Source organism: Talpa occidentalis, unplaced genomic scaffold (genome assembly GCF_014898055.3).
Source record: "Talpa occidentalis isolate TD23 unplaced genomic scaffold, MPIMG_talOcc4v2.1 talOcc4.9, whole genome shotgun sequence".
Lineage (NCBI taxonomy): Eukaryota > Metazoa > Chordata > Mammalia > Eulipotyphla > Talpidae > Talpa > Talpa occidentalis.
In genome coordinates this window covers 29,101,466-29,241,684 of record NW_023605305.1, presented here as the reverse complement: position 1 = coordinate 29,241,684, position 140,219 = coordinate 29,101,466, and the positions used below count along the sequence as shown (strand labels likewise).

The 140,219-nt window shown below is 46.5% G+C and overlaps 5 protein-coding genes and 1 non-coding gene across 9 annotated transcripts; 4 read left to right on the top strand and 2 right to left on the bottom strand.

The window, feature by feature from the left end:
• Window positions 1-294: 294 nt before the first annotated feature.
• LOC119237235 (cytochrome P450 4A11-like) lies at window positions 295-10,489 on the top strand. Its single transcript, XM_037501363.2, has 12 exons — window positions 295-514; window positions 2,555-2,693; window positions 3,290-3,334; window positions 3,808-3,935; window positions 4,833-4,954; window positions 5,310-5,464; window positions 5,885-5,991; window positions 6,077-6,267; window positions 6,363-6,496; window positions 7,271-7,335; window positions 7,462-7,538; window positions 8,495-10,489. Exons 1-12 carry the CDS (start codon window positions 320-322, stop codon window positions 8,661-8,663), a joined length of 1,527 nt encoding a protein of 508 aa, XP_037357260.1. The 5' UTR covers window positions 295-319; the 3' UTR covers window positions 8,664-10,489.
• A 10,251-nt stretch (window positions 10,490-20,740) lies between these two features.
• On the top strand, window positions 20,741-30,227 carry LOC119237234 (cytochrome P450 4A6-like). Its single transcript, XM_037501361.2, has 12 exons — window positions 20,741-20,965; window positions 23,397-23,535; window positions 24,129-24,173; window positions 24,689-24,816; window positions 25,746-25,867; window positions 26,222-26,376; window positions 26,590-26,696; window positions 26,782-26,972; window positions 27,068-27,201; window positions 28,035-28,099; window positions 28,229-28,305; window positions 30,019-30,227. The coding sequence occupies exons 1-12, from the start codon at window positions 20,771-20,773 to the stop codon at window positions 30,185-30,187; spliced, it is 1,527 nt and encodes a 508-aa protein (XP_037357258.1). The 5' UTR covers window positions 20,741-20,770; the 3' UTR covers window positions 30,188-30,227.
• Window positions 30,228-45,219: 14,992 nt separating this feature from the next.
• Window positions 45,220-58,216, top strand: LOC119237232 (cytochrome P450 4A11-like). Of its 2 annotated transcripts, XM_037501358.2 has the most exons (12): window positions 45,220-45,423; window positions 48,887-49,025; window positions 52,235-52,279; window positions 52,754-52,881; window positions 53,950-54,074; window positions 54,429-54,583; window positions 54,998-55,104; window positions 55,190-55,380; window positions 55,476-55,609; window positions 56,379-56,443; window positions 56,573-56,649; window positions 57,409-58,216. In XM_037501358.2, the coding sequence occupies exons 1-12, from the start codon at window positions 45,229-45,231 to the stop codon at window positions 57,575-57,577; spliced, it is 1,530 nt and encodes a 509-aa protein (XP_037357255.1). In that variant the 5' UTR covers window positions 45,220-45,228; the 3' UTR covers window positions 57,578-58,216. The 2 variants fall into 2 exon arrangements, with proteins under 2 accessions (XP_037357255.1, XP_054546835.1); XM_054690860.1 differs by lacking the exons at window positions 54,429-54,583; window positions 55,190-55,380 and having other exon boundaries at window positions 55,403-55,609.
• Window positions 58,217-68,998: 10,782 nt separating this feature from the next.
• LOC119237236 (cytochrome P450 4A11-like) lies at window positions 68,999-78,631 on the top strand. 2 transcript variants are annotated; one of them, XM_037501365.1, is made up of 12 exons: window positions 68,999-69,193; window positions 70,792-70,933; window positions 71,516-71,560; window positions 72,021-72,148; window positions 73,399-73,523; window positions 73,973-74,031; window positions 74,438-74,544; window positions 74,630-74,820; window positions 74,916-75,049; window positions 75,860-75,924; window positions 76,063-76,139; window positions 78,443-78,631. In XM_037501365.1, exons 1-12 carry the CDS (start codon window positions 68,999-69,001, stop codon window positions 78,609-78,611), a joined length of 1,437 nt encoding a protein of 478 aa, XP_037357262.1. In that variant the 3' UTR covers window positions 78,612-78,631. The 2 variants fall into 2 exon arrangements, with proteins under 2 accessions (XP_037357262.1, XP_037357261.1); XM_037501364.1 differs by having other exon boundaries at window positions 73,877-74,031.
• LOC119237399 (U6 spliceosomal RNA) lies at window positions 72,706-72,812 on the bottom strand. The gene has a single exon (XR_005123324.1). It is a non-coding gene; the product is annotated as a U6 spliceosomal RNA (small nuclear RNA).
• A 7,934-nt stretch (window positions 78,632-86,565) lies between the features above and the next one.
• On the bottom strand, window positions 86,566-103,938 carry LOC119237230 (cytochrome P450 4B1). Of its 2 annotated transcripts, none has more exons than XM_037501356.2 (12): window positions 103,746-103,938; window positions 93,692-93,833; window positions 93,459-93,503; window positions 92,792-92,919; window positions 91,905-92,029; window positions 91,462-91,613; window positions 91,232-91,338; window positions 90,289-90,479; window positions 88,396-88,529; window positions 87,596-87,660; window positions 87,411-87,493; window positions 86,566-87,015 (listed from the first exon to the last, which is right to left on the bottom strand). In XM_037501356.2, exons 1-12 carry the CDS (start codon window positions 103,923-103,925, stop codon window positions 86,832-86,834), a joined length of 1,536 nt encoding a protein of 511 aa, XP_037357253.1. In that variant the 5' UTR covers window positions 103,926-103,938; the 3' UTR covers window positions 86,566-86,831. The 2 variants fall into 2 exon arrangements, with proteins under 2 accessions (XP_037357253.1, XP_037357254.1); XM_037501357.2 differs by lacking the exon at window positions 103,746-103,938 and adding an exon at window positions 97,087-97,123.
• Window positions 103,939-140,219: the final 36,281 nt, after the last annotated feature.

Here is a 140,219-nt window from a genome sequence, read left to right as displayed (position 1 = left end):
TCAGTATTGTTTACCAGTGTGTCAAGATACCTACATATTGCCTAGTACATAGTATGTGTTCCCTGAATGATCGGTGAGAAAAATGGTGAGTGTAAAGTTAATGTGTACACAGTCAATGTCAGCTGAGAAACTTTCCCCTACTGTTCCAAGGTGGATGACCCACCTCTGCTGACTGTCCTGAGTTCTGCCCTCACCAATCACCAGCACCCTCCAGTGTGGGCGGAGCAATGCTTCACTGAGGGAGTACTTATGTGACTGTGATGGACAGGGGTGGTGAGGGACACACCAGTACAGTCAGCCACCCAGAAGCTGCTGCACCATGACTGCCTCTGTGCTGAGTCTCATCAGACCCCTGGCCAATGTGTCTGGGCTCCTGCAAGTGGCTTCCCTGCTCAGCCTTGTTCTGCTGCTGATCAAGGCCGCCCAGCTCTACCTACACAGGCAATGGCTGCTCAAAGCCCTCCAGCAATTCCCGTGCCCACCCTCCCACTGGCTCTTTGGACACTATAAGGAGGTAGGAAGAGAGGGTTGGGGAGAGGTAGGGCAGGGAGGGCTGGGTTCTCAGAGCAAGTCACTGGACCAAACCTTGCTATGGCACCTTCACTTGGCCTCCAGGGAAAACCCAGCTCACCTCTCAGTCCTGGCTCTTCATCGTAGTCAACAGAACGCGCTCCCTCAGGGCAGCCTGGGCTGGAGGCTCAGATATGGAGGACACTCCTCCCTCAGGCTGGTCTGCAGAGTGTCCTGGCAGCCCTGCTCTGTGAGGACAACACCTATTCCTCCTGAGTCTCCCCGCTGCTGTAGAGAACCTCAGCTTGTCTCCCTCACTAGGCTTCTAGATACTTCCCTGTACTTGTCATTCCATCCCATCCTCTCCTTAAAGACCCCTGTTCTATGGGGTTCAAAGTCCTTGAAGGTGACAGACAGGAAACTAACAAGGTAACAGTCTATAGAGAAGGAGATTACACTAATGGGGTAAGGAGAGAAGATGCCAGGTGTAGGAAAGCAAGCAGCTAAGTGCCCAGAACTGAGTAATTTTCCAGAGTAGTGATTTCAGTTTTAAACCCTAACAAGAAGGTGTCATACAGTTGTGTGAGGGTTTCCTGGCTGGCCTAGGGATGAAGTACTGACATTTGAGCTGCACCATCAAGCGGAATCTCTTTACCTCCCAGCTTTCAAGGCCAAAATACCTGTGCTGTGAGCAGTGGGACTTAGGGGCTCATTCCCCTTACCCAGCAAAGAGCCTGCACTGAGGGGGAGCTGTCTCATGTCCACTCTGAGTCAGGTTCCTTCTCCAGAGCCTTGGACTTCCTCCTACACATATTAATTATCGCCTGTTGTCCTGGTGCTTAATCTTTCTTTCATCCCAAACTGACCAGAAGCTCCACACAGGTGAGGGTCTGTACCATATCCTGCCTCAGTGTTGGACCCAGTGCCTGGCACATGGTGGGTGCTCGGGAACTGGGTGCTGACCAAGGGAGCCTGTCCACAGTGGGGGAAGTTGTCTCGGGCTGGTCAATCCTGGTGTCAAAAGGACAAAGTACAAAGGTGGTTTTAAGTTACATGTAACGGAGCAAAGAAGAGTTGACTAAATGGAACGTGTTTAGAGCCGACTGTTTCTGAGAATTCCAAAGAGTGTAAATTAAATTTGAGTCTTGAAAGTTGAAGGGAGGCATCTGCTTGTGCTGTGAAGGGGCACCTCAGCTGGATGAGGAGCTGTGCTCAGGAGAGGGGAGAGCAGGCCTAGCTGGGGCGGAGCAGCAGCGTCTGTGGAGTGGGGCAGGGGTCCTGGGGCTGCCAGCTTAGCAGGAGCAAGGGGAGAGAAGGGAGGCACAGCTTTTGTGCTCCACCGTCAGGAGTTTAAATGTCTTCTGCAGGCAGCGGGGAGCTCACAAAGGTTCCCTGGGATCGGTAAGGGAAAATGAGACAGAAAACCCAAATTCCAAAATCAGACCCCAACAACATTCTCATAGATGTTCGTCCAGGCTTTGTCTTAAAACATGTACATATAAAGGATGTACAGTATATCACACAGACAACTTAGTCTTTATTTTCTTTTCACTTAATCATAAATGTCTTGAATCTATTTTATATTAACTAATATTTATATGTATGCTGGTTAATATTGAACATATACAACAACCAATTTGGCAAATTAAAGTTAGTTTACAAACATACATTTTGACAGAAAATTCATTTAAAATCTAAATTGTCAAACCTATGTGACAAAACTGCTTCCCAATTGATAAAAGTTCCCATACAATTGTTTATGTTGTTCTAATGATTCCCAAAGTCTCTACACTATGAAGTCAGTCCCCAATGAAGTTTCTGTACCCATGGCATTGTGAGGCCACAGCTCCACCCAGAACTGGCCTCAAGTAAAAGCCGTGGGCAACCAGCAAGTCTAGATGAGAGTCCAAGTCAGAAAAAAACAGTACTGAACTCTCCCTTCCTCTGAATGATCTAGAACTATTTTCCTGTGACCATCCTGCCTTCACCCCTGCCCACGCATGTATAAAAGACTTTAAATGATTTTTTTTTCTCTTGGTGACAGTTCCAAAAAAATGAGCTACAACAAATACTGAAAAGAGTGGAGAAATTCCCGAGTGCCTGTCCTCGCTGGCTCTGGGGGTCAGAGGTCCAATTCCTGGTTTACGACCCTGACTACATGAAGGTGATTCTCGGGAGGTCAGGTGAGCGCAAACCCCCTTCCCAGAGGCAGTCCCTCCGCCCACGGTAGCACATGTTCTGGGTTTTTGAAATTGCAGTTTCAGCTTCAATAACTGACCTTCTGCCAGCAACCTCCTGTCCACAAGCCGGCCCAAGCCCGTGATAACAAAGTGAATGCTCAAACAGCTGTGATGGGACAACTTAAAATAATTATTTCTTTCATTTTAAACCAAGTTGTTGTGATATTTTTATGGATATTTTCCTGGATTAAACTTTGGGTTTGGACCTCTAAGTATGCTGTCCTGGGTCAGGGGATGGGTAATCCACCACAAATTGTATGAATTCAAGATTTCACCTTATTCTTTGTCACTGAGACTTTTTCTTGCCAATTCTCCATCCCAACGCCATGGGGAGCTGACGCTGGGAGTTGAGTCTGGCTTCCTGAGCTCAGTGATTCTCAGGAGAGAGTCAGGAAGGGAGACAGGTGAAAGTGTCTTGGGCCAAGGCCAACTGACAATCCTCAGGAAGGGGTGGAGCCCAAGGTCTGACCATGGTTCCTCCTGGATCACCAGTTCATCTGATCCTCTAGAATTTACTTTCTTACCATCCTTTCTTTCAGATCCCAAAGCTCAAAGTACCTACAGATTTCTGGCTCCCTGGATTGGTGAGTACAACAACTGGGACTGAGATCCATTTGCCAGGTAGGTCTGCCAAGAGTTATCTGTTTGGCATGGAGAACAGCAGGTGACCAGTTCCATGTCAGCCTTTGCGACTGAATCAAACCTCACTTTTCTAATAAGCCCTCACTCCTACCCGCTGGGGCTGAGCGCCTCCTGCACAGCTCCCTCCCTCACTTCTCAGTCCTCTCCAGCCTCTCAGCCCCACTTTCATTCACCTGCTTCTGTGACCTGCCCCCTGACCCTTCCACCTTTATCTCATAGCTTCTTAACCACATTCCAAGTGCCAGTCACTTTGTTAAAATCACTTTCTGGAAATGCACGGGGCTGTCCTGTCTTTCTGCATGAAGTACTTCTTGTGATATCCTAGTTTCCCCCCAAATTATGGCCAGTGTCCTCTCTGATGCTGTCTAACTCCCCAGCCCCAGCAGCCCAATACCCCCATCCTTCTCTGGTGCAGGGTATGGTCTGCTCCTGCTGAACGGGCAGCCGTGGTTCCAGCACCGGCGGATGCTGACCCCAGCCTTCCACTATGACATCCTGAAGCCCTACGTGGGGCTCATGGCCGACTCTGTGCGAGTGATGCTGGTAAGTCTGTCCTATCTCTGGGCCATCCACACAGCACAACCCAGACTCCACCCTCACACGTGTGCATCCTCGGATGCCCAGACACAGCCGCCCAGAGGACGCTCTCAGGACCCGCTCCCAAAGTAGAAAGAGCAGCAGGTGCCAGGTGCCTGCATCCCACTGGCTCAACCCCACTGGAGAGAGAGCCACAGTGGAGAACGGGTGCTTTTCCCACATCTCCGTCCCCAACTGCACGACAGGAGTGTCCATCCCCTGAGCCGCAGGACGTGCTCCCCTAGGCTGGCCCATGTGGGCAGCGTCTGTGCAAGGTGCACATCCCAGAATGCAGGCCTGGCACGGAGCTCCTCCACTGACTGGAAGCCCCACTCCCTGAGGAGATGGAGACCCGTCTGCATCTAGTGCTGCTCCTGCCCCCGCATCACCTCCCTCAGGACTCGACTCCTCACCCAACTCCGCTCAACTAACATTGCATGACAAAAGGAACTGATGTCCCTCATGCCCCTGCCTTAGGAGACCGGGACTGGCCTTATGCTTCCTCTGGCTTTGACTAATTTCTTGTGACCTCTGCTGTCCTTCTGGTCAAGTTCACATCTCAGGCCTGAGAAGATTCATCTATGAACCTGAGGAGCGATGTTTCTTTCTGTATAATATGATCATTATCATAGCTTGGTCATAAAATTCAAAACAAAGTCAGAAAATTGGGGTGGACAATTCAATATAAAATGAAAATTTCTCAGAAAATACCATTACAAGAAAACACTTTATATTCATAATTTGTTAAAAAAAATCTAGATAAAGTGAGGAAATTGCATGTGAATAATTAGAGACGGGGAGATCCCAGCCCCACAGCAGAGACCTCTGTGCAGTGGAGGAGGGTCCATGTCCCCTGCCCCACAGGACAAATGGGAGCAGCTCAGCGGCCAGAACCCACTTGAGATCTTCGAGCCCATCTCCTATATGACCCTGGACAGCATCATGAAGTGCGCCTTCAGCCACCAGGGCAGCGTGCAGACAGACAGGTCAGTGGGAATCCTGTAATGTGGGTCCTTGGTCTTACCAACTGGTGTGGCCTCCGCCGACAGGCAGGTAGTTCAGGCAATGTGGGTCCACATGGGCACAAAAAGTGAGATTCTAATGCTTGGGACAGACCAGGGGCAAATTCCAGCCCAGACCAACCTTCATTGTTCCCAGACCCTTACCCCTGGACAGGGGGCAGCTCATTCTCCTTGTAAGGTCCAAGGTGACAAAGCTGTACACAGAAATGACATGTGTCTTTGTCGCTGCCCCATTCTCTGAGGACACCCCTTTGGAGCCCATCCCCCTCCAGGTGAGAGGCGCGCTCCTCTACAGTTTCTTCTGCCTCCTCCCCTTCAGGAGCTCCCAATCCTACATCCAGGCCATTGATGACCTAAAGAACCTGTTTTTTTCCCGAGTGAGGAATGCTTTCCACCAGAACGACACCGTCTACAGCATGACCCCTACAGGCCGCAGGTACCTCCGGGCCTGCCAGGTGGCCCATGAGCACACAGGTTGGTTCCAGCTGCTGGGCTTCCCCCTCCTTCATCAGGCTCATCCAAGGGACTGGCCCTGACCCATTAGCCAAGGCCAGTATGGATGCCCCTAAAATGCTGGGACGCATCCATGATGCAGGATAGGAAACTGAGATTGTAGATTGCCAGGCTCCATTCGGGGGTTACACCACACTGGAGTTGGTTGAATGAAACCCTCTCCCAGCACATTCAACAGCCTCTACTGGTGGTGCTTTTGAGGGAAGGCCAGACCTCAAGTCAGATGGACTAGGGTTCTTATCCTGACATGCACACCCCTTCCACATTCATCTGACCCACCTGCACCCAAACGGCAGCCAGGGGCAGAGGGAACTACTCTGGGCTGCTGTAACTGGGCTCCAAGCCCCCTCATCTCTGCCTGGAAACCACTGTTCTGCACAGACCAAGTGATCCAGCAGAGGAAGGCTCACCTGCAGAAGGAGGGCGAGCTGGAAAAGATCAGCAAGAAGAGGCACTTGGATTTCCTGGACATCCTGCTCCGTGCCAGAGTGAGTGTGTGTAGGAGAGGTCTAGGCTTTGCCCAGACGCCCCCAGGAAGGAGCAAGCCCCCCAGTGTCACCTGGCCTTCCCCAGATGGAGAATGGGGACAGTTTGTCCGACGCGGACCTCCGGGCAGAAGTGGACACGTTCATGTTCGAGGGGCACGACACCACGGCCAGCGGCATCTCCTGGATCCTCTATGCACTGGCCACACACCCTGAGCACCAGCAGAGGTGCAGGGAGGAGCTGCAGGGCCTCCTGGGGGATGGCGCCTCCCTCAGCTGGTGAGTGCTCCAGAGGCAGCAGGGCCCTGCCCACTGAGGAGAGAGTCCCTGTGTGCCCAGGCTGTGCCCCACCCTCAGGGTGCACTTCCTTTCAGGGACCACCTGGACCAGATGCCCTACACCACCATGTGCATCAAGGAGGCGCTGAGAATCTACCCAACAGTGCCGGGTATTAGCAGGGAGCTCAGCAAGCCGGTCACCTTTCCTGATGGACGCTCCTTACCTAAGGGTGAGATGGGCCACACCACTCCCTCAGCAAACCCCTGAGACACATGGATGAATAAAAATCCATGTGTCCTAGGGAACTCCTGCTTTCCCTGCATCTTCTTTATTCCTAAGGAATATCTATACTTAATGAGCATGAGATGTGTGAATTGCATGGCTCAGGACTTGCTCCAGCAAAAGCTCCATCGTTAAATGTTAGCCCTGAATTTAGATATAAAATTATAATTTCCTCTAAGATTGGCTGGACTGAAAATCAGAGAGCAGCTAGAAGATATGTTCCCCTCCTTGGGCCCCAGGCAGAGTGGGAGGTCAGGGGTTCCTCACACATGAGCCCATGGTCCAGGCTCTGAGCAGACATCAGGTGAGGCTGAGAACCAGACCTGTAGCACGCGCTGCCCGCAGGTCCCTCATCCTCTGAGGCTCTGGTGCATCATGTGAGCCATGGATGAGAGGACTTCTGGAGGGTGATTGTGGGAACTGAATCATTTACTGCAATGTCCCCAAATGCTCACGGAGGGGAGTGATAATTGAGAGTTGTCGCTTAAGTTGCTGCTTCAGGGGAGCGTCCAGCTCTCTGCAGCTTCCCCTCCTGTCTACTCGCTTTCCTCCTGACTGCACACGTGTTGTGCCGTGTCCACCCACTGCTCTGCCATGGGATTGTTTCACTCACATCATGGCCGTCCAGGCTCTGGGCTTTTGCTCATGCACGTGTCCCCTCCTGGCGGGGGACTGGGGCACCCCAAGGTGTCCTCACACTTCTCTCCTCCCTGCCCCACAGGAATCACTGTGTCACTCTCCATTTATGGGCTGCACCACAACCCTAATGTGTGGCCAAACCCTGAGGTACGTGGGCAGGCAGGGATTGGGGACCTCTCTTGACCAAAGATCTTCTGGCTCCCACTGGAGGCCGCACCCTGGTCAGGGAAGGAGGGTCTGCCCCTATGCCTGAGCCTGTTACTCTCTCTGCAGGTGTTTGACCCTTCCCGGTTTGCTCCTGGCACTGCTCGGCACAGCCATGCTTTCCTGCCCTTCTCAGGAGGGTCCAGGTGAGGCAGCCTGTCCCTGGGGGGATGGAGCATCTCAGGTGATATCCTGATGGGGTTTCCCCTCTGTGTGCGCTGTATACAGTAATGCCCTTGGTATTTGTTCATTTCAATGATTTCAAAGATGCCCTGAGCCTGGACAGGTAAGAAGTCAGTGAGAAAACAATCAGGGAGGGATTGATGCCCGCTAAGTCACTCAGACGTGACCTACCTGTCAGGAGGGCATAGGAGTGTCTGACTGGGCTCTGGGTCCAGTTTAGGGAGAAGGGATGGCAAAGAGACAGAAAGAAGTGTCCAGGTGGGGAGAAAATGGAATGGGTAAAAGGATATTGCTACAGCAGAATTGGAAGCTACAGAAAATGGTTTACTGAGCAGTGTTGGGTTTGGGGATGGGGAGCCAGGAGACTGTACCATTAACTGGTGGCAGATAGTAGAAAGTTCATAGGATGCTAAGCCATTGGGACTCATTTCCCGTTCATCATCTGACTTCTTTACACAACCCCATCTTGTCTGCACTCTAAGGACCAGGGCTCCCTTGAGTTTTCTCTCTTAGTTATTGGGGGATTGAGAGTCAGCCCTTCCCATCCCCATTCATGCCTCCTATTGTGAAGCCAGGCCCTGCTGTGGAGGGTGAGCAATCTGGTCATGAACTGCTTTTGTGGTTCAGTTGACTTGACTGTGGCTTAGAGCACTGACTGCCCCGACAGCATCTCAGGTGCCGAGAGCACAGGTGGGATGTAGGGTCACGCCTAGAGGAGGGGCAGCCTTTGTCACAGTCAGGAGAGAGCGTGACCCCCCACATGCGTAGAGTGTATGTGACCCTAAGGATGAGGTTGGGGCTAGGTCTTATGAGGGGGGACTGTGAACGCCCATTCCCAGGCCAGCACTCAGTGGCCAATTCTCCTCAACTCAGAGTTGGTTAGAATTCACGTCTCATTTTATTTTCCATCCTCACCCAGGAACTGCATCGGGAAGCAGTTTGCTATGAATGAGATGAAGGTGGCCGTGGCCCTGACTCTGCTGCGCTTTGAGGTGGCACCAGATCCCTCCAAGGTCCCTGTTCCAAACCCAAAAGTTATATTGAGGTCCGAGAATGGAATCCACCTGCACCTCATGAAGCTTCAGTAACCCAATGGACATGGACCATCTCTCAGGGCCTCCTGCCTGCCATCCCATCTTGCCTCATCTGCTGCTGCCTCCTGTCCATGTCCTGCTTTCTATGTGCCCACCTGGGCCAACCAACTTGCTGGCTCTGCAGTCAGATTCTGACTTCTTTCCTGCTTGTTGCAGATATCCTGTTTTCTGTCCACCTGTTTCCACTCACCTGCATTTCAACTCTCTACCCTGACATGCTCTTTGTCCTACGTCTGTCTCCTTGGCCTGACAGTTCAATGAATCATCCTTGTGTCTCCTGGTGGAATCATTCCTGCCTTTGGAACTACTGAAAACATAAGGTGTTGACCAGCAGTGAAAATCTTCCCAACCAGATCAGCAGTGATAATATGAGTGGTAGCACTCCCTTTTCCATTTGTGATTTTTGGACTTGTGAATCCTGGCTGTGGAAGAAATAGCACCAAATACAGTCATGCATCACTTAAAGACAAGGATATTCACGACTGTGCAAGTATCACCCAGTGCACTTCCATTATCCTCGTTGGCCTGGCGTGCTGCCATGGATGCTCAAGACAGCCTAGGGGACAAGGTCATTTATTGACATATGACTGCCATTGACCAAAACGAAGTGACCAACACATGACTGCATTGTACACTGATACAGAAGCATAAAATCCCCCTGCATAACCTTGTCTCAGCCCTGCAAGCTATCACCATCAAGCTGGTGTTGGATACCCAACCAATCCTGAGGATATTCTCTGGTTCTGGAATGCATATTGGGACACACACACACACACACACACACAAACACACAGGTGTAATCCCCATAAAATCACCACCACCGAGACACTTATGAACCATCATCATCATCTCTTGTGCTCTTCCCTTCCCTGTTTTGCTCCCTCTCCCTCCCCCTGCCCTGCTGAACACCTCTGATTTATAGTTTCCCTGCATCCTAATCATGCTAGTTTCGTCTTTTTTTTTTTCCTGATCCCTTGTATGGTTTCTCTATGTTCCTCCTATAAGTGAAACCATCTGATATTTTCCTTTTTCCTTCTGATTTAGTTCACCAAGCATAATCTCTTCCATTGTCATCTATGTCGCTGTGAATGGCAAGAGTTTATCTTTTTTGATTGCCGAATAGTATTCTATTGTGTATCCATACCACATCTTTTTGATTCAGTCATCTGTTTTAGGAAATTTGGGTTGCTCCCGGATCTTATCTATTGTTATAGTGCTGCAATAAACATAGGAATGTAGGTTTCCTTTCAAATTAATGTTTTTGTGTCCTTTGGGTGGATTCCTAGGAGTGGAATTGCTGGGTCATGTGGTAGCTCCATTTTAGTAGTTAGAGTGTTCTCCACAGCTTTCCATAGTGGTTGAACCATTTTGCATTCCTACCAGCAGTGTAAGAGCGTTCCTTTTTCTCCACATCCTTGCCAGCATTTGTTGTTGCCACTTTTTTTTTTTTAATGTGAGCCATTCTCCCTGGTGTAAGGTGGTATCCAACTGTAGTTTTGATTTGCATTTCCCTGATTATAAGTAATACGGAACATTTTTTCATGTTCCTGTTGGCCATCTGCATTTCCTCTTTGGAGAAGTGTCTTGTTAGCTCTTTTGTCCACTTTTTGACTGAATTGTTTGCTTTATTTTTGTTGAGTTGTATGAGCTCTTTGTAGAGCTTTGAAATCAGTCCCTTAGCAGTTGCATGGAGTACAAATATTTTCTCCCAATCAGTAGGGAGTCTCTTTGTTTTGGTTATTGTCTCTTTTGCTTACAGAAGCTTTTAGCTATTGTCTCCTTTGCTGTACTCTTTTCTCCTTCGTACTTCTCTTTCCTTTTCTTTTTTGGTTCTTTTTATATCTGTATCTTTGAGAGTACTGATTGGTTCTTCCATTTCTTCTATTTTTGTGGCTTTTCCCAGAATTCTTCAGCTCCTCCAGTAAACTTTGAACATACTTCAGTTCCTTTAATTTCTTCTTTAAGGATTTGTTCTCATTCCTCAGTTCATTGATTATATTCTTTTCCCTTTCTGCATTTTCTCTTAACTCTTTAAGTATTTTCATTTTGGCAATTCTGAATTCTTTATCTGTCAGGCAGAGATATTCTTCTGTGTCCATATTGTTGGGTTCTGGAGCTTGACTTTCTTTCTGTGGTGTATTGTTCCCAGGAGGGCCTGCTTGATTACTTGTATTTTCCTTTCTTCCCATTGTTTGCCTTTGGCTTTGTTCTATTCATAGCGTCCCTGTACCACTGGTGCTGGTAGGCGTGACTTCTGAGTTCTCTTGCCAGGGCATGGATATATCAGCCTAGTGCCTGGGCCACTGTGGCTGGTGGGTAGAGATAGGGGTGGGGCAGAGGGCTCCCCCCTCTTCTCTCTTCAATTGAACCACTGCTCTAGGAAGGTGGGACTTCCAGTCACTCTTTCCAGAGCGTGGGGGCTATCTGAATTGGGAGTTGGGGGGTTCCTGCAGTTCCCACCTGGGTACTTGTCTGCCAGGTGTTTGATGTCAGTGGTGGCTCTTTCAGGCTCTCCTACTGGGTGTCAGGGAATACTGGGATGGGTGGGGCTTAGGGATGTGGGCTTCCTATAGCTCTCACCTGGGCACACATCTATTGTGGCAGGTGTTGTGAGCTGTGATTTTCCCTAGGAGCTCCTTTCCAGCCTCCACTACATAGAATGGGATGCAGTGTCTCAGCCTGGCGTAGTCAAGTGTCTCATGTAGAGCGCTGCACCACCAGGCATAAGCTGAGGCCCAATCCACTGTGAGGTGCCTGCAGGCTGAGTGGGATGTATTCTGTGTTGAACTGCCAGCTTCCTCTAGGTTGTGGCTCAAGAATGCAGAAGGGAAGAAAGAAAATAAAGAGAGAAAGAAGAAATAAGAATAAAAGAAGAATAAGGGGGGAAAAAGAAAAAATGATAGAAGACAAGAAGAGGCAAAAAGAAAAGAAAAGAGGAAGGAGGAAGAAGTTGAGGAAGGAAAGGAAAGGGGGGAATAATAATGATAATGGGGAGAAAATGAAAAATATTAAAAAATAGGGGAAAAAGAATAAAGGGGGGGATCGAAGAATTGCAACTCTGGACTCTGTTGGCTCCCAAGGAGCTAGTGGTTGCTATTGTAATCTGGTCTGCTTGGGGGACACCGCTGGGTTGAGGAGGGTGGTCTCCCCAGGGTCTGCTGTCTCTTTTCTGAAATTCCTCAAGAAACCACAGAAAGGAAAAATGCAAAGAAAATGGAAGAGAGAGAGAGAGAGAGAGAGAGAGAGAGAGAGAGAGAGAGAGAGAGTAAAAAACCACAGATAAAAGAAAAAAAAAGAAAAAAAAATTTGCACCTTGGGGCTCTGTCCCCTCCCAGGCGTCGCGGCCAATGCATGGCACTGGAAGAGTATTATGCACCTCTGCGTTAAGCTGCTCAAGTCCCTCCTGGATGTGTCTCAGAGGAGAGAGAGAAATAAACAAAATGTAGAACTCTAGAACACTTTATAGTTCAGGTCCTCTCCTCTCCCGGGGGGCAAATGACAGGCATTGAGGTCACAGTGTCTCACCTATGGAGTGTCCAGAAGTCTCTGATGATCTCCAGTGCAGCGGGGAGTGCCTCGGGCCCGGGGCTTGGGCCCAGCTGGGGTTCGAAGGCTGCCGCAGCTTGGTGTGGATGGAACTGCACACTGCCTGGGCCTTGTTGCAACTGGAGAGGTTCAGGGGCTAGGTTTTCTGTCTTGCCCATTGACCAGGCTTTTGCTGCTAGAGGGAAGGACTTCCCTGTGCTCCTACCTTGGCATGGGTGCATCTGCCTCTGTCTGGACCCCTTTGGTAGCTGGGCAGGTGTGAGGGCTCCTGTGGTTTCCTTCAACCAGAGGGCTTGGGGTATTGAGAGGCCCCTGATGTAGAGCTCAGCACTGTGAAGCTCTGGCTGTGGCCCGTCCGATGGCCTGGCAGCTACAGCAGGCTGAGTGGAATGCGCTTCCTGGTGTAGCTGTGGGCAGCGACGGGTCTCCAAAGCAAGGCATGACAATGTCAGGGTTCCGGTTGGAAGTGTAGGGTTTTTTTTTTTCCATCATTGCTCATTTTTAAACAGTATTTGCTCAGGTGTAGTGTTGTGGCTGGGCTCAGTGCTCAACAGGTGCTGGTGGCTAGTGCTTTTTGGCCTGAACGCTAGATGGCACCAGAGGACTGAGTGAGATGCGCCTGGCCGCGAGGGTTACTCCTGAGTTGTCCCAAACCCAGAAGGTGGGGCGGAGGGAAGAGGAAAGGGCCTGTGGAGTTGGCAGCCAGAACTGTGGCCTTGGTTGCCCACCTGCGTGTACCCAGGTGTAGGGTAAATGGTTTTCAGGCTTTTCTGCCCTCCTGCCATTAGGATTGCCCTGCCTCATGGGGCACCTGCATTTGTTACATCGTTATAAGTTGTGTTGTTTACTTCTGTGAGCCATGGCAGCAGTATTGAGATATTTACAAAGAGAAGCAGAGACAGGAGAGAGAAGGGGAGAAAGAAGGCCGGAGAAGCCCAGAATGAAGACTTGCCTGGGGCTTGGAGGCCTCCCAGCCCCCTGGTACCCCTGCTTACTGTGTACCTGGTTGCTGCACTACATGTAAAAGCTCAATAAAAGCCTGAGAAAGCCACTGAGGGCTCCAGGGCTCTCCTTTACCCAGTCTGTATTACAAACAGAATACGTGCTCTGTGCCCATCCTGGCACTAAACCAGGGGTTCCAGATATAGTTGGGTGGGGTACTGTGGGTTCCAAGCTGGGTTCCAGCCCCGACTGTATGATGCTGGCGCTTTGGTGGGCTGTGTGTCCAGGATCCGCCTGGATCCCGTGGATTGCAGGTTTCTCCTTTTTCGTGTCCCCTTTCTGTTCTTCTATTCCCGGTGACTTTCTGGTGTCCTATAGCTGACTCGAAGCATCTGGGTTTTGTTGTTAGTCCTTTTTTTAAAGTGGTTTTTATGAAAGTGATCCTAGGCTCTCTATACTGCCATGTTGATGACTGATTACAGGTTTTGGCTGCAGCTCTATTACATGAGGTATCAGAATAGTGGTCCCTGCTTTCTTCTCTATGGTATTAGTTTAAAATACCTTGTTCCCACCCCGTCTTGGCTTTAGTGTGTATTTATTTGTCTTTAGCTCTGAAATGAGACTCTTGTATGCATGATGTAGAGAAGTCATGCTTTTTTTTTTTTTTTTTTTTTTTTTTTTTTTTTACAATCTGTGAATCTATGGCATTAAATTGATGAGTTCAGACCATTAAGGTTTAGGGTGATTGTTGATATTTATGAGGCTTATTCATTGCCATCCTATCTTTTCGTTGATGGTTGTTTTCTCTATTATTTCTTCTGCATATGATCCTACCTGCTTTTTCATCTGGGCAACTTTACCTGTAGTTTTCACATTTCTTTATCTCTTCTTCTAAAGTGTCTCTAATCTAAATTTCAGTTTTCTGGGTTCTGTCAGAGTTGCCTCAAATTTTATATCTAAAACAGTCCTTTTTTGCTGATACCAAATCGTTGTTGCTTCACTATACAGATTCAGTCTTTTCATCCTCCCCTTTAAAGTTTTATTGTTGTCTCATATTATTCTTGTTTATACTCTGATTCTGTACTATTCTTCCTCATCTTGCCCAAGGTTCTGCCTACTTTGGTGGTGTTTTTGTTTTTGTTTTTTTTTTGCATGTAGAATAACTCCTTTCAACATTTTTTTGTAGTATACATCTAGTGATGGTAAGCTCCATTAGCTTTGTTTGTCTGGAAAGCCTCAGTGTTGGGCTTTCTGGCTGTTACAGATTAGAAGCATGTAGTTCAGTTGGGGTCTAAAACTCACCAGCTGTTCATGTTTGTGGACATCCCGGGTAGCCAGAGGCTAGCCCTCTGGTGGACCTTGGCAGCCTCCACAGAGGGAAATGGTAAGGAGGTGGAACATTGGTTTTGCAGCCTGTGAAGGAGTGAACAGTGCTTGCTCTGAAATAAAGGGAGAAGAAGTAATGTAAATCTTTGTCTGAAATACTTGCGTTGCTACCAAGTCCTAGACTGAATTTATAGACTCCAACTTTCCATTCCAACCTTGCAGCTGATAATTTAAACAAATAAGAAAACAAAATTGAAGATACAGTGCAACCACTGGAAAAAAGCAACTAAGACAATACATGCCTAAGAAGAAAGGAATATTTGAACACAAGATGGAAGAACTGAAAGAGAAGTTCAGAGACGATTCTAAGGGACACAAAATGAGGATCTAATAGACAAAGATTGTAGATTATCATCATAAAAAGTTTCATGGAGATCTGTAAAGGAAGGAAACAATAGGGCAGTTTTGGGATCTCAGAAAAGATTCAGGAACAAAAAGGGCTCTTCACTGAAGAAGTGAAAGATATTTTTAAAAAAACATGTTTAAAAAGAAAGATATTGAATGAAATAAGAACAAATATGGAAAGTGTATTAAGTAGCCTAAAACTGGCAGAAGGGAGATTTTCTTCTGCCAAATGTACTATGACTACAAATGATACAAATGTACTATGACTCACATGGAAGAAGAGAGAAATAAGATTTAGAGATAATGAAGAAACCCTATGAGAAACATCGGACTCCATTAGAAGAGAAAACAAGGATTATGGATATTATTATAGAAGATGGAGAGACAGAGAAGGGAGAAGAGACCCAATTCAAATAAATAATAGCTGAAATGTTCTTAAACATATCATCAGAATTAAGCATAGATGTCTAGGAAGCTGAAAGAAAACCCAAATTTCTAAATGCAAAATGATCTTCAATAAGAGACATCATTGTTACATTATCAAAAGGCAAAGTTAAAAAAAATATTAAACGCTGCTAAAGAAAAGAAAATGTAACAAACAGAGAGGCAACCTGATTAGTCTTCAGCAGATTTCTCAGCAGATACTCTCAAGGATAGCAGAGAGTAGAATTGCATCCAGCATCTTGAGCCCCCGGCCTCCTTTGTGTGCTTGGGCTGCCTGGCCATTACAGTTTAGGAGCATGTAGTTAAGGACAGGGACCTGCCGGCTGTTCATGTATGGGGACCTCCAGGGTCTCCCGGGGCAGGATCATTGGTTGACATTGGCAGCCTCCAGCCTAGACAGGAGCTAGCCTTTGGGTCCACGTGGCAGCCTCCAGGCTGCATCCAGGCCCAGCCTACTGGTAAACCTCAGCAGCCTCTAGGATGAACCAGGGCTGGCTGCACCTCGACCAAGGCCTACTTCTGGTTGGCCTCTGCAGCCTGCAGGCTAAGGCCAGTGCTGGCTTGCTGGTCAACCTCCACTGCCTTCAGGCTGCGCCCAGGGGCTTCTAGCTCCTTGAGCTCCAGGCCTCTGTTGTATGCTGGAGCTTCCCAGCCCTTATAGTTTAGGAGCATGTAGTTCAGTTACAGTCTAAGACTCACAGCTGTTGATGTGACCTCCAGGATTGCCAGGGACAACTCTCTAATTGACCTCAGCAGTCTTCTATGTAGCCCAGGTTTGGCCTTCTGGTTGACCTTGGCAGCCTCTAGGCTGCACCAAGTACCAGCCTACTGATAAGCCTTAGTAGTATCCAGGCTGAGCCAGGGCCGCTACCTTGGTACCCTCCAGCCTGAGTTCAGGTTCGGCCAGTTTTTAATCCTGGCAACCTCCAAGCTGAGACTGTGCCATCTTTCTGGTCGACCTTGGCCTCCAGGCTAAGGCCGGTCATGGCTTGCTGATCAACCTCAGCAGCCTCCAGGATGAACCCAATCCAGGCTACTGGTAAACCTCAGCAGCCTTCAAGTTGAACTTTAGCCAGGTGCTCTCTGTGGTACGTAACACATCTCTATCTATGATCTCCCTCCAGGGAGTTGGAGGATGCCCCATTTTCAGAACTGCCAACATCCATATTTTCTGAATCAGAACCAATGGTCCCAACCCCTCTGTGCCCATAGGGCTGCATCCCCCATCTCTGGAGACTATCCTGCATTATCCACTGGACCCTGAAAATTAAATTTTTTGTATCCTCATAACAGGGAGGCAGAGTTTAACTTGACACACACATAGAATAAGGCCACAAGAAGACAGGTTAGAGACAGATTTGAAGATGCTGACTTTGAAGAAAGGCGCAGTAAGTAAAAAAAAAAAAAAAAAAAAAACCAAGGATTTCTAGCAGCCAGTACCTTGATCTTGGCCCAGTGATACTGACTTCAGACTCTGGCCATCAAAACTTCAAGACTAAATTTATAGTGTTTTAATTGACCAAGTGTCTGGTTAATTTTTATACTTGTCCCACAAACTAATGTAGAAAGGATCGTAATCCATTTTCTGAATAGCTCACAGAAATAATCTTTCATTCACTCAAAAACATGTACCTTTTAAATTCATATTTTAGGTTGAAATAAACGAGTATAATAAATATGACAAAGGGCATAATGAGGGAAGGAATAGTAGATTTAGGCCATCCAAGGAAAAGAAAACGAACAAATAAAGAGGTTTTGGAACTGATTAGGAGTTCACTACATGCAATTTTAGAAAAAAGGAATCAGATTGATAAATACAAAGATATAACAAATGAAAGAGCAAGGGATGAAGACACGTTACCTTCCAATCACCACTGCTCTCTTTTTATTTCATGATTATCTCCTTCAAAATTATATCCAAGAGCCATAATTCAAAAGTAAAAACAAATATATTTCAGGAAAAACTGGAAAAGCAGCCTGCCATATGGCCCCATAACTTGCTAACCTGTTGCCTCACCCACCAAACCTCTTACTCCAGCACCTACAGCTTTGTCCTAACTTGTGACGTGTGATTTATTACACAACCCATGGGACCAGTGTTCTTTGCTCCTTCTCCTAAATACCAGGTTCCTGTCCAAACTCAAGGGCAGGGTCATGTAACTGATAATGCAGTTCTTCTATTCTTTCCCTAGTTTGGTAGTTAATTTTCACCTCTCTCAAATGCCTGCCCCAGGGACTCTTGGACCCTGACTCTTAACATACTTGGATCAGCATCAGCTTTTCACCCATAGTGCAAAGGCAGTAAAAGAAAGAGCTTTGAAGTTACAGAGTTTGGGTTTGAATTTTGCTTGTAAATCTATCTTCCTCTCTAAATCCTCATTTTTCTCTACATACATGGGTTCACAATGTTTGCTAATAGCTAATGCTTGTTGAGTACTACATGTTCTAGGTACTGAACAAAAATTTCATCCTTTTTTTTTTCTCCCAACAGTTCTACTAACAGATTTTTTTTTTTTTTTTTTTTTTTTACAAATCCTCATATTCTGTGTAAAAAACTGAGTACAAAGATGTTCACTCTTGCCCAGGTGAGCTTGTTGGTAAGAGGTTGCACCAGGATTCAAGTCAAAAAAAGCAGGATCCAGAGACCTTGCTATTGACCATTAAGGCAAAGAGGTGATTATTAGGTTGAGCCTCCAGTCCATATATGGTGACCCCCAAATATTTAAGGGGAGCATTTCACATTCAATCTAATTGATCTACTGTTATCAAGCAGCAGAAGTGTCTTTCAGATTATCAGCTCCCCATGTGGAGGGAAACATGAGCCTCACTCTCCAGGGCAGCTTCTGTAAGAAGGTGTCAGGTAAACCAAGTGACTATCACCCATTGCAAATGACGTCTATGGAAAATTTCTAATGATATGAGAAATTATACAATAAAGTGACCAAAGCAGAACACAGAATTGAATAATAGTGGTTCAATGCTTACAACAATTGTGCTTGCAATGGTCAGCATTTGTTAATCGGCAACAGCTTTCCTTGTATTAGGTGTACATAAACCCCAAGCAATGAGGATTCCCTGTCCAGACCCCTCCCATGGGACACACAGTGCTTACTGTGCCCTGTAAATCCTTGCTGATTTCATGAATAAATGGATCAATGAATGAATGGATCTATGAGAAGAAAACTTTAGACCTTAGATCACCATCTATAATGGACCAGATTTGATTCTGAGTGCCATTTTAAAAGGAAATGAATAATTTTATTTTAAATGCCTCCTGGTTCCTGTTTTTGGCAACAGAAAAGTAGAGGAGAGTGGCAGTGAACCCAAGGTGGCACCTGGAAGAGATCAGTTCTGTGACTCAATCACCGCTGGAAATTCTTGTATTTTGGGGTTTGATAAAGTTGGGTTTCATTCATCATAACTTGTTTATTTTCTACAAACTACAAAGATTGTACCACCTAAGCAATGTGTTTAAGACTAAATATTAGACCGTATTTCCCATCTAAGAGAAGTCACGGAACTATCACGATTACTTGTGAGTAAGGACATTCTGTACCTCATTTTCCACTTGGAGTGAGAAGAGGTGGGGCAGGGAGGTTTCCTACTCAGTACCCTGCATGGAGCTGGCAAAAGTAAAGGTTCCCCAAATGTCTCTCATAATTTATGTAGCAATTGAGCTTTCCAAAGCACAAGTGCAATTCAATGCACTAGGTATATTAACCTTATTTTACAAGCAAGAAAACTAAGACCCAGAGATGATAATGGACTTTCTCATGGTCACACAGCAGGAAAGTCTCAGTGTTTGGACAACCACCTCAAATTTCTAACTCCAGTTTCTAGTACCTGCCGGCAACTCAAGGTGGCAAAACAAATGTGTCATCACTCAAGAGAAAGGAAGAATGTTCCTCTCCCATCCAAGAACACAGAGTATCTTCCCATTTATCTGTGCTTTCTTATATTTTTTTAACAATGTCTTATAGTGTCTAGTGTTCAGGTATTTTATGTCCTTTGTTAAATTTACCCTAAGTATTTTTCCTTTTTTTTTTTTAAGATTTATTTATTTATGTATATAAGAACTGGGGTATGGAGGGGTGAGAGGATTCACCAGAGACAGAGTAGGGAACAGAACAGGCAGATTGACTGAAATACACTGCTGAGGGAAGCAGCCGGCAAGTCAGGAGGGGTCTGCTGTGCCATTGGGTCACCTCCCTGGTGGAGGATTGAACTCGTGCTGCAGTGGCTGCGGATAGCTTCATAGTGCTGCGTCTTAACCCCTTGCGCCACCAGGGAGGCCCCAGTAATTTTTCTTTTTGATGTGATTGTAATTAGGATTGTGTTCTTCATTTCTCTTTCTTACAGATTATTGTTTGTGAAGAGCAACGCAACAGATTTTGCTTATTGACTTTGTAAAGTGACTCCTATCACTTTACTTTACTCAACTCGCTTATCCTGTTTAACAGGTTTTGAGTGGAGTCTTTAGGGCTTTTGGGTATATTATCATGTCATCTGCAAAAATGGCAGTTGTACTTCTTCCTTCCTTATTTGGGTCCCTGCTATTTTATTTTCTTGTCTACTATATGTCCACACTGTGAAAGCTTTAATAATATAATCATCTGTTACAGAATGAAAGAGAACTAGCAAAATTCTGCTGCTAAATCTTTAGGAGTTCCATGAAATTGTTGTATCTTTCAAAGTTGATAAAAGAAAGGGCTAGTGGAAAATATCACAACTAAGATTATGTAAAATTATTGAAATTCTCATGTATTTGAATGGAGAAGGAATCCTGCTTATAGATACTGCAAAACCAGTCTCTCAAATGTCACATAGAATGGTGCTTGAAAGGCTGGTGCATTCACATCTCTTCATTCATACCACAGTCAGTCAGTTAACAGAAAGAAAATAATTTTCATTATCACTTAATATATAGTTCAAAGAGGTTGCTAATGGTAAACACAATAGTATTATAATAAGACATATTTAAAGACTTGGTTGATATGAGGCTGTGAATAAACATATAAAAATGAGAATTCTATTATATCATATAATCAAAGAAATGCTACTGAATAAAAATGACGATAAAATGGCTACATTAAGTGGAATGTGGATTACTTAAAATCTGCGTTCATATCTGCTTTGTTTACCACTGTGCTCACACTGCCTGGTACATTGCAGGTGCTCACTGAATGATTGCTGAAGAAACTGGTAAGAATAAAGTTAATGTGTACACAGTCAATGTCAGCTGAGAAAGCTATTACCCTAGTGTTCCAAGGTGGATGACCCACCTCTGCTGACTGTCCTGAGTTCTGCCCTCACCAATCACCAACACCCTCCAGTGTGGGCGGAGCAATCCTTCACTGAGGGAGTACTTATGTGACTGTGATGGACAGGGGTGGTGAGGGACACACCAGTACAGTCAGCCACCCAGAAGCTGCTGCACCATGAGTGCTTCTGTGCTGAGCCCCATCAGACCCCTGGCCAGTGTGTCTGGGCTCCTGCAAGTGGCTTCCCTGCTCAGCCTGGTCCTGCTGCTGATCAAGGCCGCCCAGCTCTACCTGCACAGGCAGTGGCTGCTCAAAGCCCTCCAGCAGTTCCCGTGCCCGCCCTCTCACTGGCTCTTTGGACACTCCAAGGAGGTAGGAAGGGGGTGGGGGTAGTGGGAGGGCAGAGAGGGCTAGGTTCTTAGGGCATGGTCAAGGTCAGCAAGTTACTGGACCAAGCCTTGCTGTGGGACCTTCATGTGGCCTCGAGGGAAAGCCCAGCTCACCTCTCAGGTCTTAGCTCTTCACATTGAATGGTCTTGCCCATCTATGTAATCTGACAAAGCCCAGCCCAAATCATCTTCTCCAGGTTGTGCTTCTGGGTCTCTCAGGATACAGGGGACACTTCTTACCCCTGCATGGTCTCTCCTGGAGCAGCGCCACCCTGCCCCAGCTCCTTTTGTCTGCAGTGTCCCAGCTGTGAGCTCTTCCAGGAGAGACGCCTCTGATCCAGCTGTTAACCCAAAAGTCTTCGTGAATGATGCCTCCTTGAATGAGGGCCCAAGGGCGGCCCTCTGTTCACTCTGAGTCCCATGTTCAATCTGAGTCAGGTCCCTTCTGCAGAGGCTTGGGCTTCCTTCCATCACATATTAATTATCGCCTCTTGTCCTACTTTTTACTTATTTATTATTATTATTATTACTTAATTTTTATATATTTTTTACATCATTTTTTCATTTTTGCACAATGTATGCATTTTCATCTTGGTTATAGTCCCCATACACTTCCCACCACCTTTGTTTTGATCCTACTCCCTCCTCACCCCCACCCCCATAGTGTGTCTCTGGTTTACAGCTGCTTGTTGATTTTGATTTTGATTTTTTACTTTATTATAATTAGTCATTTTCCTGGTCCCTTATTTAGGTTTTCTAAATTCCTGCTATGAGTGAGACCATCCGGTATTTTTCTTTTTCTTTCTGGCTTATTTCGCTGACCATGATCCCTTCCAGCTCCATCCATGTTGCTGCAAATTGCATGAGTTTATCTTTGTCCTGCTTCTTAATCTTTCTTTCATACCAACCAGACCAGAAGCTCCACACAGGTGAGGGTCTGTACCATACCCTGCCTCAGTGTTGGACCCAGAGCTTGGCACATGGTGGGTGCTCGCGGACTGGGTACTGACTGAGGGAACCTGTCCTCATTTGGCGAAGTTGTCTCAGAGCTGGTCTATCCTGGTGTCAGAAGGACACACAAAGCTTGGAGACTGCAAAGCAGGGGGCTGCCTTGAGTTACATGTAACAGCTGGAACAAAGAAGAGTTGACTAAATGGAATGTGTCTAGAGCCGATTGTTTCTGAGAATTCCAAAGACAGTAAATTAAATCTGAGTCTTGAAAGTTGAAGGGAGGCATCTGCTTGTGCTGAAGAAGGGGCACCACAGCTGGATGAGGAGTTGTGTTCTGGCGAAGGGAGAGCAGGCCTAGCTGGGGCAGAGCAGCAGCGTCTGTGGGGTGGGGCAGGGGCCCTGGGGCTGCCAGCTCAGCAGGAGCAGGGAAGACAAGGTAGGCACAGGCTTTTGTGCTCCACCTTCAGGAGTTTTGCTTTTTTTATGTCTACTGCAGGCCATGGGAGCTCACAAAGCTTCTTTGGGATTAGTAAGGGAAAATGAGACAGAAAATCCCAATTCCAAAATCAGACCTCAACACCATTCTCATAGGTGTTCGTCCAGACTTTGTCTTAAAATATGTACATATAAAGTATGTAAAATACATATATAATTTAGTATTTAATTTACTTTCATTAATCACATATATCTCAAAACCATTTTATATTAACTAATATTTATACATTTGTTGGACAATTTAAAAACATGCTAAACTAATGTGGGAAATTACCATCAATATATAAATTTCTGTTTCTATATTAATAGATAGAATCCACTTTATTCTCTAACAAAATTATACGATGAACCTGCTTCCCAGTCATACAGTGCCATACATATGTTACTTCACTGTTGCCTAATGATTCCCAATATTTGTACACTGTGACGTCAATCCCTGATTAAGTTTTTTTTTTTTTTTTTTTTTTTATAGAGGCATGCTTTATTTATTTGTTTGCTGGTTTGTTTGTTTTGTTTATACATGCACTGGGTACAGTCAGAAGCGCGGGAGGGTGAGAGAATTCACCAGAGCCAGAGCGGGGAGCAGAGCAGGCAGAAGGACCGAAGTACACTGCTGAGGGGAGCAGCGGGCGGCAGGAGAAGTCTGCACGCCATGTGGGACCCTCCTCCGGTGGCCGGGGAGCAGCCGGGGATCGAACCGGCGCCGCAGAGGCCGCGGGCAGCTTCGCAACCCAGCGCTCAACCGCTGCGCCACCGGGGAGGCCCCCTGATTAAGTTTTAATACCAGTTTTGTGTGAAGGCCTTCGGTCAAGTCTTGTACAACCAGGAGTCTGGACTAGAGTCCAGGTTGAAGAAATACTAATGAACTTTTAGGTTTTGTGATATCTGGAACTATTTCCCTGTGACTATCCTGCCTTCAACCCATCCACGCATGAAAAAAATCTTTAATGTTTTTCCTTTGGTGACAGTTCCAAAAAAATGAGCTACAACAAATACTGAAAAGGGTGGAGAAATTCCCGAATGCCTGTCCTCGCTGGCTCTGGGGAACAAGTGCCCAATTCGTGGTGTACGACCCTGACTACATGAAAGTGATTCTCGGGAGGTCAGGTGAGAGCACGTTATTTACCCTGGCAGGAGCAGCTCTTCCCCTGGGGGGCACGGTCTGTGAGCCTCCAGAAGTGACTGCAGATTGCTGCCTAATACTGAACTTCAACTACCATTTTTACTCCAAGTGAACACTGAAATAGAGGCCTGGAACAAATTTCTTTTTTATCCAAATGCCTAATGAATTGTTAGGTAAATCACCCCAGATATGAAGATCATTTCCTGCCCACACTGACTTGGGTTTGGCACATCTAATTGCTGCCTGACCGAAGTCAAGGGATGCCTAAGTCACCTTAAATTGTAGAGAATCTCAGGTTTCCAGCACATTCTTTGGCATTGAGAACAGAGATGTTTCTTGCAAATCCACCATCCCAATGCCATGGGGAGCTGATGCTGGAAATTGAGTCTGGCTTCCTGAGTCCAGTGACTCTCAGGAGAGAAAGTCAGGATGGGAAAAGGAGGCAAGTGAGAGGCCTGAGGCAAGCACCAGTTGACAATCCTCAGGAAGGAATGGAGCCCATGGTCTGACCACGGCTCCTCGTGGGTCACCTATTTGGTATCCTCTAATTTGCTTTCTTACTATTCTTTCCTTTCAGACCCCAAAGCTAAAGGTTCCTACAATTTAGCAGCTCCCTGGATTGGTGAGTACAACAACTGGGACTGAGTACAACAACCAATCCCTGGGATTGGTGAGTACAACAACTGAGATCCATTTGCCAGGTAGGCCTGCCAAGAACTATCTGTTTGGCACAGAGAACAGCAGGTGACAGTTCCATGTCAGCACCTTCAAGACTGAATCAAGCCTTACTTTTCTAATAAGCCCTCACCCCTACCTGCTGGGGCTGAGGGCCTCCTGCACAGCTTCCTCCCTCACTTCTCAGCCCTCTCCAGCCTCTCAGCCCCACTTTCATTCACCTGCTTCTGTGACCTGCCCCCTGACCCTTCCACCTTTATCTCATAGCTTCTTAACCACATTCCAAGTGCCTGTCACTTGTTAAAATCACTTTCTGGAAATGCATTGGGCTGTCCTGTCTTTCTGCATGAAGTACTTCTTGTGATATCCTAGTTTCCCCCCAAATTATGGCCAGTGTCCTCTCTGATGCTGTCTAACTCCCCAGCCCCACCAGCCCAATACCCCCATCCTTCTCTGGTGCAGGGTACGGTCTGCTCCTGCTGAACGGGCAGCCGTGGTTCCAGCACCGGCGGATGCTGACCCCAGCCTTCCACTATGACATCCTGAAGCCCTACGTGGGGCTCGTGGCCGACTCTGTGCGAGTGATGTTGGTAAGTCTGTCCTCTCTCCCGGCCATCCACACAGCACAACCCAGACTCCACCCTCACACGTGTGCGTCCTCGGATGCCCAGACACAGCCGCCCAGAGGACGCTCTCAGGACACGCTCCCTAACTAGCGAGGGCAGCAGGTGCCAGGGCCAACCTTCATCCCACTGGCTATATCCTACTGGAGAGAGAGCCACAGTGGAGAGCAGGTCCTTTTCCCACATCTCCGTCCCCAACCCCCATGGACAGGAGTGCCCATCCCCTGAGCCGCAGGATGTGCCCCCCTAGGCTGGCCCATATGGGCAGCTTCCATGCAGGGCTCACATCCCAGAATGCTGAGCCTCTGGTGCTGGCCTGGCGCTCGGAGCTCCTCCAAGGACTGGAAGCCCCAGTTCCTGAGGAGACGGAGACCAATCTGCATCTAGTGCTGCTCCTGCCTCTGCCTCACCTCTCTCAGGACTCCACTCCTCACCCTACTCCGCTCAACTAACATTGCATGACAAAAGGAACTGATGTCCCTCATGTCCCTGCCTTAGGAGACCAGGACTGGCCCTTATGCTTTCTCTGGCTTTGGCTAATCTCTTGTGACCTCTGCTGTCCTTCTGGTCAAGTTCACGTCTCAGGCCTAAGAATATTCACCTATGAACCTGAGGAACGATGTTTCTTTCTGCATCACATGATCATAATCATAGCTTGGTCATAAAATTCAGAAAAGTCAGAAAAGTCAGAAAATTGGGGTGGACAATTCAATATAAAATGAAAATTTCTCAGAAAATACCATTTCAAGAAAACACTTACTTTATATTTATAACTTGTTAAAAACTATCTAAAAAAGTGAGGAAATTGCATGTGAATAATTAGAGACAGGGAGAGCCCAGCCCCACAGCCGAGGCCTCTGTGCAGTGGAGGAGGGTCCATGTCCCCTGCCCCACAGGACAAATGGCAGCAGCTCAGCGGCCCGAACCCATTTGAGATCTTCGAGCCCATCTCCTATATGACCCTGGACAGCATCATGAAGTGCGCCTTCAGCCACCAGGGCAGCGTGCAGACAGACGGGTCAGTGGGGATCCTCCAATGTGGGTCCTTGTTCTTACCAACTGGTGTGGCCTCCGCCGACAGGCAGGCAGTTCGGGCAATGTGGGTCCACATGGGCACAAAAAGTGAGATTCTAATGATTGGGACAGACCAGGGGCAAATTCCAGCCCAGACCAACCTTCATTGTCCCCAGATCCTGACCCCTGGACAGGGAGAAGCTCATTCCCCTTGTAAGGTCCAGGGTGACAAAGCTGTACACATAAATGGCATGTGTCTTTGTCACTGCCCCACATGCTGAGGATACCCCCCCAGATCCCATCCCCCTCCAGGTTTGAGGGTGCTCCTCTTCAGTATCTTCTGCCTCCTCCCCCTCAGGAACTCCAAGTCCTACATCCAGGCCATTGACGACATAAAGAACCTGTTCGTTGCCCGACTGAGGAATGCTTTCCACCAGAACGACATCATCTACAGGCTAACCCCTGAAGGCCGCAAGTTCCACCAGGCCTGCCAGGTGGCCCATGAGCACACAGGTTGGTTCCAGCTGCTGGGCTGCCCCCTCCTTCATCAGGCTCATCCAAGGGCCTGGACCTAACGCATTAGCCAGGACCAGGCCTGATGCCCCTCAGTATACCAATGCTGGGTACACTCCTCGTGCAGTGTTGGGAATGGAGATCGTAGGTTACCAGCTTCCGTGCAGGGGTTACACCACACTGGAGATGTTTGAGCGAGAGTGTTCTGCACAGATGGTGTGATCCGGCAGAGGAAGGCTCACCTGCAGAAGGAGGGCGAGCTGGAAAAGATCAGCAAGAAGAGGCACTTGGATTTCCTGGACATCCTGCTCCGTGCCAGAGTGAGTGTGTGTAGGAGAGGTCTAGGCTTTGCCCAGACGCCCCCAGGAAGGAGCAAGCCCCCCAGTGTCACCTGGCCTTCCCCAGATGGAGAATGGGGACAGCTTGTCCGACGCGGACGTCCGGGCAGAAGTGGACACGTTCATGTTCGAGGGGCACGACACCACGGCCAGCGGCATCTCCTGGATCCTCTATGCGCTGGCCACCCACCCTGAGCACCAGCAGAGGTGCAGGGAGGAGCTGCAGGGCCTCCTGGGGGATGGCGCCTCCCTTAGCTGGTGAGTGCTCCAGAGGCGGCAGGGCCCTGCCCACTGAGAAGAGAGCCCCTGTGTGCCCAGGCTGTGCCTAAAATCTGAGGATGCATCACTTTCAGGGGCCACCTGGACCAGATGCCCTACACCACCATGTGCATCAAGGAGGCGCTGAGAATCTACCCACCAGTGCCGGGTATTAGCAGGGAGCTCAGCAAGCCGGTCACCTTCCCTGATGGACGCTCCTTACCTGAGGGTGAGATGGGCTACACCACTCCCTCAGCAACCCCTTGAGACACATGGATGAATAAAAATCCATGTGTCCTAGGGAACTCCTGCTTTCCCTGCATCTTCTTTATTCCTAAGGAATATCTATACTTACTTAATGAGCATGAGATGTGTGAATTGCATGGCTCAGGACTTGCTCCAGCAAAAGCTCCATCCTTAAATCTTAGCCCTAAATTTAGAAATAAAATTACAATTCCTTGTAAGATTGGGCGTGGGCGAACTGAAAATCAGAGAGCAGCTAGGAAGATGTGGTCCCCCCCATGGGCCCCAGGTAGATTGGGGAGGTCATGGGGTCCTCACACATGAGCCCATGGTCCAGGCTCTGAGCAGACATCAGGTGAGGCCAAGAACCAGACCTGTAGCGCAGCTGTGGGAGAAGGCCCTCCTCACCGCACCCCTACCAGGTCTAACCCCTGTCCTGAACATCCTGGCTGTGGGTCCCTCATCCTCTGAGCCTCTGGCACCTCATGTGAGCCATGGATGAGAGGACTTCCGGAGGGTGACTGTGGGAACTGAATCGTTTACTGCAAAGTCCCCAAATGCTCACGGAAGGGAGTGATAGTTGTGAGTTGTTGCCTCAGTGGAGCGTCCTGCTCTCTGCAGCTTCCCCTCCTGGCTACTCGCTTTCCTCCTGACTGCACACGTGTTGTGCCGTGTCTGCCCACCGCTCTGCCACAAGATCGTTTCACTCACATCATGGCCGTCCAGGCTCTGGGCTTTTGCTCATGCACGTGTCCCCTCCGGGTGGGGAACCAGGCCAACCCAGGGTGTCCTCACACTTCTCTCCTCCCTGCCCCACAGGAATCTTTGTGGCGCTCTCCATTTATGGGCTGCACCACAACCCTAATGTGTGGCCAAACCCTGAGGTACGTGGGCAGGCCGGGGTGTGGGGGCCTCTCCTGACCAAAGCTCTTCTGGCTCCCACTGGAGGCCACGCCCTGGTCAGGGGAGGAGGGGCTGTCCCTATGCCTGAGCCTGTTAAACTGTCTCTGCAGGTGTTTGACCCTTCCCGGTTTGCTCCTGGCGCTGCTCGGCACAGCCATGCTTTCCTGCCCTTCTCAGGAGGGTCCAGGTAGGCGGGCCTCTCCTTGCGGGCATGGAGCGTCTCAAGTGATGTCCTGATGGGGACTCCCCCATCGTGTGTGTGCTGGCTGCAGTGACCACCACAATATCAGCTCATCGGGAAGGGGCACTGATATGTGTGCAGGAGAAACGTGCCATTTCAGGCTGGGCCAAGGAGACTTAACCCACGTTCTTTCCCAAGGTCACACACAATTCACTGTCAGAGGCTGTTCAAAAATCACTGTATTCTCTTTAGCAGCATGACATTTAGAATTAGAATTTTTCATAAAAATTAAACCTCACATATTTATTTTCTCATGCAACGGTGATCTTAAAAACTGTTTTTTTCTCTGTCCTTCTTCTCAGCTCACCCACTGCCTGTTCCACAGATACCAATATATATCAAGCATCATGTGATAGAATTTCCAGCCACCCTCTCATGCTAACTGTTCAAGATATAGGAAAATGCTCACCGTAGCCATTTGGATAAGCTTTACACCTATTTCTCTTTTTTTTTTTTCCCAAAACCCAACACATTTATTAAAAACAGATATTCCAGTTAAGTTAAAATCCTGTAATCAGGATGGCCACAATTCCAGACACTCCGGAGCTTTACACCTATTTCTGTATTTTCTATTTTTGAAGTGTTCAGCAACAAAATATGGAGCATTTATATTTACATAAGAATGAAATTTAGGTACCTTTGGCCCAGAGAACACAGAATCCACATTGGAAAAAGTATACAAATATGGACTATGAATAATGTGACAGAAAATTATTAGAAACAATATGACAGAAAATTATATGTATGCATAACTTTTAAGGACTCTATTGTGATAAATAAAAAGAACACTAGAAATTGTTGATCTGGCCAAGTGTACTTCAAATGGCTCCTATGAACATCTAATTACCCTCAAGATACTGACTTCCATGTATTTTGTAAGCAGTTATGACAAAAATGTCTTTCATCAACCCAAACGTCTGTGTGTTTTTCTATTCTGTGTCAACAGTCACAGAAGTCTTTAGCTAATTGTGCTCCAGGATTGCTCTAAGATTTGGTTTCTTCCAGGGCTGAGGACTTTTTCTTAGTCATCAGCTGCATTGTGCCCCCACTAGAGGTCAGAGAGCACAAGGGACCCAATGCCTCTGTCAGAACTAATGTTTGCTTTTGCATTATTCATTTCCAGTAATTTTTTAAGTTTAAAAATTTATTTAAAATGGAAAGATTGTATTAAGCTTCTCTCTGGGTACCAAGTCTTATGCTGGGATTTGGGAACACAGATGAAAGATAGCACCTTGAATCTAAGAGTTCACAGTCAAGTAACAAATATCTCTACCCAAGGCAGACATTATTTGTTCTTCTTTCTTTCAATTACTCACTTACTCACTCACTCATAGATTAGATTGGTTGTAGCTCATGTTCCTGACACTGTACTGGACACTCACACTGATGTGTCCTGAATGAAATACTACCGATGGTGGGTTCCAGGGTGGAAGAAGGACAGTGTTACAGGGGGCAGGCCAGGTACCATCACAGTCAGGGGAGAGCGTGACCCCCCCACGTGGATAGAGTGTGTGCGACTCTAAGGATGAGGTTGGGGCTAGGTCACATGAAGGGGGACTGTGAATGCCTACTCCCAGGCCGACACTCAGTGGCCAATTCTCCTCAACTCAGAGTTTGGTTGGAATTCCTGTCTCATTTTGTTTTTCCATCCTCACCCAGGAACTGCATCGGGAAGCAGTTTGCTATGAATGAGATGAAGGTGGCCGTGGCCCTGACTCTGCTTCGCTTTGAGCTGGCGCCAGATCCCTCCAGGGTCCCTGTTCCAAACGCAAAAGTTGTGTTGAGGTCACAGAATGGAATCCACCTGCGCCTCACGAAGCTTCAGTAACCCTGTGGACATGGACCAACTCTGAGGGCCTCCCGCTGGCCATCCCATCTTGCCTCATCTGCTGCTGCTTCCGCCCATGCCCTGCTTTCTATGTGCCTACCTCTGGCACACCTATCTGCAGACTCTAATCAGTTTCTTACTCCGCTCCCTTGTTGCAGATGTCCTGTTTGCTGTCCACCTGTCTCCACCCTCCAGCATTTCAACTCTCCACTCTGACATGCTCTCTGTCCTAAGTCTATCTGTCCTCTCCCTGAATTTTTTCTTTCTTTCTTTTCTGTTCTACTCTGAACCTTTTTAAGTTTCCTCCTGCTGCTTTAACAAGTTACCACAAACTTAGTGATTTACAACAACACAGACTTTTAACACTAACACTTAAGAATCAGTAGTTGGAAATAGGTCTCACTGGGCCTCTCATATGTGTTACAGAGGTTCTCAGGGAATATATTTTTCTGTTTTTTCCAATTTCTAGAACTTTACTCTTAATGTCTTTCAGTGATTGGATTAGCTGCTCCCATATTACCAAGGAAATCTGATTCTCTTAAGTCAGCTGAATGGAGATGTTAGCCATCTCCAAATACAAGCATCTAGAACATTCTTTAACTGAGTAACTGGCTCCACACCCCACGCAACTTGACACATAAAACTGAACTCACAGTCCCCCTTGCGGCCTGGCTTCCACACACTTTCCCTTCAACTCCACCTTGTCTACAAATAAAGCCTTTAATACAGTCCCACGAGTGCCAAGTGTCTGCGCATCTGCAAGTTCACAGAGCTTCCTGGAGACAGTGACACACTGGAGGATGTCCCCCACCTCCCTGGCCCTGCACATTAGACGCTCTTCTTAACACAGCATGTTCCATGTGAAGGGGTTACAGAGGATCTAAAAATCTCTCTCTCACACACACACACATGCACCTAATCAAAACAACCTCCCGAGTGAAATGAGGGATACCATGCAGATAATTAGAGTCCTTATTTCTGCAACTGGTCATATGGCCACAGCCAAATTTATAACTACCTTCCTCTACCCCCATTCCATGCTTACTTTGTCCTCAAAGCACCTCAGATTTTGTGGTTCTTCACTCTTAAAGGACCAGGTCCATCACCCTGCCCCCAGATTGGGTCATGGCATTTTTCATGAACTTTAATGTCAGGGCACAGAGCACTCAGTGAAGTCCTCAGGTAACTCCTGTACTCCCCACTCTTCATCAGCTTGTTTGGGGAGGAAGCTACCATTCACCTTGATTATCTGGATCAACCCAGTGCAGCCACAGCTTTTGATTCAAAGGCATGAACCCTAAGTGGGCAGGTGGTAGTTGGACTTACACTTCAATGAATCACCATTATGTCTCCTGGTGGAAACATTCCCGCCTTTGGAACTAGATCTACTGGTCTACTGACAGCATGAGGTGGTTTTACCAGCAATGAAATGTTCCTAAGCAGATCAGCAGGGATAATAGTGAGTGGTAGCACTCCCTCTTCCATTTGTGATTTTTGGACTTGTGAATCCTGGCTGTGGAAGAATTAGCACCAAATACAGTCATGCATCACTTAAAGACAAGGATATTCTTGACTGTGCAGGTATCACCCTGTGCACTTCCATTAGCCTTGATGGCCTGGCGTGCTGCCATAAGATGCTCAGCACAGTCTAGGGGACAAGGTCATTTATTGACATATGACTGCCATTGACCAAAATGAAGTGAGCAACACATGACTGCATTGAACACTGATATAGAGCATAGAATCCTCCTGCAGAACTTTGCCTCAGCCCTGCAAGTTATCACCACCAAGCTGGTGCTGTGTACCCAACCAATCCTGACAATATTCCCTACTTCTGGAATGTTTATTGGGATAGATAAGCTCAGCAGTTTGTAAAGAAGGCTCAACAGACTTTTGGAATTTGTTGTTTCCAACTTCATTGGGAACTTCCCAAATAACCCAATTCCAATTTTCAGACTCCATTATGTCCCAATCAATGCTCTTACTTAATGAAACACAAAATATGTGTTAGGAATTTAATTTACTTGGTCAGTCACACAGTGGCTGATGGCATTTTGAACCTTGTTTTCAGAATCTTAGCCTGACTTAGGCTGATGGCTACAGGGCATGAGGATTACTTTTAAGGAAGATACACAATTATGCAAGTCATGTACAGTCTAGGCAAATTGAGTATTTACATTGTCATAGATTTTTCACTGCCTCTCCAATGACTCAATGAGAGAACAAATGCCAGAATATGGAACCGATTTATCAGATTTATCCTTATGCTACCTTAGAGACATTCTCTGTACCAATATTTACATTTGCCAGGATTTTAGCAGAGAAGAACCAATGGAGGTTCAGTTGCTTAAGAAGTAAAACTTTTTTTCATGTACCTCTTTGATAATATATATATATATGTGTGTGTGTGTGTGTGTGTATATTTATATATCTATATATATGTATGTGTGTGTATATATATATGTGTGTGTGTATATATTTATATATCTATATATATGTATGTGTGTATATATATATGTGTGTGTGTATATTTATATATCTATATATATATATCTATATCTCCTTTGGGGAAAAGTGTCTAGACACTTTTTTTTTTTTAGATTTATTTATTTATTTATACAAGCACTGGGTACAGTCAGAAGCGCAGGAGGGTGAGAGAATTCACCAGAGCCAGAGCGGGGAACAGAACAGGCAGAGGGACAAAATACACTGCTGAGGGGAGCAGCAGGTGGCAGGAGAGGTCTGCGCCATGTGGGACCCTCGCCCAGTGGCCAGGGATCTAACCAGCACTGCAGAGGCTGCAGGCAACTTCACAGCCCAGCGCTCAACCGCTGTGCCACCAGGGGAGGCCCTAGTCCACTTTTTAATCACTTCCTTATTATTTATTTATTTATTTATTTATTTATTTATTTACTCAATCGCTCATTCATTCAGTTAGTTTGTTATGTGTTGGGTGAGTTTGCCATAGCTTCTGAATGTTAACCCTTTGTCAGACATATTATATGCGAATGTTTTCTCCTATATGGTGTAAAGAATTCTATAGGTAAGGTAAGCAATATATGGCCTTTATTATGTTGAGGTACATCGTCTCTGTACCCACCTTGTGGAGAATTTTTATTTTCAATGTATTGTCTGCATCTATTAATTATCCTTCATTCAGTCAAGGTGGTGTATCACATTGATTGTTTAGTGTTAACCTCACTAGAATAATGACCATTTACTGTGGCGTGTGATTATTTTAGTTATTTCTCTCTGAGGGAAGAAATCTGATACTGTCAAAAAAAAAAAAAAAAAAAAAAAACCAAGATGTGAAAGCAATAGTACTTCATTAAAAATATTAATACACTAAAAAATATTTATGAGGTTGCTAAATCAAAGCATACAAAGGCAGAGAGAGAACAAAGAAAGGAAGGCTGCCAGACTTCCAAATTCTATGCAAGCAGACAAAACTACTGAGTTGCAAACATCTGCCATCTTTCAAGAGAAAGGAAGAAAGTCTCCAAGGAAAAAATCCCAGTCTCAGAGGATAAGTGGTCCACAGGATGGAGTCTCAAGCAAAAAAAGAATATTCCAAATCTTTCCAATCTAATGGGGTTTTTCCTGCTTGGTTTTGAAATTCCTACAGACCAGAGATTCCTTTCTCTCTGTTAATGTTTGCCTTTTAAAGTAGGGATATGTATAACTGTTGTACCATTGATGTCCAGAATTTATTTGGGGAAGATAAAACTTGTTTTTAACTTTAACAGATCCAGAAATGAAAGGGAATTTTATTCAATGATGGATTATAGCCAGAAACACAACCATAATGAAGTTAGATGACTTGTGTGATAATTCATCATACCCAGTAAACAGGACAGCAGAGGAAGACTTGACATGCACATGGATGAAGGCCACGAGAAGGCAGAAGGCCATGTAGGGACAGATTAGGAGATACTGACTCTGAAGAAAGGAGCTGTATGGCCATAACCAAGGAATTCCAGCAGCCACCAGAAGCTGAAAAGGGAAAGCAATGAATTCAGCTAGAGTGTGCAGAGAAAGTATGGTCCCACCAATACCTTAATTTTGTCCCAGTGATACTAACCAAACTCTGACTTTCAGAACTATGAGATTAAATCTATATAGTTTTAAGTCACCAAGTATCTGGTTAACTGTTACATGTGCCCCTCAGCGAATATAAGAAAGCTCCTTTCTCTGATTTGCTCATAGAACTATTCACGCATTTACTCAAAAGCAGATGTCTTTTGAGCTCATATTTTTTAGTGTATAAGGCAGAAAATAAGTTAGTACAATGAATAATGATTACGGTTATACTGAAGGAAGAAATACCGTACTCAGGTCACACAAGGAAGAGAAAATAAACAAACAAAGAATCTTGGGGGTGACTAGGAGTTCACTATTTGCAAAGTTAGAAAAAGGAATCATCTCTGGGAAATACAAATTCATAACATGAAAGAGAAAGAGAGGGAGACCGGACCAGCAGAGAGGAGGAAACAACAAACCAAAACGGCCCACAAGAACAAACGACGCAGCAAGCGGGACTGTGCGTGGAAAGGAACTATTGCAGCCACCACACCCCGTGAACGGGAGCTGAGGCGAACCCTGCAGGATCCGCAGCGGCGGCGGTGAGCGAACGGCTCCTGGCGCCAATAGAGAAGAACAAAGACCCCGGGAGACGCGCACACAGCCCGGGCTGCCGGTAAGCTTGCGCAGAGAGCGGCGCGCTCGGCGCGCTTGAAAAGCAAGTGCAGACCTGGATCGCGGCTGCCCAGGTCCCCGCGCCTGCGACCTAGGCTTGCGGGGAGACGACCTAGGCTTGCGGGGAGACTCACGGAGGTCCTCACTGAGGTGAAGGTCCCTCCCTGAGTGAGCAGGAACCAGGCGCCCAGGCACGGGAGCGGGGTGCAAAAGGCGCCATTCCCGCGCCACTGAACTGGGCTACAGCCCGCGTCCTGGAACTGAGGGCTTTGAACTGAGACCCGGGGCACGAAAATTCGGGGCGTGGTTTCTCCACGACGGTGGGGCACAAGGCAGACACAGCACCCCAAAGCTGTTGAGGTGTACCCTACCATTCCCGCTCTGTTCTCTGTCCCACGGGGTGGGGGGAGGGGAAAAACAGCCCCCCAAGGACAATAGGAGAGATCTCTGGCGCCACCTAGCGACCAGGAAAAAAAAAAGTCACTAACACCCTATAAAACAGGACATTTCTTAAGACTGCTTGAAAAGGGCAGAAGGTTTCTGGAGGACCCAGTGGCCAGCTGGGAAGTTATTCCACGCCAGGCCCCTTCCGACCAGCAGTCTGAGCCCACAGAGGGAGCAGGCACCCACGTCCGGGGCAGACCGGGTGCGCAGAAGAGTGTGCCTGAAACCGGAGGCGCAGGGACTGCATCCCGCTTCGCCATTTGAGAACAGGGACATTTCTTCAGTAAAAACTGCCTAAAACCAGCAGAAATCTCCCCCAGAAGACAGAGATGGCTCCTGGAAGAGCCAGAGGGGAGCGGAGAAGTTCACCCAAGATGTCAGTCAGTCCGAGCAACACAGTGTCCCAACGCATACGACAAATTAGAAAACAGACAGTAGGGAGTAGAAGAACCACACGCAACCTAAAAACTCCTCAGGAAAGAAGCACGCCACAAAAAGAAAACCACTCCCCAGATTGCAACGACAGCAACTTGGAAGAACTTCTGAGCCTTCCAGAAAGAGAATTTAAAATTGCCATGATTAAAAAAGTGATAGATCAGAAGAAGGAAATTGAGTCCCTAAAGAGGGAAGTAAGAGAAATGCAGGAGATCAAAGAATTAATGGAGGAACTAAAGAACTCTGGGAAAAGCAATGAAAGCAGAATAGATGAAATGGAAGAACGAATAAGTACTCTTGAAGACACAGAAATAAAAAGAACCAAAACAGAAAAGGAAAGAGAAGTACGAAGGAAAAAGAATGAAGAAAGACTTCGAGAACTATCTGACTCCATGAGGAAAGGAAATATAAGAGTTATAGGAATTCCAGAAGGAGAGGAGAGAGATGTAGGAACAGAGAAAATATTCATGGATATAATTGAAGAGAACTTCCCAAATGAGAAGAAGGAGCTGAAAATTGATATACAAGAAGCAAGAAGAACACCAAACTTCCACGACGAAAGGAAAAACACAGCAAGACACATAATAGTAAAGCTCCCAAGAATCCAGGACAAGGAAAAAATAATGAAGCTGACAAGAGGGAAGAAACAGATAACATTCAAAGGAAAGCCAATCAGGCTGACATCAGACTTCTCTGAAGAAACACTACGGGCAAGGAGAGAGTGGAGGGACATAGTCAACAGACTCCAAGAAAACAGATGCCAACCAAGAATACTCTATCCCGCAAAGCTCTCTTTCCTCCATGAAGAAAGAATATGGACCTTCCCAGACAAAGAGAAACTCCGGAATTTCATTGCGACTAAACCCCCACTCCAAAAAATACTACAAGGAATCCTAAAGCCAGAACCTCAGAGGGACGAATAACAACGAAAGAAGACCCAAAAAAAAAAAAAAGTTATTAAAAGAATAAATAAATAAAATCAAAGGAAAGACAAACATAATGGCAAATACAGATGCTAACATATCAATATTAACTCTAAATGTAAATGGACTAAACTCTTCAATAAAAAGACACAGAGTTGCAGCCTGGATTAAGAAACAAAACCCAACCTTTTGCTGTCTCCAGGAAACACATTTAGCTACAAAAGATAAAAATAGGCTCAAAGTCAAAGGATGGAAAACAATCCTACAAGCAAATGGGCCAAAAAAAGAAAGCAGGAACAGCTATACTTATATCAGATAAAACAGACTTCAAACTCAAAAAAATAAAAAGAGACCCCAATGGTCACTACATTATGATTAAGGGGACAATACTTCAAGAAGAAATAACACTCATTAACATATACTCACCAAACGAAAGAGCACCAAAATATATCAGACAACTGTTGTCCTCTCTGAAAACAGACATCAGAGAAAACACATATGTAGTGGGAGACTTCAACACACCACTATCAACAATGGATAGATCAACAAGACAAAAAATAAGTAAAGAAACTAAAGCTCTAAATAAGGACCTAGAGCATTTGGGCTTAACAGACATCTATAGAACACTAAACCCAAAAAAAATGGAGTACACATTTTTCTCAAGCGCACACGGATCATTCTCCAGGATCGATCACATACTGGGGCACAAGACAAACATCAACAGATACACCAAGATTGAAATCATACCAACCATCTTTTCTGACCACGAAGGCATCAAACTAGAAATAAATCATAAAAAGAAGGCAAGGAACTATCCTACCTCATGGAGATTAAAAGCCACACTACTGGAAGACCACTGGACTAACGAGGAGATCAAAGAAGAAATTAAAAAAATCTTTGAATTGAATGACAAGGAGGACACCAATATCCTAAATGTATGGGATGCAGCAAAAGCAGTAATAAGAGGAAAATATATAGCAATAGAAGCTCACATCAAAAAACAAGAAAGAACTCAAAGAAACAACCTAATCTCGAAGCTCAAAGATCTAGAAAAAGAACAACAAAAAAACCCCAGAACCAGTAGAAGAAAAGAAATAATAAAAACCAAAGCAGAAATAAATGAAATTGAAACTAAAAAAACAATCCAAAAGATCAATGAAACCAAGAGCTGGTTCTTTGAAAAAATAAATAAAATAGACAAACCCCTAGCCAGGCTCACAAAGGAAAAAAGGGAGAAAGCACAAATACACAGAATCATAAATGAAAGAGGAGAAATCACAACGGACACAGCAGAAATCAAAAGAATAATCAGTAACTACTATGAACAGTTATATGGAAACAAGTTCAACAATCTAGAGATGGACAAATTCCTACAACTCTACAATCACCCAAAGCTAGATAAAGAAGAAATAGAACACCTAAACAGACCAATTACAAGCAGCGAAATTGAAATGGTAATTAAAAACCTCCCCAAAAACAAAAGCCCAGGACCTGATGGATTTACAAATGAATTCTACCAAACATTCAGAGACGAATTAGTGCCTATCCTTCACAAACTCTTCCAAAAAATTGAGAAGGAAGGGACAATACCAAACACGTTCTATGAAGCCAATATTACACTAATACCAAAACCGAATAAGGACAACACAAAAAAGGAAAACTATAGGCCAATCTCCCTAATGAACACTGATGCAAAAATCCTCAATAAAATTTTAGCTATCAGAATCCAACAATGTATCCATAAGATAATTCACCACGACCAAGTTGGATTCATTCCAGGGGCACAAGGATGGTTTAACATCCGAAAATCAATCAACGTTATCCAACACATCAACAAAAAGAAATATAAAAACCATATGATAATATCAATAGATGCTGAGAAAGCTTTCGACAAAGTGCAACACCCATTCATGATAAAAGCCCTTGAAATTCTTGGGATACAAGGAACATACCTCAACATCATAAAGGCCATCTATGACAAGCCAACAGCCAGTATCATTCTCAATGGTGAAAAGCTGAAAGCAATTCCATTAAGATCTGGAACAAGACAAGGATGTCCACTCTCACCACTGCTTTTCAATATAATACTGGAAGTCCTAGCCAGAGCAATAAGACAAGAGAAAGACATCCAAGGAATCCAAATAGGAAAAGAAGAAGTCAAACTATCACTATTTGCAGATGATATGATAATATACATAGAGAACCCAAAATCTCCACAGAAAAACTAATTCAACTCATCAATCAATTCAGTAAAGTGGCAGGATACAAAATCAACACGCAAAAGTCAGTAGCCTTCCTATACACAAACAATAAATCTGAAGAAGAAGAAATCAAAAAAACCACCCCTTTTATTATCGAAACAAAAAAAATCAAATATTTGGGAATAAATCTAAAAAAGAGGTAAAGGACCTATACAAAGAAAACTATAAAACACTGTTAAAAGAAATAGAAGAAGACACAAAGAAATGGAAAGACATCCCCTGCTCATGGATTGGAAGAATAAACATTATTAAAATGGCCATCCTACCAAAAGCAATATACAGATTCAATGCTATTCCAATCAAAATCTCAATGGCATTCTTCAAAGAAATAGAACAATTATTGATGAAATTCATATGGAATCACCAAAAACCCCGAATAGCCAAAGCTCTACTGAAAAAAAAAGAAGGAAATGGAGGCATCACACTCCCAGACTTCAAACTATACTACAAAGCCATAATCATCAAAACTGCATGGTATTGGAACAAGAACAGACATACAGACCAATGGAATCGAATAGAAAATCCAGAAATAAACCCACAGATTTATGGTCAACTAATCTTTGACAAAGGAGCAAAGACTATGCATTGGAGCAAAGAAAGTTTGTTCAATAAATGGTGCTGGGAAAACTGGGTCGCTACATGCAAAAGAATGAAGCTTGACCACTACCTCACACCATACACAAAAATCAACTCAAAATGGATTAAAGAACTAGACATAAGACCTGAAACCATAAAATACATAGAAGGAAATATAGGCGAAACACTACGGGATTTGCACAGCAAAGACATCTTTACAGACACATCACCCAAAGCAGTGATAGTGAAGAGAAAGATAAACAGCTGGGACTACATCAAATTAAAGAGCTTCTGCACAGCAAAAGAGACAATAACAAAAACAAAGAGAAACCCCACCAACTGGGAGAACATTTTTGCACCCAACACTAATGATAAAGGACTGATCACAAAAATCTGCAAAGAGCTGATGAGACTCAGCAACAACAAAGAAAATAATCCAGTCAAAAAATGGGCAGAAGAGCTAAAAAGAAACTTCTCTGAAGAGGAAATGCAAATGGCCAACAGACATATGAAAAAATGTTCAACATCACTTGTAATCAGGGAAATGCAAATCAAAACTACCATGAGATACCATCTCACACCAGTGAGAATGGCACATATTAAAAAAACTAGCAACAACAAATGTTGGCGAGGATGTGGAGAAAAAGGAACTCTTGTGCACTGTTGGTGGGAGTGCAAACTGGTCCAACCACTATGGAGAGCTGTGTGGAGATTTCTGGACCTACTAAACATAGAGCTTCCATATGATCCAGCAATTCCACTCCTAGGTATTTATCCAAAGGACACAGAAACATCAATTCCAAAGAGCACCTGCACTCCTATGTTTATAGCAGCACTGTTTACAATAGCTAAGCTTTGGAAACAACCCAAATGCCCAAAAATAGATGACTGGATCAAGAAGATGTGGTACATATATACCATGGAATATTACTCAGCATTCAAAAAAGATAAACACATGCAATTTGCAGCAACATGGATGGCACTGGAAGGGATCATGCTCAGCGAAATAAGCCAAAAAGAAAAAGAAAAATACCGGATGGTCTCACTCATAGCAGGAATCTAGAAAACTTAAATAAGGGACTAGGAAAATGAATATAAGAAAGTGAAAATCAAAATCAACAAAAAACTATGAACCAGAGACACTTTTTGGGGGGTGGGGGGCGTTAGGGGAAGGATTGGGGTCAGAATGGGGCGTTTGCAATTGTATGGGGGAATATAAAAATAAAATTTAATATTTAAAAAAAAAAAAAAAGTGAAGAAAATAAAGGAAATTTGCTGCCCAAAAAAAAAAAAAGAAAGAGAGGGAGACCCATTTACCTGCCAGTCTCCACTGCTCTTGTTTTCTCCACAATAATCTCCCTCAACATTGTATCCAGAGGCAAATTCATAAAGTAAAACCAAATATATTTCAGGACAAATTATTGGAAAGGCAAATTGTCAAGTTGCCTCATTTCTCACTGACCTGTTGCCTTACCCACCAAACCTCTTATTCCAGCACCTACTGCTTTGCTCTAACTTGTGGCATGTGATTCATTACAAACCTTGAGACCAGCGTTCTTTGCTTCCTCTCCTAAATACCAGGTTCCTGCCCAAACCCAAGGGGAGGAGCATGTTGCTTAATCCATTTATCATCCTTTCCCCAGTTTGGTGGTTAATTTCCAGCTCCATCCAATGCTTGCCCCAGGAACCTTGGACCCTGACTCTTAACATACTTGGATCAGCACCAGCTTTTCACTAATAGCACAAAGACAGTAATAGAAGTTTGAAACCACAGAACCTGGGTTTAAATTTTGATTGGGTATCTCCCTTTCTTTCTCTAAATCCTCAGTTTCCTCTACTATGAGGGCTCATAATGTTTGCTAACAGCTAAAACTTATTGAGCATTATATGTTCTAGGCACTGAGCAAAGAATTTCATATTTTTTCACAATAATCCTACAAAACAGATTTTTTTTTTAATTGTCATAGTCAAAGTAAGAAACTGGGGCACAAAGAGGTTAAGTCTTGCGCAGGTGAGTCTGTTGGTAAGACATTGCACCAGCATTCAAATCAAGGGAGACAGGCTCCAGACATCTTGCTATTGACCATTAAGGTAAAGAGGTGATAATTAGGTTGAGCCTCCAATCCATACATGGAGGCCCCCAAACTTTTTTGGGGGGGCATTTCATGTTAGAGCTGTTTGATTCTGTATTTCTAAGTAGCAGGAGAGTCTTTCAGGTTATCAGCTCCACACATTGGAAAAAATGAGTCACTCTCGAGGTCAATTTTCATGAGAAAGTTTTGGGCAAACCATGGGACTAGATGTAGCAATCATTGAAAATGATGTCTCTGGAGAATTTCTACTGACAGGAGGAAGTCTTACAATATAGTGACCAAAGCAGAATACAGAACTGAACGAGAGTGAGTTCAATGCTTACAACAATTGTGCTAGCAATGTTGTTAATCAGCAACATCTTTCCTTGTATTAGGTATCCAAAACCCCAAGCAAGCATCCTTGAAGGCTGTAACAAGATTCCCTGTCCAGACCCCTCCCATGGGACACACGGTGCTTACTCTCCCCTGTAAATCCTTGCTGGTTTCATGAATGAATGGATCAATGAATGAATGGATCTATGAGAAGAAAACTTTGGACCTTAGATCACCATCTTTAATGGACCAGATTTGATTCTGAGTGCCATTTTAAAGGAAATGAATAATTTTATTCTAAATGCCTCCTGATTCCTGTTTTAGACAACAGAAAATCAAAGGGAGACAGTTGACCAGAGGTGGCACCTGGAAGAGATCAGTCCTGTGAGTCAGTCACTGCTGGAAATTCTTGTATTTTGGATTTGATAAAGTTGGGTTTCATTCATCATAACTTGTTTACTTTATCTATTCTACAATGATTTCAACTCTCAAGCAAAGACCTTTTATCTAAACTTTTCCTTGCATTTCCCATTCAAGAGAAAGCACAGAATTTGTGGATAAGGACATTCTGTACCTTCCACTGGGAGTGACAGAAGAGGTGAGACAGAGAGGTTTCCTACTCAGGACCCTGCATGGTGCTGACAAAAGTGAAACTTCCCCCAAATGTCTCTCATTTGTTTAGCAATTGATCTTTCCAAAGCACAACTACAAATACAAGTCAATGCTCTAGGTATATTAACCTCATTGTACAAGCAAGAAAACTAAGACCCAGAGATGTTAATTGACTTTCTCATGGTCACACAGCAGGAAAGTCTCAGTGTTTGGACAACCACCTCAAATTTCTAACTCCAGTTTCTAGTACTGCTGGCAACTCAAGGTGGCAAAACAAATGTGTCATCACTCAAGAGAAAGGAAGAATGTTCCTCTCCCATTCAAGAACACAGAGTATCTTCCCACATACCTGTGTCTTTTATGTATATATCTTAACACTGTCTTACAGTTTCCAGCATGAAGGTATTTTGTGTCCTTTGTTAAATTTATTTCTAGGTGTTTTGTGCTTTTGATGTGATTGTAAATGGGATTATGTTCTTCATCTCTCTTTCTTATAGATTATTTTTTGTGAAGAGCAATGCAAAGATTTTGTTTATTGATTTTGTATACTGTCACTTTAGCCAATTCATTTATTATGTCTAATATGTTTTGAGTAGAGTCTCTAGACCTTTTTTTGTATATTATCATAGCATCTGCAAAAATGATTGTTTTACACCTTCTTTTCCAGTTTGGTTCCCTGCTATTTCCTTTTCTTGCCAACTCTATGACCACACTGTGAAAGCATTAATTTTATAGTCATCTTCTGTTACAAAATGAAAGGGAATCAGCAAAATCCTGCTGCTAGATCTATAGAACTTCAGGAAGTTGGTCTGAAACTGGTATTATGCCTTGGCAGATGATAAAAGAGAGGGCTATAGCCCTGATGAAGCAGATGCTGTAGAGGTATTAAAGTAGACCTACCAAATAGGAAAGCATCATAACTAAGATTATGTAAAATTATTGAAATTCCCCTGTATTTCAATGGAGAAGGAATCATGGCATAGATACTGCTAACCCAATCTCTCCAATGTCACATAAAATGGTGCTTAAAAGCCTGGTGTATTTATAGCTCTTCATTCATATCATCAGTCAGTTAATAGAAAGGTCAGTTTTAATTATTTCTCACTCAATATATAGTTCAAAGTGGTTGCTAGTGGTAAATACAATTAGTACTACAATAAAACATAAATTTGTGGCTGCCTCTGCCGCTGAACGCCAGTGAACTTACTGAAAAGAGGGAGGCTTTCACTCAGACGCATAGTACATCCGAGTGAATAAGACCCCCTTCCCCTGTGTGCTGGACTGGACAGTCAATGATGGGTAAGATCGGGGACAGACTAAAGAAGGCACTGGCCAGCCTCATGTCTGTGACTCCTGATGACCTAAGACAGGTACAGTCCCCGAGGGGCTTCATCATAAAAATCTCTGGCGTTAAATTCAGACAAATGTCTAAATGGCTGTAAGCCCAATCTAGGCAATAAGCCCGCAGTAAAAAACCCCTCCTTTGCTTGTAAACAAGGCTGCTAAGAGCGTTGCCTACAAACAAGCCTGATGGAATTACCTATAAAGCAGATTAACCATTAACCAGTTAGTCATTGTTTCTGAATAAGTAGTAACTTAGCAACTTGTCTATAATTATACTATTTTCTTACCTACCTGACTTTTTCTATATATATGTAAAAATCAGTTTCAGGAAATGTATTGTAACCACATATGCTTAGCAACTTGTAAACCATTAGCTAGAAAATTGTATTCTATGCCTAGGTAACAAGAAACATTGTTATACTAGGAAAATAGATTTTGTGTGACCTAATGCCTTTTGAAAATGTACAAATATGCATAATGATTTGAGCAAATTACATTCAGATCTTCACTCTTGAAGTGTGTCTATCTGTCATTTAAACGCCAAATCCTTGACCATCCTGCACGAGTTTCACATCCCTGGGATGGCCTTGCCAGTCTACCACTGCGCTGGTCCACGGCAGGTGGCGCCCATTTAAGTATTTAAACATTTGATTAGGGCCTCCCCTGGTGGCCCAGCGGTCCCTGGGCTGTGAAGCTGCCCGCAGCCTCTGCAGCCCGTTCGATCCCAGGCCGCCTGCGAGGGTCCCACATGGTGTGCAGACCTCTCCTACCGCGCCCACTGCTCCCCTCAGCAGTGTATTTCATCAGTCTGCCTGTTCTGTTCCCTGCTCTGGCTCTGGTGAGTTATCTCACCCTCTTGCGCTTCTGACTGTACCCTGTACTTGTATAAATAAATAAATAAATCTTTAAAAAATAAACATTTGATTATATAAAACTATGAATTTACATATCAAAATGAAAATTCTATTGCCTCATAGAACCAAAAAAAAAAAAAAGCTACCAAATAAACATTACTGAGTTAATTAAAGTAGAATGTGAATTCCTTGTAATCTGTTTTGTTTCCTACTTAGTTCAAGTACCTAACATATTGCTTGGTACCTAGTAGGTGCACACTGCTTGATTGGTGAGGAAACTGTTTAGTGGAAAGTTAATATGTACACAGTCATTATCAATTTCAGCTGAAAAAGGCTTTCCTCTACTGTTCTAGAGTGGATCATCCAGAATTAATCTAAGCTCTGCCCTCACCTCCTCTCCCCCACCCCCATGTGGGTGGGACATCCTTCCAGCAGGGAAGATTGATCAGTGGTGCAGATACTGTGAGTCAGCCACCCAGAAGCTGCTGCACCATGAGTGCCTCTGTGCTGAGCCCCTCCGGACCCCTGGCCAGTGTGTCTGGGCTCCTGCAAGTGGCTTCCCTGCTCAGCCTGGTCCTGCTGCTGATCAAGGCCGCCCAGCTCTACCTGCACAGGCAGTGGCTGCTCAAAGCCCTCCAGCAGTTCCCGTGCCCGCCCTCCCACTGGCTGTTTGGACACTCCAAGGAGGTAGGAGGAGAGGGGTGGGGGAGTGGGAGGGTGGGGAGAGCTGGGTTCTCAGAGAAAGTCACTGGACCAAGTCTTGCTGTGGGACCTTCACCTGGCCTCCAGGGAAAGCCCAACTCACCTCTCAGGTCTTGACTCTTCATCATAATCAACAGAGCGTGCTCCCTCAGGGCAGCCTGGGCTGGAGGCTCGAGTGGGTGGGACATTCCTTCCTCAGGCAGGTCTGCAGCCTGTCCTGGTAGCCCTGCTCTTTGAGGACAACATGGTTCGTTTCTGGGTCTTTCCAGAAGATTGAGAAACATTTGTTTTCTGCATGCTTCCTTGCTCTCTTGCTGGCCTTTAGCATGCTTGGGAGCACAGACATCATCTGAATGATTCCTGCCCTATACCATTCAATCTGAGCAGCCCATAGACAGGAATCCAGGTATCAGGTGGCAGGAAAAAAGCTCACCTGCCAGGGAGTTGAGTGTGACGAGAGCTCAGGACCAACTGGTCAGTCTTGCCCCGACTACAATTCTGTGGACACAGCATTTTAAGGACTTAAAATGTTGCCATTCCCAGGCAAATGTAAATAATCAACCTGGGGAAGGCCTCTAAGAAGAGGTAAATGTCATTTGACTTGTGTAATGAAACAAGTCTGTTTATTTATTCTGGGCAATTAAGAGATTTTTTGGACATAGGACTCTGAGCACTTATACTTTGCTGTTGCCAGGTAAACATAAGGAACCAAGCCCAGGCGGGCCTCTAGCAAGGGGTACTGACATTGGCCTTGTGCCAGCAAACAAGTCTGAACCGCTCGGCTCTGGCCTGGAGCTCTGTGCAGCTGCGTCTCTCACCCCCATCCCTGTACCTCAGTTCCCACCAGAGAGCCTGGCCCAGACAGATGATTGTCCATGGGGTGAGTGACCGAGGAAGGACATCAGTTGCAGCTTGCAGGCTAGGCAGGCACAGTGACCCACGCAGCTCACTGCACTAAGCCTGGGGGGTTGAGGTAGAGAGGGAGGCCACGGTCCTCTCAGAAGAGAACAGTGCTTATCAGCAGCGTTCAGTGAAGATGGGGCTGTTAAAATGAGTCATAGAAAAAGTCTCATCACCCTGTCCCCTCAACACGGAGATGGCAGTCAGGTGTTTGGAGGGATAGAAGGAGGGAGGACAGGAGAGCGCAGGCTACAGGAAGGACAGTGCTCCCTACCCCACTCTGCCTGCAAGGAGCTTGAGAGGTAAAGGGTAGTGAATTGTGGTGGTAGCACCTCAAAGTAACCAAAGAGGGCGGATGAAGAGGGACCCACACATGGTTTGTGTGTTGAACAAACACTCGATGGAAATGAGATGAGAATGTGATTGAAGGGAGCTGAGACCGCTCTCCTTGCGGAGAGTTTTGATGGATTATCAGTAGATTACAGCCAGATAGAAACTGGAAACAGCCAAAGCCTCCACGAACCGCACCCAGTACCCCCACCTTTCTCTGTCCTCATCTTCTCTTTGACCCTTGGTTACTCCTTGTCCTCCGCCTGACTGTGCATTCTGGCCTCGGCCCTCTGCTCACACTGCACCCTCCACCTTGAGTCCCTCCTCCGTCATCTGACAAAGCCCAGCCCATATCACCTCCACCAAGTTGTGTCTCTGGTCTCCCAGGACACAGGGGACACCTCTTGCCCCTGCAAGAGTGGTCTCTCCTGGAGCAGCGCCACCCTGCCCCAGCTCCTTTTGTCTGCAGCGTCCCAGCTGTGAACTCTTCCAGGAAAGATGCCTCTGATCCACCTGTTAACCCAATAGTCTTGGTGAATCATGCGTCCTTGAATGAGCGAGGGCATGAGGGGGACCTTTCCCAAGTCCACTTAAGTCAGGCCCCTTCTCCAGAGTCTTGGGCTTCCTTCTTCACATATTAATTATCGTCTCTTGTCCTGCTCCTTAATCTTTCTTTCATCCCAACCAGACCAGAAGCTCCACACAGATGACGGTCTGTACTATACCCTGCCTCAATGTCAGACCCAGTGCCTGGCACATGGTGGGTGCTCACGGACTGAGTACTGACTGAGGGAATCTGTCCTCATTTGGGGAAGTTGTCTCAGAGCTGGTCAATCCTGGTGTCAGAAAGACGCACAGGTGTCAGAAGGACACACAAAGCTTGGAGACTGCAAAGCAGGGGGCTGCCTTGAGTTACATGTAACAGCTGAAACAAAGAAGAGCTGACTAAACGGAACGTGTCTAGAGCCATTTGTTTCTGAGAATTCCAAAGAGAGTAAATTAAATCTGAGTTTTGAAAGTTGAAGGGAGGCATCTGCTTGTGCTGTGAAGGGGCACCCCAGCTAGATGAACACAGCTAGAGCTGTGTTCAGGCGAGGGGAGAGCAGGCCTGGCTGGGGCAGAGCAGCAGCATCTGTAGGGTGGAGCAGGGGCCCTGGCGCTGCCAGCTCAGCAGGAGGCAGGCAGGCAGGAATGGGAAACAGGGGTCTTTGTGCTTCAGGTTGAGGAGTTTCAAATGTCTCCTCCAGGCTGGGAACCGCTCACAAAGACTGGTAAGGGGCAATGAGATAGAAAACCCTAAATGCCAAAATCACACGTCAACACAAATATCATGTGTGCATTCAGATATTGCCTTATATTGTGTAGACATAGCATGTAGAATATTATTATATAGACAACACTATATTGGGTTTTTCTTTCTTAGTCACAGATATCTCAAAGCTATTTCACATTAGCTAGTAAATCTCCCCTCGCCTGAACACAGCTCCTCATCTAACCCCTTGTGCTGTGCCCCTTCACAGCACAAGCAGATGCCTCCCTTCAACTTCAAGACTTAGATTTAATTTACTCTCTTTGGAATTATCAGAAACAATTGACTCTAGACATGTTCCATTTAGTCAGCTCTTCTTTGTTCCAGCTGTTACATGTAACTCAAGGTCACCTATGCTTCACTGGTGTCTGACCTTTGTACTTTGTCCTTCTGACACCAGGCTTGACCAACCTGAGACAACTTCCCCCACTGTGGACAGGCTCCCTCGGTCAGCACCCAGGCTTACGGATAAGGTTAGGGTTAGGATAATATTGAAAATCTATAACAACAAATATGGCAAATAAATATTAATATACAAACATAAATTTTAAGATATTATTCTTTTTTTCTAAATTAGCAAAATTATATGACAAACTACTTCCCCATTGATGCAAGTTGCCATACAATTGTTCTTGTAAATGTTGTTCTAATGATTCCAAAGTCTCTACACCATGAAGTCAGTCCCTGATTAAGTTTCTGTACCCAGGTCATGTGAGGCCACAGCTCCACCCAGAACTGGCTTCAGTTAAAGCCTTGGAAACCAGCAAGTCTGGATGAGAGTCCAAGTCAGAAGAAACAGTCCCGAACTCTTCCTTCCTCTGGACAATCTGAAACTATTTCCCTGTGACCTGCCTTCACCCCCACTCATGCATGAATAAAAAGCTTTGATATTTTTTCCCTTGGTGACAGTTCCAAAAAAACGAGCTACAACAGGTACTGAAATGGGTGGAGAAATTCCCGACTGCAAGTCCTCGCTGGTTCTGGGGAACAAAGGCCATATTCGTGGTCTACGACCCTGACTACATGAAGGTGGTTCTCGGCAGGTCAGGTGAGAGCAAATCTTCTTCCCAGTGGGAGTCCCTCTTACCAAAAAAGTACCTGACCCAGGGTCTCTGACTTTCAGCAGCCTGCACTGACCTTCTTCCAACCATCTCTAGTGCACAAGCCAGCCTAAGGCCATTTTTTTTTCCACAAGGGCAACCACATTTATTGGGGGTAGAGGATCAACGGGGGCCATCTTAGAGATTGTTTATCATATCCCTCCAGGCCTAGAGGAAATGTCACTAGCCCTGGGGTTACTAAAATAACCCTCTACCCTTGGTAAATAATCCTTCTTAAACTCTCCTATAATATCTCAATTTTCCAGGATCCTGACTTACACATTATACTTAAAGTTGTTTCATATACCTAAGATATTTTTCCTAAAAATATTTTTTTTTATTTTATAATTTTAGTTTATAATTTTTTGTCTTTTACATCGTTGTGTGTTCCTTGTAAAATTCCCACCACCAGTTCACCTGTGAACCATCACCATAATTCCATGTTCTCTTCTGTCCCCTGTTTTGATCCCTTTTCCTCCCCCTCCCTCACAGAATGTCTCTTATTTATGGTTGCCGGCTGGTTTTGTTTTATTATTATTTTTTTTCCTGATCCTTTATTTGGTTTCCCTATATTCCTCCTATAAGTGAAACCATTCGATATATTTCTTTTTCCTTCTGGCTTACTTCACTGAGCATGATCCCTTCAAGCTCCATCCATGTTGCTGCAAATGGCATGAGTTTATCTTTTTGATTGGTGGGTAGTATTCCATTGTATATTTATACCACATCTTCTTGATCTAGTCATCTATTTTGGGGCATTTGGGTTGTTTCTATAGTTTATCTATTGTGAATAGTACTGCAATAAACATAGGGGTGCAGGTATCTTTTTGAATCAATTTTTTTGTGTCCTTTGGGTAGATTCCTAGGAGTGTTTTGCTGGGTCATATGGTAGTTTCATTTTTAGTAGTTTGAGGAACCTCCACACAACTTTCCATAGTGGTTGGACCAGTTTGCATTCCCACCAGTGCAAGAGAGTTCCTTTTTCTTCACATCCTTGCCAACATTTGTTGTTGCTTGTGTTTTACATGTGTGCCATTCTTTTTTTTTTTCCCCCATTCTTACTGATGTGAGGTGGTATCTCAGTGTGCTTTTGATTTGCATTTCCCTGATTATAAGTGATGTTGAACATTTTTAAATGTTGACCATTTGCATTTCCTTTTGCATTTGTCTTTTTAGCTTTTCTGCCTGTTTTTTTGATTGGATTGTTTACTTTGATTTTGTTGAGTCATGTGAGCTCTTTGTAGATTTTTGTGATGAATCCCTTATCAGTTTGTGTGCAAAAAATTTTCTCCCAATCAGTAGGGTGTCTCTTTGTTTGGGTTAGTGTCTCTTTTGATATATAGAGATTTTTAGTTTGATGAAATCCCAGTTGTTTATCTTTTCTTTCACTTTCTTTGCTTTTGGAGATGTGTTATTAAAGATGTTACTGAGATGTATGTCGGGTAGTGTTTTGCCTATACTTTCTTCTATATATTTTATGGTTTCAGGTCTTACATTCGGGTCTTTTATCCATTTTGAGTTGATTTTTGTGCATGGTATGAGGTAGTAGTCTCGTTTCATTCTTTTGCAAGTAGCAGGCCAGTTTTCCCAGCACCATTTATTGAATAAACTGTCCTTGTTCCATTGCATATTCTTTGATTCTTTGTCAAAGATTAGTTGTCCATAAATATGTGGGTTTATTTCTGGGTTTTCTATTCAGTTCCATTGGTCTATGTGTCTGTTTTTGTTCCAGTACCACAGTGTTTTAATTATTATGTCTTTGCAGTATAGTTTGAAAACAGGAAGTGTGATACCACCATTCTCCTTCTTTTTAGTCAGGAGAACTTTGTCTATTTGAGGTTTTTTGTGGTTCTATATGCATTTAATCAATATTTGTTCTATCTCTTTGAAGAATGTCATTGAAATTTTTATCAGAATAGCATTGAATCTGTAAATTGCTTTTGGTAGGGTGGCCATTTTGATAATGTTAATTCTTCAATCCATGAGCAAGCAATGTCTTTCCACTTCTTTGTGTCTTCTATTTCTTTTAACAATGTCTTATGGTTTTCTTTATTTAGGTCCTGCATCTCTTTTGTTAGGTTTATTCCCAAGTATTTTATTTTTTTTTGTTTCAATTATAAAAGGGATGGTTTTCTTAATTTCTTTTTCAGATTGAGTGTTTGCATATAGGAAAGCTAATGATTTTTGTGTGTTGATTTTGTATCCTGCTGCTTTACAAACTGATCTATACTTTTGATTAGTTTTTATGGAGTTTTTAGGATTCTCTATGTATATTATCGTACCATCTGAAAATAGTGATAGTTTTACTTCTTCTTTCCTTACTTGGATTCCTTGTATGTCTTTCTCTTGTCTTATTGCTCTGACTAGTATGTCCAGTATTATATTGAAAGGCAGTGGTGATAGTTGACATCCTTGCCTTTTTCCAGATCTTAAGGGAAAGGCTTTCAGCTTTTCGCTATTGAGGAAAACATTAGCTGTGGCTTTGTCATACATGGCTTTTATTATGTTAAATTATGTTTCTTCTATCCTGAGGATTTCCAGAGCCTTCATCATAAATGGATGTTGAACTTTGTCAAATGCTTTCTCAGCATCTACTGATATGATCATATAGTTTTTCTTTTTGTTGATGTGTTGGATTACATTAATTGATTTTTGGATGTTGAACCATCCTAAGACCATGATATTGAAGTGATTGCTTAAAAAGCTCTGAGGGGACAACTATCTATATTTTTTTCTTCTTCAACTAAATTATCATGATTCTAGTGGATATTTTCTGGATATAAAAGAATGGTTCCCATACACAGTGACTTTGGTTTTGGCACCATTAAGTGTCACCTGTCCTAGGTCATGGGATGGTTAAGCACCACAAATTGTAAAAAGTCCACCTCATTCTTTAGATTAAGTTCAGAGCCTATTATTTTCAATTCACCGATCAGATCATGTAATGGTGAGCTGATGCTGGGAGTTGAGCCTGGCATCCAAAGCCTAGTGACTCTCAGGAGAGAGTCAAGAAGGGAGGCAGGTGAAAGTGTCTTGGGCCAAGGCCAGATGACAATCCTCAGGAAGGGATGGAGCAGATTGTCTGACCATGGCTTCTCCTGGGTCACCATTCATCTGGTCCTCTATAGTTTATTGTCTTACCATTCCTTCCTTTCAGATCCCAAAGCTCACGGTACCTACAGATTGCTGGCTCCCTGGATTGGTGAGTACAACAACTGGGACTGAGATCCATTTGCCAGATAGGTCTGCCAAGAACTATCCGTTTGGCACAGAGAACAGCATGTGGCCAGTTCCATGACAGCACCTTTGCGTTTGAATCAAGGCTCATTTTCAAAGAAACCATCGCCCCTTCCCACTGAGGCTGAGGGCCTCCTACACAGCTTCCTCCCTCACTTCTCAGCCCTCTCCAGCCTCTCAACCCCACTTTCATTCACCTGCTTCTGTGACCTGCCCCCTGACCCTTCTACCTTTATCTCACAGCTTCTTAACCACATTCCAAGTGCTAGTCACTTTGTTAGAATCACTTTCTGGAAATGCACTGGGCTGTCCTGTCTTTCTGCATGAAGTACTTCTTGTGATGTCCTAGTTTCCCCCCAAATTATGGCCAGTGTCCTCTCTGATGCTGTCTAACACCCCAGCCCCAGCAGCCCAATACCCCCATCCTTCTCTGGTGCAGGGTATGGTCTGCTCCTGCTGAACGGGCAGCCGTGGTTCCAGCACCGGCGGATGCTGACCCCAGCCTTCCACTATGACATCCTGAAGCCCTACGTGGGGTTCATGGCCGACTCTGTGAGAGTGATGCTTGTAAGTCTGTCCTATCTCCAGGCCATCCACACAGCACAACGCAGACTCCACCCTCACACATATGCCCATACACAGGCCCTCGGATGCCCATACACAGGCACCCAGAGGACAGTCTCAGGACACGCTCCCTAACTAGCTAGGGCAGCAAGTGCTGGGGCCAGCCTGCATCCACACTGGCTCAACCCCAACCAGAAAGAGAGCCACAGTGGAAAGCAGGTCCTTCTCCCACATCTACATCCCCAACCACACAGACAGGAGTGTCTATCCCCTGAGCTGCAGGACATGCTCCCCTTGGCTGGCCCTGGCCCACGTGGGCAGCCTCCGTGCAGGGCGCACATCCCAGAATGCTGAGCCTCTGGAGCTGGCCTGGCACCCGGAGCTCCTCCAAGGACTCCAGTGAGGGAGTGGAAGCCCCACTCCCTGAGGAGACAGAGACGCATCTGCATCTAGTGCTGCTCCTGCCCCCGCCTCACCTCCCTCAGGACTCGACTCCTCACCAGCCTCTGTTCAACTAACATTTCATGACAAAAGGAACTGATGTTCCTCATGTCCCTGTTTAGGAGCCCCATGACAGGCCCTTAGCTTACTCTTGCCTTGCCTTATTTGTTTGGACTCTGCATGGTCAGGTCACGGTCAGTACTCAGGTCAGATAATATTCCCCTTTGTCTTGAAGAAAGGAGTTTTGTGATGTACAAAATGTATTATATTTATAGCTTGGTCTTTAACTTTATTCCAAAGTCAGAAAATAATGGGAAATCATGTTTAATTATCTAATGAACTGAATAGTCATCACATTAAAATATTTACATTTAAAATGTGTTTAGGGCCTCCCCTGGTGGCGCAATGGTTGAGCGCTGAGCTGCGAGGCTGCCTGCGGCCTCTGCATTGCCGGTTCATTCCCTGGCCGCCTGCGAGGGTCCCAACAAAAAAAAAAAAAAAAAGTGTTTAAAAAAATTTTTGCTTTACAAAGTGAGGAAGTCCCTGTGAACATTTGGAGACTGGGAGAGCCCAGCCCCACAGCAGAGGCCTCTGTGCAGTGAAGGAGGGTCCATGTCCCCTGCCCCACAGGACAAATGGCAGCAGCTCAGCGGCCAGAACCCACGTGTGGAGGTCTTCGAGTACGTCTCCTTGATGACCCTGGACAGCATCATGAAGTCTGCCTTCAGCCACCAGGGCAGCGTGCAGACAGACAGGTCAGTGGGGATCCTCCAATGTGGGTCCTTATTCTTACCAGCTGGTGTGGCCTCCGCTGACAGGCAGGCAGTTTGGGCAACGTGGGTCCACATGGCACAAAAAGCGAGATTCTAATGCTTGGGACAGTCCAGGGGTAAATTCCAACACAGACCAAATCTTTATTCTCCCAGACCCTGATCCCTGGACAGGGAGCAGCTCGTTCCCCTTGTAAGATCCAGAGTGACAAAGCTGTACACAGAAATGACATGTATCTCTGTCACTGGTCCCATTGGCTGAACACTCCCCCTAGAGCCCATCCCCCTCCAGGTGAGCAGCCCGCTCCTCTCCAGTCTCTTCTGCCTCCTGGCCCTCAGGAGCTCCCAGTCCTACATCCAGGCCATTGAAGACATAAAGAACCTGTTTTTTTCCCGAGTGAGGAATGCTTTCCACCAGAACGACACCGTCTACAGCATGACCCCTTCAGGCCGCAGGTACCTCCGGGCCTGCCAAGTGGCCCATGAGCACACAGGTTGGTTCCAGCTGCTGGGCTTCCCCCTCCTTCATCAGTCTCATCCAAGGGCCTGGACCTAACCCTTTAGCCAGGACCAGGCCTGATGCCCCTTAGGTTTGGGACACACCCAGGATGGGCACTTCTTTGATGCCATTAGGGAACTGAGAATTTAGGGGGCTAAACTATGTCACCACACTCGTGATGGTTGATCTCTCCCAGAACATTCAATAGCCTCTATTGGGGGTGCTTTTGAGGGAAGGCTGAACCTGCAATCAATTGGTTACTGCATTCACCCTGACATGCACACTCAAGCACACACTGATCCTGACCACCTGCACCAGGTGGCAGCTGGGGGCAGAGGGAGCTACTCTGGGCTGCTGTATCTGGACTCAAGCCCCCTCACCTCTGCCTGGAAACCACTGTTCTGCACAGACCAAGTGATCCGGCAGAGGAAGGCTCACCTGCAGAAGGAGGGCGAGCTGGAAAAGATCAGCAAGAAGAGGCACTTGGATTTCCTGGACATCCTGCTCCGTGCCAGAGTGAGTGTGTGTAGGAGAGGTCTAGGCTTTGCCCAGACGCCCCCAGGAAGGAGCAAGCCCCCCAGTGTCACCTGGCCTTCCCCAGATGGAGAATGGGGACAGCTTGTCCGACGCGGACCTCCGGGCAGAAGTGGACACGTTCATGTTCGAGGGGCACGACACCACGGCCAGCGGCATCTCCTGGATCCTCTATGCGCTGGCCACCCACCCTGAGCACCAGCAGAGGTGCAGGGAGGAGCTGCAGGGCCTCCTGGGGGATGGCGCCTCCCTCAGCTGGTGAGTGCTCCAGAGGCAGCAGGGCCCTGCCCACTGAGGAGAGAGTCCCTGTGTCCCTGGGCTATGCCCCACCCTCAGGGTGCACTTCCTTTCAGGGACCACTTGGACCAGATGCCCTACACCACCATGTGCATCAAGGAGGCGCTGAGACTCTACCCACCAGTGCCGGGTATTAGCAGGGAACTCAGCAAGCCGGTCACCTTCCCTGATGGACGCTCCTTACCTGAGGGTGAGATGGGGCCACACCACTCCCTCAGCAAACCCTGGAGCCATAGAGAAGATAAATGTAGATATTCTGCCTTCCCATAGTCTTGTTTACCAGTAAGAATATCAATGGGATTTAGTTGAGGAGGAGATGTATGACATAAGTGCACAGCTGTTGTCTTGGCAAAAACTCAGTCCTCAAATTCTAGTCTCTGAAACTGGTCTTGTAAATTTACATTTAAATTATAATTTTGATATGATAGGAGTGACTGAAATTTATTAGCAACTAGGAAGAAGTGGTCCCCTCCTTGGGACCCCAGGCAGATTGGGAGGTCAGGGGGTCCTCACACATGAGCCCATGGTCCAGGCTCTGAGCAGACATAGATGAGGCTGAGAACAAGACCTGTAGCACGTGCTGGCCGTGGGTCCCTCATCCCCTAAGGCTCTGGTGCCTCATCTGAGCCATGGATGAGAGGACTTCTGGAGGGTGACTGTGGGAACTGAACTTTACTGCAAAGTCCCCAAATGCTCACGGAGGGGAGTGATAATTGTGAGTTGTTGCTTAAGTTGCTGCCTCAGGGAAGCGTCCAGTTCTCTGCAGCTTCCCCTCCTGGACTCAGTCTCCTGACTGCACACGTGCTGTGCCATGTCCATCCGCTGCTCTGCCACGAGATCGTTTCACTCACATCATGGCCGTCCAGGCTCTGGGCTTTTGCTCATGCATGTGCCCCCTCCGGGAGGAGGACCAGGGCACCCCAGGGTGTCCTCACACTTCTCTCCTCCCTGCCCCACAGGAATCACTGTGTCACTCTCCATTTATGGGCTGCACCACAACCCCAACGTGTGGCCAAACCCTGAGGTATGTGGGCAGGCAGGGGTGTGGGGGCCTCTAATGACCAAAGCTTTTCTGACTCCCACTGGAGACCACACCCTGGTCAGGGGAGGAGGTGCTGCCCATATGCCTGAGCCTGTTAAACTGTCTCCACAGGTGTTTGACCCATCCCGGTTTGCTCCTGGCACTGCTCGGCACAGCCATGCTTTCCTGCCCTTCTCTGGAGGGTCCAGGTGAGGCAGCCTGTCCCTGGGGGGATGGAAGGTCTCAGGTGATGTCACTACGTGACCTACCTGTCAGGAATGGCATAGGAGGGTCTGACTGGGCCCTGGGTCACGTGTAGAGAGAGGGCTGGCAAGGAGACAGAAGTATCCAAGTGGGGAGAAAATGGGATGGCAAAAGGACATCCTTGCAGTAGAACCAGAAGCTACAGAATGGTTCACTGAGGGACTGGGTGAGGAGGGGCAGGTAGATGGCATGACAGGTTGCAGTTCACTAAGCATTTGACCTCAGTTCCTGCACACCATCTGACTTCTTACACAACCCCATCCTGTCTACACTCTTACATCAGGGCTCCCTTGAGTCCTCTTAGATGTTGGGGGATTGAGAGTCAGCTCTTCCCATCCCCGTTCATGCCTCCTATTGTGAAGCCAGGCCCTGCTGTGGAGGGTGAGCAATCTGGTCATGAATTGCTTTAGTGAGTCAGTTGACTTGACTGTGACTTAGAGCACTGACTGCCCCGACAGCTTCTCAGGTGCCAAGAGCACAGGTGGGACGGAGGGTCACGCCTAGAGGAGGGGCAGCCTTTGTCAGGAGAGAGCGTGACCCCCCACATGCGTAGAATGTGTGTGACACTAAGGATGAGGTTGGGGCTAGGTCTTATGAAAGGGGACTGTGAACGCCCATTCCCAGGCCAGCACTCAGAGGCCAATTCTCCTCAACTCAGAGTTGGTTGGAGTTCCTGTCTCATTTTGTTTTCCATCCTCACCCAGAAACTGCATCGGGAAGCAGTTTGCTATGAATGAGATGAAGGTGGCCGTAGCCCTGACTCTGCTCCACTTTAAGCTGGCACCAGATCCCTCCAGGGTCCCCGTTCCAAACGCAAAAGTTGTGTTGATGTCAGCGAATGGAATCCACCTGCGCCTCACGAAGCTTCAGTAACCCAGTGGACGTGGACCAACTCTGAGGGCTTCCCGTCAGCCATCCCATCTTGCTGGCTCTACTGTCAGATTCTGACTTCCTCCCTGCTTGTTGCAGATGTCCTGTTTGCTGTCCACCTGTCTCCACCCTCCTCTATCTTAATATCTCACTCCGACATGCTGTCTGTACTTCAGCTTGTCAGACCTCTCCCTGGATTTTTTCCTTTCTGTCCTATTATCTGAACCTCTCATAGTTTCCTCCTGCTCCTTAACAATTTGTCACAAACTTAGTGGCTTACAACAACACACCTTTATAATCTTAACACTAAGGAATCAGTAGTTGGAAATAGGTTACACTTGGCCTCATCTAGGTGTTGTGGGGGCTCTCAGGGAAAATATCTTTCTTTCTTTTCCAATTTCTATCTTAATGTCTTTCAGTGATTGGATTAGCTGCTCCCATATTACCATGGAAATCTGATTCTCTTAAGTCAACTGAATGGAGATGTTAGCCATCTCCAAATACAAGCATCTAGAACATTCGTTAACTGAGTAACTGGCTCCACACCCCACGCAATTGACACATAAAACTGAACTCCACAGTCCCCCTTGTGACCTGGCTTCCACACACTTTCCCTTCAAGTCCACCTCATCTACAAATAAGGCCTTTAATACAGTCCCACGAATGCCAAGTGTCTGCGCATCTGGAAATGCACAGAACTTCCTGGAGACAGTGACACGCTGGAGAACATCCCCCAGCTCCCTGGCCCTGCACAGTGGACGCTCTTCTTAACACAGCATGTTCCATGTGAAGGGGTTACAGAGGGTCTAAAATTCTCACACACACACACACATGCATGTAACCAAAACAACCTCCCGAGTGAAATGAGGGATACCATGCAGATAATTAGAGTCCTTGTTTCTGCAACTGGTCATATGGCCACAGCTGAATTTATAACTACCTTCCTCTACCCCCATTCCATGCTTACTTTGTCCTCAAAGCACCTCAGGTTTTGTGGTTCTTGACTGTTGAAGGGCCAAGTCCATCACTCTGCCCCCAGATTGGGTCATGGCATTTTTCATGAACTTTAATGTCAGGGCACAGAGCACTCAGTGAAGTCCTCAGGTAACTCCTGTACTCCCCACTCTTCATCAGCTTGTTTGGGGAGGAAGCTACCATTCACCTTGATTATCTGGATCAACTCAGTGCAGCCACAGCTTTTGATTCAAAGGCATGAACCCTAAGTGGGCAGGTGGAAGTTGGACTTACACTTCAATGAGTCATCGTTGTGTCTCCTGGTGGAATCATTCCTGCCTTTGGAACTAGAGCTACTGGTCTACGGACAGCATGAGGTTGTTTTACCAGCCGTAAAAATATTCCTAACCAGTAGGTATAAAAGTGATCAGTGGGTATAATAGGGAATGGTCCCACTCCCTCTTCCATTTGTGATTTTTGGACTTGTGAATTCTGGCTGTGGAAGAAATAGCACTAAATACAGTAATGCATCACTTAAAGACAAGGATATTCATGACTGTGAAGGTATCACACATTGCACTTGGATTAGTCTTGATGGCCTGGCATGCTGCCATGGGATGCTCAGTACAGCCTAAGGGACAAGGTCATTTATTGACATATGACTGTCATTGACCAAAATGAAGTGACCAACACATGACTGCATTGAACATTGATATAGAGCATAGAATCCTTCCACAGAATCTTGTCTCAGTCCTGCAAGGTATCACCACCAAGCTGGTGCTGTATACCCAACCAATCCTGAAGTTATTTCTCTGGTTCTGGAATGTATATTGGGATATATATATATATATATATATATATATATATGCAACTGGCAAAGAAGACTTAGAAGATTGGGGGTTTGATGTTTCCAAATTATTGGGATCTTCTCAAATAACCCAATTTCCATTTTCTCACTCCTTTATGTCCCAATCAATGTTCTCACTTAACAGACACATTCTGCAATATTTGGAATTCTGTTTGCTTTGTGATTCACACAATGACAAAATGACATTTTGTGCCTAATTTTCAGAATCTTAGCCCAATCTTAGTTTGGTGGCCATGGGACATAATGGTTATTTTCAGGGAACAAACAGAATCATACGGGGCATATATTTATGGTTTGAGGAAAATTGAATTTTTAATCTCACTCTCTATTACCCCATTCTTAAATGCAACTAGGAGCAGGTGGTTGTTTCATTGTATTCTCAGTTTGACTGAAATTCTCTGAAGTATCAAATATGTGGTAATCAGAATCTTTTCCTTAATTATTTGATTAGTAGTGTATACAATGGTGATGTTCTGGGCATCTCTATTTGCACATCATGCCCTGGCTTATTAGTGTCTTTTTTTTTTTTTAACCTGGGCATAGAGTTTTCACTGCCTTTCCAATAAGTGATTTAGAGAACCAATACCAGAACAGAGAGCCAATGCAGAAAATCCATTGTTAGAGATATTCTTGATACCAAAAAAAAGCTATATTTTCAGGATTTTACCAGATAGAAGAACCAATAGAAGAAATGCTTTCCAGGGAAAAAGATGATTCTGCAGGTAAAAGTTCCTGATCCACATTGTCCCAGGTAGCTCAGAGCTCAGGTGCCTACTCTTCCCCACTCAACACTGAGGTTAGGATGATCACATGAAGGCCAGACAGTCCATTTGATAGAATAACTGACTGAGCCAGGACAGGGGAGAGGGACAAGGCAGGGAGTCTCCTAGTAACTCAGCTCCAAAAATCAGAGTGGGAAGACAGGTGTCTACACACAGGTCCACTGCAGGAACAAATCAGAGACTTTGGGGCATTAGGATCTGCAGGAAAAAGAGAAGAAATCAGGTCATGTGAGGACTGGGAGATTCCTGGAAGAGGTGTGTTGATCAATAGGATGGGGACCTCAGCGGCCCAGACCAAGGGTGCAGACCTAGGTGCCCTGATTTCTTGCTCAAGAAGCCACTCTCTCTCCTAAGAGTCTCTCACTGGCATCATATCAGCACAGATCAGCACACATCTCACAGCACTGGCATCATAACCGGATCATAGATAGTCAGGAAGTCAAGGCAGACATAGGAGAACCAAAGGGTGTGGGACACCATGTTATCCAGGCTCCCTGCCTGCTGGGTCTGAGGTGGAGACAAGCCGGGTACTTCAGGAAGCCCGCATCACTGGTCCGACCACAAGAGTTTAGGCAGAGAAGGCACGTTGCCTGAGGAGGCCCTTGGAGCTTCCTTTTCTCCTCCTGCACTTCTCCCTGAGCCAGACCTGGTCAAACATCTCTAGAATCAGTCCTCTTACCTACCCATTGCTACTGCTTTTAGTCCAAGTCACCCTGTTATTGTATCTGTGTCAGCTCAACAACCCAAAACCAATTAACCTGCTTCTACTTGGTACCAGCCAGTGACTCTATCTGAACTGGAGACAAAAAAATCCTTCAATAGTTTAAAGCTTTTTCTTTAGGAAGATAACACTAGGCTGCTATGCAATACAGAAATCACCTCCATTTCACTACTCTTCATTCGACAATTTTTATTTTAATTGTGCAGTCTGTCAAGCTTTCAGCTTGACACACATGGAGATACACAAGGCCCTGCCTTTCATTCTTTGGTAGAAGAATGATAATAAACAAGTGAAAAAAAAAATAGGAAGGGAATCTGAATAGACACTCTTTTTTTGTTTGTTTGTTTGTTTGTTTGCACCCACAACCATCCCTTATATTAGCTCTTTTTACTATCTGTACTTTGAGGTCTTAAAACATAGGCTTTCCCAGGTTTACATAAAAAAACCAAGCCCAGGAAGGCCTCTAGCAAGGGGTACTGACATTGTGCCATGCAACAAGTCTGAACTGCTGGGTTCTGGCCTTGAGCTCCAGGCGGCTGCGTCTCTCACCCCATGCCTGAACCTCAGTTCCCACCAGAGAGCCTGGCCCAGACAGATGCTTGGCCGTGGGGTGAGCATCCGAGGAAGGACATCAGGAGCAGCTTGCAGGCTGGACAGTCACAGTGACCCACGCAGCTCATTGCACTAAGACTGGGGGTTGAGGCTACAGAGGGAGGCCACGGTCCCCTCAGAAGAAAATGGGCTTTTATCAGCAGAGTTCAGTGAAGATGGGGCTGTTAAAATCAGTCACAGAGAAACAATCCAAACCCACTTTGTTCATGCAAATCTTTGTGCTAATGATATCCAGATGATTTTGGTTTTGAGATGTTGTAACCTTTTATTAGATGCAGTTTTCACATTCCTAAACTTGTAGTTGACATATGGAACCACTAAAAATATCTCCAGTGATGGTCCCACTATACTCACTGATGGCTGCCTGATAATATTTAGGTACCAAGTTAAAAAATATATTTTTACATAATATTACTTATGGTGCTAATCACCTCAACCTCCGCTGGAGCAAAATATTTCTAGCTTTTATATTACTAAGATTTTTACTTTTAAACACCTCTATTATTGGCAGTCAGGAATTAAAATGCCAGATGTAATTAGATTGAATTGATGGCAGTGCACTACGAGAATTACTGCAGACTGTTGACTGGCTTGGGCACCACACAATCAAATAGGAGACATGGTTGCTCAGGTTCTTGCTGGGCCAACCTGAGGCAAACTAACATAACTGGGATGGTAAGAGGCTCCCATGGTCAGTCTCAGCATTGAATCAGAAAAGGTCAGTCCCAGTGGTGGACCTGAAAGCACTGAGCAGCCTCCTAAGTCATCATACAAGACACTCCTCCTATCAGGGTGCACTGGCTGCCCCAACCCCATCTCCATTAGAACATAGACTCTATAGTAGAGGGAATGTCTGTTAGTCACTCTTGAATCTCCCCCCAACTAGGATGAAACTTGAGCCTAAGGAAACTTTCAACATGTAGTTGTCAAGTAAATGAATGAGTGACTATCTACTCACCTGCTCTTTGATGTAGTTGCTCATTCACCATGGAACAAACATTTGGAGATGCCTGCCCAGCTCACCTGCTCTGAGGTCTCTTCCTTCAAGAAGGGTGGGCTTTGAAAGCCCAGTTCAACCCCAGCCACCATTGATTCTAGCAAGTGGGCACCTTGACCATGATATTGCAATCAGATTCCAGAATAGGATTCTAGGGTACCACTCAGGCATGGCATGTACTAGAACGGTAATGGGCCCACCCTGGTTGGTAGGTGTGCCCTCTTCCACCATGTGGCCCAGCTCCAAAGGATAGGGCATAGGGTGAATGAAGTCTGTCAGTCTTTTATGCCATTGGAGACTGTGGCTATCACCTGTGACTTTGATCTTATGAACATAACATAGAGAGTGCATGGGTGTGGTGTATGTGTGCCTGACTATGCATACCTGAGCATGGGTGTGTGCGCATGTGTGAGTGTGCACAATGGAGCCTAGAGGTAAGGATATAAGGGCAGTGTTACTCAGAGATGGTGCAGCTACGAGAGGAAGAAACCACAACAAAATTCCAGAGAAAGCCCAGAGTGTATAGTGATTCGCAAGGGACTCAAGTTGCTGTCTCCCTGCTGATTTGTGTCCCCTGCTTACCATTAAAACCTGTGAAAATGATGCCAAGGGCTCCACACTACTTCAAATTGCTAGAACCGACAGTGAAACTACCCGGCCAGAGATGGCTGCAAAACACAGGGGTTGTCTCTTTATTCATGGCTATCTTACCAGTTTCTAGAAAAGTATCAAGTACAAAGTTAATTCTCAATAAGCGCTTGGTGAAAGCATGCTTGTGTGTACAGAGAGGAAGAATGAAACTTGAGTCCTGCCAGCAACACCGTTCTGCCACTTAGACCCGCTGGTCATCCTCGCCCTTGGTCTCCATGAGACATTCCTGTGCCCCAGCCTTCTTTGGTCCTTTTTCTTTCTTATAGGAGCTCAAGTTTATGTCTGTGAGTTGCAATAAGAATTATAATCGGGCCTCCCTGGTGGTGCAGGCGGTTGAGCATCACACTGTGAAGCTGTCCGCAGCCTCTGCAGCGCGGGTTTGATCCTGGCCGGCCAGGGAAAATCCCACATGGCGAAGCAGACCTCTCCTATCGCGCCCACTGCTCCCCTCAGCAATGTATTTCATCAGTCTGCCTGTTCTGTTCCCCGCTCTGTCTCTGGTGAGTCTTCTCACTCTCCCGCACCTCTGGCCTGTACCCCGATTCTGGTATAAATAAATAAATCTTTTCAAAAAATAAAGAATTATAATCAAGTCTCACTCATTCACTCTCATATACTCACAACTTCCTCGAGCACTTTGTTCATTCTTTTAAAAAGAAGGGATAGGCCTCCCTGGTGGTACAAGCGGTTAATTCTCAGCAGTGTGAAGCTATCCACAGCCACTGCAGCACTAGTTCAATCCTTGCCGGGGAGCTACCCACATGGTGCAGCAGACCTCTCCTGTCTCGCCTGCTGCTCCCCTCAGCAGTGTATTTCAGTTGGTCTGCCTGTTCTGCTCCCCACTGTCTCTGGTGAATCCTCTCACCTCCCCACACCTCTGGCCTGTACCCCAGTTCTTGTATGCATGAATAAATAGATCTTTTCTTAAAAAAAAAAAAGAAATAATCTCTATGAGCCATGTTGCTGACTCTAAGAACACTGAGATCACAGATATTAAATGGAAGTTTGCCAACACGGTGCCATGGATTAGAACATTGAGTTGAAATGTGATGATAAAGGCACCCAGGGAGCTGCAGAAACCCTAGAGAAGAACACTGTGGGGTCAGCAGGCTTGGGCTTAAATGCAGCTCACCTGGACATAGCCACTAAAATGTGGGTTTCCTCATTCTTCAGTAACAGGATAAAGTAATAATCCTCCTGAGTCACAGGTGTGCCTTAAATGTTATGTAATTGTTCTAATTTGTTAGAGCTTTCATGGCAAAGTACCACAATGGGTGGTTAGAACAACAAATCTTGAATTTCATATCTGTGGCGGTTTAGAGTCCAAAAATCACGGCGTTGGAAGGGTGTGTTCCTTCTGCAGAGTGAAGGAAGCTTCTGTTCTAGGGCTCTGTCCTTGGCTAGTAACTATCTTCTCCATGTTTTTTTTACATTTTTTTTTTCGGGGAGATGGCTACCAGAAAATAAACACAGGCTTTATTAATACAATAGCAACAGAAAATGTGTCCAGTTTCTTAGGAGAAAATTAACATGAACCAGCAGGACCTGGTAAGTGTCACAAGTTAAATGTCCCCACTTATTTTTCTGAACTCTCCCCACCAGCTGCAGACATTTCCCTGGGACCTCTGCCCTCAGAGCAGCTGGGAGCAAGTGTTCCTCAGAAGGGAGCTTCATAGTCAGCTTCTCAAACTGAAGACAGAAAGTGGTTGTAGGTAAGGAAAAAGTATCGGCTTTTCTGCCCTCCTGCCATTAGGACAGATGAGGGAACCCTGTGGTCTTGAATGCATGCCTGATGGCAGGCACCTGAAGTGGGTACACCTGGGCTGAGAGACTGAGTTTTATAAGGGCGGTGTTGTGCGGACGCCAGCAGAAGCCACGGACGAACAGAAGCCGAGAGAGAAGCAGAGAAGGCCGGAGAGCCCAGATAGAGTGAAGACTTGCTGGGGGCTGGGAGGCCTGCCAGCCTCCTGGCCCCCCAGTACCCCTGCCTTCCCAGTACCCCTGCCTGCTGTATACCAGTAAATCCCAATAAAAGCCTGCAAAAACCCACCAAGGACTCTCTAGAACTCCTTCTTTACCCAGTCAGCTGGCTCACAGAAAACCTGCACCGTGGTCTTCCTGCCCCTTTCAGTGATATTATTCCCAGTTTAGAAGCTCTTTGTGTAAAGAACAGAATGTGGAAAACAGAGCCTTGCTTCTTGAATTCAAGAAAAATCATGACCTAATCTATCCATTTTTCTCTGATACTCTGCCAGAGTGCAGTAGGAAGAATCTTTCTCTATTTTACCACATCTGAAGGAGAGGAGAAGAAAGGGTGGAAGTTATCAATATAAAAATAGGCAATACCAGGTGTAGGGTCAAGAATGGACACAGTGCAGGTTTTCTATGATCCAGCAGACCGGGTAAAGGAGAAATCGGAGTCCTCAGTGGTTTTTGAAGGTCTTTTTATTGGGATTTACCTGGTACACGGCAGGAAGGGGTGCTGGGGGGCCGGGAGGATGGCAGGCCTCCCAGCCCCCAGCAAGTCTTCACTCTATCTGGGCTCTCCGGTGTTCTCTGCATCTCTCTTGGCTTCTCTGCTTCTTTCTTGGCTTCTCTTTCGGCTTCTGCTGGTGTCCCCGTGACGCCGCCCTTAAAAGCCCAGTCTCAGCCCAAGTGAATCCCATCTACCTATGCCCACACCCTACTCCAGGTGTCCGCCAACAGGCATGCATTCAGGACCGCAAGGATCCATCATCTATCCTGATGGCCAGAGGGCAGAAAAGCCTGACATTTTTCGTTACCCTACACTAGGATATACTGTTCTATCCACTCCCTTTCTTTTTTAAAAAGATTAATTTATTTTTATACAAGAACCAGGGTACAGGCCAGATGTGTGGGAGAGTGAGAGGATTCACCAGAGACAGAGTGGGGAGCAGAACAGGCATACCAGCTAAAATACACTGCTGAGGGGAGCAGCGGGCAAGACATGAGAGGGCTGCCGCACCATGTGGGATTCTCGTTGGTCGAGCCCGCGCTGCAGAGGCTGCAGACACCTTCACAGTGTGGCGCTCAACCACCTGAGCCACCAGGGAGGCCCTCTATCTGCTCCCTTTCAACTGCCAGTAGTAGGTGTCTTTTCTGGCAGCTACAACAGCTCGCTGGGAGGGGGGGAGGGGAGGAAGAGGCAACCCACCAATCACCTCTTCTTAAAGCCACATTTTTTCCACTGATGGAAGAAATCTATCTTAGAGTTCCCAGAGTGAAATTTGGGTCAACCACCTTGTTCACGCTCCTGGATGGTATAGTCCTTGCAATAACAGGCATTGAGATGCCTGGGTCCCCACAGATCACATAGCGCCTCTGGTAAGAACCACAGTCACACTCAATAAATAAGCACACCACGGTGAGGAGCACACGAGGAGGCACAGATCACACACTCACCACCACATCTTCCACACCATCTCCCGATGGCAAAACCAGCTTACTTGGGGCAAAAGGTCAAGTCCAGATCTCTACACTTCATCTTGTCATTATGAGTGACTGCCTCTGTGTCCAAATTTCCCCTTTCATGGAGACACCAGTCATATTGGATTAGAACTCAGTCTAATGACCTCACTTGAATTCTATTACTCCTGAAACAGTCCTATCTCCAAATAAGGTCACATTCTGAGATCCTGAGGGTAGGACCTCAATGTCCGAAAAACTCTAATACAAGTCTGTGAAAAGGCTTTGTACACCATGGAGTCCATTAGTGGACATTTATAGAGGGTTTTTTTTTTTTAAGTTAAATGAAAATTATTGCATATGTAGATCATTCCAAATAAGATAAAATAATGAAGAATTCATGACCACACATAGGTTTAGTTTTAGACTTCTTAAAATAAAGAAACTAAATGTATCTGGGTCTATTACTAAGAATGCCTTATGCCAAATAGAAATCTCTACTGTGAGGAAGGATATGCTTCTAGAAATTATGAATCATATTCAAAAATTTACCAAGCTGAGGATGTTGGTTTAATAGTCCACAATTGCTTACTATTCAGTTTTCACTAGAAATGAAGGCGTCTAAGGGTTGAGTTCTAATTAACATATGTAATCAAAACTAGTAAAAAAATAATAAGGGAAATAACTATCTATGCAAAGAAAGCAAAATTTGAGTTTCTCATAAGAAAGGTATGAAGAATAGAGGTTCTGTTATATGAAAACTAAGTGATATTTCCCTAAAGTTAGGCTGATTATTTAAAGACATAGATTAAGCTGGCTAAAATTGAATAGTTTTTATATGGATTTTAAAAATAAACTTTAAATTATTCACAATAACCAAGACAAGGAATCAACCTAAATGCCCATCAACAGCTGACTGAACAGATAAACTATGATACATTACTAAATGGAATGAATATTACTAAGGCATTTAAAAAGCTGAAATAGTGACTTCTAGGACAATGTTGTAAATCTTGAGGTGACTATGCTAAGTGAAATAAATCAGAAAGTGAGACAATTACCAATGATTTCACTCATCTGTGGAATATAAATAGCCACAGAAAACAAACTAGCAAAACTAACTCTAGGCTGAAAAATATGGTGGTTACCAGAGGACAGGGAGTAAGAGGAGAGATAGAGGGGGTGAGGCCACCGTGCAGGGGTGCTGCTTTGAAGGAGGGTGAGTGAAGTACAAGCACACGTTGAGGTGTGAAATAGTACCCCAAACTTACATAGCATTGTAAATAAATGACAAATCAATAAAATCTGACTTAAAAAATAAGCCTTCATATCCTTTCGTAAGCCTTCACGTCCTTCATATCCATATGTAAGCCTTCGATAAGCCTTCATATCCTAACATAAGCCTTAAAAAATAAGCCTTCATGTTCTTAAAATTCTTCATTTGCTTAAAGAGCAAAATTCTCTTGGACTTTGCTTTGGTTTTGATGAAAAATTGCACAGAAGGTTTCTTTACCTTCAAGTAATCTGCCCAGCAAGCAAAGATGTGCTTTATCAAAATAATCTCCCATTCTCTTTATGGGACATTACGTCTTTGCCGATGATGAGTAAACTTAGCCTTTTCGGTGTTAAGACCTAAATTTTGTCTGAACTATGAAAATCTGTATAGTTTCCTTTAAAATCTTATTGTCACTTTGATTAAGTTTGTATTGTTACACAGTGATCTATGATCCTATTTGAAGGAGTGTTTTAAAATCTTTTGATATTTTTGACAAACTTCCCAAAATCAAATTCTGAACAAAATCTTATTGACATAAAGCTGATGCTGGGATTTTCCAAAGAGCTCTTGGAGAGTCATAAACCAGTCACACGTGTCAGTGGACAGGGCGAGCCCCCAGGGCACAAGGCAGACACAGGCTTAGAGTCCAACAAAGAATGATTCTAATCCCTACTAGACTCTCTTGACTGTTTCCCTCTGTCAACATTACTTGCCCTCTTTCTAGATACCTCCTCATTTATGAAATGTTAATAATAAAACTGACCATAGCTACTGAAAAATCACTAAACTAGATTGTGATTTCTTGAATTTAGGGTTCATGTGTATTTTGCTTACAGCTGTGTTCAGGCCTGACATACTGCTCAGCACATAGTAGGTATCGGCTGAATGACTGGTGAGTCTTATGAAGAGGGGAAAGGGTGATACTGAGGGATATTGTCACTGAAAAAGCATTCCCCACACCATTTTCAGAGGGGCATGCTCACAGTTAATTACTTCTGGCAGCTGAACTCTGAGCTCTGTCCTCACCCATCACCCTCCCCACAGGCGGGCGGAGTAATCCTACCCCCAAGGGAGGACTGATGTGATCCTGGTGGTCAGGGTGGTCAGGGACAGTCACCACCCAGAAGCTGCTGCACCATGAGTGCCTCTGTGCTGAGCCCCTCCGGACCCCTGGCCAGTGTGTCTGGGCTCCTGCAAGTGGCTTCCCTGCTCAGCCTGGTTCTGCTGCTGATCAAGGCCGCCCAGCTCTACCTGCACAGGCAGTGGCTGCTCAAAGCCCTCCAGCAGTTCCCGTGCCCGCCCTCTCACTGGCTCTTTGGACACTACAAGGAGGTAGGAGGTGGTGGGGAGGGGGGGAGAGTGGGAGGGCAGGAAGGGCTGGGTTCTCAGAGCATGGTCAGGGTCAGCAAGTCACTGGACCAAGCCTTGCTGTGGCACCTTCACTTGGAATCCAGGGAAAGCCCAGCTCACCTCTCAGGTCTTGGCTCTTCATCTTAGTCAACAGAGTGTGCTCCCTCAGGGCAGCCTGGGCTGGAGGCTCAGGTGTAGGGGACACTGCTTCCTTAGGCCGGTCTGCAGGGTGTCCTGGCAGCCCTGCTCTTTGAGAACAACACCTGTTCCTCCTGAGTCTCCCCTCTGCTGCAGAGAGCTTCAGCTCATGTCCCTCACCAGGCTTCTAGATACTTCCCTGTACTTGTCATTCAATGCCCTCTTATACCTGCTCTGAGCTTACCTGGGGACACAGACATTCCCTCCTCTGTGGGGTTCACTGTCTGTGGGGATAATAGACAGGAACCTGAGAAGCAATCAGCTCACAGGATAAAAGGCTAATCTAATGGGGTGCAAAGGTGGGCATGTCAGGTGCAGGGGATCAACTGGTTCAACCTCCCAAGGACTGGGGGATTTTCTAGACCTGTGATTTCAGTGTTAAAACCCTGACAGAGACTGGCACACATGACTGAGAAGGGTTCCAGAATGGCTCCAGGTAAGGAGGCTGACATTTGCGTTGCCCAATGAACCAGAATATGTTTAACTCCTGGGTCTAATATCCCCCCACCCCCCACCCCCAATACCCAGCATGGAGTCTACAGAGAGGGACGTCAATCCAGGTGTTTGGGGTGACAGAAGGAAGGAGGGAAGAAGAATCTGAGAGAAGGACCGTGTTCCCTACCCCTCTCTGCCTGCACTGGGCCCTTTTTTTTTTTTTTTTTTGGTGGGGGAGGGAGGGGGAAAAGGGGGGCTTAGAGGAAGCTAAAGGGATTGATGGAGAGGAGCTCACAAAAACAACATCAGGAGGAAATGAGAGTGAAATGGCAGGGAGCTGAGGCCTCTCTCCTTGCAGAGAGCTTTGATGGATTATCCTTAGATTCAGCCAGATGGAAACTGGAACAGCCAAAGCCTCCAGAACTGCACCCAGTACCCCCTCCTTTCTCTGTCCTCTTCTTCTCCTTGACCCTCGGTTACTCCTTGTCCTCCGCCTGACCGTGCATTCTGGCCTCGGCCCTCTGCTCACACTGCACCCTCCACCTTGAGTCCCTCCTCCGTCATCCGACAAAGCCCAGCCCATATCACCTCTGCCAAGTTGTGTCTCTGGTCTCCCAGAATTGGGCCTCCCTCCATCACAATTCAGTGTCGGACCCAGTGCCTGGCACATGGTGGGTGCTCGGCAACTGGGTGCTGACTGAGGGAGCCGGTCCTCAGTTGGGTGAGTTGTCTCAGAGCTGGTGAATCCTGGTGTTAGAAGGACACGCACAAAGCTTGGAGACTGCAAAGCAGAGAGCAGCCTTGAGTTACGTGTGGTAATTGGAATAAAGAAGAGTTGACTAAATGGAAACTGTATAACACCAAATGCTTATATGCATTCCAGAGAGTCAAACAAATCTGAGTCTTGGAACTAGATTTTCATTGATTTGTCTTTCTCTTGGTGACAGTTTCAAAAGGATGAGGAGCTACTACAGCTACTGAAGAGAGTAGAGAAATTCCCGAGTGCCTGTCCTCGCTGGCTCTGGGGGTCAAAGGTCCAATTCCTGGTCTACGACCCTGACTACATGAAGCTGATTCTTGGGAGGTCAGGTGAGAGCAAAACCCCCTTCCCAGCGGGAGTCCCTCCTCCTGCCCCCAGGTGTTTGCATTTCCAGTGGAGACTGTAGTCATTGCTCAAAGCTCTCCTCCTTCCTGCCGTCTCCAGGGCACAAGCCAGCTTAGGCCACATTTAAGGGATTGCTTAAACAGCTGAAACGAAATTGAAATCATTTGTTCTATAAATTACCCAGGGTCTGAAAGACCATTTCCTAGCCACACTGCTGTGGGACTGGCACCTCTAATTGTTGCCTGACCGGGGTTGTGAGAGGTTAAGCGTCTGCAAATTCTTGAAAAGCACAGAGCTTCTGTCTTTTATTTAGTATTACGGACAGTCTGTTACTTGTCAATTCAACATCCTAATCCAGGGTAATGTGGTGCTGGGAAGTTGGGTCTGACTTCTTGGGGCCACAATAACTCAAAGGGCAGAGAGCACCTGTCTCCGACAGGTGACCTGAGACAATTTGCCTATTGACAAGCATCAGGAAGCAACGGCAGCCTGGTCTGGACCCCAGCACCTCCTGGGGGTCTTGCTGCTCGATCCCATGTCCTCCAATACCCTTCCTTTCCTTTCAGACCCAAAGTCTCACATTCCCTACAAATTTTTGGCTCCGTGGATTGGTAAGTACAACTAACTAAGAGTGTGGTCCTTTCACCATTCAGATAGATCTTTGCCAAGAACTGTCTCTCGGCACAGAGAACAACAGGTGACCAGTTCCCTGTCACCACCCTCTTTTCTTAATCAAAACTCATTTCTCTTCTAATAAAACCCTCACCCCTTCTCAGGAGTGGCAAGAGCCCTCCTGAGCTCAGCTTCTTCCACATCACCTCTCATTCAGCTCCAATGTTCTGAACATTTATTGTTGCACTACTTTTGGTGAACATTTATCTTACAGATATAATCACATCCTATGTATGACCCATTTTGAGGGATTTGCATTCCTGAAAGATAATGACCCTCCTGCTTTTCTCCATAATGTGTCTTCTTATGACACAGTTGGTTTCTGCCTAATTGGTTCCAAAATGTCCCTCTGATTTGGTCACCCCTCCCTATATATACACCCACCCATCTGTGTCCCAGGGTACGGTCTGCTCCTGCTAAATGGGCAGCCGTGGTTCCAGCACCGGCAGATGCTGACCCCAGCCTTCCATTATGATACCCTGAAGCCCTACGTGGGGCTCATGGCCGACTCTGTGCGAGTGATGCTGGTAAGTCTGTCCTCTCTCCCCGCCATCCACACAGCACAACCCAGACTCCACCCTCACATGTGTGCGTCCTCGGATGCCCAGACACAGCCGCCCAGGGGACGCTCTCAGATATTTCTCTCCAACGGTGGATACACTGAGTACCAGACACCAGCAGGGAGCCACACGTTGCACAGCACCAAGGGAAAGGAGGACCAAGGTAGACACAGAGTCTCCTTCACCCAACCTCTACGCTTCACCACTATGGACTAGAGCAAAGGTCATTCTCTGGAGAGCAGATCAAGCAGCCCCTGGATGGCATGGAAAGTGGCAGTAATGGCAGGGTGGACAACCCAGGAGGTGTTGTGCTCTGCCTGGCACCAGGTCTTCCATTTGAGATGAGCCCTCATGAAGGAACCCACAGTATCACCTCCATAAAGCTCTGATTTCTCAACAAGTGTGCTCAGCTAACTTTTTTTTTATAATAAATTTTATTTTTATATTCCCCATACAATTGCTACCCCCCCATTCTGACCCCAATCCCTCCCTTCCCGCCCCCCACCCCCCAAAAAGTGTCTCTGAAAAATATGGAACGCTTCACGAATTTGCGTGTCATCCTTGCGCAGGGGCCATGCTAATCTTCTCTGTATCGTTCCAATTTTAGTATATGTGCTGCCGAAGCGAGCACACAGCTAACTTTTGATGAGTGAAAGGAAATGAAGTCCCTGATGCCCCTTCTTTAGGGGCTTCAAAACTGGCCCTTAAGCTGACATGATGATCAGATTTCACCTGTCCCTCGGGTCTAGCACAGCTCTCAGCTCCCCCTTAGTCCATGAAAAGCATTGTCTTTTGGTCTGATGAAACAGTGATCATAATAACTGTCATAAAACTAAAAACAAAGTCAGAAAATTATGGAGGAACATGTTTTATCATATCATGAAAGTTTCTCAAAACAGCCATCACATTGGGCCTCCCCTGGTGGCGCAACGGTTGAGTGCTGGGCTGTGAGGCTGCCCTCAGCCTCTGCAGCTCCGGTTCGTTCCCCGGCTGCCGGCGAGGGTCCCACAAAAAACAACAACAACAAAAAAAAAAAAACAAAGAGCCATCACATTAAAACACCTTATATTCAAATTTTTTTTTAAATTCTGCTTTACAAAGTGCAGAAATCCCATGTGAATATTTAGAGACGGAGAGAGCCCAGCCCCACAGCAGAGGCCTCTGTGCAGTGAAGGGACATGCTGTGACCTTTGACCCCCATGTCCCCTGCCCCACAGGACAAATGGCAGCAGCTCAGTGGCCCGAACCCACGTGTGGAGGTCTTCGAGTACATCTCCTTGATGACCCTGGACAGCATCATGAAGTGCGCCTTCAGCCACCAGGGCAGCGTGCAGACAGACAGGTCGGTGGGGATCCTCCAATGTGGGTCCTTGTTCTTACCAACTGGTGTGGCCTCCACCGACAGGCAGGCATTTCGGGCAACGTGGGTCCACATGGGCACAAAAAGAATCCAGTGCTTGGGACAGACCAGGGGCAAATTCCAGCCCAGACCAACCTTCATTGTCCCCAGACCCTGACCCCTGAACAGGGAGCAGCTCATTCCCCTTGTAAGGTCCAGGGTGACAAAGCTGTACACAGAAATGACATGTGTCTTTGTCGCTGGCCCCATTGGCTGAGGACACCCTCCCTGGACCCCACCCCCCTCCAGGTGAGAGGCTTGCTCCTCTCCAGTCTCTTCCTCCTCCTCCCCCTCAGGAGCTCCCAGTCCTATATCCAGGCCATTGCAGACCTGAGCAACCTGTTTTTTTCCCGAGTGAGGAATGCTTTCCACCAGAACAACACCATCTACAGCATGACCCCTGAAGGCCGCAGGAACCAGCAGGCCTGCCAGGTGGCCCATGAGCACACAGGTTGGTTCCAGGTCCTGGGCTCCCCACCCCCTTCATCAGGCTCACCCAAGGGCCTGGCCCTGACCCTTCAGCCAGGACCAGGCCTGATGCCCCTTAGGCTTGGGACATACCCAGGATGGATACTTCCTGATGCAACCTTTGGTACTGAGCCCACAGGGTACCAGGCTTCGCTCTTCACTGCACTGGTGATGGTTGACTGAGACGCTCTTCCCGCACATTCTGCAGCCAATGATCTTGAGGGGACGCACAATCAGTGGGACTAGGTCTCTCATCCTGACATGTACACACTTCCAAACTGACCCACCTGCACCCAGACGGCAGCCGGGGGCAGAGGGGGCTACTCTTGGCCTCTGTATCTAGACCCCAAGCCCCCTCACCTCTGCCTGGAAACCACTGTTCTGCACAGACCAAGTGATCCGGCAGAGGAAGGCTCACCTGCAGAAGGAGGGTGAACTGGAAAAGATCAGCAAGAAGAGGCACTTGGATTTCCTGGACATCCTGCTCCGTGCCAGAGTGAGTGTGTGTAGGAGAGGTCTAGGCTTTGCCCAGACGCCCCCAGGAAGGAGCAAGCCCCCCAGTGTCACCTGGCCTTCCCCAGATGGAGAATGGGGACAGCTTGTCCGACGCGGACCTCCGGGCAGAAGTGGACACGTTCATGTTCGAGGGGCACGACACCACGGCCAGCGGCATCTCCTGGATCCTCTATGCGCTGGCCACCCACCCTGAGCACCAGCAGAGGTGCAGGGAGGAGCTGCAGGGCCTCCTGGGGGATGGCGCCTCCCTCAGCTGGTGAGTGCTCCAGAGGCAGCAGGGCCCTGCCCACTGAGGAGAGAGTCCCTGTGTGCCTGGGCTGTGCCCCACCCTCAGGGTGCACTTCCTTTCAGGGACCACCTGGACCAGATGCCCTACACCACCATGTGCATCAAGGAGGCGCTGAGACTCTACCCACCAGTGCCGGGTGTTGGCAGGGAGCTCAGCAAGCCGGTCACCTTCCCTGATGGACGCTCCTTACCTAAGGGTAAAATCCAACCAAAACAACCCCCAGGGGCACACAGAAGGTCTCAATTCCACATGTCCTCAAGCAGGTGTAGACCTCTCTGTGTCTTGTTCCTGCCTCAGGAAAACCAATACTTAGTGATGAGGATGAGGGTTATGAAATGTGTGCAGGTGTCCCAGCAAAAGCTCATGTATCACATGCTAGCCTCTGAATGCGGTCTTGGGAAATTAGCTCTCCAATTCTGGTGTATTGAATCATATGGGGTTGGGGGAGATGTGTTTCTCTCCCTTTTTTCTGCTCCATGGTCCTGTGTCTGAGGAGCCCTCAGGTAGATACAGGAAGCAGCACATCCCCAGGCCTGAGACCCCTGCCAGTGTTTAGGAATTCCCTTGGCTCATTACCAGTGTCTAACTCCCATCCTGCCATATCTTGATTGTGGGATATTGGGTGAGTCACTTGGCCTCTCTGAGACTGAGGTGTTTTGTGAGAACAGTGGGGATACCAGTGCTTTCTTCAAAAGGTTGTCGTGATGATTAAATGAGTTAATACATATTCCCCATGGATGCATTCATACATGTGAGTTGTCACTGAGTTTTCCAAAATTCAGCCTCCAGTTCTTTCTTGCTTCTCCATCCTAGCCATGATTATCTGCTCCTACCTGTGCATACGTGCTTTGCCACGTCCTCCCCAGGTTTCTTGCAACAGGGTTTTTTCACTCAGAGAAGTTACTCTCATGATGGTTGCCATGATTTCTCACATGCCTGCTTCAGGCTGGGGATCGGGACCCACCCCACCAGGCCATCAAGACTTTGCTCTCCTCCCTGCCCACAGGATTCACAGTGTCGCTCTCCATTTATGGGCTGCACCACAACCCAAAGGTGTGGACAAACCCAGAGGTATGATGACCACATGGCAAGGAGGCTGAATGATATCCCTTGATCAATACCCCCTCCTACTCCCACCTGAGAGTCCTGGCCCCTTAAGGATTGGAAGGAGGGGCTGACCCTGCCCTGAGCCTGTTACTATCTGTGCAGATGTTTGACCCGTCCCGGTTTGCTCCTGGTTCTGCTCGGCACAGCCACGCTTTCCTGCCCTTCTCAGGCGGGTCCAGGTGAGGTTTCTTGTAATTGAAGTTGGACTGGGGGGAGAGTCACACACCCTAGTGTTTGTGACCTCTTATTTCATGTGGTATCTGCAGTTGTGTCCATGCGTGTTGGTGAGTTGAGAAGGGGCGTGTGTGCAATGTAAGAGAGAAAGGTGGCACTTCAGGGCACACCACTGACCTCTCCCAATGGCCAGCTACCATTCCATGTCAGCGGCTGTTTCAAAGTTTAGCGTATTATGTTTGCCTCACTTCACTAATATGGCATTTCAGAATTAGAAATTAATGTGAAAATTAAACTTCATATATTTGCATTTAACAAGATAACAAGATATCAATAATTCTAAAAGGTGATTTTCACTCCACTCATCCCACTGCTTATTCTATTTAATTCACCAATCTGCTACACACACATCACTGATGTCTGGATGTATTTGGATTCTAACCACCTCTGTGTCCTGTCCCAATAGCTCAAGCCATATAAATGGAATGATAGTAGCTATTTGGAACAATCTTTACAGCAATGTGTGTCTTCTCTATTTTTGCAGCATGCTTATACATTTTGATTGCAAATTAATATTCACATAATCATAACAACTTCCCTGTTGCCAAAATTCATTCTATGAAATGGGATGAAAGGACCACTGTCCCAGTCTCTCACTAGCCCAAGGTTGCAAAAAGTATACAAATGAGGACAATGAGGGGCCCCACTATTTTGCATGTGACACGTGCTTTTGAAAGTTTTCTTGTGTATAAAATATGAAGCACACTTCAAAGAGCTGCTGAGTTGGCAATGAAGTTCATGGCAATGAAAACTGCTATGAAAATCCTCCAATATGGCTGAAATCATTCTGTGAAATAGTAATTTCCATACTTTGGATATGAGAAACAAGTTTATTAGAAACCATAATTCTGTGCATTTTTCGATTGGTAAGTCAACTTTCACAAAACAGCCTTTAAGCAAATTGTTCTTCCAGAAGTGGCTCTGGGATTTGGTTTCTCCCAGGATCAAGGACTTCCTCTTAGACAAACTCTTCAACTTCCTTTTGGGCTGCAAGTAGTGGCTCCCACTTCAGGCCAGGAGCGCATAGGTGGCCCAAGTCATAGGTCAGAACTTTTATTCAATTCTAGTAGTTTTTTTTAATTCAATTATTTTCATGCAAATATTCTATATATTCAAATATGAAAGTATGCATTAAACCTGCCTCTGTATTAAGCCCTTATCTAAGACATGGAAACACAGAGATAAAAGCTACTGTCCTGTTTCCAAGAGGTCACAGTCAAGAAGCCAATCACCCTGCTCAAGACAGGCATCATCATTCTTCTTCCTTCACTCACTCATTCATTTCTGCAGTTTCACAATGCAAACTGTTGGCTGTGCTTGTGCCTGACACTGCCCTGGGTATTGGACTCTCTTGTGTAATTGATGCTGCCTTCAGGGCTAGGAAAGTGTGATGCAACCAGCAGAGGTGGGAAGAACAGGCTGTAATTGGACTGAACCTTGAGAATGTGGTAGGAAGGGGAGAGGGAAGGAATTTTCGATGATCTTATATGATCTGAGCCAAGAAGTAGAGTTGGACAGCTAAGAGTGATGGATGGACACCAGCTGAATAGGACATGTCGTGCCTGTGATAAAAGGCTTGGGACAGTTTAAGCCGAGCCCTGGATTCAGTGTAGAGGAAGGGGAGCAAGGGAAATAAAAATATTTAATTGGGATGACCAGGAGGAACTGTTCTGGTAGAACTAGAACACTACAAGAGATGGTTGACTGAGAGTTTGAGGGGAGCACAGATTCTGCCCCATTAAAGGGAAGGCAGATGTTACAACAGGCCAAGGGTTGCTAACTTGTTGCCCCTCTGAAAGTTTCACTGATGCCTTTATTACTTCCTTACACAATTCCATCTTTTCTTTGTCTGGTTATGAGGGTCCCCATGTGTCCCCTAGATGATGTGCTCTTGGGCTCACCCTATCCCCTAGTTTTTAGTGCTTGTGTAGGAGTGTGTAAGTAATAACTAGATGTTTTCAAGATTATTTGACTCTGGATCCTGGTGAGCTAATATTTCAGCTTGCTGGAAGTAGAAGGCAGGAGCTAGTCCCGGAAGAGAATTAGGCTTTTTTCACGGACATGGGATAGTGTGCGAACCACCACTGGGCATAGAGTTATGCGTACCCAGCAAGGAAAGGGCTTAGGACTAGGGTGCATGAAGGAGTGCCCTTGATGCCCTAGTCAAGGAGGGATTCCGTGGCCAATGCCTGAAAGACTGAGAATGTGATTTGAGACTACCTCTCCTGTCATCTTTCCTTTGGCCCAGGAACTGCATCGGGAAGCAGTTTGCCATGAACGAGATGAAGGTGGCCGTGGCCCTGACTCTGCTGCGCTTTGAGCTGGTGCCAGATCTTTCCCAGGTCCCTGCGCCCATTGCAAGAATTGTGCTGAAGTCCAAGAATGGGATCCACTTGCATCTCAGGAAGCTCCTGTAACCCTTGAGGGGCAAGGATGCACTCAGAGGGCCTCCTGCCTGCCGTCCTATCTAACTGTCATCCACTCCTGGCCCCGCTCCTCTTCCCGCTTTCTGCTTTCTATCTCCCCACCTGCCAGACCAGCTGATCTTCTTCAGACTTCCTCAGACTACTGCTATGTCTCTCAGACACCCCATCTGTTTCCCTAACTCCAGATTGCTGTCTGTCCTCCAGTCTGCTTGACCTCTCCTTGGGTCGTTTCCTTTCTGTCTGCCCATTTGTCCCTTTGTTAGTCCTTGTATTAGATTCTGCTGCTGCAATAACAAATTGTACAAACTTAGAGGCTTATAGAAACACAAAATTTATAATTTAACATTTAAGAATCAGAATTATGAAATGGTCTGCTCTGGGCCACAGCCAAGATAATTCAGAAGCTCTAAGGGAGAAGTGTTGTCTAGAACTATGCTCTTAAGACCTGCCACTGATTAGGGTATGTCTCCCTGATTATCGAGGAAATCTTTTCTTAAAATCAACTGATTGTAGATGTTAACCACATCTCCAAGTACTCATAGCAATCACAGACTAGTGTTAAAATGGATTAGGTACTGAAATGAAGCAAATTGAGGAGACCAGAGTTGGCACAATTGGTGGGTCCTCACCCACATGCTTAAAAATGCAGGACATAATCCAAAAGCAGGCAGATGGGGAGAAACAACAATAACAGGCTTTATTTACCCTGGCAGTGAGGAAAGGGAGAAAGTATTCACAGGCTGGCACATGGTCAGATGCCATCTGTCCTACCCCAGATAGCATCTACTGAGCAGAGACCTAGGTCCAAGCTGAAGCTATGCATGGCAAACTGGCAGCTTCTCCATGGACACCCCTCCTCACCAGTGGTTTTAACTGACAATAGTCCCAGCAGCCTAATTGGCAAAGCCCAAAATTTTTCAAATGCCAAAAAGTGCCAGCACTTTAACTGCCAAAAAACCTCAGGAGGTGGAGTTTGAAAAGTTCCAACTTCTACCATCGAATTGGCTATGAGTACCCCCCAGGGACTTGGAGATAGTTACTGACTGTTCTTCACACAGTACCCCAGTGTAGCTGAGTTGCACATAAAACTAAACTTCACAGACCACCCACTGGCAACTTGACATGCCTGACATCCCTTTAAACCATACTTAGTTTGCAAATAAATAAAGCTTTAATGAAGTCTGCCAAGCACCCATATATAACTGAAAGTGCACTATCCCTTCCCTGGAAGACGATGTAACATGACGGAATGATGTTCACTCTTCTCCTTGATATCCTATAACTAAAATTCTGTGAACTATACAGTTAGCTATTGTTAATACATCTTATGATAGATGTGAAGGGGGTAAGAGAAAGTAAGAAAAAATCTGATACACACGATTGTCAACTAAGTAAGTCAGATTCCAATTTGACAGACATCAATGAAACAGACAACCTGCGCAGCTGGAAATGGAGGATGAAGCTATGACTGATGTGTCAGAAACAGATAAGGCATCCACTGAAAAGGGAATCTGTAACTTTGCTCCAGGCCCTTCCTCCAGCACAAGAAGGCACTCATCAGAAACCCGCTATTGGGTTCCATGACTCCCGACTTCTTTGTTCTTTCATTTACCCCTACCCCATCCCTTTATTGTATGTAAAATAGATGGTGTGTGTGCACAAGCATATTGCATTTTTGTAGCTAAATGTTCAATGGTATGTTTTGATTGATGTCAAGTGAAGATGGAATGGGGGAAGTTACGGGTTCTGTGAAAATATTCAATACCTCCTTTCTCCATTGGTCGCATGCTCATTCAGCTTTATCCTTACATTTTTAACTCATAGTAAGTATTGTACAAAAGATTTGATCATCAGGTATTAAAAACTAGAGTCAGACTATCTCAACGTTGTGATGTGGATAAAGTCAATTAACATCTCATGCTAAGTTTTCTTGCTTGTAAAATAAAGTGAATACACCTGGTAAATTGAGGCGTATGTGTAATTGTGCTTTGGAAAGCACTACTCAAATATTGACTAGACATTTTGGAAACTTTCTGGCATGTCAGCACCAGTCAAGGCGGCAGAGCAGGGGAACCTCAGCCTCTGAATCACCTCTAATCTCACTCCAGGTAAAAGGTAAGATAAAGAATGTTCCCAGCAAATAAACACGATAGTTCTGATCTTCCCTTGGATGGGAAGTGCATGCAAATATTTAAGTTTAAAAGCTCTTGCCTGGGAGATGAAGTAAAAGCAAACAAGATATGCTGAATTGCATCAGCATCAAACCCTGGTTTACCAACCTCAGAAAACACAAGGGGCTAGAGCAGTCTAGCCACAGAAGTAATCTCTTTAAACTGCCGCCTTGCTCCCCACCCTCTTTGGTGAATCCTCTCACCTGCCCCCACATCTGGCTTACACCCCAGTTCTTGTATGCATAAATAAATAAATCTTGAGAAAATAATAATAAACTAGCATAGCAGACCTCTCCTGACTTGCCCGCTGCTCCCCTCCGCCGTGTATTTCAGTCAATCTGCCTGTTCTGTTCCCCACTCTGTCTCTGGTGAATCCTCTCACCCCCACATCTCTGGACTGTACCCCAGTTCTTGTATGCATAAATAAATCTTTTTTAAAAAAAAAAGAAAAATTAATAATAAACTGCCACCTTGAAAATTGACCACCCCCTCCCCTTCTGCCTTTCTTTTGCCTATAAACTGAACCAGCAAGAATCTAAGAATAAAAATAATACTTTTCTTCTTACATGTGGCACCCAAAACTGAATTGGCCTGTTCAAAATGGTGATCTAAGCAAAAATTTGTCCTCATTCATTCCTTCCGTCATTCATCAAAACAGAAAGGATTGGGCCTCCCCAGTGGCGCAGCGGTTGAGCGCTGGATTGCAAAGGTGCCCACAGCCTCTGCAGTGCCAGTTCAATCCCTAGGCCCCAGCGAGGGGCCCACACGGTGCGCAGACCTCTCCTGCCCCTGCTGCTCCCCTCAGCAGTGTATTTAGTCAATCTGCCTGTTCTGCTCTCTGCTCTGTCTCTGGTGAATTCTCTCACCCTCCCACGCTTCTGACTGTACGCAGTGCTTGCATAAATAAATAAGTAAATCTTAAAAAAAAATTTAAAAAAACAGAAAGGATTTACTAGGCGTCGTCAGTAGCACCGTCCTCTGTTAAATGCCAAAGAAAGCACACGGACATTGAATACCTCGTTACAATCTTCAAGGAGGCTTGGGGTGTCTGGATACCAAAGACATGAGAAAAGATGTTACTAATTAATAAGTGTTCTCCGTGAAAAGAGCGATTGTTCTAAGAGTTAAGTTCTTAGATCCATAGAGCTACATTCTGCTTTGATCACCTTGTAATAAGCTTTTCTCTTATCATGAACATCATTTTCACTGATTGCTAAACCCAGTCCCATGGCTTACCCAACACTCACAAAAGCTGCCCTGAAGAGTGAGGCTCACACGCACACTAATTTGGGGAGCTGGTAACCTCAGTCTCCTGCTACTTAGAAGCTCTGGGTTAATCAGAGAAAACATGAAATGCCCCTGGAAAGTATGTATTTGGGGGCCACACCACAGAGATCTTGATGCACTGATCTTGCCCAATGGCTCGCACAATTTAGTGTCTATGCTGTTCTAAAGGTGGCAGGTATTCTGATGTTTTCCTCACTTTAGGAGGATGACTCTTCAAAATTTGCATTTTTCATAAGAATTCAACTTTAAATGTCTGCTCTCTCAAGTATCAATAACCCTAAATGGTAGTTTTCCTTCTTCCCACATTTTCAATTCAGCCCCCTGCTATCTCATGAATTCACTCATAACCACTCGCACATCACTGATCGGGGTGTGTTTGGGTCTCCTTCCTCACCCAGCTGCTTGACATCCTTGTGAAAGGACAGTAGGTGTTTGGAGAAACCTTTCTGCCAATGTCTGTCCTCTATTTTTGCAGCTTAGCTTAACAAAACTTGACTACACATGAACAGTCACATAATCATCACAACTTCTCCAGTTGCCGAAATCTTTATTTGAAGTTTATCTTCCACATTTATCTATGTCTCAGAGTATATGTCCAACAATAGGAAAATGTATGCAGATGAGGACAATGAACTGCTTTTGAGAGAAAATCCCATTTTGAGGATGACCTGTGCATTTGAAAAGTAAAGTATGAAGCGCCCATGAAATAGCTGGTGAGGTGCATGAGTGCAACATTGATGTTGTTGAGGAGTGCAACATTGATAAGTAAAACATTGGCTAAAATGAGGAGTCCATCGGCAAAAAATCCCACAATGCTGATGAAATCATGCTGTGAAATTTAACCTCTGAGAACTTTGTAACTAGTTATTCAAACACATATTTCTGGGGTGTTTTCAATTGGTGAGTCAACTTTCACAAAACAGTCTTTCAGAAAATTGTTCTTCCAGAACTGGCTTTGGGCCTTGGTTTCTCTAGGGGTGAGGACTCATTCCTATACACTGGCTCCAAGTCACAAGGCTGCCCCCACAGGGCAGGAGCTCATGGTGGCCGATTCCTAGGACAGAATTAATGTGTACTTTTGTTCCTTGCTATTTAAATTGTTTCAGTTCTGTTAAGTTGGTTCAAATATAAAAGCATGTATTAAGCCTCTCCCCATGTGTCAAGTCCTGTAGTAGGAGATGGGAACTCAGAGATGAAAGATGCCATCCCCGCCTCCAGGAGTTGAGTCAAGAAACCAACACCTCCTCTCAAGACATGTTGTTTGTTCTTCCTTTGTTCACTCACTCACTCATCAGGCAGACTGTTGTGAGGTCATGTTCATGGCAGTGTCCTGAGCACAGGCCTATGATGTGTCCTTGAGTGAAACATTGATGGAGATTTGGGGGTCTGGGGAAGAAGAGGTGCAGCAGCGGTGCAGCCACTGGGCTCAGCCTTGAGGATGTGGCAGGATGTGGCGGGAGGATATTTTCAATGATCTCAGTATGAGCTGAGCTAGGAAGAGGTAATGGAAGAGATGAACGAGGTAACACCTACTGAGGGAATGATGCCAGCTGAGGCCTTGGGACGTGTCCTACCTGTGACGGAGGCCATTGGAGGGTCTGAGCTGGGCCTACACTCAGTGCAGGGAGAGGGGAAGCAGGGAGAAGGAAACGTCCAGGTGGGGAGGCAGGGCTGGCCAGGAGGCACGGTTCAGGAATAGAGTGGAAAGGCTACGGAAGCTGGTTGAGTGAGGAAATGAGGGGAGACAGGAGTCTATTAATTGGAAGGCGCATGGGGCAACAGGTTGAGAGTCACTGGTCTGTTGCCCCTCTAGGAAGCTTCTTGTTGCCACTCTGACTCTTTACCCAGCTCCCTCTTATCCTCTCTCTGTGGACTGGGGTCCCAGTGTGCCCCCCAAGCTGAGGGCATGAGCATGGCCCACTCTCCCTCTCTGTGCCCTGACCTATTGTGAAACCAGAAATTGCTGTGGAGGGTGAACACTAATAAGTGACTTTTTAGAGATTCACTTGATTTGACCCCCGTGGCTTAGAGCATTGACCCGCCCCTATCAGAATTTGTTTGCTGAGAGCAGAAGTAGGAAGCAGGAGCTAGACCTGGAAGAGAGAGAGGCTTCATCCACGGTCAGGGGAGAGTGTGAGCAATCTTTATCTGTCTGTCTGTCTCTGACTATCTTTATATCCTTCCTGCCTTCTCCCTCTGTCTGTCTTTTCCCTTTCCCCCTTCTTCTTGCTTGTCTGTCCCTGATTCATTTCCACTTGCAGTCATAATCATTCATCACAGCTTTAATGACTTACACAGCACACATTCATTCCCTAACATTCTGGAATCAGAAGTGTAAAATGGGTCTTGCTGCTCCACAATCAAGGTGGGGGACAGGTCTGCACTATCTCCAGGGTTCTATCTCCTGGAGGTGCTATCTCCAGGATGCTCGAGTGCTGCATCCTCAAGCCCGTGGCTCCTGGAGTCTTGCTCCGTATTCAAATCCAGCAGTGTCTTTAAATATCTCTCTGCTTCTGTCTTTATACCTTCTCCTTGGTAGGACCTTTGTGATGACATAGAGCCACTAAGGTAAAATGAGGCATATTCTCAGGGTCTAGGGATTGGGACGCATACATGTTGGGGTACCAGGACTCACCCTGCCTGTCCCTGGTGATTCCCATTGGTCAGAGCTGCGGACTCTCTCCTGTGTGTCACCTGTCTACCATCTGCCACTTACATACCCTCTCCTGTCCTCGTTCCGTGAATTAAGTTCTCAGTGTCACAGGTGTCTGACTTCTCTTGGAAGGAGGTAGAAGAAGGGGGCATGAAAGGGAGGAAAGACAGAAGAGATGAGGAGGAAAGAGATGAGGAAAGAAGGTAATATCTGCTCTGAGGTGACAGAACCCCAGTAGGCCCAAATGTGCATCATCACCTTCAGGCCACAGTCTGGGTAGTGGTCCAGGAGGGGCTGTGAAGAACCCAGGTGGGCAGAAGGATGTGGCTAGTGGGACAGGATGTCAGTCCTGCAGCACCATCAGTGGGACCTCGTGCACAGGACAGTCCCCTGGTTCGAAACACAGGATTTCACAGACAGTGAGCATAGTAACCCAGGTGTGACCCTGCTGGCTCCTGGCCCTGGGCAAGCTCGGGGTCGGGGTTCTCACTCACTTGCCCACCTCCCGTGACACACGTGCAGAAAATCCCCAGCACCACACCCCTCCCCAGTGAAGCCTTACTCCTCCCCTCTGCATCCAGAATCTTTGTTCTCCCTCCAGGGCACATGCCTAAAGTCAACACCACCTTTGGAGTCTTGGCCAAAGAGGCCAGAATCAGAAGGCCTCAGCTCAGGCTCCTCCCCAAAGAGCATCTTTACAAGTTCCTTCCCTTAATATCGAAGTGGGGTAACCTCCTCCAGTCCTGCCTCACAGGGCCCCTGACAGTCCAGAGTTGGAAATAGCCATGACTTGGACTCAGGTGACACTCATGGTGGTTATGAACTCCAGGCTCATCTCCCAGGGGACGGCTTTTGAAATGGTATCTTCACTTGCACAGAGAAAGATCCCTCCAGGGCCAAGACAGTGGGGCAAGTTTGGTGGCATGGGGTGTATCCTGAGTGGGGCCTCTGCACCCCATTCTCAGGTAGGTAAGCAGGTCTGGGTCTTGACAGGGCAATTCAGGAGAGAGCAGGTGGCCCATGGTAACCTTCCAAGGTGTGGTTTCCTGAGAGGGGAAGCATCAAGAGCAGGAAGGCAGTGTCTCCAGAAGGTACATCCCCTGAGCAACAGACACTCTCCAGCCCCAAGGTTAGAATTCCCCTCTCCTTGTCCTCCACAAGTCTCCAGTGCACTCCCTCCCACACCTGTCTACATCATGGATTGGAACCCACTAATGGCCTGAGACCTGGAGCCCTAGCCATCAGGCCGCTGCTGCAGGGACTCTTGGGGAAGGAGCTCTAACATGTGTCCCTAGCCTGAGACCCTGAAACCCAACAGGCCAAAATTCCTTCTTTGCACTATCATTCCTCACCCTGTCCCAAAGCCTAATTCGAGCACCATCTTTTCCAGGAATCTCCCCTCTAATGCCACTTTGCCCACTTTGCCTGTCAAAGTTCAGACTTCCAGCACTGGTTGACTGACTCAGATGCTAATGCTGACAGGATTGCTCTCAGGACAAGTAGAAGACACACCCACGAAACCACATTGCACATTCCTTGACTTTAGCAGTGGTGAACCCGGATGTTTGCTTTAAAAACTCATTGTTCTGTACATTTTGTTTAGGACATTTTCCCTTATAGCTGCTAGATCCCAGACACGCACACCAAAGTTAGCAAAGCAACAGGTGCCAGTGAAGCAGCGTGCCCCGTGAGTCATCCTCTATCACGTGGAATGGGTGAGGCCTGGTCTTGACCATGAGTCCCAAGGCACAGCTTCCACTGCCATCATGGTGTCACTTGGGCTGGAATGTAAGTTAGTTGGTAAGACTGTCAATTATGGGAGATAAGTAAAGACTCTAGAAGCAAGCAGTTGCTCACATTAAGTTTGTTGAATGAATGAGTGAGCTCTAACATGCATGCAACATAGGCATTTAATGATAAAGCACACATATTTATGTGGCACTGCCTTCAAGGTGGTTACCTATGCTGGTGCCTACTCCCCTTCTAAACTATAAGCCTCCCAAAGGCAGGGAGCCCCAGATCTTCCACAAGCTAGCCTGGAGAGGGCAGTCTCCAGGGAGAGTCACAGCCTGCTTGTCTGAGGCCCTGCTCTCAGCAGAGCTACTTCCCAGAGCCTGAGCCCAACGACTTCATGTGCAGGTGGATGCCATTCTTGGAGCGCAGAATCAGCTGGGGCAACTTGATGGGTAGTTTCGAGGGGTCTACAGAAAACTCAAAGCGGAGCAAACACAAGGCTGTGACCACCTTCATCTCATTCATGGCAAATTGCTGTCCAATGCAGTTCCTGCAGGGAACAACACAAGGAGGCGAGGGGCTGTAGGGCCTGGAATGATGAAACTCAGTGCTTGGTGGCCAACGAAAATGAGTAACTATTTTTGGTTGAACACTCAATTGACCTGAGAAGGAGGGAGCAGAGTGAGGGTCCCACACCAAGTAGATTCATAACAGGGATTGTGGCATGGGGGTCTCTCTTGGAATGACTCACGCACCCCACCACCTGCCAGGGACAAGAACATGCTATGGCAAGAAGAAGGTCCCTGGAATCTAGTTTGATTAGGATCGCCACAAACCAGCATGCCCCCCTCATCACAGAGTTTCCAAGGGGACGCCTTCCCTGTGATGACCTCCACCCTCTTCTCCCCAGTCCTGAGGGCCTGAGGACGTTGGGCATTTCCTTACCTGGGTCCTGCAGAAAAGGGCATGAAGGCAAAGGGATGGCGGTTGGCTGAATTCTCAGGGGAAAAGCGCATGGGGTCAAAGACCTGAGGGGATAGGATGTGTCTGAATACCTGCCAGGTCCTGGGGCAGGGGGACTCCCATTGCTTCCCACCCATCTGACCGCCAGAGGCCCAGGGGTGCAGTACCTCAGGGTCAGGCCACACTGCACTGTTCCTGTGGAGGGCATAGATGTGCAGGGAGACCAGGCTGCCTGTGGGCAGAGCAGAGGCTGGTAACCAGGCCGCCCTGGGACAGCGGATCTCCCTCCTCGCAGGGCTGGAACCCCTGAGTGTCCCCCAAGTGGGCACCCGCTCCTGTCTGAGCACTACTCTCAACACACTGAAATGCTTTTGATCATCCCCATACCTACTTTCTGTAGCCCCAGCACCAGGCACAGCACTGACACAGACATTTGAGGAATAGAAAAGAGAATTAAATCCACCCCACTGAGAAGCAGGATAGGCAAGGACTGTTACACCCTTTTTGCTTTCCTTTGCTGACTCTCGAGGAAAGTTTTCATTCCTAACATTATACTGTCGATAGGAATGGTGACGATTTGTTGCGTAATTTACTCTTTATCAGATATAGAGCTAACTCATACCGTTGTACAGGTGTGCACTGCACGACATCGTAGTCTATGTGACTGATGTCTCTGAAATTGCTCAGGGCACCCCTGCTTGTGAACATGACAGCCCTGATAAATGCTGCCTCTTTAATCCTGACGACCTGTTGAGTAGTCTTCACACTCCAATTTTACAGAAGACAAAATGGAGGCTTAGAGGTAGAGGGGTTAACCCATACACTGTGAAGCTAGATTTGAACTCCAATCAGACACAACGTCTGTGCTCTCCCCCACAGAGGCAAACATTTTGCCAAAGGTATGGAGCCTTTCGAGATACATTCACCACAGGGAATTTGGATCCACCTTCAATCCACCCTGTCCCACCTGTGGGCAGAGATCGGCCGTCCACAAAATTGACAGGCTTGCTGAGCTGGCGGTACACCTGGGGCACAGGTGGGTAGAGGCGGAAGGTTTCCTTGATGCACATGGTCAGGTAGCTCATCTTGCCCAGATCATCCCTGCCGGCAACATAATCAGGTCATACTGGAGACAGGGAGCAACAGGTTTCCATGGGAAGGCAGATCCCAGCCCCAACTTCCGCCTTCACCACCATTCCACACCCAGAGCCGAGGGACACGAACACTGGGGTATCCAGATCAGACCAGCCCCCTGGGGCAGCCTCTCAGACCCAGGTGTTTTGGCTCCACTTTTCTTCATCCCTCTCTCTTCACTGCTAGAAAGGAAAAGCACAAGACCCAAAAGGTGTGTGTGACACAGCCATCAAACACAAGGTCACCCCTGTGTCCCTCAGAACCCCACAAATGCCCCACAGGGGAGAGTGCCTCAAGTTCTTCTTGGTTTTTTCTGTGAGACAGGATGGGAAGGAACAGGGGCTCATATACATCGGTTGATTGACTAAAAAAAATGCATGCACAATGGGAAGCTCAGGTTGTATCTGTATCCACACAACACATGCACACACGTATAACACACATATATAACACATATACAAATGTATGACATATACACGCATGTATAACATATATACATATAACACATATATGCACACATGTGTGTGTGCATGTTTCTTTTCCCTTTTGCTACCAGAAAGCTCAGCCTCAAATGCGCCACAACTATAACTATTTTAGAGCACATTATACAACCCAAACCCTAGGATACCTTCTCCTCTACTCCTTACTTTTCATTTGTGTTTTACTATTTTTTTAATTGAATAAGTGTACTTACTCTACGTTGCTTCAGTTCTAAATGGAATGAAGTGAAGATAAACCAATATTTTAATTCTCTACCTCCAGTCTGTGTTCACATCATTACCCAACTTAGAGTGCCCAGCCTCATTTTATCTAAGTTGCACCCCTAAGGAATCCAACTCAAGTGCCAAACCTTCTGAGTTCTGCCCTCAACACGGGTCCACTCAACCTTACCCCATTCTGTGTTCCCTCTGGCTTTTTCATTATGCGAGTTTTTCTCTCTGAGAACTCCCTGAGGGCAGCAACTTACTCCCCCTCCTCTTCCCACAGCACCTAACAAGGTGGCTGGACACCCTGAGAGGTTTCCAAGCACCAACCAATAAAAATGGGTTATGAAAACTGTCCTTCAAGCCACAGATCTGGAATATTAGGAGTCTCCCTCGGGTTATGCGAACATTTCTCCCACAGACTGGGCATCTTCTGCACCCCTGCTGCGTGCTTAGCCCTTGCTGCAGCCAGGGGAGCCCAGAGAGAAAGGTGAGGGGTGAGACTGGATGCAGTGACCTGAGGGCAGGAGGCAGGGAGAAGACCCGGGGGAGATTCCCAGAGACTACACTGCAGAGAGCTCAGCCGCAACTGGCATCATGCTCTCGAATTCGAGCCTAAGCCAAGAACAATGGAAAGTTTTTCAAGTGAAGGTGTTTAAGTGAAGACTGCGCGCGGCCCTCCGAGGCGCCGGCGGGCGGTCTCGGCTCGGTTCACCTGCGGGCTCCCCGCCAGCGCGCATGCTCTCCGGGGCGGGCGGCGGGCTCCGCCAGCAGGGGGCGCGCGCACACCAGCAACCGGGCTCCTATAGCCTATGGACTACATCGCTTGCAGGTGAGGCGGCTCCGGCGGCAGAGTGGGCTCAGGGGTGCATTCGCGCACAGCTCCCCTCAAACGACACAGCACTGAAGAGACCAGGACAGCCGGCACCACCCGCTGTGCCATCCGCAAATGACACCAGACAACATGGGCACAGCCCTTCCCAGGGCTGACGGGAGACTGGCTCCCCCGAAGCCTCGCTCACCACTGCAGAGTGTCCCGGTCCCCAAGGATCTCTCGAATCTCCTCCCGGCAAAGAGTCTGGTGCTCGGGGTACAGGGCCATGCAGTAGAGAAACCAGGAGATGCCACTGGTGGTGGTGTCATGTCCTTCAAACATGAACGTGTCCACCTCAGCCCGGAGGTCAGCATCTGTCAGCTTGACTCCATTTTCGTCCTGGATTAAGGATGGTGTAATGGGACAGCTCAAGGCATGTGGAGGTAGGTACCGGGAAAAGCAGTCAAAGGAAGGTTGAAGGGAGGGAGTGAAAGCGCCTTTTCAGACTGGGGCTTTGGGCCTGAGCCCAGCGCGGATGCCTCCTCCTCCAGGAAGCTTTCCCTGATCTCTCTGGCAGTGATCTGTCTCTGACACCAGTCCTGCTCATTTGACCCACAGCATGCACCTAGCAGAGGAAGAGATCAGTGTCCACCCCCATCTCCTCCACTAGACTGCAGGCATCTAGAGGACAGGACCAGGCCTTTTTCACCTTCTGTATCCCTAGCACAGGACCTAACCCCAGGGTTGAACTCTAAGTTTGTGGAGTGGGTAAATAAAGGATCAACTAGATGGATGGATGGATGGGTGCATGGATGGATGGATGGATAAATAAACGAATCAAGTCTATCATTCTAAGATTTGAAGTTACTAAGATTCTTCAGTCTTAGAAGTCAACAGATGATTTTCAGGCCTTCTATCATGTGACCCAACTTCCCTACACCTTCATCTCTCCCCCGTGCCAGTACCAGCCACACACTCCCCTTCCCACCTCAAAGCCTTGGTTAAAGGACAAGAGCACATTTACTGGAGAAAGAGGAAAATGTTTAACAGATGCTTTACTGTCCGATGAGACCCATCCCTGGAAAATGGTCTCATGTGCCCCGTGGGACCAGTTCTCAGGTCTCAGGAGGAGACAGGAACAGGGCACTCACCCGAGCACCTAGGAGAATGTCCAGAAAGTCCAGGTGTCTCTGGCTTTGGATCTTCGCCCACTCTTTCTCATCCTTAAGGGCCTCCTTCCTTTCCTTGATGACCTGGTCTGGGCCAAGAGCACAAGCTGTCACTGTTTGGGGACCAGTCATCTGCCCAAAGGGGACCTGAGGTCCTGCAATGGGAGGAACTGAACTAGAACCCTGTGGGTGCACCTGCAGGAAAGGCCCACCTGTGTGGTCATGGGCCACCTTGCAAGCCCGCAGGAAGCGGCGGCCGTGGGGGGTGAGCCAGTAGATGAAGTCATTATGGTACTGGAAGGTTTCGATGCGCTGCTGCATCAGGAAAGTGAGGTCGCTGACTGCCATATAGTAGCTACTGTCCCTGCACATCAGGGAAGGAGGATGGTGCTCGTGGGCCCACAGCAGAGCCCCAAGCAACTGCATTCCAGCAGTCTGGCCCCAACCACAGCACTTTTTGCCCTTCCTCTCCCTGCCATTAAGCCTCCCCACTGAAGTCAGAGTCTCCCCATCCCCACCTTGGACAAGACCCAACTCCCAAGTCGGGGTTCCTTGAGCAGAACCCTATCTCCTCCCAGACCCAAGAGTCCCGCCAACTCTCCCCTTTGAGTTGGCCTGGGTGGAGGGTATGGTCAGCCTCAAGGTGCCCCCTGACCTTTCACCCAGGCCGCTGTCTCCTTTGCCAAAGGTGCACTTCATTAGTGTGTCCAACGCCATGTGGCCCACATCACAGAAGATGTCGAAGGATTTATCCTGACGAGCCTTTATTTCCCACTTGTCCTGGAACCCAGAGATGGAAGGTATTAGAGGGCCAGAGGTTGGGTACCCCACCACAGCCTGTCCCCCCATCATGCACCCCCAGTCCCTGGCCTGGCCTCCATCCTGCTGGAATGTGGAGTGGGGCTTTAGTCTCAGATGGAAGGACTAGGAGGCAGGCTTTCCATAGCATAGACACCTTCTCCCAGCAAGGGCAGCCTCTAGATACGGAAAGAAAACTGAGAGGTGGTGAGCTTCCCGGCAAGGTCTGTGTGCAAGTCAAGACTGCAGTGATGCTGGGGAGGGGTTTCCTACAAGGAGAGTGACTAGCCTGGCAACATCTGGGGACAATCCAGTGCAGAGACTCTGAACCTAACCCCTGATATCCCTTCTAGAGGCCATGGCTGGCAACATTACTTTAGGCAGTTTGGGTCGGCAGACAAGGAAGAACCAATTTTCAAGTATGAAAAAGCCTTCCTAATATTCTCAAACATAGGCAGCCCAAGTTTGCTACAGTAAAATCTCACTGGAGACTCACAGAGCCCCTTTGACCTCGGAGAGGGTGATTTGGACGCCTGGTGAAGACAAAGACCAGGGCTGCCTGGCCACTTGACACTTAATCAGCACCCAGCAATGGGCAGAGCACAAGGCTCATTATTGCTACTGCAGGCAGAATGGAGGTTTGGGCCTCAGCAGTTCCCCTCACTGCCCTTCGCCAGGCAAGTTGGTGGTAGGGAGGCCTGGTCCAGCAGCCACAGTCTCCTGGAGCCTGCAGAGGAAGCTCACCAGCATAGCTTGTGTGGACTCAGCAAACACAGCCACGTAGGGCTTCAGCACATCATAGTGGAAGCCAGGTGTAAGCAGCTTGCGGTGCTGGAACCACTTGGGCCCCTGGAGGATCAGCAGGCCTCTCCCTGGGGAAGGGATGGGAGAGGGAAGGCTGATTGGGCCACACAATCCTGACCCACACCATGCAACCTGGGGCCAAGCACACCCCACCCCACCCTAACCCCAGTTCTCCCTGCCCAGCCTTCTATCCCAACCCAGCTCTACCTCAATGACAGCCTTAGTCCTACTACCATAACTTTCCTTGGTCCTTCCCCTGGCCAGCACCTCCGGTAAAATCCCCTTGAGTCTACTTAAAGCCACCTCCTCCAAGAAGCTGTCCCTGATATGCCTGCATTTTCCAAAGCCCTTGCCTTGATTGTCTGACAGTAGACAGACCCAGCAGGAGAAGTTACCTGAACTCCACTTCCCCAACTAGCCAGAAACTTTCCTCCCTCCTCCTCTGTCTCCCCACTGAGCACTGAGCTTGGGTTGGGCACAAGGGAGCCAGGTGGGCTAGTTGATGGGATAACTGACTGAGCGGGACATCGCTGGGAGGGATGGGGCAGGCAGCTAAAGGCAACAAGAGGCTGGAATGGGGAAGGCAAGAAGGCAGGTGCCCACTCACCAATCCACTGGAGGAAGAAGTCATAGACATCCGCAGCCTTAGGATCTGCAGAAGAAAGAGATCATGTCAAGTAGGGACTGGGAGATTCCCAGAGGAGTTGACAAACAGGAGTTGATGGGAATTTCAGCTGCCCAAACTTAGGGCCCAGGCCCAGGACTCCTCCCCACATGTGTCCCTGGACCTTTTGCTTTCATTACCACCCCTCCCCCACAGTCTCTCCCTGGATTTCTCACCCCCTCGACTGTACACAGCTTTTACATAGTCAGGCTCATAGATGTTCAGGAAGCCAAGGAACTGTCCAAACCAAAGTGGGTGGGCGTAGGGGAACTGATTGGCCCAGGACACCACCTTATCCAGGCTTCCCGTTTTCTGGATCTGAAATGAGGATAAAGGTCATGCATGACACTCAGAAAACCAATATTACCAGCCAGGTCCCAAGTCACTGGGCAGGGAAGATAGGAGGTTGCCCAGGCAGGCCCTGGAGATCCTTCCCTCCCCATGCACACCCCTTCACCCTCCCAGTCAGTCACGCAGTACAAAATATCTCTGGTTTGATTCCCCTTTTCAATCCCATAGCCACTGATTTAAGTCCAAGTACACATGCTTTTGTACGTAGGTGAGCTGAACAACCCCAAATGAACCAACCTCCCTCCATCTGGTGCCTACCAACAATCCTTTCCCTACATTGCAGCCAGAAAGATTCCTTTTCAACATTATTTTTTTTTTCAAGAACAATAACACTGGCTTGTACAATACAAAAATCTCCCATTCCATTCCTGTCAAGTCAGTCAACACATTTTTATTGAGGACCTACTATGTGCAGGGCACTGTCTAGCTGTCTCAGGAAAATGAGATAGACACAGTCCATCCCTTTTGTCTTAGAGGGGAAAACTGATAATAAACAAGTAAACAATTAAGTAAAATGATTACAGACAGTAACAAGAGCTAAGAAAGAAATGAAAGCGGGGCAATGAGAAAGACTAACAGGGAAGACCTACTTAGATAAAGTAATCACGGATGACCTCTGGCTGCTGACGATGTTCAAGGCAAAGCCCAAAGGATGAGAAGCTGACTATGTGAAGAGTGAGGGAAGAACATTCTAAAAAGAGGGAACAGCATGAACAGGGGCTCTGAGGTGGGGAAAATATGGCCCTCTCTGGAGGTGCCACCTGGTGGAACAGAGTCCTGAGGTTGGTGAGACCATTGAGAGGGTGGTGTACACTCTGGGTGCTTCTCTAGCCCCACATCTACACACCAAGAGGACATTAATTTTTAGAGATCTAAGGTTGCTTGCTGAGCGCTGTACAACTTGTGTAAGGGGACTCAGCTGAACCAAGGAAAGGAAATGGAGTTGCAGGATAAATCCGTCCCTAAACGTGACATTTTTCATTTAACATGCCTCTCAATATTTTTAACAATTACATAGTAGTCCACTACAGGGTATTTATAGCATTTACACATTTTTCCCCATCTTGAGGGAGTCTTTCAGAGGTACACTTAAAACCCTTCAGGGCCTGGTCCTTGGGTCTCAGAATAATGCCTCTGCTCCCCAGTGGGTAGAGGAGGTACAGTAACCGCTTGCCTTTCTTTAGCTTGCTGTGTACCACCTCATATCTTGACCTCATTGAGTCTTCACAACCATTCTATGAAGTCTTATTTTAGGAAAGAGGATGTGAAAGTCCAGAGAACTGAGGTTGCTTACTGAAGAGCATACAATTTTTAAGGGAATTCAGAGGCAAAGCAAAGGTTGACTCTGTGCTCAGCAGTCTTCAGAACTGGGTTTGAATATTGTTTTCCCCTATTTCTCAGCAGTGTGGATTTGGCCAAGATCTTTAGGCTCTCTGCATCTTACTCTCCTCTTCTCTGAAGTGGGGACAATAACACCTGCCTTAGAAGATTGATTTTAACACTATGAAATAATGCAGGACATGGGTTCCTACTTGTGGTGTTCAAGGCAATTAATAGAATGCACGAAAGAAACTAGCACTGGACCCACTCCAGGTAAGACTTCAATTAATAATTCCTCCTCTTCAAGCCTACTTCCCAGACCTCTTCCTCTAAGCCTCCTCCAAGCCTCCTGCCACATCTTACTCCTAAGTGCCCTCAATCTGCACTAAGGAATGTGCTTTGAATATGCCCTGAAATACTTCCCATGTAGGTAAAGGGTTCATCAAACTTTGTCCCCTATTACACAGGAAGTGACCTTAGGTCATAGTCCAACTCTGTTCCCCTAGAAAGCTAGTAACTGGAATGTCAGCTGTGTTGCTAGGCAACATGACTGTGGCAAAAAACGATGACTGCTTGGAAAATAATATCTGAACTGGGAAGAGCAAGGAATGAACTACAGCGAGGACACTGAGTTTTGGCTTTTCCTGGGTGTGATGACCCTTGTCATGGGCATAGCCCTTCAGGAAACCTGGGACTGCTGGTGAACACAGGGGTTCCGCAGGGCTGGAGGATTCTGAGATGGGTCTGCACCTACAGATGTGGCTCCCATCTCCTTGCCCCTAGCCAATCCCAAGTAGCAGATGGACCACCAGTGGCAGAGTGGGTGCCACAGAAGACGTTGCCTTGCTGGCAAGTGGCCTGAATTCTCAGAGTAGACCAATGCCTGCTGTATCAATGGCAGCCTCAAGAGTTTGATAGTTTAGCACTAAAAGGACCTCCTGGGCGAGCATCATGTCTGTGCCTTTGCTTGTCCATGCCTTCCTCCTCGTGCATCCCTACCCAAGGACACCTGGCGAAACTCTGTCTGTTCCTCCACATCCAGCCTGAATGCCTCTCTCCAGGAGCCTCTCTAATCTCCCCCTGACTAAATTGCTGCCTCCCCTCAGTCTTTCCAGCTCCTTTAGGTCTTTATCAACCTTCCGCTTTATGTTAGAATTATTTGCATCCTTGACCAAAAAAAAACAAACAAACAAAAAACCAATGTAATATTAACATTAATGTTCATTGAGCGTTTAATGTGTTTAGACATTGATAGTCCTGCTCCACAAATTCTTTCATTTAATCCTCAGAGAATTCTAGACACTGTCATGATTCCCATTTGATCGATGAGGTTGGGGAGCTCAGCCACAGGGTTGGTTGGCTATGGAGCTGGGGTTCACACCTGGGATCCCTGACTCTACCTCGGGGTTGGGAGCTTCCCAAGTACATAGATCATATCTGTAGCCTCTCTGGGACACTGAGCAGCTCAGCATACGGCCTTGGACACAGAATATACTTGGCAAAGCGTGTGTTGAATGAATGTAGTAAACAAAAGAGATTTTTAAAAAGGAAGACAAGAAGGGAGGGGAGAAAGCATACAGAGCATCTGGCTCATCTAAACAGTGGCCAGAGAGAGTCTCTTGAGGACCCAGCCCAAAGTCTTATTCAATTTGGAGAAGTCAAAGAGGAGCCAGCACTGCCCATCTGGTAAACAGCATTGCAGATTTCTATTTGTTTTTCCCAGAAAGCCCTAGCATACCTACTCTAGCTCAGATCCAGATTCACCACTCATTTTTGCATTCAGTCTCTCAACACAGGAAATGGAAGAAGACAGATTGCCTCATGAACCTAATGTGGAATGGATAATTACTCCCATTTTACAGATGAGAAAACTGAGATTCAGGCACATGAAAGGACTCACCATTAATTGTAGGTTCTCAGTGATCTAACCCAGGTTAGAGTCCCTCACTCTCTTCTGCACAGCGGAGCCTGTCAGGGTTGCTGTAGTCAGTTGTACAAATTGTGCACTGCACAATTGTAGGGTGTGCCATTCGTCTTGAGGTCCATGCAAGTGCTAGCCTTGTTTTCCTCCCTTTCATAGTTTTCACCTACTCAACTAATTTTCCAGAAAACAGCCTCCAAGAAGGACACAGAACATCTGATAATTTAGCCCCCAGAAATCTCTGGCCCATACCACTTCCCTTGAAGAGCCTGGGGATTGGACCCAGTGACTTTAGTCTCCAGCCACCCATCTGTCCCTTCTCTGGAGTTTCTCTGCTCCCAGGCCTGCTCCAGAGTCCAGTGTCATCTCCCATGAAGCCCTTCTCTCATCGCCTTGCACTCCCCATCCTGAGCTCAACCTAGAATTTTCACCATCCTTAAGCGCACAATGTCAAAAGGGCATAGACACCCTCTCCATCCACTGATGAAAGGGAATGCCTGGTGTCCCTGACCCCTTCACTTTCCCCTCTCCTCTTTGGTGCCCTACAAGTGTTCCCTCCCCGCTGTGTCTTTTTTATTTTTCCATGTCCCCTCCTGGCTTTTCCTTGCCAACTTTCTAATCATCTTTGCTGCTCCCTTTCTCTCCATCCCTCCCAGGACTAAGAAGTCCAGTTGGACAGAGGTCAAGGAGAAGTTTAAGCACAGAAAAGCCAGACTCGCAGCCTCAGGGCTGGTAGGGCCCCTTAAGTGACTGGTTCATCAGCGCTCCTCCCCTCCTCGCCAGTCACGAGCATGACCCGCCCCCTCCCCTGATGCATTGCCATTGCCTCCAGGACAGGAGGCCCTGACCACCTGCTGACCACACTCACAGCTAAGCTGGCCCCCACCTCCCATGCCCAACTTCCTCCTGTGTTCCCTTGATTGTCCCAGGAACCTGGAGGAAGCAAGAACAGCTCTTGGCACCTGACCTCACTGATGAAACTGCAGCCCTCCAAGAGGGCTGGGGTGTTCTCTCTCTGGGGGGCACGTGGCTGCCTGAGCAGCAACTCTGGGTTACACAACTGGAGGCCTCAGGAGGCCCCTGTCCTCACATGCTGTGAGCTGGGACGCTGTCTGGGTCAGCTTGTTTTCTCCAGAGGAAGGAAGCAGGAAAAAAACATGGCTTAGAGATAATTCACTGAGCACAGCTTCCAGCCCCACCCTCACATCCTCACAGTTGTACTCCTCGTTCTCACCAAGAATAAACTAGAGTCATTGGGAAGAACAAAGTAAATCAATCCTCCCTGCTCTGCTCCCCCAGAGTCTGAGTAAGTTCTGCTCTGAGGATTAGGTATAAAAGAGACTTCAACGTCTTGTAGTAGAACCACACCCCCTCCTTATAAGTGGGTAAAGAGCAGCCTAAAGGCTGCAGTTAACTGTCCCACATCTATCAGGCAGATGGGGAGCCTACCTGAGGCTCTTTCTGCCATCCCTCCTATCAGATGCCTGTCCAAGCCAAGTTGGCCTGAAGCTCAACTGGCAAGAGTTCAAGAAAAAAGCTACCTGCTTGGCCAGGCTGCTGTTGCCACAGCTTTCAGGGGAAGGGGCTGCTTGACAGCAGAAATAAATCTAGCAAAGTTGGAATGGGAGTTCAGAAAGACAGGGAGGGGAGAGGTAGGGCTTCCCTCTTCCCCAGCAAATTGGGGCTCCCTCATGGCAGAGCATGCTGCTTGCTGATCTCTGATTCCCAGGATCACTGGCCCACTCCTTCCCCATGTATAGCTCTCCATCACACAAGCTCAAACAACAGGGAACATACTGTTTTTCAAATCAAACCAACCATTTCTTCTAATTCTTTAAAAGATTTCTGAGTCACTGAACAGCATGCCACCTGCCTGCTGACTCTGCTCTGCTCTCTGGGGTCCACAGGGTCCCCTGCCCAGAGAAGTCCTACAGGTATTGGGAAGTGGGAACCAGAACTTCTAGATCTGCTCTCCTCTGGGATGGACATCTTTAGGTGCCCTTGGGTGCCCTCATCTCAGTCACTCTCCGTTATGGGCACTGCCCCTGCCTGCAAGATGGGTCAGTGCTCAGCGCTCACATGAGCCCCAGCCGATGTCAAGAACAGCAAAGCTGTTTATTCAAAGCTAAAGGGTAGGAGTGCCTGCCAAGAAGAACCAAAAATGAGAAGAGACAGCAGCTGTGAATAACCATAGAAGTCCGTGGAATATATGGATTCAGTATATATAAATTCTTTGTGGACTCAACTGTGAGTCTGAGCAGAGAGCCATGGGGTGTGAAGGAGGAGCTCTGAGGCATTGTTCCCTATGGAGCAGAGAAGTTATGGTCCTTCCAAGCTCTCACCTGACAACAGGTGACTTCATCTGCCTTCGTCCCTTTCAGAGACCAGTGCACGACTATACTTGTGCCTGTGAGCATGTGTAAACACACAGCACAGCCCCTGGCTCAATAGGAGCGAAGGGACTTTGGGTGGAATTGGCCAGGGTCACCACCACCCTCTGAGCCACCACGCATCGTCAGGATGCGCCTTGCCCAAAGCCACTCCTAGGTGGTAAGCCCAGGACTGCCAGCACAGTGCCCCTGTTGGTACCCCCTCTCTCCTGGATGTGCTCCCACCTCTCCTCATGTCCTCTCTCAGCAGCTCTTCACCCATCATTTGTTCCTCAAAGACTAAGGCTGCTCCAAAATCCAGACCTTGACCCCTTCCCCAGCTTCCCCTTCTCCCCAAAGGCTCTCCCCACCTCCCTTGGCTTCCTTTGCCAATCTACCTGCCTCTAGTACCTAAATTGACAACTCAGCCCAGCTTATCTCTCTCCTGAGCTCCAGAAACATCCTCAAGCACCCCCTGAACAACTCTACATGAGCTTCCCTTCAGACCCAGTATTTCTAAACATAAGCACATCATGTTTACCCCCCAACCCTGTCCCCTATACCTAAGAATGGCATCATTGTGTTCCCTGATGCCAGCCTGAAACACAGCATGGAGTTCCGTGGTTTACAGCAATACCCAGGGGCCCATGTGGAGGCTGCCTTTCTCTCCTGCAGACCCACCCAGTGACTTTTGCATTGGAATCAGCAAACAGGAACTAAGAGAGACAGATGTCACAGCTCCCAAGAGGAGGTTCCTGCCATGAAACCCTCCAAATCAGTACCCAAGACTTCTGCCCAAACACTGACAAGTGGCACCAGCCCCCATTTCCCCTTCCAGGGTCTCAAATCCCACCTCCTTAAATCTAGACTTAGAAATTCATTTCCCCTAGCTGCAATCCAATCTTGTGGCTCAGGAGTCCTTTTCTCTTTACATGACTTTGCCAAATTCTGCTCTCACCCAGAAATGGTGATGCCACAGTTTAACAAAGCTCCCAGCACAATCTTGTGTCCCCTTTCCTAGGACATCGCTGTGTCCCCTGTGTTCCTGGGACATCGCTGACTGCTCTGGTGGAAGCCTCACCATCCTCCCTCCCAAGCACACAATGCCAAGACAACTTAGCCATCTCCCACCGCTCTCAAGCCAAGCCTCGCGCTACCAGCGTCTGCCTGGATCCTGCCTCAGCCTCCACGCTGCCTCCCATTTGGTGTCTGCCAGTCTAGCCACTGGCCGAAGTCAAAGTGATGTATCACACAGATCTGACCTTGTCACTCCCTTGTTTAAATCCCTCAGTAGCTCCCCATTGTACCCAATAAAGTAGATTTTTGCATGTGATTTGCCCCTACTGCTTCAGGCCTCAGTCTCTCCACTTTTTCCTTGCTCATCACTCCAGAATTGTGGAGCTACTAACACAGGCTCATAGAAACCTTGGAAAGCAAATATTGTGGAACAAATTAATTTCCTAAATACATCATGCTCTGTGCCTTTGCACAGATAGCATATTCTGCCTTGCCTTGCCTTCAACTCTTTCACAAGCTGCTACTTCCAGATCTTTTAGGATTCACCTCCGCATCCCCTCCCTGGACCCAAGGATCTGGACTCTGTGCTGTGCTCTCTGTCTCTCCTACAGACCAAGTTCTTCAAGCAGGGGCTCTAGCCTTGTTCCTTCATCCTCAGCTTCTGGCCTCAGCATAGACCCAGAGCAACACTAGTGCATGGGAAAAGAGGGACCTTATCTGACTCCCAAAGGTGACTGATTTGGAGGGAAGAAGAAGGTTGAAGAAAACAAAAACAATAAGACTCCCACTCTAGTGATTTAATACTTGACATCCATCTGCCAGCAGATTGCAAACTGCAATCTCTTCCAACCCAGTAAGGTAAAAATCTTATCTTCATGTTATTGAGAAAGAAAGAAAAGTAGAGAGAGGAAGCTCAGGGGAAGCCCACCATCAGTGTCTTCTGAGTGAAAATGAGCCAGAGCCCCACACCAGGGCTCTTCACTACACAGCACATCAAAGCAGCTGTCCCAGTGATGGCAGGACCAGGAAAAGCCCTCTGTCATCTCAGAGGATTGCCTTTCCTGCCTGGGAACTGACATTTCCCCATCCTCCCACTCCTACTCCGCCCCCAACTCTTTCACACACACACAGGTCAGATTCATGGGCTTCTTCCAGGAGTCCCAACCTCAGGTGAACAATATGACTGAGCAGCTACTATATACAAAGTCCTCCCTGGCCCAGAATGATCTGATGGGACCCTAGAAGAATAAGACATAATTCTGCTTCAAGGAGCCACATTCTAAGGAAGACAAAGGGTAGAAGTTTCCAGAACCTCCAGACTGTAATTAGAGACCAATAAAAGAATTTAATCCTAATAGACAGCTCCGCCTCACCCCCAGGCCCTTCCTCCCAATCTCACCAGGCCTCGGAATCAAGCAGTCACTTTGCAAGGCCTGATACCATCTTCAGTGAAAATGAATGGGTGCTGGGCTCAGACTTGTCTCAACTCCTGTGTTAGGCCATGGACATAGTCAAACACTTTGCCCTTTCTGAATCTCAATTTCTTCATTTTCATATTTGGAAATATAAACCCTACCCTGCCCTTCCTACTTCTAGGCTCAAGTGTGAATCCGAGGTGCCCAGCCCTAGAGGGATGCAGAGGTGTTATGCTCATGATAGTTCCCCAGGAAACCTTTGTTTTTCCCAAGAGCAAACACCTCTTCAATCCTGTTTGCCTTTCTGGTGCCTCAGCCCTTTAGATACTTGTGCTAGGGCCAAGAAGTCAGAACAAAGCTGTGTTCCAGGCCCTCTACACACTCTCAAGGTGGGGCACAGGGCATCTGGGCAGAGATGGTAGTCAGCTCTGACATGGGAAGCCAACTGGCTGAAGGCAAACCCAGTTCTGATGGAAACAAGTAGAAGTAGAGGAGATGTGGAAGAAGGGATTGAAGTCTCCCTCAATGCCTCCCCTACTTCTCTCCCCACCACATTCATTGTAGTGTAGTGTAGATCTCCATTTTTCCCTGACCTTCCTCTGTACTCAGGGAAGGCTTTTGCAATCCCTCCTGGTCCCTCCACTTGTCTTCTCCATCTTCTGTCTTCTCTATCAATACTCTTCCCTGTGCGCCAACCACCATTGTTCATTTGGTGATGACATCCTTTGTATCCTGAGCACAAGATAAATCAGACCAGACCTCCACCCCCAGCACCCATGGTCTAGTGGGGAAGATGAACAACCAAACAGAAACCTACAGGGCCTGAGACACAGAGCACAGGGCTGATGCATGTTCTAGTTAGGCACCCCCAACCAGCCTGGCAGCAAGGAAAATTCTGTTATATCTTTTCTTCTCTAAACTGTAAACTCCCTGAAAGGAGGTCTGGGTGTGATTCATCTCCCTAACCTGTCTTTCCCTTCTTAGGTGTCTCCAGAATGCATGCAGACTACTCATCTATCCTGAGAAGGCTGTTATCTGTAGGGGTAAGAATAAGCCTGGACATATTCACTGGAAGGTCAAGTTCATTCCCAGGATCAATCATGGAGAAGAAGCAATTCCCCAAACTGAGAATGGGGGAAGCATATTCAGGAGGTAGGAGAAGTAACTGTATCTCTCTCTCTCTGAGCCTCATCTCTAGCATCTATACCTGGGTTCCCCCACCTGGCTGGAAATTAAAACACTTGTGGGGGGGGATTCAAATTTGGAATCCTAATTCCAACATGTTAATTAGAATCTCCAGAAGCTGGAGACCAAGAAACCAGCTTCTCCCAGTTGATTGCAATGCAGGTGTCCTTGCCCTGTGTTCAGAAATTTCCAGTCTAGATCCCACAGCATTAGGGCACTAAGAAGTTTTCCTGACAATGGGTGCTAAGGAGGTCCCCACAACCCTGAGGCAAATGGGGTAACAAGGCAGGATGTGAACCCAGGAAGGTTTTAGAGCTCCCAGGCAGCCCATAGACTGGTTCTGTCAGACTATCCAGGGGATTTTCCCCAATCCTATCGTGGAGTCCTTAGCAGAGCTTTGTCCAAACCTGGGTCTCAGAATGATGGGGAAGAGTTTGTGGCAACGTAGATGATTCCCCAACTCTGAGGCCAGGTTGGAAGACGGGAGTGAGGGAAAGATCAGATGGGGGTGTCTGGATGAGAACATTTCTTCCCAGGACATCACCCCCTGCCCAAGCATAAGTGTTCCTTCCATGGTCCCCAGGGAGTTAGGCTGGATCTGAGGGAAACAAGGCTGTTCCCTTTCTCCATTCCTCCCTGTGCCACCACGTACCTCATGTGCATGCCCGTAGAGCCAGTGAGTAGGAGGCCCTGGGAAGCTGTCCATAGCCTTGGCCAGCATCTGCCTCCGCAGAAACAGACTAATGACCTTGAGGAAGACTAAGATCAAGATCAGTACAGAAGCCCACAGGCCCAGGCGGAAGGGGCTCAGGGAGAGCGAGACAGGTACCATGGCTGGAGTTGCAGCTGCCCAGGCTCCAGCCTGCCTTCTGCTTGCCCCAAGGTTCCCTTATACTCTGGACACAGGCACCCTGCCAGCTCCCACCCCCAGTCACGCCCTGCAGCCAACAGCAGCCCAGGCGGGGCTGAGCTCCACAGGGCAGAGAAAGTAACACCAGAGTGACAAACAACAGAGGAACTGCCTGGCAGACTCCCCCTGAAACTCAGGTCATGAGAAGCCAACTGGTGTGGTGGGCTTCAAAGAAACTAGGCAATGAGTATCCCACCTCGGGTTCCTCACAGGGGCACTCAGAGGCACTTCTTTTTTTTTTTTTTAATGCATACAAAAACTGGGGTACAGGCCAAAGGTGCGTGTGGGCGAGGGGGTTGGGGGGAGAGGATTCACCAGAGACAGAGTGTGGAGCAGAACAGGCAGATCCACTGAAATACACTGCTAAGGGGAGCAGCGGGAGAGACAGGAGAGGTCTGCCGCGCCATGTTGGTTGCTCCCTGGCTGCCTGGGGATCGAATTCGTGATGCAGAGGCTGTGGATAGCTTCATAATGCTGTGCTTAACTCCTTGCACCACCAGGGAGGCCCCACAGAGGCACTTCTTAGTGTCATCATGGGCATTACAAGAATTGTCCTTTCATACCAGCACCTTGTGTGTTTCAGGCACTCTCTGCCCTCTATCTCATTTAACACAAATAAGAAAGTCATAGGTACTCACTCTTTATACCCGTTTTCCAGATAATGAAACTGAAACTTGCTTTGCCTGTGCTTTCTTATAAGAAAACTTCCACTGTCCCTGTTAATATGGATTTCTGGGAATGCTTGCATTTCTGCCAGGCTTCTGATGTTTTGAGTCCCTTTTGTCCTGATGGTCTTGTCTGGCAGTGTAATGAAGGGAATGTTTGGGGGAGATCCTAGGAGCTCTCCCACCTGCTGAGGGATATCCTGGCAGAAACCATTTAGGGTCCACCTGGGAATGAATAGGGCTAGCCTAGAAGGTGGTAAGTGGGTACTGTGGACTTTGGGTAAATGACTCCCAGAATCCATTCCCTGCTTCCCTGTTCCAACCAGTACTATAAGTTTATCAACTTTGGGGCACACCACAAACCGTATGGTAAACCCACATTTACTTAAGACAGCCTGAATTCACTTTGCCCACAGTGATTAAGCTTTTCAAGGATAAGCACATGACCAGAGTCAGTCAATTAAGGGTTAATGAAACTTGACTTTAGTCTTTAAGTTTTATGGAAACAGACTCTTTCATATTGGATTTGAAACTGGAAGCATATTCCCTTATGAGTCATTAATGTGAGCAGAGCCAGACAAGATCCTCACTCCAGATAAACTGAACTGAACTGAGAAGTACACAGAGAGAAACAGAAATCTCATCACATTATTTGAACTTCGGATCAAGTTTGACCTGGAGCTAGGGGTGTCTTGGATCTTTTAATTATGTGAACAAACAAATCTCCTTCATTGTTTAGATTCAGTTCGAATTAGGGTTTATTTCCTTGAAACAAAAGGGAAGTGGGAAAGGCTTGGTTAAGTTGGGTTGAAACATTTTTAGGGAACTGACCTGCAACAAACCAAATGGAATCAACCAGGAGAGGGACATAGGGATTACTCTGGTGTAATTCAGGCCATGGACTAGCCTAGGAAACAAAAGCTCATAGACGAATTCTAAATGAGATTGAACTGGGCAAATCTCTCTTGAAGGGAACAAGACATGATCTGGTTGTGTTGAAAATGAAGGGATGGTTTGTAGGATAAGCAAACACCTTAGGTATTATGAAGCAGAATTCACAAGGAAGAAGCATGTCGGGAAATTGAAGCATCAAGAACAGGATTCATATGGTGCCTGGAACCAAGCAGTAAAGAGACTAGATGGTATATTCTGTGCTGCAGGGAGCCATGGGGCATAGGGAGGGTACTTAAATAGAGATACAAAGGTAATCAGAGGTATGTTCCAGGAAGATCTCCTCCTCTGTGTGCATGCAGTGGGTCTGAGCTGGTCTGGTGTGGAAGGTGCTGGAGCCTGGGTTGGCAATCTGGAAGAGGAAGTCAGAGATAGGCCAACAGGGTGGCGGCTGCTTATAACTTTAGAAGTGTAGCATACCTTCTCCTGCCAGAAACACAGCCTGCTTTCATGGCCTATTTGTCACACACCCTGCTTTCCACTTAGTGGTTAAAATCAGGCAGCCGTCCACACTTGTACAGCCAGAGACAAGTCACTGTGTGGCCAGAATCTCAGACTAGGCAACAACCAACCCCAAGGTCCTGATTCTTCCAGCTACCTTGACAGTGTGATTCCTGGAAGCCAAAATGTCTGCCCTGGAGCTTCCATCCACTTATGTTTGTTCTGCCCACAAGGGCCCAGTAGAAAGCTTCAGCAGTAAAGAAAAACCCCCCAATCCAATAAAATGAGTGTTAAGGAGATGGAGAGAGGAGACTCTGCCTTTCTAAGGCACTTTAAGTGCTTTCCAGGTTCTAGGTGGTTTCACCCTAAGTTCTTTGCTGCAAGAATTTTCATCAAAAAACATTTTCCCCTGGGCCTCCCTGGTGGCACAAGGGGTTAAGTCTCAGCACCATGAAGCTGTCAACAACCACTGGAGTATCAGTTAGTTCCCTGGGCAGGGAGCTGATGCATATGATGCAGCAGACCTCTCCTGTCCTGCCCTCTGCTCCCCTCAGCAGTGTATTTCAGAAGATCTGCCTGTTCCCCCACTCTGTCTCTGGTGAATCCTCTTACCCCCTGTACCTCTGGTCTGTACCCATGCATAAATAAATAAAATAAATCTTAAACCTTTTTTTTAAAAAACATTTTCCCCATAGACATTTTCACTGATAACTAATTGGTTGCACAGCAATTTTGCTGCCAAAAAAAAGATAAGGTAACTGGTTGACAGTTTGGTGTCAACTGATGCAGTATTCCCATTTTTATGTTATATCAATCTTAGCCCTCACAATGGTCACACAGCGATGAGTAAATGTGGTAGTTTTAAACAATGGAAGTTAACAACTATATATGTTAACTTGATAAAAAATATGGTGATAAAGCTTACTGGGAGGATGTGACTAAGAGAGTGTAAAGCCAGGCTGCATACTATATTAGAAAGTGATAACGTTTACAAATTCTTCAGTGAGCATGATCATCCCTCCTACCCAAAAATTTACAAAAATTACCAAGTTATGGTAAATATAAAAGAGGAGGCTAGTGATTCACAAGTCTTCAAGAGTATTAGATATCAATTATTCAGCCACTTTAGATACAATAGCTTTTCTCTAAGGCCATTGTAGGGGCAGGAAGGTCACTGAGCAGGTTATCTATGATCTGGCAGACAGGTAAAGAGAGTCTTGGAACCCTCTGTGGCTTTCTCAGGCTTTTACTGAGCTTTACATGCATTGTAGCAACCAGGTACACAGCAGGCAGGGGGGCCAGGGGGCCAGGAGGCAGGCAGGCCTCCAAGCCCCCCGCAAGTCTTCACACTGGGCTTCTCTGGCTTTTTTCCACCTTTCTCTCTCCTGCTCCTTTCCTGCTTCTTCTCCTGCTTCTCTTGGTGACTAACTCAATGCTCTTCCCTTGGCCCACAGAAGTAAACATAGTTCACAACAATGTAACAACTGCAGGTACCCCATCAGGCAGGAAAATCCTGATGGTGAGAGGGCAGAAAAGCCTGAAAACCATACCCTATAATACCCTACAGCCATCTTTATCAAATTGATTATGAAATATTAGAAGTTGCAGGCAAAAGAAGAATCAAGTTCCTCCATCCCCCAAAAAAGAAATGGTTATGTGATTCCCAATAAGTAAATGTTTTATGGAAATATTTTGCCAGCCCAACTTTCAGTAAGTGAACAAAGACAAGTCAGTGCTTGGGAAGATAAACATCAAAGCGGAGATTGCCTTCACTTGTTTAAAGAAGAGAGGATCCAAGAGAGTTGTCACTTTTATAAGTCATCAAACTGATCATTCATCAACACATAATGTGCCAAGCACCGACAAACCATAATCAGAAATTGCTGGGTACTTGAAATAATATAATAAACAAGCCAGATAAGGAGCTCACATTCTAACATGATTCTGCCAAAAATATATAAATTTCTTTTTTTAGGAGCTGGGTCCAAAACACCTCTGCGTGCCAGGTTCCCATGTCCCTGGAACCATCATTTCTATGTAAGCCCAATAGAATGAAGACCCTTGCATGGTAGACAGGAAATATGAGTTCTGGTTTCAAGCCTGTCCCTGACTCACTGGGTGACCTCAGATTAAGTCTGGCTGTTCTTGGGGACTGTGATGTGGTCTAGGGGTGCACCAGGTGGTGGTGAGGACCCAGAGAGCATGGCGATGCTCAGTGCTCTTCAGCATGGATTATACTGCATCCCCACTGGCAACTTCTATGCCTAGCTCATCTCCCCTCTGCTCATCGTTCTGTTTGCACCATTTTACCCTAGCCAGTTGCAAGAAAGGGTAGCCTGTTGGCATCTCACCACACTTCATATCTCTGGTTTTTTGTTCTAGGATTTCTTGTTGCTGCCAAGCGGGATTTCTGGAGGAGGCTGTTCTGCCCTTCTAGCACAGATGGACACACTTGGTAGTTACCAGAGAACTATTTGGGAAACTTTGACCAATGAAGAGTAGGAATGAGTGGGTAGATATTCTCCTCTCTGGCCAGGCAGGCAATTTTGAGGTGCATTCTATACAATTCCATGGAGGTCTTGAACCAAGAGAACCGAGCTTTGTTACCTCCACTGATAACTGCTAACAACATACCTTGAATTGGTTTTGCATCCTCCCAGCACCCCCTCTTCCTATTTTTCTGGGATAAACTATTGCAAACAAACCTTTCCCCCAAGATCTGCCTTTAGGGGGTACCCAAGCTATGATCTATGGTTACATGAGTCACGGTTATGCGCTCTGTGTGGACAGGGGTGCTGGAGTGACCGGTGTCAAAAGCCAGAGGGTTATGGCTTACATGCTGATATTGACTGTGTGTGCTAATCTCATTTGTATTGCACTGATTAATGCATTGAACCCTAAGTCAATGGGCAGCTCTAACAGCCCAGCTCCAGTTTCCCAGATCCCAAGAAGAGATATGGGTATTTCCTAAATGCTTCAGAACAGAGGGGGAAGGGGTGTGTTTGGCACAATAGAGAAAGCACCATCTGACATTCCAAAGGAACTATTTCCTGGTCTTTCTCCCTTCCCTTCTCTTCTTCCCTTTTTCCCTTCCCTCCCCAAGCCCCCAGGGAGATGATTCAACCCTTTTCCTGATTGGCTTCCCCTGGGGGACAGTGAGACCAGTTGTCAGTGAGACTCAGGCAAACAGAGCTTCTGTTCCCCTCTGGAGGGACTGAGGCGGAAGGGCATGAGGGTAGGCCACGGCCTATGCACATTTACAGCCTTCCCTTCATGCCTGCCCCGCTCCACCCTGCTTGGAATCTCCCTGACATACCATTCCAATTGTTTCTGTGCTCAGGAAAAGGCCAAGCCCTCACCTTGGCATTCAGGCCACAGCCCTCTAAGCCTTCACTTGTCCCCAGCCCCCACACATCAGACACACTAGCTGCCTGGGACAGCGAGGGCCTGCACCATCTTGGGTATCTGACTGGCCTATGGAACCCATCCCCATCCACCCCTGAGCAGGTTTCTTAACCTCTCCAAATCTTAGGCGGCTAAGCTGTAAAGTAGAGGTTAGAATATCTACGTCACACGGTTGTTTGGAGGATTAAATGAGATGATGTTTGTAAAGCTCCCACGTTAGGTGCTCAGCACATTTTACCATATTATTATAGGTGTTTTTGGATAGATGGCAACCAATGAAGGGAGAATGGGTGGGAGGACCTTTAGCCTGGATAATGGAGTTTCTTTGTCTTCAAACAGCCTGTCCCACTGAGATAGACTTGTTCAGAGTAATCCCTGCTGCCCCCGGCTAGTGTCTAAGCAGATGTGAGCAGGTGCAGGGAGAGGGCTCAGGTTATGGAATGTGGGCAGGGTGCTGGCCGTGTTCTGTTCAGGCACTACCCAGTGAGGCGACCAAGATCTGCCTCTGGAGTAGCCTGAGGGCCTTTGGCTGAGGGGGCTGGGGATCAGGTCCCTGGAATAAATGATTTGGGGCTGCTGGGCAACCTATAGGGCTGGGAAGCAGAGTTTCAGACCAACCTCTGCCACTGAGGTCTGCTCACTCACTGTGTGAGCCATGTAGCAAGACCCACGTAGGGCATATAGGTTCTCTCTCAGGTTCTCAGACTGCCTATCTGTTCGATGGGAGGGCTGGACAAGGTCCCATCTCATTCTAAGACATGCTATTTGGAAGAGTGTGACACCTGAGAAAGAACAGTTAGCACAAAGTCATGGGTGAGTCTGGAGGCAGCTGGGAAAGAAGCGAAACTGCCTTTTTGTCTCCTCTACCCCACAAACTCTGCCTAATTCCATGCATATCCTCCAGAAGCCCTCCCTAAGTGCACCCCAACCCACACAGCTGTGCTTGACTGGTGGCAACTCCTTACCTGCACCTAGTGTGTTGCACATAAGTGTGTTTATTCACAAGTCCCCCTCTGTTCATCCTCCAAACTTACCCCTCCTCAAACACAGAGGCTATTCCCTCTCCCCTCTCTGGCAGCCTGTGGCTGAGCACAAAACCCAGTGACCAAGTGTCCAGATGTGCCAGAACAGAAATGTTTCCCAGTGCTCAGAACTTTCAGTGATGAAATCAAGACTGATTTTACAGGTACCTTGCAATATTTGGTCACCAGTTGTTCCACAACTGGCTTGATAAGTGCTTGTTGAATTAAATTAAAAGTGTGTGTGTTGGGGGGTGGGGAGGCACAGAAAATATGTTAGCAAAAGGGAAGTAGCCCAGAGCAAATGAATTTTAATCTTGAAAAGGGTCAGAAATCAGTTGGTCTTAACGTGCCAAGGCTGCAGTAAATGTTCAAAACTGCAGACTTTGGAAAACATTTTCTTAAGCATAAGGTGTGATGGTATAATATCAGAGTGGGCCCAAAGTACAGGGGTGAAAGAATTCACACAGAGACAGAGTGGAGAACAGAGAGGTAGTTTTATTGAAACACCCTGCAAGGGTGCAGAGGGCCAGACGGTAGGTATACATCTGCACAGGAAGAAGGAATTGAGGCTGCTATCTGCTGAGATGCCTCATCATGTCTACTGGCCTTTGACACTGAACGTGTCCTGGTCTTGCTTCTGTGTTCCTGGGGCTGGGCTGGTTTTTCTGGTCTTGGTGATCAGTCTTATAGCCTGGTTCCCAGGCAACCTTATAATTCCCTTATCTATCAAGACTCCCAAACTTGCCTTCTGGTCAAGGAACAAGGGCTTAAGTTTTTAATCTTATTAAATGATACCCTAACATAAGTTTCTCACAAAACCCTGTGAGTTCATTAAAAAAGGAAACCTAACCTTCATCTCACTTGCTACCCAGGTACAGAGAGGCAATAGGGAGACATAAGCCAAATCCATGAGAAGATTCTGTTTCACAAAGATGGCAACTCTTCCTAAAGTTATCTGTAACTTCAATACCTTTGCAAACAAATGCCAAAAGGAATTTTCATGGAACTTTAAGAACTAATCCTAAAATTCTTATGAAAGAATAGAGTTAATAATTATAGGTAGAAGAATTTAAAAAATAAAAGTATACTTACCCCCGTAATGTATCAAGACTTAAAGTTATAGCACTGTAAAATAATATAATATAGGCACAATGGAACAAAAACATTAAGACTGAAACTTCAGATACAGCAAAAGTAGCATTACAAATCAGGAGGAATGGATGGTGTAACTGTTCACTGTCTACTGGGAAATGAGAAAATTAGACACCGACTTTATATCATACCCAAAAATTCTAAATGAATCAGAGATTCATCAAAAAAATATTACATATGAATATTACATCAAAAAAAAAATTTAGGACTTGTAGGAGAATGTCAAACTATAAAGGTGTGACAAAGGGTTTATTTTACCGAACTAAACTTTAAGGTCTGTGCATAACAAAACAAAGTAAGCAAAATTAAAAGACGAGTCCCAAACTGAATCAGATATTTACAAAGCATGGAACTGGCAATGAGTTCATTATAATTATTAATTTGTTAGTATTAGTATCCAAGATATATAAAGATCTACAATTAACAAGCAAAAGACAAACATCCCAATAGGGAAGCGGGCAAAAGATACAAAAAGGCTATTCACAGAAGACGAAACCTCAGTGGCCAAAACATGGGAAAATGTTCACCACACTAGAAGTGAAGGAAACTAAAATGTAATCCACAATGAGGCTCCCTCTCATTCCAAGAAATTAGCAAGCATCTTCAAGTGTGATAATACTTGAAGGTATTGGGAGAGGTGTGGAGAAACAGAAACCGTCATCTGTTTTCTAGTGAGAGCATGAGTTTGAGGGCAATATTGCTAGGCAGAGATGCAGGAGCTCCAACCTTACCACCTAGCAATTCTTCTAGACACATAGCAAACTTCTAGCACTTGTACATGGAGACCATACAAAAATATTCCTCATAGCTCTGCTTTTAATGCTTGGGAGGAAAAAGTAGAAATATAACAGGGTGGTTCCAGGTGCCCTGCCTGACCCAAGGGAGGTCGGAGCTGAGCAGGGAGGAGAAGAAGCTGGAGAGGAAACTAGAGAGGAAAAAAAAAGCAGGCTGGGGAGCCAGACCTGGAGGAGGCATGTGGCACAGAGACACATGTGAAGAAGCTGCACTTGCTTCTTCATCCTAGACAGGTTGAAACAGACGTGGGTGAGAGACCCGTGGGGAAGTTCACAATGGCAGCATTAATCTTGGTTTTCATTTTGCTCTTTTCCTCCCAGACTTGTCTGGCTGTTTCTGACCCTTTTGTATGGTCCCCACCAGAAAGTGCTTTAGACTTATGGTAGGCTTCTGGGCCTCAGAGGAGCTTTCGGGTCTCCAGCAGTTTCCTTGACCATAGCACTGAGTATGGCACATGGTCACGGCCTGTTCTGAGTGGTACCAAGTGAACTGTTACCTGTTCACCATTGCATTCCCCAGCACTGAGCTCAGGGCGCTTAGCCATGGTACACTAAATACCGTGTTCTTTGTAAGAACTGAATTGAGTGGTTAGATCTAAGAAAGAACTTCCTGACAGTCACAGTTGAACAAAAATGGGAATGGACAGCCTCAGGGGGCTGTCTACCCATTGCCAAGCATGCACCGGCAGGATCTGATGACCACTGCTCAGGGAAACCCAACAGAGTCTGAGAGGAGAGCCATACCCCACATCAGGAGAGCTCCTCCTGTTTGCATGACCCAGGATAAACCCTTCCTCTCGCTTAGCCTCGGACTACTCACCTGTAAGATGCAAGTGCTAGATCAGATTTCTGAGGGACCCTCCTGCTCTGACAACCCATGGTTTTATAAATACTTGCTCTGCACCCAGATTTCTGAGACAAACCCAAGTGCAAGTTAATTTTCAATCAGCATCTGGTGAATGCATGGTGTTGAAGGCATGAATCAAGTGTGTATTTTTTGCCCCAACATGCCTTCAGTAAGCTGAATGAAGAGTAGTTAGAGCTTCAAAATAATACACATTGGTCCCAGCATCCTTGTTTCCTAGATGTGGATTTGGGGAACGTCAATTAGTTGTTTCCTCATCTTGAAAATGGACCAATAACAGCCTCCACAGGATGTTGTGAGGAGGAGATGTGACCCCTGAAAAAGGACCGAGGACAGGCTTTAGGGCACAGTGAACCCCCAAGAAATGAAGGCCCTGCTTCTTCTGCACATAGGGAAGGTAAGGCATGTACTCCCCATTCAGGGCTATTTCTCCCCACCCCTCCTGCCAGTGCATTCAAAAAGGACTTACTGTCAGAGAGATTTTGTTTGATTGCCCTGCTAGCGGCTGCCCATCTAGGGGCTGATCTCTAACCTTTCTTGATCTACTGCTGCCCACTGATAGTAGATAAAACACAGCCCTCGGGGGAGTTGCTGAGTTGACCAGACCTGCTGGGGAAAGAACAGGATGTGGACTCCGAAGACCTAGGCTGCAAAGTTCCACACTCAGAAACCTCTGGCAAGTTGTGTGACTTTGGGCAAGTAACTCAGTCTCTCTGGGTCCGTTTCAAAGTTTGTCTACTTCTTATATGTGAGGCTAAATGAGATTGTAAAAGTTCACAAACCTAGAAACAGTAATCATTGTGTAGCTGAGTATTAAGTCAGCCCTTGCTAGTGCCAGGCACTGAACCAAGATCCTTGCAAGAGCTGCAAAATTAGCACTAGTATTGATTGCTGCTCTTTTACATAGGCAAAAACCCAGCTCCAGTGAAGTCATATTCCAATCAGGCTCAAGTGTCTTCTCCTGCCCTCTTTGCTCACTGGAGAAAAGGGCTTCCTACTGTCCCCAACAACATTGGAAAGTTAGAGAGTGCTAAGTAGAAACGGGGATAGCCTGGGCCCACCAGGGCCTCTGGAGGGGTGGGAAGATTCACAGAGGCTATGAGCCCCTGGATTGGGGTCACCAGGGACACTGCAGCCCAGGACTGGAGCTCAATCAGGCCTAGTCACCCTCAGGGTCCTAACACCCTCCTGGGTCGGTAGATACTGAATCACTGCTGGGTCCTGTAGGAGAGGCTCCCTGCTGGGCCTTATATTGCCAACTCCCTGTTGGGTTTTGTAGGTGCTGGCTCCCCCGGGTCCTAACTCCCATTGAATCCTGTAGTTGCTGACACCCTATTGGGTGCTATAGGTGCTGACTCCCTGCAGGGTTTTGTAGGGTTGGCTCCCCGCTGGGCCCTGTAGGTGCCAGCTCCCTGCTGAGTCCTGACTCCCTGCTAAGTCCTGTTGGTACCAGCTGCCTGCTTGGCCCTGTAGGTGATGGACCCCTGGTTGCTTCTATAGGGTCCAGCTCCCTCCTGAGCTCTGTAGGTACTAACTGCCTGCTCTGCTTGTAGATGCTTGCTCCATGCTGCGTTCTATACGGTTCTGCTCCCTGATGGGCCCTAAAGTGCCAGCTCCCTGATGGGGCCTATAGATTTCAGCTTTCTGCTGGGTTGTGTAGGTGCCAACTCCCTGCTGGGTCTTATATTGCCCACTCCCTGCTAGTCCCATAGGTGCCCTCTCCCTGCTGGGTTTTGTTGGTGCCCACTCCCTGATGCATTCTCAAGATGACAGCTCCTGCCATCCTGAATCCCTGTTGGGCCCCGTTGCTGCAGGCTGCATCTTGGTTCTCTAGTTGCCGACTCCTTGCTCAGCCCTATAGTTTCGGATCCCTGCTGGGTTCTGTAGGGTGAGGCTCCCTGCTGGGGCCTATAGGTGCTGATTGCCTGCTGAGCCCTATAGAAAGATGTCAGCTTCCTGCTTAATTGCTAAGACCTGCTATGCCCTATAGTTGCAGGCAACCGGCTCAGCATTGTATTTACCAGGTCCCTGCTGAGCACTGTAATTGTACAGTCTTTGCTGGGCTCTATAGGTGCAGTCTCCCTGCTGGCTGGTATATGTGCTGACTCCCTGCTAAGCCCTACACTACCCAGCTCCCTGCTGGGCCCTAGTTTTGCTGCTCTCTTCTGGGATTTTAGGTGCTGGCTTCAGCTGAACCCTATACTTACTGGCTCCCTCACTGTTCTCTAAGTATGGGCTCCCTACTGAGTCCTATATACGCAGGCTTCCTGCTGCGCCCTGTAGTTTCCAGCTCCCTGATGGGTTCTATACTTGCTGGCTTCGTGCTGGGCCCTGTAGCTGCCAGCTCCATGCTGGGCCCTATAGGTGCTGGCTGCAGCTGAACACTATTGCTGCCAGCTCCCTGCTAGGCCCTATAGGTGCAAGTTCCCTGCTGGGGCCTGACTCCCTGCTAGGTCTTGTTGGAACTGGCTCCCAGCTGGGCCCTATAGGTGCCTGCTCACTGCCAGGACTGGTAGGGTCAGGCTCCCTGCTGAGTCCTATAGGTGCAGATCCCCAATTCACTCCTGGAGTGAAACGCCCAGGATTCCCAGCAGCCCTGGGAACAGGCGGGCTGGAGGCGGGGCAGCAACAGGAAGGGGCTAGAGCTGCGCTTGGAGATGTTGCAGGAGGATCCCAGCCAGCATAGGTAAGCCTCCAGTCTGCACCTCCACATGGACAGGGTAGCAGCTTGCCTCCCGGGGCACAGGAGTTAGACATGCGCCAGGGAACAAAAGAGATGTGTTGTGGGGCGGGTACCAGAAAGAACCAGATCCTAAACTGCGTGGGTGGAGGGAGGGCCAGCAAGCTGAACCCAGAGGCCCCATGGACTCCCAATGGGCAGGGGCAGGGCCACCATGGCCCCTCCCTGCGCTCCTAGGCCTCTGCTTTGGGCTAACCCTGTTTGGCTGGGCATTTACCAGCAAGGGGATACCCATCCCCACTTCAGGTGCAGGAGTTGAAGCATATATTCTTTGTCTTTTCTTTGTTGCACACTAATTGTATTACAGTTCTTCTCCATTAAAGGCCTTATGTTTTGTCTTGATGTGGCAGATGGCAGTACCTATTTAGAGCAGGCAGGTCTAGGGGTTCTGGGGTGCCTTTCTCCCTGTCCAGTAATGGAAACACCCCCATGTTCCCTCAGTGGGTAAATGGAGACTGAACAATCCCTACAAAAGAGACTCATTTGGTAGTTAGAACAAATTAACCAAGTCTACATCTATCAACACAGATAAGTCTCAAAAACAAAGCAAAAAAAGGAAGTTGCATAATAAAGTAACCGTTTATGTAAAAATTTAAATGCAAAATAACTATTATGTATTATACATCTAAATATTGTGTGTTTTTAAAAAGTATAAAACAAGTGTGGGAATATACTTACTTCTGGTTAAACTTGTGGTGAGAGGGATGGTGAAGGGCTGACCAGGGTAGAGTTTTGGCTGCTTTTATTGTGAACATACTGAAAGATGTTTGGAGCAATGAGCCCTCCCTGCTTTGGCAGACAGAGGAGCAAAGTCATCTGCACAGACTGGGAACAGCTCTGCAAAGCTGATGACTGCAGGGAAAGCCAGTCTACACACACACACACACACACACACACACACACACACACACACACACACACACCCGCTGATGACCAAGGAGCCAGATAAGATTTGGCAATGTCACCCAGCTTTTCATCTCTGCAGTGCATTCTTTAGAAAGGAAGAAAATAAATCCTGTGTCGCCTTCCTCTAGTACCAGCAAATCTTTAGGTCAAGATACCTCCTGTCAAGAATAATTAATGTCTGTGACCCAGGAAATAGGTAAACTAAATTCGAACTTGTGGAGTCCTATAGGTGCAGATCCCCAGTTCTTGCAGAGGAAAATCCGTTAGATTGCTTCGCAGGTTCAAACCCTCACTTTGGTTTTCAAGTAAACTCTATTATTGAAACCATATTTCCAGTGGACACTAGCATTTAATTGTTTTTAAAAGAGAAAGGCACAAAAATAAAAATAAATCTTTAAAAAGAGAGAGAGAGAGAGAGAGAAAGGCATCTGAAATACATATGGCAAAAACATTCTTATCTGTTAAATCGAGGAGGTGGGTTCATTGGTTTCTGTTATATTGTCTATCTTTTCAGCGTGTTTGAACTCTTGTCTCATAATTTTAAAGTTAGGGGCCAAGCTCCGTGGAAGGACTTGGGGCAGTGTGGGGAGCAACATCAAGCAAGACTTGGCCCTGTGAGAGGTTTTAGAGCAGCAGGGGCGATGGCAGTGAGGAGGAGGTCTCTTGAGCATCTGGTGGAAGTTATAGTGTCGTTGGCTAGCTACAGACAACCAGAACAGTCTTTCTACTAATTAAGTCCTTGAGGATTTTCTTCAGTGATCATGTTAGGGGGGAAGGATGTTCTGAGCTAATTCCATGCAGGCTTTGTGGACCCCACCCCCACTCCAGACCAAAGCCATCAAGACATTGGGAAAGACAAATCCCGTCACCACCAAAGGGAAGGTGGCTGGGACCTGAGGGTGGGCTTAAGCAGCCAGGTTGGGTATAAAACCAAACATGTGGGCCTTGGGGTCTCTCACTCTGTCGCTCGCCTCCTGGCTTCACGGCTCCTGGCTTGTGGCCAGCTCTCAGAGCACCATTTGGGATTCTTGATCGGCGGATCGGGTAGGACGCATTTAAAACTTTGTCTCCCACTTTTCTCCCTGAGCTGTACATTTCCTCATTTCCCCTTCCCTTGTAAATAAACCTTTTATTAACCTTTCGCGTGTGCCTGCAGTGGAGTGTTGATAAGTCCTTTTAAGCGTGCGGATGAGGACCCACAGTCAGCACACCATTTTGTATCGGGGCTGCCCTATAACAATCACAGTAGCAGGAAACCTAGGGGGGAACAAAGCCCATCCTCAGAGTCTTGGAAGGTAAGAAATCCAACTATCCCACTGGAGTATTGAAAGGAAATGTAAAAAAAAAATGTGGTGCCAGATCAGCAGATCGGGTAGGACGCATTTAAAACTTTGTCTCCCACTTTTCTTCCTAAGTTGTACATTTCCTCATTTGTCCTTCCCTTGTAAATAAACCTTTTATTAACCTTTCGCTTGTGCCTGCAGTAGAGCATTGATAAGTCCTTTTAAGCACACGGTGAGGACCCACAGTCAGGCACCCCATTTTGTATCGGGGCTGCCCTATAACAAGCCCATTGCTGGCATCTCAGCAAACACCCACAGTCCCCAGCATGAGGGAAGGTGCAGGCTTGGCGGTGGATGAGACTGTTGCCTTGGGTCAGTAGAATGAAAACAGCGCTAGCAAATGAAAGCAGCTCTTTTTGCCATGAATCCCCTAATGCTGCCTTCAGAATCTGGGATGCTTTTCTCAAATTTCTGTCTCCACTAGCACACAGGAAAATGCCCCTATCTTCACGCCAAGTTCTTTGGTCTATGGTCAAGTTATCAGTTTCTATCATCAGAACTAGAGTTCAGAGTTGGAAACTTAGAGATTAAATTCCTTCAGTTTATGAGTAAGTCCTAGAGAGGAGAGGGGTTTGGCTAACAAGTCACTGAAAAAGCCAGGAAGAGAATTTCTGTGTCTAGATTTGCATAATCTCTGAGACTGAAAGTCCCTGGCAGAACTACAGCCCCAGGGAAGGGAGGCAAGAAGTCTGAGCTATTCAAGGGATGAAGCCCAGGGTGGGAGACAGGGCTCACTGTACAAAATCCGTGGCAAGTGGGAGTAGCTAGAGCATCCTGAGCTCTGTGACACAGAAGGTAGAAGTCCCAGGGACAAACCCCAAGACCGTCCAATTCTCTAAATCTGCCAAAGTATACAACCTGGAGCCAAAGGGGGAAAGCAGGCCTCCAGCTCCAACAAAGCAGTGGCGGTGAGGACAGCAGGGAGGTGAGGACAGGACCAGAGCCAGCAAGAGTTCACGTGGCCTACTCCATACGCTGACAGCAAAAATTTTTGCTGATAGCAACAATTAGTGGTCAGTCTCACTGGGACACTGCTGACAAGATAAATCATCTCAAAATTCAGGTTCCATGAACACACCTGGCTGAGCTAAAGGAGTGAGGAGCTCACCCCATCGACAAGGGAGGAGGCATCCTGGAGAATGGGTCCAAGATCATGTCCCACCAGAGAGTAACGCATGTGGGAAACCAGAAGAAGAGAAACTGGAGCTGGTCAGGAATAGCCACAGTTGTCTCCTTAGGACACGATCAGCATGTATGGCCACTGAAGTCATGGAGACAACTAAGAGGGAGAGAGGTGGAGCAGGAAAAATTTCTGCTGCTCACCAGAGGTTACTTGCCCTCAGCTCACACTTTGACCCTGAGACTTGATACCTCAGGGCCTGTTTCTCCACAGGAGAGGAAGGGGCACTGAGAATTGCAGCTGCAGTTTCTTCCTTCGAAATGTCTAGTTTTCATCATTCATCACATACTGCCTGGTATTCTGTAAAGTGACCCATCAGCCCAGAAACCTAATTATGTCCCATATTTCAATGGGTCTGGTGCCCTTCCCTTTCAGGCAACTGGCAAATACCCCAAGAGATGCCAAGTTCCCCTTTAGCCACTCCCAGCCATCTCCAGTACTCACACAAAATATTTGTCTCATTTGCAGTGTTTATACCCACACTGCTTTGCCCCACACTGCACTAGTAGGAGAAAGCACATTTAACAGAAGGAGGCACAGGCCTCTGCTCTCTGAAGCTATTGTTGTACTCATGTCCCACCTCACTCCTGCCACATGAAGACAGGCACTTCCTAAGAGGGTAAGCCAGTCCATCTAGGTCTCCAGCAGGTGAGGGAAGAGAGAGACGGGAGACAAAATACCTTGCTTTCTTGGCTGCTGCCACCAGTCGATTTCCTCCTGCCTTTTACTTTGGGATTATTTCTGAAACATTAACAACTAGATTAAGGGCACCCACACCCAGACTCATTATATGTCAATCTATATTATGTGCCAGCTCAGGGAGGATTTACAGCTAACCGCTATGTGTGTGTCCAGTAGGACTCACCAGGTAAGGTAGGATAGGTAAGAGACAGAAAAGAGAAGGACAGGACTGACATAGCATTGGTCCCCATGGGCTTAGATTTCAGTGACCACAGCACAGGGTTGGAAATTGATGGAAGGATCTTTTTTAAAAGTTTCCCCTGGCTGAATTCGGCTTCGGCTTCTGCTAAGCTAAACCTGCCACGTGTGTTGTTAATAAACTATGTCTCTCCATTCCATAATACCAATGGGTAAATTTTTGAACCATTGTTCAAAAGTTTGCACTTGTCCCTGGTCATTGTCATCTTAGTGGGCTTAGCCCTTCTCTCTGACTTCTCATGACTTCTTTGAGGCCATATTCAATCACCCACCACATTAATCCTCACTCCCAGCTTTGCAATATTGACAGTATATTGATCTGATCTTCCATATGCTCATTTAGGGCAGACAGCAGAGGCCTGGGACAGTCTTCTGTATTGCTTTCATGATGGACTATACTCTCTATGAGGTCAGTAGTATCCATTCCAAATTAAAGTCCCTCTTCTGGACAGAAAAGATGAAAGGAAATCATGAAGAATTTTTTGCTTTCAGCCCTCTTTTGATGCCATTGCTTGCCTCAGCACAAAATCCCACCCAGTTCTTCCTAATGCAAACATGGCCTCAAAGCCCCTTTCTCTTCTTAGGCCTTATTAGCCTTCCTGAATCCAATCTGTGCCATTCCATTGTCATATCTTTAAATGGTTCTCCTTAATGGACAACTCTATTTAGATTCAGCATCCCAGCCTGAACTTCTAAGATACAGCTCATAGTCTGATTTCTAGTTCCTCTTATAACAACTCAGGTGAAAGGTCAACTGCCTCACCTGTCTGTACCAGGGTTTATAGTTGCACTCCTGGCTTTCCCACTGGTGGCAGGATACCAAGACAAGTTTAAATGTGCAAGGATATTATTTGGAGAAGTACGTAAAGAAATGAGAGGAAAGCTAAAAAGACTAGGAGAGTCACTAGACGGTGATGCAAGTCTGATCCTGAGGAAGGGAGACAGGATTGCAGGGTTGGCTAGAAATAGCCTAGACAGCCATGTAGTTTAAGGAAAGTTTGGCAAAGAGTTCCTTTGCCAAAATCTGCCACTAGAGGAGTTTCATGTCTCCCGGGAATAGACCTGCCTTCTTAGTATTTCTGTTGCTCTTAGTCATGGGCTAAGATCAATCTGTTAAGCGATCTTGGAACGAGTATATGTGCTAATGTATTTCAGAGTGCAGCATCTTGGTGATTATCATCAATTATGCACTTTGAAGTTAAAGATCAGCACGGAACATTCTCACGATACCACAGAAGTATTAATTACTGAATCTAGAGTAATGTATGCTCATTATACTATGTTCCAATTTGTTGACAAATTTAGAAGCTTTATACTAAAAGGTTGAGGGGAAAAGAGAAACATTTTGTCAGTACATGCTATTTGCTAGTCTGAGATATTAAATGTATTTCATCTATTAAAAAGTTTACTAGAAATTAACCTCCTGGGCCTCTGTGGTGGTGCAAGGGGTTAGACCACAACCTATGAAGCTGTCTGCAGCCACTGCATCATGAGTTCGATCCCCGGCCAGGGAGATACCCATGTAGTGCAGCAGACCTCTCCTGACTCGCCAGCTGCTCCCCTCAGCAGTGTATTTCAGTCAATTCGCCTGTTCTGTACCCCACTCTGTCTCTGGTGAATCCTCTCACCGCCCCCACACACTTCTGGCCTGTACCTCAGTTCTTGTATGCAGAAATAAATCTTAAAAAAAAAAAGAAAGAAATTAACCTCCTTCCAAGGGAAGAACAAAAAAAATGTCTCAAACTTTAATGTTAGCTTGGAAATTTTCTTTAAATCTCCTCAGGCAATTCATAATCATAAGCAGAACCTAATTTGAGATTGTAACCCAAAGTCCACTTAATGGTCTGAAGAACCTTAAAAGAAAAAATTAATTTAGAGTGCTCCTTGTAGTATTCTCTATGTTCCCTGGCACCCAGAAAAAGCAAATACAAATCCTACTGGAAGGAAATCATGCTCAACAAAGGACTCAATGAATTCCCACAGGAAAACAATCTAAGAACACAGAACAAGCCTAGTCAAAACTCACCAGACACTAAAGGAAACAAGACACCATGAATGCGAGTCAAAAGAAATAACAAACAGTAGAATCAGACCCACAAAAACTTCAGATATTATGATTTTCCAATGCAGTTTATAAAATAATATGCTTGAAGTCTAAAGAAATAGTTTAAAGATCAAATTATAAGTAGCAGACAATATAAATCATATCAAACCAAATATAACTTCTAGAATGAGAAATGTGCAAATTAAAAATGGAGTTGATCATTTTAATAACAGATTAAACTAAGCCAAAAAGAGAACTATAAACTAGAAGATAAATATGAGGGGTTTTTTACACTAAAACTCAAAAAAGTTAAAAAGAACATATGATGTCAATTAACAAACATATAAAATAAAGTGAAAAAGTCTGACCTACATTTGACCAGAGTTCTAGAATAAGAAGAGAGAGGGGAGTAGCGGCAATCTGAGTAAATAATAAGTGAGAATTGCCAGAAGTTATAAAAGAAAACTATACTAAGAAACAAAAATCTAGTAAATTCTAAGTGGGATAAATGAAAAAAAAAAATCCACATGTCCACACATCATAGTAAGTGCAGAAAAGCAAAGACAAAGATGATCAACAATAAAGGGAGAACAATTAGGCTAATGATGTTCTTATCAGTAGCAACTATGAAGCAAGGAGCTATACAATAATATCTTCAAAGTCTAAGAGAAAATAACTGTCAACCTGGAGTTGTATAACAGAGAAATTATCTTCCAAGAATGAGGAAGAAATAAAGACATCTTCAGAAAACAAAAGTGTGGAGTTGGTCGCCAACAGATTGAAGGATGCCGCGGACCAGCACAGCAGTGAACGATGAGGCCGTCTCAGGGTTGAGAGACTGCGCAGGGTGGTCAGGGATTCGGCTGAAGAAATGACAAACAGACACACTTCAAGAGAGAGTGTAAATCTGAGTGCGATTTTATTTGAGTTAGTCGCCAGTATATATACAGGAGCAGTGAATGGATTTAGCTTATTGCTGAGTGGTTTACATCTGGACCTAGCCTCTTTCTTAAGTAGATAATCCATTAGTTTTGTTTTTAAGCTATATGATCACATTTTTTGTTTTACTAGCTACTTTTTCACTTAAAACTATATTTTAATTATTACAGGGTTTAGTAACGTTTTATTTGAGTCAGCCTTGTGTTAAGGATTTCATATGATTTTTTAATTAACAACAAATGACCTTTATAGAAGAAAGAAGGAAGTTTTAGAAAGACAATGAAGGGATAAAGTTTGTAGTTCTAGAAAGATGAGATAAGGTTTTAGCTCCTGGTGGTCGTAATCCTTTGATAGGCTTCTGTCTTATCCATGTCTTCAGGGAACTTTGCTGTACTCCCCTGCCTCAGGGAGTTTTTGCTGTTCTCCCCCTGCGGGCTGGTTCCTTGCCCAGCCGGACCTAGGGACCTTGGCAATAGCCATTAGCCCTAAAGGTCACTGCAGGGGGAGGTGCAGCAGAAGGAGATGCGAAAAAAAAGTACGTCAGTACTAAGAAACATAGATCCCAACAGGAAAGCCTGAGTTGCAATGGTGAATAGAAAAAAATGGCAAATATTTAAGTAAATATAAATACAACAGTAACATAGTGGGGAATATTTATAACAGACTAAATTAACTGTTAATATATAGGTTGAAGGAAGGGAGGGTTGAGAATTAAGGTGTTCAAAGGTCCTTAAGTTAATACAGCACAGGACAAAGTATTAATTCTACTTTAACTTTAAACTTAGGTAAGTAAAGTATATGTACTAAAAGTTCCAGGTAGGCACGTAAAAATGTAATTTAACAGCTTTTAAACATGTAGGTGAAAAATGGAATGAGACAAAATGTTCAATCAATCCAGAAGTAAGGACAGAGAGAAAAGACATTTAGAAAAGGTGGAGACCTTACACCAGTAAGAATGGCAAATACCAAAAAAACTAGCAACAACAAATGCTGGCGAGGATGTGGTGAAAAAAGAACTCTCCTACATTGATGGTGGGAGTGCAAACTGGTCCAACTGTTAGGGGGAAGTGATGTCCTGAGTTAATCCCATACAGGATTAACTTTGTGGACTCCACCCCCACTCCAGACTAAAGCCATCAAGACTCTGGGAAAGACAAATCCCATCACCACCAAGGGAGGGTGGCTGGGACCTGAGGGTGGAGTTGGGCAGCCAGGTTGGATATAAAAAACCAAACACGTGGGCCTTGGGCTCTCTCTCTGGCTCGCGATCGCTCGCCTCCTGGCTTCACCGCTCCTGGCTGGCGGCCAGCTCTCAGAGCGCCATTTTGGGATTCCTAATCGGCGGATCGGGTAGGACTCATTTAAAACTTTGTCTCCCACTTTTCTCCCAGAGCTGTACACTTCCTCATTTCCCCTTCCCTTTGTAAATAAACCTTTTATTAACCTTTCACGTGTGCCTGCAGTAGAGCATTGATAAGTCCTTTTAAGCGCGCGGGTGAGGACCCACAGTCAGGCACCCCGTTTTGTATTGGGGTTGCTCTACAACACAACCACTATGATGGAAAGCTGTCTGGAGGTTCCTCAGTCTACTAAAAATGAAGTTACCATATGACCCACAATTCCACTCCTAGGGATCTACCCAAAGGACACAAAAACATTGATTCAAAAAATATACCTGTACCCCTATGTTTATTGCACCACTATTTACAATAGGTAAAACCTGGAAACAACCCAAATGCCCAAAAATAGATGACTGGATTAAGAAGAGGTGGTATATATACATAATGGAATACTATTCAGCAATCAAAAAGATAAACTTATGCCATTCGCAGCAACATGGATGGAGCTAGAAGGAATTAGGCTCAGTGAAATAACTCAGAAGAAAAAAGAAAAATATTGGATGGTTTCACTTATAGGAGGAATATAGGGGAACCAAATAAGACATCAGGGGAAAAAATAATAACAATACAAAACACAACAAAACAAAACAAACAGACAATTATAAATCAGAGACATCCTAGAGGGGAGGAGGAGGGAGAGGAATCAGAGGGAGGGAGAGAAGGGGGAGCACAGGGGACTGAGGTGATGGTGCACAGGTGCATTGGTGAAGGAAATTCTATGGGACTACACCTGAGGGGGTGGGGGAAGCAAACATTGTTTAAAAATGAACAATGATGTAAAAAATATATAAAAAAAAAAGAAAGAAGGAAAGAGAAATAAAGAAATTGAGTATATCAAAAGATTGAGAGGAAAACAATCAAATGTCAATTAGTTTCAGGTACATAAGCTCCTTGATGTTAAGGACACCCTCACCTCTCCTATGCTAACCACAGTACCAGCAGACCCTGGCACATGGCTGGGATGCATCTAACATGTGCTGCATGAAGGAATGAAATATAATGTTTGAAAATTGCCCAAGACATCTGTGAAATGTAAATTACAATGGATCTGGACAACAAGGAAAGATCATAAGGCTGCAAGAATGGCGCTAACTGGAAAATATAAAATGTCAGATTAAATAATTTCTAGTCTCATTCCATTGCTTATTTAAGTAGCTTCATATATTCAAATATAAATATAAGTTGAATAATTTGGAACAAATTCATTTAATAAATTTTGAAGCATGATTTCCTTTTTAGAACTTTAATAAATCATTGTAATCAGTGGGTAGCTGTAGAGCAGGCATGTTTGAATAATAACTATTATGATTCCAAAATATCTGTACTTGAATTTTAAAACTGTTTTCAGTTCAAAGTCCAATAATCTGAAATCAGATAACACTGACTTATGCATTCTTCTTTCTATAATGTATTCTTATTAAATAAGTTAGTTTCATTAATTGTGATCTTAGCAAAGTGTTCTATGAGAAAAGAGAAGAGGAAAATAAAACTTCAATCAGATATAGCCTTTAAATAAAAAGGAAATACAAAGCACAAAATAAAACAGAACAAAGGTGACATGACTCCCTTGGGATAGTCAGCATCCCAGTCTGACAATTTAGAGAAAGGGAATAATGTTGCACCCAGTTGAGAGAGGGGAGAGAGCAGTTAGTGTCCCAGATGCATATTGAGGACATTTTTGAGGACAGTGCCCAAGAAGCAATTTAGATGTCTTAGCCCACCCATGGTCCCCAATAATCTACAACGGTTTCCCACCACTGTGTCCTGGAGAAAAACAAACTACTCATTATGCAAATACAAAAGACAAGTGTCAAGGTATTCCACACTCCACCCCCAGAACATACTATCCATTCCTGGCACAGGTTAGATGCCAAAACTTCATTTGCACATGTGCAAATGAACAAAGGTTCTCCTTGCAATATGGTGGGATTTCACTGGGCTTCTCCTGATCCATGAAGCAGGGCTGGGCCAATTGTAGGGATACATCAAAAATATAACAGGCTTGGTTTCAGACCCCATGAAGGGAAAACTTTTGAACATGGAGCTGCCTGGAAAGGGAAGGGAAAGAGAATAGGAACTCACAGTTACAGATGTCTTACTATGCCAGGCCCATTACACAACCAACCTGCCAGGCAGCTACCTCTGAGCTATGAGGTAGTGAGTTCCCCATCACTGGAAGTGAACAAGGAGGACTGGGGATCTAGTCAGGAGAGAGTGGAGAGGAAGAGGGGCTCTTTCCCCTCTCCTTCAAAGAACAGACTCCATCTTAGCAAGACAGACTCAGTGGTAGCCCAGTCTCTGGCTGAGACATCCAAGGATGACGGTGCAGGTGCAGCTCTGGGTAAGTGATCAAGTTACCTGGCTCAGGTTATAGTAATACCATCTTGCAGGGCCTGCCCTTGCCCTATGGCAACTCGGGCAATTAGAATGTACTTAGTCTTAGGACGCCTTCCAAAAACTTTGAAAGCTTGTTAAGTGCTTTTGTCTCCCTGCTTAGCCCCAACCCTGCCCTGGGAATAGCTCCCTTTTCTGTGGTCAGCAAACACTGCCTGGCCCTCAAGCCTGTTGATCAGGAGCTGAGCAGGTTTAGAAAAAGCCACGCTCAGAGAAGGTCCTGTGGATTGAGCCAGTGGGGGAAAGGGGAGGGATCAAGGGACTTGGGTGGGGGCAGGCAAAGGGCACATTGGTAACCTTGGTAACCTGCGTCAGGGGGATGACTCCAGCCACAAACCAAAACAGATGGAGGGGTGAGTGGGAGGTGACATGAATGGACATAGTGAGGGTCCACAATAGATTGTTCTGGACATGACTGTGGAGAGAAGCAGGGTGCTGAGGGTGCTTGACGCGTAAGAGGAAGAGAGCTGAGCATTTTTTAACATTGAAGAGAAGATCCTGGTAGAGAGCAGGGTTGAAGATGCAGGACAGAGGGGAGTGTACGAGACTAATCTGGGTCCCCAGCATGCAGGAGGACACGAGAATGATAATGCAGGTTTGGCTGTGCGTAGGATCAACAGGGGCATGAAAATGCAGTGCAGTGAAGATGAGCTTCTGACAGGACCAAGGACATCGGATCTTTCTCAGGACAGGAGGAGACAGGATTTGGGTGGCGAGAAGGGAGGCTGCTCTTGAATAGGAGACCTGAGGAAGAAATGGTGACCAGCCAGAGCAGATCAGCAACGGTCCCAGAGAAAGGACACAGGGGAGACCTGGGTCTCAGCACACTGACGGGAGCAGAAGGGGAACCGAGCCGTCTGGAGCAGGGAAGGCAGAGACGGTGACTCTGCAGCCACCTGTGCCAGTGTAGTGGGCTCTGAGAGCCTGCCCGGGGGAGGGGGGGGGCGCAGCTGTCCTCAGGGCTCCCCTCCCCTCCTTCACTCACTCAGCCTTCCTTGATGGATATGTGTAAACTGATCTGTGCTACTGGGTATCTGATGGGAGCCACAGGCAGTGAAGAATCTGCATTGTCCTTACTGAAACACAGCGTGGAATCATCATTAAACTTAAATAGAACAAACCTACATTTAAAATGCCCATTTTTTAAAATGCTTTTTATCCCCCAAGGTGCAGGTTGGGAAGCCTTCCTCAGTCTACCTGGACCCCAAACAGAGTGAATCCCTCCTCCAGAAGCCCCCAAGGGCATCTCTTGATAATTGTAAACCCTGCAGTGATGGCTACAGCACCAAATTCTTTAGACATGTTGATTTCTTTTTTCATTTAAAATTCATAACACACCCTCAATAGCAGGAATTATTATCTTCATTTTACTAAAGGGGAAACAGAAGTTCAGTGAGATAAAGACAGCTGTCCAAGATAACTCAGCCAGGACTTGCCCGGGTCAGTCTGACTATAAAGTTCATTTTTTCCATTTTTCTACCATGTTAGAACCAGATGAGCAGACTGCATGCTCCCTGAAGACAGAAGTGGGGTCTGGGTCATCCTCAAATCACCAGCAGACCCAGCATGATACCAGGGAATGTTCACTGAGAGTGTAACAGGGTGGTCCCCAGGAAAGGGGGAGGTTCCCTGCCCCTCCCAAGGGAGGGTGGAGCTGAGCAGGAAGAGGAGAAGCTGCAGAAGAGACTGAGGAAGGAAGCAGGATGGAGCCAGGAGACCTGGAGGAGGCGCATGGAGCCTAGAGACACGTGAAGAAACTGCGCTTGTCTTTGGGTCGTGGACTAGGTGACACAGATGTGGGTGAGACCCGTGGGGAGGTGACAATGGCAGCTTTTATCTTGATGTTGATTTTGCTCTTTTCCTTCCGGGCTTGTCCAGTTGTTTGTGACCCTTTTCTGTGGGTCCCCACTGGAAGATGCTTTAGACTTGTAGCAGGCTTTGGGGCCTTGTTCTGGGCCAATCCCATATGGATGGACTTTTACCCACGAGGGGACGGGTAACTTTGGGTGCTTCATTTAGAAACTAGACTCTTTGCCTTACCTGTATTGTTTCCTAGTTTTATTAAAGTTCCTTCCCATTAAAGTCTCCTATGTTTTGTGTTGATGCGGCGGATGGCAGAACCCATTTAGAATAGGCAGGTTTGCGGGGCTTGGGCTGACCCTCTCCCTGTCCTATAACAAGAGGACTCCAGAGACAGATCACCTAGTTTGACCCTTTTGTTTTATAGACAAGGAAACTAAGTCTCCTGAGAGGGAAAGGAACTTACCAAGGTCACACAGCAAGTCAGTACTGGTGCTAGTTGCGGACCCAGATCTTCCGATTCCAAGGTGAGAGGTTAGCGCAGGGAATCCAGAATAAGGCTTGCTCCCCTACCCTGGGACTGCACCCTGACTTATAGCTGCCTGCTTTTTTGTCCACTAATCCTCTTGTACACTGTGTACCCTGAATCTCAGGTCAGAAACAGACTGCAGGACAGGGAAAACTGCCCAGCCCACCTCCCTGCTCCCTCTGCCAAAGGAAGTCACCCCAGGAAGCAACTCAGTCAGCCTGTCCAGAAAGTTCTGGACTGGAGGCTGAACTTACAGGCCAAGGGCTTAGGCAGGGGTTCTCTCTTGGACAATCCAGAAGTTACAGATCAAAAACATTTGTGGGAGCACAAGGAAAGAGCTTAGCTCTTCTTGGGGCCTATGATTTGGGGAGGTAGCTACAGAGCCAGGACCTGAAGGATGGGTAAGAGAGAGCCAGACAGAGAGGGGGGTGGGAAGGGTATTTCAGGTCATGGAAACAGCAAGAGCAAGGTCTGGAGGTAGAAGAGTGCCATCTCTCAGGATAGATGTGATAAAAGGGCCATGAGATGCAGGGGTCAGGAGTAGAGGGGAAGAGAGGCAGTGCCGGGCTGAGGACAGAAAGCCTTCCCATAAAAGGAAGAGAGTGGAACCAGGTACTTCAGATCTTGAGAATGGAATGAGCAAACACCAGGAGAGGGGGCAGAGAGAAAACTACACGAATCATGGCACTACCCTTTTCTAAAAGCTACCAATGGGCTCATGCTTCTCACCCTCTGAGTAAAAGCCAAACCTTTTACCTCCAGCCTGGCACAAACTGTCCCCTCTCTACCTGCCCCTGCAATTCCTTTTCATCTCTTGCTTGTCATGCCCAGGACTGCAGCTTTGCTCCTGTTGTTCCCTCTTCCTGGAATGTTCTCAGCAGCTCAAATGTCACTTCCCCCAGAAAGCCTCCTTGACCCACCCTTGCAACCCATATCTCCTACTCTCTGCCTCAAAGGCCCCCTGTGCCGGCCTCCATCATAGCTCTAGTTACACAGTTTCATAATTACATAACAGGAAGGGGGAAAGCATTATTTTAAAAGTCATCAACAACCTGGGCCAATTAATTGGCTTAGGAAGAAGGCGGGAACTGTTAGGGAAAGAATGTTAGGGAAAGAACATTCTTTTGGTTGGAAGATCTTAAGAGGTAAATTTTGAAATGAATGCCCCTGGCCATCGATTAAATTGAGACAGGAGACAAAGAGACATTTCCTTTCAGTGTTCTGCTATCTCTCAGCACTACCACCCCTTCCCTGGCCCCATCCCGATTCAGGCAGCGAGGCCTGCAGTCCTTTGCAGCCAGAGTTAAAGTCTTCTTCTTCTTTTTTTTTTAAAGATTTATTTTTTATTTACACAAGAGACGGGGTACAGGCCAGATGCGCGGGAGGGCGAGAGGATTCACCAGAGACAGAGTGGGGAACAGAACAGGCAGACTGACTGAAATACACTGCTGAGGGGAGCTGCGGGCGAGACAGGAAAGGTCTGCTCGCCATGTGGGTTGCTCCGAGGCCGGTGGGGATCGAACCGGCACTGCAGAGGCTGCGGACAGCTTCACAGCACTGCGCTCAACCACCTGCGCCACCAGGGAGGCCCCAGAGTTAAATTCTTTTTCTTTTTTTAATTAATGTTTTATTTTATATAATTCTTCAGAGTCAAATTCTTGATTCAAGGTTTCAAAAGCTGAGACCTTGAGTTGCAAACACCCAAAGATTAGAACTTCAAAAATCTAAGCCTTGAAGGATTTGGAGCACAGAAATAGTGGATTTGGACAAATACCTGATCAATCAGAGCCATTTTCCCACACCCAGGCCAGAAATGAACCAAATGGAAATAGTAAGAACAGAGAAAAGGCCAGGGGTGAAGAAAAGAGAAGACTGAAGTATCCCTGAGAAGGTCTTCTCATTCCCTGCATGGGAGCGCAGAGTATGAGTAAGGACTCATGTCCAGCAAAGCAGCGAAGTCCATCAGGGTTTAGGAAGTGTGGCCAAGAAGGGGCTGCATGGTGCTTCTAGAATGTGGGGGTCTTAGCCTCACAGCAATTGAGCATTCCATGCACCCCCAGGTGGGGGGCCAAGGGAAGGGGTCTGGGACCAAGGGAGGGAGCTGTACCTGGGGAGGCCTTGTAATTGGAAATGAGGGAAGACCAAGCAGCTGCAATGTGAGTTGACAGTAAGGGTGAAACAGAACTGGGTACAGCTCAGGATGTGCCTTGGAGAATGCACAGCTCAACACCCGGGCTCCCTGCACTGTAGTGACTCCTAGAGCAAGGAGACCCTGAGCAATTGAAACTCATTTCTGTAACTTGTAGAAAAGGCATCAGGGATGAATAAGGTTAAATGTAGAGAAATAACATCTCAAGTCTTGCAACTCTATGTTTATGGAAGAGCAATCTAACAGTTGGGGACTCTGCATCTGACACAAGAATAAAAGCAACTAAAGAGGGTGGGAGGGTATTGAGGGGGTGGGGGGAGGGGAAGAGGGGAGACGTGATGGCGGAAAGTTTCAGCCCAAGGGTGGGCAGGACCTGCAAAATGCCTGTGATGTGAAGCACTTGGGAATTCTCACAGTTAAACTAATATTCAAATTTAAATTCCATTCTTCATGGTCTTGGCTGCAGCTCCCCTCTGTGCCCCCCAATCTTCAAAAGCACCCACTGCACAGACTAGCCTGGCTTTAGTGATGCTTTGCAAGAAAGAAGAGGGGGCACCGTGTGTAGAACCAAGCAGCAAAGAAGGAGGCCAGTCCTGCCAGGACATGGTGTGCTGCCCGGCAGGGGGCAGCCATGCTGGAGTCCCCCCAAAATTGTCCTCAGTACTGTGCCACTCACTCATCACCTGGAACCTCAACTGACACAGTGGGCTAGGACACCGGGACATGTCTCTCCGTGTGGCCCGGGCCTCCCACCAGCAGGACAGCTGGGCTTCCAGAGCAGGGTTCCAGAGAGAGCCTGACGGAAGCTCGCTGGTCTTTCATGATTATCTTGGGAGCCAAGCTGCATAGCCTACATCTCACTTTCCTTTGCAGCAGATCGCTGAGGCCAACCCATATTCAGATTGCTGAGGAAAGGAATTAAACTCCACCCCTTGATATGACAAGTATCAGAATTTGCAGACATGTTTAAGTCTACTATAGTGACGGAGAGATTCCCAGGAGAAACACAAAACCTAAGACTCTGAAAAGAGTGATTGTAACGGTTGTATTGTAACAGGGTGGTCCCCAGGAAAGGGGGAGGTTCCAGGTTCCCTGCCCCACCCAAAAGGAGGGTGGAGCTGAGCAGAGAGAGAAGAAGCTGAAGAGGAGAATGAGGAAGGAAGGAAGCAGGATGGAGCCAGAAGGAGACCTGGAGGAGGCTCATGGAGCCTAGAGACACGTGAAGAAACTGCGCTTGTCTTTTGGTTGTGGACGGGGTGACACAGATGTGGGTGAGACCCGTGGGGAGGTGACAATGGCAGCTTTTATCTTGATGTTGATTTTGCTCTTTTCCTTCCGGGCTTGTCTGCTTGTTTCTGACCCTTTTCTGTGGGTCCCCACTGGAAGATGCTTTAGACTTGTGGCAGGCTTTGGGGCCTTGCTCTGGGCCAATCCCATTTGGATGGAGTTTTACCCACGAGGGGACGGGTAACTTTGGATGCTTGATTTAGAAACTAGATTCTTTGCCTTTTCCTGTATTGTTTCCTAATTGTATTAAAGTTCCTTCCCATTAAAGTCTCATATGTTTTGTGTTGATGCGGCAGATGGCAGAACCCATTTAGAACAGGCAGGTTTGCGGGGGCTGGGCTGCCCCTCTCCCTGCCCTGTAACAGTATTACTTTCCCCCAAGAGTGTGACTGAGTCCCAGATGATTCTATTTGAATAGCAAAGGGGCAGGCTGACTTCAGAGACTGGAAGATTTTGGAAAGTCCTGTGCGGTGACACCAGTTTGCCTTTTTGACACCCCCAGAGGAAAGTAAATTCCCCACACTGGGAATGGATCTGCATTGGTGAATGAGTAACCCTACACAAGTGGAACTGTTCACAGCTTCAGTTTCTACAACGTGCACATGCTTGCTTAATAATCTAACAAATGTGGGCCTCCCCTGGTGGCGCAGAGGTTGAGCGCCAGGCTGTGAAGCTGCCCGCAGCCTCTGCAGCACCTGTTTGATCCCCAGCCACCGGCGAGGGTCCCACATGGCGCGACAGACCTCTCCTGATGCACCCGCTGCTCCCCTCAGCAGTGTATTTCGTTGGTCTGCCTGTTCCGTTCCCGGCTCTGGCTCTGGTGAATTCTTTCACCCTCCCATGCTTCTGACTATACCCAGTGCTTGTATAAATAAATAAATAAATCTTTAAAAAAAATAATCTGACAAATGTGCAAAATGTGCAATGTTCAAGGAGCATCTCTACAAAAGAGGGCATGGCACTTTGCAGGCTTGGAATGAGCGTCTAGAATTGACTTTGGGACTGACCCGGAAGTGGATAATGGTTCCTCCAGTGATCAAAACTCCCAAACTGAACCAGGCAATTAAAATCAACACAGATGGATTGAAAAAGGAATCTTTCGCAGACATGGTTAGTGTCTAATGTGATTCGACCATATGTGTTATACACATGTCTGTGAGTGCAAGAACAAGGGCAGAAGATGTGCATCAGCTTCCCCGCACCACCACCAAATAAATAAATAAACTCTGGGGCTTGTAGGCTCCAGCTGCCTCTGAAGACCCTCCTCTGGGAGGATGCTGAGGCTCTGACAGTAAATCCTTTGTCCTGTCCCTGCAGCAAGTGCCAAAGAGGAATTGCTTCTGCCTAATCAGTTCTTGCCACTGTACCCAGTAGATGGAAGCCTAGAATTTCTCTCTACCTTCGCTCTCTCCTATCTTCAGTCTCACCTTCTCCTGCTCCCTCTCCTTCTCCTGATATGTGATGATAGGGAATGAGTAATATGCTAGGTCAGGAGATGCACAGAGATTTCAGAAAGACTTATGGGCAGACATTTGGAGAGGGAAGTTGTTGAAAAAGAAGGGAGGAGAGAACAAGCCTCAAAGCTTATGCCAAAGCAGAACTCAAAGGCAGTCTCTCCCTCTGGCCGTGGCAGGGCAGGGCAGGGCATGTGCCCTAATTGTGAAAGTATCTGGCCAGCCAGATCTTTCTTTGTACCACTTTTCACTGTTTTCCCATAACCTCAGAGGAGATTGGAGCGGCAAGAACCCAAAGCCACAGGCCTGATCAGCGAAGCCCTCTGTGATCAAGTTCATGCAGTCAGCCCCAGAATTGAGCTGGCACAGAGAGCTATTTCAAGAGCTATCTTGGAGGTCCTTGCCCTCCAAGAGCTCAAAGAGAAGTGGGAGAGAAAGACAGATCAAATGAGGGCAGTCAAGTGTTTTCGGTGCTCTAACCACAGGAAGGGAGTGGAGGGTAGAAAGAGAGGTCATGGAAGTCTTCCCAGGAGAGAGGTCACTAGAACTGAGTGTGGAAAGACAAATGAGCATTCCCTAATAGAGGAAGTAATGTGGACGGCCAAGGTCAAAGAAGCAGGGGGCAACTGGCCAATCATTTGATAAAGCTGGGGCATTAGGCATGAGGTAGGCAGACTAAAGGAACAGCCTGGAGAGGCAGGTCAGGCCCAGCACATACAGAGGCTATGGGCAGTGCTAGAGGGCCTGGGGGGAACTGAGACATTTCAAGGAGAGCTGACAAGAGATGACAGAGGTTTGCACCAAGGGTCAGGATCCAGCCTGATTCACTGTTCCAGATTCTGGCTCTAAATACCTAGTTCCTACCCCAGCCTTGGATGGAAAAGAAGTTGTGACAATGTGGTTTATAATAAGAAATATTTTTTAAAGATTTATTTATATATGCATACAAAAGCTGGGGTACAGGCCAAAGGTGTGGCCACTCTTCCAGTACCTCTATGTGTCCTTTTCTGTACTTTGGAGTTTTGTTTTGTTTTTTGTTTTTTTTGAGACCTCATTACATAGGTATGATCGATTAAATCATTGACTGTTGGCAGTTGGTCCTCCAGCTCCTCACACCTCCTCAGAGGTCAGAGAGGAGAACTAAAATTTCTAACCCTCATCCTAAGCACCCTTAGGTGCTTTCCAAAAGTCACTTCATTAACACAACAAAAAACAACTTTATCATTCTCAACACAAAGATGTTGAGAGCTGTGAACCAAGAACCATGAATGAAGACCAAATATATATAATAAGTGTATATACTAAGTCATTGTTCACCTAAATGATGAAAATATATATTTTCTTACAAGTCACAAAATCACATTCTTTGACCCCATCTCTGACACAAAGCTCCTGAAACCCTTGTCATTTCCTGGGTGATAGGAGTGTCTTTTATTCTAATGACGTAACTCTGGGTGGGCTCTTGGGTGGCTCTTGGACAAGGACTAGTCACCAGAAAGACAGTCAAGATTAGAAGTTGGGCATTTTCAGCCCCTTCCCCATTCCCTTAGAAAGGGAAAAGGGCTGAAATAGAATAATGATCAATCATGGTTAAAGAGGAAACCTCCATTAAAATTCCAATAGTATGGGATTCAGAGAGCTTCCAGGAACCCCCAGAGTGGTGATGCATCCTAACTCCATGGAGACAGAAGTTCCTGCACTGGGAACCCTCCTAAACCTCACATTATATATATTTGCATCTAAATGTTCATCTGTATCCTTTATTATGTCCTTTTATTTATCCTTTTTGAGTGTCATGCACCAGGCATGTTCAGGTATCCCTCATGTTCAGGTACATGCACTTGCCAAAGGAACTAGAACAAAGCCAAGCGTCCATAGAAACCAAGGGCTGAAACTCGAGCAGTCATTTGTTCACCTGATTTGGATGTCAGTGCACCAAGAGGAAATGGACTAACTCTAGTTTGATTTCCATTATGGACCACCAACTGGAACTTAATGGATTTCTAACCATAGTTTGCATAGAAGACCAGAGTGACAACTCTCCGACCTTTCTTGTGTGGCTATAAGCTCTACCCGAATCCAGGCAACTCCGAACACCATGCAAGGGCTTCTTGAATTTGTGTCTCCTGAGTTGCAATCCTAAAAAAACTTCAAATAAATGCTTCACGTCTGCTTCAACCAGGTCTCATTCATCTTTCTAGATCTTTCTAGATCATTGATATCAGCCCCTTTGGGGATGACCGTAAGTAAAGTGTTTTTCCCAGTTCCATTAGGACCTCTTGAAAATTAATCAGACCTATAAAGGAGGGTCTTTGGATCCTCTGATCTATAGTTGGTCACTCAGAAACGAGGTTACAAGCTGGACATGTGACTGGCATCTACAGAGGGGGAGGAAGGAAGGGGCAATCTTGTGGGACTGAGCCCTTAACCTATGAGATATGATGTTAGCTCCAGGCAGATATTGTTAGCATTGAGTTAAATCATTAGGCCACCCAACTGGTGTCTACAGAATTGTTTGGGGTGGGGGTGGGGGGGGGTGAATGCACATTTGGTCACCAGAAATTAAGTGTTTTATGTGAGTTGTAAAGGAGACTCACAGGGAAGAAATACACACTAGGGGAGTGCTGGGTTTTTCTCCACGAAGGGGAAAAACAGGTTTTTCCTTTTTAGAAGTATTGAGAGCAGCCTCAGAAAGAAAAGAGAAGGAGGAAATATCTCAGGAGCCTGAGCAGTGAGAGAGTCAGGAGGCAGAGGACCAGGAGTGGGAGGATCTCCTCTTCCAGATGGGGTCGTGCTTCAGCCCTGTGTGGTGTTGATGCAGAGACGCAGAATGGTGGGAGGAGCAGGGCATTTGGAAGGGAGGAGACCCCTTACTTGACTTGTGCCCTGGGCCTATGGGAGATGAACCAATCCTTTGTGAACCAGCAGATCTCAGTTCACATCCCAGGTAAATCATTTACTGACTCCATGGCCTCAGGCAAGTGACTTATTCTCCAAGCCATTTTCCCTATTTAATAAAATGGTGATGACCTTTTCTTCCATGCTTGGTTGTTTTAAGGATTACAAATAATATACATAGGGCCTCCCCTGGTTGCGCAGCTGTGGAGCGCTGGGCTGCAAAGCTGCAGTGCCGGTTTGACAAGGGTCCCACATGGCACGCAGACGTCTCCTGCTGCTCCCCTCAGCAGTGTATCTGGTCGGTCTGCCTGTTCTGTTCCCCGCTCTGGCTCTGATGAATTCTCTCACCCTCCTGCGCTTCTGAGTGTACCCAGTGCTTGTATACATGAATAAATAAAAATCTTTAAATTAAAAAAAATATATATGCATAATAATTATGTGAAAGAGATAGCACCTTACTAAACCTGTGAGAAAGGCCTGTATATAAAAGACTGGAAACGTGTGGTGGCGAGGGTGCAGGGAAAAAGAAACTCTCGACACTGCTGGAGAAATGTAAATTGGTGCAGCCTTTATGAAAACAGTGTGGAGATTACCTGCAAAAATAAAAATGCAAATGCAAGATGACTCAGCAGTATCACTCCCACATGTTTATCCAAAGACTAGGAAGACACTAATTCAAGAAGATATATGATCCCTTGTGTTCACAGCAGCATTATTCACAATAGCTAAGACCTGGAAACAACCTAACTGCCCTCCTCCAGGGTCCACTGGGTGCCCCCCACACCCTGATCGCCACCCTCTTGTCCTCCCACCTCAATTCTACAATCAGACTTGTGGTGTTTGTTATTGTTTTGGGTCTGTCTGTTCTGTTCCTCTGTATTCCTTATATAAATGAAATCCTCCAGTTTTTATCTTTCTCCTTCTGATGTATTTTGCTTAGTATTATCCACTCCAGTTCCACCTGTGTTGTCACATATGGCAGAGTTTATCTTTTTTTTATAGCTGAGTAGCATTCCATTGTGTATGTATACACCAACTCTTCCTAATCCACGTGGACACTTAGGTTGTTTCTGTGACTTGACTACTGTAAATAGTGCTACTGTTAGGGGGGAAATGATGTCCTAGCAACCCGGTCAATATCGGGGCTGCCCTATAACACTACAATGAATATAGGAGTGCACATGTCCCTTCAAATTAGTGCTCTTGCAGTCTTCAGGTAGATAACTAGTGATGGCCTCAGTTTCTCTCAGCCAAGAAAAGGAAACAGAATTTGAGGAAAAGGAAAGTGGTTTAATTTGTCGACAAATGAGGAGGGCAGTAGACTCATTTCTGAAAGACCACCGTCCTGCTCTTTGGCAGAGTGCAGGGCTACTTATACAAAGGGAAAAAAGGGGAGATGGGGAAGGGGTCTGCACAGAGACAGGTGGGAGCCAGCTTGCTTTTTTAACAACTGCTGCTTAACTCCTTTTTCCTTGGAATGCAAGAAGACAAACCTGTCAAACAAGGGGAGGGGGAATTGCAAGAAATATAGGAAAGACAAACTCTTTAAAGCTTATCTGAAAGACCAGTCATAAAGAAGGCACACTTGTCAAATAAGGGGGAAATTGCAAGAGATGGGGGAAGATAAACTTGTTAATTCTTATTTGAGAGACCAGTCATTTGTAATTGCCTCACTAGGAGTGGAATTGCTGAATCATATGGTAAATCTCTTTATATTTTGAGAAACTTCCTTATTGGTTTCTGTAGGAGCTGCATTGTCTACACCCTCCTTTTTCCTCTACACCCTTGCCAACATTCGTTGTTTCTGATCTTTATTTTTTTTTAATATCTATTCATGTATGCGTACAACAACTGGGGTACAGGCCAGAGGTGCGGGGGAAGGGGTGAGAGGATTCACCAGAGACAGAGTGGGGAACAGAACAGGCAGACCGACTGAAATACACAGCTGCAGGGATCACCAGGCTAGTCAGGAGAAGTCTGCTGCGCCATGTGGGTAGCTCCTTGGCCGGGGATTGAACTAGTGCTGCAGTGGCTGCAGATAGCTTCATAATTTGCATCTTAATCCCTTGCGCCACCAGGGAGGCCACTCTTATCGTTAGAATATGGGCCATTCTCATAAGTGTATGATGTTATCTTATAGTGGTTTTGATTTGCAATTCCCTAATGACAGTGATGATGAACCTTTCTTCATGTGCCTGTTGGCCATTCACATGCCTTCTTTCAAGAAGGCATTTAGTTCTTCTCTATATATTTATTGGCTTATTTGTTTTCTCTTTGTTGAGTTCTGTGAGTTCTTTCTAGATCTTGATATCTTCCCTTTATCAGATGTATGGTGTGCAAATATTTTCTCCCATCTGTTTTAATGTCTTTTTGTTTAAATGATAGTTTCTTTTGCAATACAAAACTTTTTACTTTTATGTCATCCCATTTGTTTATATTCTCTTTTGTTTCTTTTGCTGTTATCTTGCTGTCATGGAGTGTCCAATGCCATCGAGGGTTTTGCCTGTTTTCTTCTATTTATTTTATGGTTTCAGGTCTTACATATAAGCCTTTCATCTATCTTGAGTAAATTTGTAAATATGGTATGAGATAATGGTTTAGTTTCATTCTTTTGCATGTAGCTGTTCAGTTTTCTATTTATTTAAGAGATTTTCCTTTCTCCTATTGTACTCTTGGCTCCATTGTTAATGACACATCTCTCAGAACAGAGCCCTGTCATTAAGCAATAAATGATTGTATTTGCTTAGTTCTGATCATCTGAGGGTGAACCCAAAACTGTTCCTGGACTTTAGAAAGTTCCATGTTTCTGTGCTTCCCTCTACTGGCCAAAAGGGGCAGACTCCACTGGAGAGAGAATCAGGATACCAGCCACAGGGAACTCCCTCGCTCCCCACTCCTTAGTCCCATGGAAAAGTTTAG

Coding starts and splice junctions, on each gene's coding strand:
- LOC119237236 (XM_037501364.1), top strand. CDS start 68,999: ATGAGTGCCTCTGTGCTGAGCCCCTCCGGACCCCTGGCCAGTGTGTCT. Junction 70,934..71,515: donor GCTGATTCTTGGGAGGTCAG/GTGAGAGCAAAA, acceptor CTTTCCTTTCAG/ACCCAAAGTCTCACATTCCC. Junction 74,032..74,437: donor GGTGGCCCATGAGCACACAG/GTTGGTTCCAGG, acceptor TGTTCTGCACAG/ACCAAGTGATCCGGCAGAGG.
- LOC119237232 (XM_037501358.2), top strand. CDS start 45,229: ATGAGTGCCTCTGTGCTGAGCCCCTCCGGACCCCTGGCCAGTGTGTCT. Junction 49,026..52,234: donor GGTGGTTCTCGGCAGGTCAG/GTGAGAGCAAAT, acceptor CCTTCCTTTCAG/ATCCCAAAGCTCACGGTACC. Junction 52,882..53,949: donor ACTCTGTGAGAGTGATGCTT/GTAAGTCTGTCC, acceptor CCTGCCCCACAG/GACAAATGGCAGCAGCTCAG.
- LOC119237235 (XM_037501363.2), top strand. CDS start 320: ATGACTGCCTCTGTGCTGAGTCTCATCAGACCCCTGGCCAATGTGTCT. Junction 515..2,554: donor TCTTTGGACACTATAAGGAG/GTAGGAAGAGAG, acceptor TCTTGGTGACAG/TTCCAAAAAAATGAGCTACA. Junction 4,955..5,309: donor GGCAGCGTGCAGACAGACAG/GTCAGTGGGAAT, acceptor CCTCCCCTTCAG/GAGCTCCCAATCCTACATCC.
- LOC119237234 (XM_037501361.2), top strand. CDS start 20,771: ATGAGTGCTTCTGTGCTGAGCCCCATCAGACCCCTGGCCAGTGTGTCT. Junction 20,966..23,396: donor TCTTTGGACACTCCAAGGAG/GTAGGAAGGGGG, acceptor CTTTGGTGACAG/TTCCAAAAAAATGAGCTACA. Junction 28,306..30,018: donor CCCTTCTCAGGAGGGTCCAG/GTAGGCGGGCCT, acceptor ATCCTCACCCAG/GAACTGCATCGGGAAGCAGT.
- LOC119237230 (XM_037501356.2), bottom strand. CDS start 103,925: ATGGTACCTGTCTCGCTCTCCCTGAGCCCCTTCCGCCTGGGCCTGTGG. Junction 92,030..92,791: donor AGTCCACACAAGCTATGCTG/GTGAGCTTCCTC, acceptor TCTGGGTTCCAG/GACAAGTGGGAAATAAAGGC. Junction 88,530..90,288: donor GACCGGGACACTCTGCAGTG/GTGAGCGAGGCT, acceptor TGTTGCCGGCAG/GGATGATCTGGGCAAGATGA.